Source organism: Engraulis encrasicolus, chromosome 12, assembly GCF_034702125.1.
Source record: "Engraulis encrasicolus isolate BLACKSEA-1 chromosome 12, IST_EnEncr_1.0, whole genome shotgun sequence".
Classification (NCBI taxonomy): Eukaryota; Metazoa; Chordata; class Actinopteri; order Clupeiformes; family Engraulidae; genus Engraulis; species Engraulis encrasicolus.
The window spans coordinates 47,156,748-47,300,632 of record NC_085868.1 but is presented as its reverse complement, the minus strand read 5'-3'; the positions used below and the strand labels follow the sequence as shown (position 1 = coordinate 47,300,632).

At 41.4% G+C, this 143,885-nt stretch overlaps 8 protein-coding genes across 16 annotated transcripts in view; 5 read left to right on the top strand and 3 right to left on the bottom strand.

Moving 5' to 3' along the window:
• The first annotated feature begins 614 nt into the window (after positions 1-614).
• Positions 615-3,348, top strand: LOC134459564 (uncharacterized). Its single transcript, XM_063211923.1, has 3 exons — positions 615-1,161; positions 1,798-1,995; positions 2,678-3,348. Exons 1-3 carry the CDS (start codon positions 615-617, stop codon positions 2,959-2,961), a joined length of 1,029 nt encoding a protein of 342 aa, XP_063067993.1. The 3' UTR covers positions 2,962-3,348.
• Positions 3,349-25,764: 22,416 nt separating this feature from the next.
• On the top strand, positions 25,765-30,229 carry LOC134459857 (heavy metal-binding protein HIP-like). Its single transcript, XM_063212326.1, has 3 exons — positions 25,765-26,324; positions 28,146-28,343; positions 29,078-30,229. Exons 1-3 carry the CDS (start codon positions 25,883-25,885, stop codon positions 29,359-29,361), a joined length of 924 nt encoding a protein of 307 aa, XP_063068396.1. The 5' UTR covers positions 25,765-25,882; the 3' UTR covers positions 29,362-30,229.
• A 151-nt stretch (positions 30,230-30,380) lies between these two features.
• On the top strand, positions 30,381-39,561 carry tmem19 (transmembrane protein 19). Of its 2 annotated transcripts, none has more exons than XM_063212324.1 (7): positions 30,381-30,703; positions 32,188-32,321; positions 33,291-33,404; positions 34,215-34,352; positions 34,946-35,200; positions 36,277-36,486; positions 37,214-39,561. In XM_063212324.1, the coding sequence occupies exons 2-7, from the start codon at positions 32,189-32,191 to the stop codon at positions 37,375-37,377; spliced, it is 1,014 nt and encodes a 337-aa protein (XP_063068394.1). In that variant the 5' UTR covers positions 30,381-30,703; position 32,188; the 3' UTR covers positions 37,378-39,561. The 2 variants fall into 2 exon arrangements, with proteins under 2 accessions (XP_063068394.1, XP_063068393.1); XM_063212323.1 differs by lacking the exon at positions 30,381-30,703 and adding an exon at positions 31,228-31,424.
• A 187-nt stretch (positions 39,562-39,748) lies between these two features.
• Positions 39,749-57,843, bottom strand: ddx3xb (DEAD-box helicase 3 X-linked b). 4 transcript variants are annotated; one of them, XM_063212303.1, is made up of 19 exons: positions 57,473-57,843; positions 55,562-55,613; positions 55,311-55,358; positions 51,731-51,922; positions 51,341-51,455; positions 50,980-51,093; positions 50,752-50,851; positions 50,354-50,489; positions 49,520-49,617; positions 49,220-49,318; positions 48,781-48,941; positions 48,141-48,285; positions 47,608-47,752; positions 47,036-47,086; positions 45,393-45,574; positions 44,900-45,017; positions 44,331-44,484; positions 43,037-43,170; positions 39,749-42,696 (listed from the first exon to the last, which is right to left on the bottom strand). In XM_063212303.1, exons 1-19 carry the CDS (start codon positions 57,515-57,517, stop codon positions 42,614-42,616), a joined length of 2,172 nt encoding a protein of 723 aa, XP_063068373.1. In that variant the 5' UTR covers positions 57,518-57,843; the 3' UTR covers positions 39,749-42,613. The 4 variants fall into 4 exon arrangements, with proteins under 4 accessions (XP_063068373.1, XP_063068374.1, XP_063068375.1 ...); XM_063212304.1 differs by having other exon boundaries at positions 43,043-43,170; XM_063212305.1 differs by lacking the exon at positions 47,036-47,086 and having other exon boundaries at positions 57,473-57,841.
• A 1,165-nt stretch (positions 57,844-59,008) lies between these two features.
• On the bottom strand, positions 59,009-70,256 carry LOC134459854 (dTDP-D-glucose 4,6-dehydratase-like). Of its 4 annotated transcripts, none has more exons than XM_063212321.1 (13): positions 69,793-70,256; positions 69,575-69,716; positions 69,402-69,468; positions 69,198-69,266; positions 67,546-67,636; positions 66,683-66,825; positions 64,804-64,902; positions 63,608-63,667; positions 63,335-63,378; positions 62,703-62,868; positions 62,153-62,208; positions 61,721-61,818; positions 59,009-59,535 (listed from the first exon to the last, which is right to left on the bottom strand). In XM_063212321.1, exons 2-13 carry the CDS (start codon positions 69,616-69,618, stop codon positions 59,429-59,431), a joined length of 1,044 nt encoding a protein of 347 aa, XP_063068391.1. In that variant the 5' UTR covers positions 69,619-69,716; positions 69,793-70,256; the 3' UTR covers positions 59,009-59,428. The 4 variants fall into 4 exon arrangements, with proteins under 4 accessions (XP_063068391.1, XP_063068389.1, XP_063068390.1 ...); XM_063212319.1 differs by having other exon boundaries at positions 69,575-69,685; XM_063212320.1 differs by having other exon boundaries at positions 69,575-69,685; positions 69,832-70,256.
• Positions 70,257-70,493: 237 nt separating this feature from the next.
• gpr180 (G protein-coupled receptor 180) lies at positions 70,494-78,245 on the top strand. The gene is made up of 9 exons (XM_063212315.1): positions 70,494-70,670; positions 70,866-71,006; positions 72,488-72,691; positions 74,100-74,280; positions 74,388-74,437; positions 74,775-74,932; positions 76,088-76,279; positions 77,356-77,433; positions 77,729-78,245. Exons 1-9 carry the CDS (start codon positions 70,529-70,531, stop codon positions 77,879-77,881), a joined length of 1,299 nt encoding a protein of 432 aa, XP_063068385.1. The 5' UTR covers positions 70,494-70,528; the 3' UTR covers positions 77,882-78,245.
• Positions 78,246-79,946: 1,701 nt separating this feature from the next.
• abcc4 (ATP binding cassette subfamily C member 4 (PEL blood group)) lies at positions 79,947-131,669 on the bottom strand. 2 transcript variants are annotated; one of them, XM_063212296.1, is made up of 30 exons: positions 131,247-131,669; positions 129,756-129,866; positions 123,986-124,106; positions 120,792-121,016; positions 120,402-120,491; positions 116,712-116,875; positions 116,405-116,530; positions 112,117-112,366; positions 109,257-109,361; positions 108,646-108,735; positions 107,754-107,945; positions 106,782-106,876; positions 106,157-106,243; positions 105,714-105,810; positions 104,377-104,601; positions 102,503-102,640; positions 102,099-102,136; positions 101,081-101,187; positions 98,026-98,172; positions 93,031-93,110; positions 91,946-92,096; positions 91,550-91,669; positions 88,725-88,835; positions 86,260-86,360; positions 84,873-85,064; positions 83,942-84,187; positions 82,976-83,148; positions 82,453-82,558; positions 82,102-82,236; positions 79,947-81,805 (listed from the first exon to the last, which is right to left on the bottom strand). In XM_063212296.1, the coding sequence occupies exons 1-30, from the start codon at positions 131,318-131,320 to the stop codon at positions 81,716-81,718; spliced, it is 3,987 nt and encodes a 1,328-aa protein (XP_063068366.1). In that variant the 5' UTR covers positions 131,321-131,669; the 3' UTR covers positions 79,947-81,715. The 2 variants fall into 2 exon arrangements, with proteins under 2 accessions (XP_063068366.1, XP_063068367.1); XM_063212297.1 differs by lacking the exon at positions 109,257-109,361.
• A 9,155-nt stretch (positions 131,670-140,824) lies between these two features.
• cldn10a (claudin 10a) overlaps positions 140,825-143,885 on the top strand; it is a 3,723-nt gene continuing 662 nt past the window's right edge. The window contains exons 1-3 of the mRNA XM_063212329.1: positions 140,825-141,044; positions 141,690-141,851; positions 141,997-142,078. Coding sequence (XP_063068399.1) covers positions 140,825-141,044; positions 141,690-141,851; positions 141,997-142,078 — 464 coding nt within the window. The remainder of the gene's footprint in view (positions 141,045-141,689; positions 141,852-141,996; positions 142,079-143,885) is intronic.

Genomic DNA, 143,885 nt, shown 5'->3' with positions numbered 1-143,885 from the left:
ATGTTCATGAGAAATAACAACTGATGGCTATTTCAGTCCTGCATTTTGTAATGGAATGTGTTTAGATGAATTCAGTTGCCTCTATGGGCCTAGGGCCAAGCGATGCATTTGCCCCTGGGCCCAGGACCCTCCTGTATTGTCTGTGGGGGGCCCTATTGTGACCATGGCCAGCTGTTTGAGGGGCCCTATCAGTATTTTGCCCTGGGGCCCTGTGTGCAAATGTTCCGCCACTGCAGCATGGTAAACCTACATGTATATGGGAAAGTCCAGCATAAAGGCCTCCAGCCATGAGATCTCCAATGAAGGCATGGCAACTACTGAGTTTAGAAATTGTGTTTTTCCACCCTCTCCACAGAGATGTGCTTGCACACTTCTCATATTTCACAATCTTTTGAGAAGGCAATACCTTTCACCCCATTGGTTGGCGTAGGGTCAATGTTAGTCATAAAAGTCGCCTTTCCTGGTATTGGCAAACACTTTTGTTGTGAATGTTTACTTAAGTGCAGCTCTTAAACTACACTAAGACTTAGAGGCTCTATAAGGTATCTCCAGACAGTTTTTAGACAAACCTGAACAGCGTGTCACCAGTGTGTGTGTGTGTGTGTCTGTTGAGAATGAAGACTATCCAAGCAATTCTGCTGCCGTTGCTGTGCTTCGGTTTGGATTTGATCGCAGCAGAAAGTGGAATGCAAAATGGGGCTGGTGGTGCGACCTCCACAGAGCAGCAGACCTGCCAGCCGGACATCCACACCGTGCTGCGAGAGATGAGCACCCAGCTGGCAGAACAGAGAGTGGAGCTCAGGCACACTCAGGTACAACTGGAGACCATGGAGAAGAAGGCAGAGACCATGGAGAAGAAAGCACAGACCATGGAAGCCAGACTGAGAGACAGTGAGGGTAAAGCAGAGACCATGGAAGCCAGACTGAGAGACAGTGAGGGTAAAGCAGAGACCATGGAGGCCAGACTGAGGAACAGTGAGGGTAAAGCAGAGACCATTGAGGCCAGACTGAGAGACAGTGAGGGTAAAGCAGAGACCATGGAGGCCAGACTGAGGAACAGCGAGAAGACAGTCGAAGAGCAAAGAGTGGCACTGAGACAGGCTGAAGCCAGACTGAGTGACACTGAGAGATATGTGGAGCAGCTGAAAAGTGTATATCAGGGTAAGCTATACCTGCTTTATGTGATTATGCCATCTTTGACAGTAAGTGTTTTACCGGGTAGAAATAGTATTTTAAATGACCGGTACATTACATACACTTAGCTGACGTTTTTATCTAGAAATATTGGTGATTGTAGTATTTATCTAGAAGTATTGGTGAATCCCTAGAGTCTAGCTCAAGGGCACTTCCATTATAGACAATATGGTATTCAAACTTGCAAACTTCCTACTGCTATGCTCAAAATTTTTGGGGAGGATTTGAAATATTGTAGATGGTTTGCTTGTTCAAACTAAAGGATGGCCAGGCTACGCCATGGCTGACATGTTTGTTGCTTTTGTGATCAACTTCTGAGGTTTACCAAGCTGCCAGTTTGCAGTTTTAACCCCTTAGCACAGAGCCTATGTTATAACCTTACTGTCACCAAAATTGTAGTGACTATGTCTTACTCTGTTACTTAAGGCTCTCAGTGCAGTTATAGCAATGCTGTTACGATGTAGTTGAGTATTTTCAGCAAATAGTGAATAGGCCCGCTGGCGACCCCATCTGCAGTAAGAGGCTACGTATAAAGGTAGAGGTACAGTGTATCTACATCATGATTTACAGTGGAATAACTGTTGTTCTTGCTCTCGTCTCTAGCTCAGGTTCAAAGTCTGAACCTGACAGGGAGACAGGTGGAGGAGCTGAGAATGGAGAGGCAGAACAGGAGGGTGTCCTTCTCTGCCGCACTGCAAACAACTGCTGCTGGCCAACATACAGGACCCTTCTCTGTTGCAACTCCACTGGTCTACAGACATGTTTTCACCAATATAGGCGAGGCCTATAACCCAAACACAGGTAGGCCTACCACAAGCAGAGACAATTCATAACGGAGTTTCGTCCAGAATCCATGTGACGTAAGATTCTGCCATCCTATGGCAGCCATGTCCCTTTGGGACACTAGAAAGTGAGTTCAATGGAAAGTCACACCCAATTAGGAGACCAGACATGATCCCACTTTGTTGCACTAGTGACATGTGGTATGGTTTACTTGGTAACCATATTGAATCATATATCTTTGCCTCAATGTCCTCTTTCCTTTGCCAAGCAATATGTTCAAGATCAACATAACTTAAAGCTTAAAATCTGTTGAGACAAGGTCATTGTTGTGAATTAGCTGTTACAAGAATGACAATGATAATGGGTTAATGCATTACTTAAGACTCTGTGCACTGCCATAGCAGTGTAGTACTATGGTAATGAAGTCTTTTCAATGACTAATACAACATTCCAATTCTGGAACATATGTATTGAAAGCAGGGCACGAATCATGGCTAACTTGTAAACATGAATAATGTGAATTCTTTTTTTTTTACATTAAAAAAAAATGAAATGGGGTTTTGGCTGGTTATTGCCTTGCTGGTGTAACTACAATGTCTGGTCAATTATTGTTCATCTCATCTGATGGTGTAATGAGGGGAATGTTTACTGGACATCATCGCCTCATTTTTCCATTTCTCTCTTTTTGTGTGTTCTACAGGAGTTTTCACAGCTCCGGTCCGAGGTGTCTACATGTTCTTTGTGTTTCTTCATGCAGGAGGCCATGCGTCTAACAATGGAGGAGTCACCCTGCATAAAAATGGAGACCATGTTGTCATTGCTAGCGCTCACCAGACGAGCCACAGTGTGAATCCCTCTAATGGAGTCTCTCTGCTGCTGGAGGTGGGAGATGTGGTGTACGTCAAGCTGTGGCCCAACTCATGGGTGTGGGATAGCTACGCCCACCACACCACCTTCTCTGGCCATCTGCTCTTCCCTATGTAAATGTAGAATTGTACAGTATAGAAATAGATAAAGACTGTATTGACCGGGAAAGAAATTCAAGGAACACTCAACCATTTTTTAAATGTGCTGATTTTACACCTCCCCTGTTGAGTTATTGAGTTTTACCTTTACTTTTCTTCCAGCCGTTCTCTGATTTTGGTGAAATCACTTCTTAACATGTAACATTGAATCGAATGGAACCATTTCTGCCCTACAAAGCAAAAAGGCAGTAACTGCATTGCTGTTTAAAATGACTAACTATAACTTTAATGCCATATATATCAAAGTCTACAGATAAATAAAAAGATTGATTTGGAAAAAGGGTGGTAATATAAAGTAACAAAACTGTCACATATCAGTAATATCCCAAAAACCACTTATACTGGATTGCAGCATCATTTTAAAGTCAACTGACTCAGCTTTGAGCTCTGCACAGTTGCTGCCTTTTTGCTTTGTAGGGCAGAGTTGGAGTCATTCAGTTTGGTACCCTCTCGAAATAAAGGATTATTGACAAAAGATAGAGGCTATGTTTTATTACATAATGTGTTCCAGATGGCTTTGTGAATCTTTGTAACAAACTGGAAACATGGTGTTTTAGTCTGAGGTGCACTGAAGAGTAGGTATTGCAATATGGTGCTCATTCAAACTGTGCTCCCTGCTCACAAATTTGATCTTTTGATTAATATTTACAAAGAAATTAACTAATATTTATTAGTAAGACCAAAGTATAGTACGTTTTTCAGCTAAAAATGTCTATTTCTGGATATTCAAAATGGCGGCCAATGGAGAAGATCCCCCTTTTCATGTGTGAAAAGTGCAATTTTCCCAGTCATAATAAATATGTTGAATTTGAAGGTCATGGTAAGTATTAATGAAAAAGTTAACATTTCTGAATGGACAGCATGGATTCTGGAAATAAACATCTAAAAATATTACGAAGTGCACCTTTAAGGTGCCCAAATTCTTGCCGTGATAACTGTAAAATGCTACTACTACTACTACTACTACTACTACTACTACTACTACTACCACTACCACTACTACTACTACTACTACTACCACTACCACTACTACTACTACTACTACTACTACTACTACTACTGCTACTACTACTACTACTACTACTACTACTACTACTACTACTACTACTACTACTACTAATAATAATAATAATAATAGCAATAACACAACCCCTGCCCCCTGTCTCCCACTGCTTTCCTGTCTAAATGCACGGTCCTATCCAAATAAAGGCTCAAAAGCCGCAAAATAAAACAAACTGTGCTATGATCCCATGTGCAGTCCTATGATGTGGGTATCAGAGCATTGGGCAATGCTGTCCATTTTTGCATCTCCACCTCTTGGCTGCTAATGAGAAGAGTGCAGAACAGCAATGTAACTTACACCATCTAAAGCAAATTTGTTTATCTTGGTTTCTTCAGACCACACGACATGGTTCCAATGATCCATATCCTTGGTCTGTTCATCTCTCTTGAGACCAAGATAAACAAATTTGCTTTAGATGCTGTCAAGCATGTGCGGTGGTAAACAGGTGAGTTTTACAAAAAAGTGTATCCTCCCAGTAGTCAAGCATGGTAATTGGACTGACATGGTTTGGGGATGCATGAATCCTGTCAACATTGATAATCTGAAATACACCTAAAAGAAGCATGTCAACATGCACTGTGACTACTGAAGCAGATCATGATACTCTCCATAGGATTGCATTCAAATCTCATACCAATCAATTTAAGCCAGGTGCAGACTCAAAATGTAAAAGTTCAATGTAAAGAAAAGTTGGAACACACACCAATGACCTCCCTTTTAATCCCCCAGGTCAAAAAAATGTGTACTTAAGTGTACTTTAAATATATTTAATTTTCTGAAAGTATATTTTAAGTACACTCTATTTATCAAGTACAGTACTTAAGTATGGTATCTAAAAATATACTTATAGTTTAGTGTATTTTAAATATATTTTAAAATCATTTGTATTATTAAAGTTATGTACTTAAATATAGTTTTATAAAATATACTGTTAGTGTATTGTATTTTAAATGTATTTTAAGTATATTTGTATTTTAAAAGTAATGTGATAAGTGTATTATTGTAAAATATACTATTAGTGTATTATATTTGAAGTGTATTTCAAGTATATTTGTATTTTAAAAGTAATGTGCTAAAGTGTAGCATTATAAAGTATACTATTAGTGTATTATACTTTAAGTGTATTTTAAGTATCTTTGTATTTTAAAAGTTATATACTTAAGTGTAGTATTATAAAATACACTATTAGTGTATTGTATTTAAATGTATTGTAAGTACATTTGTATTTTAAAAGTAATGTGCTTAAGTTTAGTATTGTCAAATATACTATTAGAATATTGTATTTTAAGTCTATTTTAAGTACATTTGTATTTTAAAAGTAATGTGCTAAAGTGTAGCATTATACAGTGTACTATTAGTATATTATACTTTAAGTGTATTTTGAGTGTCTTTGTATTTTAAAAGTTATGTACTTAAGTGTAGTATTATAAAGTACACTATTAGTGTATTGTATTTAAATGTATTGTAAGTACATTTGTATTTTAAAAGTAATGTGCTAAAGTGTAGTATTGTCAAATATACTATTAGTATATTGTATTTTAAGTCTATTTTAAGTACATTTGTATTTTAAAAGTAATGTGCTAAAGTGTAGCATTATACAGTATACTGTTAGTGTATTATATTTTAAGTGTATTTTAAGTATCTTTGTATTTTAAAAGTCATGTACTTAAGTGTAGTATTATGAAATACACTATTAGTGTATTGTATTTAAATGTATTTTAAGTACATTTGTATTTTAAAAGTAATGGGCTAAAGTGTAGCATTATAAAGTATACTATCAGTGTATTATACTTTAAGTGTATTTTAAGTATCTTTGTATTTTAAAAGTTATATACTTAAGTGTAGTATTATAAAATACACTATTAGTGTATTGTATTTAAATGTATTGTAAGTACATTTGTATTTTAAAAGTAATGTGCTAAAGTGTAGTATTGTCAAATATACTATTAGCATATTGTATTTTAAGTCTATTTAAGTACATTTGTATTTTAAAAGTAATGTGCTAAAGTGTAGCATTATACAGTGTACTATTAGTGTATTATACTTTAAGTGTATTTTGAGTGTCTTTGTATTTTAAAAGTTATGTACTTAAGTGTAGTATTATAAAGTACACTATTAGTGTATTGTATTTAAATGTATTTTAAGTACATTTGTATTTTAAAAGTAATGGGCTAAAGTGTAGCATTATAAAGTATACTATTAGTGTATTATACTTTAAGTGTATTTTAAGTATCTTTGTATTTTAAAAGTTATATACTTAAGTGTAGTATTATAAAATACACTATTAGTGTATTGTATTTAAATGTATTGTAAGTACATTTGTATTTTAAAAGTAATGTGCTTAAGTTTAGTATTGTCAAATATACTATTAGTATATTGTATTTTAAGTCTATTTTAAGTACATTTGTATTTTAAAAGTAATGTGCTAAAGTGTAGCATTATACAGTGTACTATTAGTGTATTATACTTTAAGTGTATTTTGAGTGTCTTTGTATTTTAAAAGTTATGTACTTAAGTGTAGTATTATAAAGTACACTATTAGTGTATTGTATTTAAATGTATTTTAAGTACATTTGTATTTTAAAAGTAATGGGCTAAAGTGTAGCATTATAAAGTATACTATTAGTGTATTATACTTTAAGTGTATTTTAAGTATCTTTGTATTTTAAAAGTTATATACTTAAGTGTAGTATTATAAAATACACTATTAGTGTATTGTATTTAAATGTATTGTAAGTACATTTGTATTTTAAAAGTAATGTGCTTAAGTTTAGTATTGTCAAATATACTATTAGCATATTGTATTTTAAGTCTATTTTAAGTACATTTGTATTTTAAAAGTAATGTGCTAAAGTGTAGCATTATACAGTGTACTATTAGTGTATTATACTTTAAGTGTATTTTGAGTGTCTTTGTATTTTAAAAGTTATGTACTTAAGTGTAGTATTATAAAGTACACTATTAGTGTATTGTATTTAAATGTATTGTAAGTACATTTGTATTTTAAAAGTAATGTGCTAAAGTGTAGTATTGTCAAATATACTATTAGTATATTGTATTTTAAGTCTATTTTAAGTACATTTGTATTTTAAAAGTAATGTGCTAAAGTGTAGCATTATACAGTATACTGTTAGTGTATTATATTTTAAGTGTATTTTAAGTATCTTTGTATTTTAAAAGTCATGTACTTAAGTGTAGTATTATGAAATACACTATTAGTGTATTGTATTTAAATGTATTTTAAGTACATTTGTATTTTAAAAGTAATGGGCTAAAGTGTAGCATTATAAAGTATACTATTAGTGTATTATACTTTAAGTGTATTTTAAGTATCTTTGTATTTTAAAAGTTATATACTTAAGTGTAGTATTATAAAATACACTATTAGTGTATTGTATTTAAATGTATTGTAAGTACATTTGTATTTTAAAAGTAATGTGCTTAAGTTTAGTACTGTCAAATATACTATTAGCATATTGTATTTTAAGTCTATTTTAAGTACATTTGTATTTTAAAAGTAATGTGCTAAAGTGTAGCATTATACAGTGTACTATTAGTGTATTATACTTTAAGTGTATTTTGAGTGTCTTTGTATTTTAAAAGTTATGTACTTAAGTGTAGTATTATAAAGTACACTATTAGTGTATTGTATTTAAATGTATTGTAAGTACATTTGTATTTTAAAAGTAATGTGCTAAAGTGTAGTATTGTCAAATATACTATTAGTATATTGTATTTTAAGTCTATTTTAAGTACATTTGTATTTTAAAAGTAATGTGCTAAAGTGTAGCATTATACAGTATACTGTTAGTGTATTATATTTTAAGTGTATTTTCAGTATCTTTGTATTTTAAAAGTTATGTACTTAAGTGTAGTATTATAAAATACACTATTAGTGTATTGTATTTAAATGTATTGTAAGTACATTTGTATTTTTAAAGTAATGTGCTTAAGTGTGGTATTGTTAATTATACTAGTAGTATATTCAATGTTAAGTCTATTTTAAGTACATTTGTATTTTAAAAGTAATGTGTTAACGTGTAGTATTATAAAATACACTATTAGTGTATTGTATTTAAATGAATTGTAAATATATTTGTATTTTTAAAGTAATGTGCTAAAGTGTGGTATTGTTAAATATACTATTAGTATATTCTATTTAAATGTATTTTAAGTACATTTGTATTTTAAAAGTAATGTGCTTAAGTGTAGCATTATAAATTATACTATTAGTGTATTATATTTTAAGTGTATTTTAAGTATCTTTGTATTTTAAAAGTTATGTACTTAAGTGTAGTATTATAAAATACACTATTAGTGTATTGTATTTAAATGTATGGTAAGTACATTTGTATTTTTAAAGTAATGTGCTTAAGTGTGGTACTGTTAAATATACTATTAGTATATTCAATTTTAAGTCTATTTTAAGTACATTTGTATTTCAAAAGTAATGTGTTAAAGTGTAGTATTATAAAATACACTATTAGTCTAGGCAGAATTTCAGAAAATGTGCTTATTTAAGGTCCTGAAGGCAAATCATGTTAATTTTTGGTATACAACTGATTTAGGGGTATTCAAGGGTGCTGAATCCAAATCTGCTGTATACCGGGCGCAAAAATGTACGGAAATGCCTCAAACTGTCAAAATCCAATATGGCCGCCGACACCGGGTTAAAATCTCGCAATCCCTTTTCTTTTTGACTAAACAAGGTATGAATATGAAAATAAGACTTATTTTTAAGTTTTCATATATGGGGAACCCCATTCTGTCATCAGATTTAAGGTCAGATTTGAAGAAAATGCTTATATAATTGGCTGGCAGCTTTTTTAAAACAGGCAGCCTCATATTGTCAACGATTTTTAACATTATGATCAAACTTTCAAGATCAACAGAAAATGATGTCTGATGTCTTTGTGAACACCAATACTACCAAAAACTGCACTGAACTGTCTACTTTCACCTGAAAAAAGAAGTGTGAGTTTACCTATTTCCATTCTTTAGTTATTGGCAGTAGAACATGGGATGACACCACAAAAAAGCACTGTTTTTTGACCCAAAAATGCTACACTTCTGTGTCCATATTTTTACTTCCAGGATAAAGTATCTTTTTAGTGTTCATGTTTGGTTTACAGCATTTCCATGGGTTTTGAAAGATGCTTAACTCAAATCTGCTGTATACCAGGCTCAAAAAATCCCATAGTACCTCAAAATGAAGGAATCCAATATGGCCGCCGTCACCAGAGATATACAGTACATGTCTTTGATTAAACAAGGTCAACTCTTAAATATATTATGCCAGCTATAAGTTTTCATACATGGGGAATTCATTGCTGTGCTCAGGTTTTTTTCGGGAGAAAAGACATGATTTAGACCTGCACACATGTTTAAGACTGTTAATAAATTGATAATTTATATTGGAATATTTCCCCTATTTCAATTTAATTCGGCATTAATTAAATGTATTGGTCTTAGATAACATACCTTGTTTTCGAATAGGACCCCTGTAGAGTCCATTACAATAAGAACACTGTCACTGAAAAGACAACACTCACTACCCACATACACTACACAGTAAAAAATATTCCCGTGATGTCACAGTAAACTACTGTGAAATGAATGCAATTAGTAGCCAGTAATTCCCTGTGGCCATCCTCACAGTTTACTGTGATCTTCTCACAGTAGTTTACTGTGGCCACACCACAGTAAGTTACTGTCACCCTACCCACACTACCATGATCCCGCCCCTCCATTCATCACCACAAAAGAGGTAGCTACCATGTTATTGTGGCACCTCCCATTCCCCACCATGACTGAGACAACTGTGGCATGGAACCAGTCCATCACACTGTTCTCTTGTATTGATAGACAAAAACTATCCATACTATCCAACTATCCATACTATCCAACATCCAAACTTTCCATAACCACAGAGAAATTCAAGTTTCTGCAGTATGTGCAATATTATTACCACTTAATAATTGCTATCTCCTGGATGAGAGTACATTAACCAGTGTGCATAGAATACTCTAGTTGAGCATAATTAGACAATCCTGAAATTTCTTAATCAAGTAAGCAACACACCAAAAAGGGTACCTGCTACCACAATACTCACTACCAACTAAATAGCAAGCCAGCCAACAAACCAGTCCACCAGCCAACCAAAAGAGTCAGTTGTCAGCTAGCCAGCCAAAGAGCCGGCTAACCAATTAACACTCAGTTAGTCAGCCAACTAACCAACAAACAAGTCAGTTGTATGGCTAGCCAGCTAACAAACCAGCCATACAGTCAACCAAAAGAGTCAGTTAGCCAGCCAACCAGCTGGCCAACAAACAGTCAGTTGGTCGGTCAGTTAGCTCACTAACCAACAAGCCGGACAGAGAGCCAGCGAACCAGTCATTTAGGCAAGCAACTCAAGCATTGTGACAGTCTGAGTTTATATAGAGGTGAAAGTTAACCATGTGACCAGAGTAATCAGGCATGTGGCAGCTGCAGGAAGTAATTCAATGAACTTGTAACAGTCATATATACTCAAGTGAGGGCAGCTACTAATTCACAGATTGATTGGGCGCTACCATTGTTCCTGGTTGATGGTAGGCAATGTCAATCATGTCAAGCATTTGACTTTCAATTGTGCAATGGCACTTCACAAGATAGCCTATTTTTTTTACTAGGTGGCAATATTCTGATTTAAAATTGGATGCTGGAGTTTTGGCGTGCACATCCAAGACAAAGGCATTAGCAGGTGCCAACTTAAAAAAGTGTTTGTGTAGCACATTGGTTGCAACTTCATTTATTGGAAGCAGAACCAGCAACATTTCCAATCATAGACCTTCTTCTAATTAGGCCTGACAATAAGTAATTACACTCCATCATGGCCAGGAGCAACCTAAAGTGACATACAGATATGCAACATTGGTTACTGTCCCTAGGGTAATGCCGGGTTAGGAGGGATTAGAACCTGCAACTCTCTGATCTTAAGTCCACCTCCCTAACCATTAGGCCAAGGCAGCCACATAATGCACCCAATCATGGCCTACACAAAGAAAACACCTGTTATAACCGCACAGTAGTTAACTGTGATATGACGAAAAGTCTCTCTGGATTTCACAGTAACAAATTATGGCAGAATGTCACAGTATGTTACTGTGAAATGAATGCAATTAGTAGCCAGTAACTCCCTGTGAGTTCACAGTAAGATATTGTTACACACTTGAAGTGGGCGAAAGTTCAATGGGAAGGCATGTCAGTTGGGTTGAAGGCTGACGCCTTTACAGTAGTTAACTGTGATATGACGAATTCACAGTATGTTACTGTGAAATGAATGCAATTAGTAGCCAGTAACTCCCTGTGAGTTCACAGTAAGATATTGTTACACACTTGAAGTGGGCGAAAGTTCAATGGGAAGGCATGTCAGTTGGGTTGAGGGCTGACGCCTTTACTCAAAGTGATATACAAATATACAACAATGGTTGCTGTCCCTAGGGCAATGTAGGGATCGGAGGGATTTGAACCTGCAACCCTCTGAACTTAAGGCCACCTCCCTAACCATTAGGCCAAGACTGCCATATAGCGCAATCTGGGCCTTCAGACAGTTCATTGACATTTAGTCATCAACTTCTTGTTTGCTACATGTCTTCCCATGCTTGGTCATCTTTTTTCTCACTTCCTCATGTCAATATGTGCAACCTGAGGGGGAGGGGCTTAGGACATATGTGCTTCAGATCGTGTCCCATCATGCAATGCACTTATGGAGAGCCATTTATCTAGAAGGAATATATTAAGTGTGCTTCAAAATATTACTCCTTGTTATATTCTGTGTTTATTGTAGGGGTTGTACTATTTAAAGTGGTACACAAGAAAAATGACCATATTCCCACCATCATGAAGATGGTCATGTATATCTCCCAATATATATAAGCTCATTCTTCTGATACTTGACAGAGAGTGGGGATAAAGTAGTCAACTGATGATGGGTGTATACATGTATACCACAAGACATTAAGAATGAAATAATTTGCTGAAAATGTCAATGAAAGGTGTGATTGTAATGAAGAGCCCAACCTGTCTTTGACTGAAGTTGTGCCCCAATGCACTAATAATAGATGCTCCGCCCACACAGTAGTTTACTGTGATGTTTCCTAGTTTATCACTTTGTCATGCTGGTTATCCTTGAAGAGCACAGTAAAATACTGTGATGTGCAAGTTAGGTGAGAAATGGCAAGTGATACAATGATTTCAGACTAATTTGCTGTGTGCCCTGTGACCATCACAGTAGCATAGTGTACCAGAACATCAGAGTAATTAACTGTGAGATTTCACAGTAAATTACTCTGAAATCCTTGTAAATTTTTTACTGTGTACATTCACTCCCTCATCCCCACCCTGTCGCCACTCTTAATGTAAATAACAATCAAGCATAACATGGCAATGGTCAGATGGACCACACATTGAGAGAGTACATACACACACAAGTGTGGCAGAGAAGACATTCTTATTGGAACACCAACGTACACATACATACGTATACAGGCGCTTTAATATACACTCAGGCAATAATTGAGGCATTATACCATGATGAAATGTTTCCATCTCAAACCACCTCCCATGCTCCCATCTTTTCAACCATAAAAGTAAGTGCACACACTAGTCTGCCTAAATAATTATTTTTATACAACTTTACAATGGAAATCACTGTTTGCCAATTTTATTGATGTGCTCATTCAATCTATGAATAAAGGAGGATTGAGTGGCCAGCTGATGTGTAGAATAGAATAGAATAGAATAGCATAGAATGGTGTTTGTCACTATGCACATGTTCAATGAGATTGAAAGCAACACACTTCAGATCACACATTTAATTCACAAAACAGTTTAGGTGAGCAAAATATACAATTACTAGTGCAAAAAAAACAGAGCAGGGAGTGCATATGGTGTGTGTGTGTGTGTGTGTGTGTGTGTGTGTGTGTGTGTGTGTGTGTGTGTGTGTGTGTGTGTGTGTGTGTGTGTGTGTGTGTGTGTGTGTGTGTGTGTGTGTGTGAATATATACACAGAGGACATACTCATTTATTGGTACTCATGTCATACTCATTGGTATCCAAAAGTTATTGCATCAATTGTCTTGCTCAATGTAGATATTACAGTAGCGGTGGCCCACTCTGCAAACACAACCATTTTACATGGCTCGTGTTCATTCTGTATTACGGTAATTCAAACCTCAGCTCAATATGTTGTGCTGTATCAATTAGTCTATTGCAGAACACCAGATGGATGGAAAGAGATCATTGGATTGAGAGATACCAATGAATGGTCGTTCTGTGCATGTATGTGTGAAATGTGGTTATGGCCCTTTGAGTTGTTTGGTCCTTGCTTTGACACACCTGTACCAAGAGGACAGCAAGGCAAAGAGCTGAGGACCGGGTTGGAGGCTGTCCTAGATAATGTTTTAGCTCTGTTGATGCAGCAGGAGGATTAGAGAGGGCCTAAGTTTGTTCCTCCTGTAGGTGTGCCTCCTGAAGGCCGCAATTATCTCTTTGGTTTTCTTTGCATTCAAAGATACAGAAATTATTCTCTGTATACCAGACTGCCACCTTTTGCTGGCCACAGCAACTTGCATCTGGAGCTACGCCATAGGCATAGAGGTCCAAAAGAGTGGACTTATTTAAAGAAATCCTTGCACTTATGACACATTTTGTGTCACATTTGTCTGAGCTGCGCTTTAACTATTCACAGATTCGAAAAGTGACTCATTGGAGCAGCCATTGTTGCTGAAAGAACTGCTTTTTCACTTATTTAACTTCTCACCACCATACATTTTTGACTATGTCACATCTCTGAAAAATCAGTGATCCTGATTGGCTCTACAGCATTGTGGTTTGGGATCAGGGCGAATCCGAAGGATTAGAGGTTATCTACTGTACGTGATGGAGTGGCCAAAGTGCCTGAAGTGTGATGGCTGCCTTGTGCCCATGGCAGGCACACCCATGAGTGAGTTGTAATCCCATGTGAAGCCCCCAAGCGATAGGTGAAGCTTAGATAATGGAGCACACTGGATGGGAGAAGCACAGTTGTGTGAGGGACACCATGGGGGTGAAGTGCAAGTAAGGGGAAGGCAGCGTGATATTGACCATCACTAGGGTTATGGGTGTGCTCTGACTGTCCCACTTATGATCCAAGCCCTTTGGAGTAGAAGTCAGAGCCCTAGGTTAACTTATTCTCAATCACCTCTCCTCCTCTCCAGTGATTTTGAAGGAGATGTTTGCTTAAATGCGACAGCTATATATGCCCAAGACAAATGTATGAATAAAAAGAATCTTGAATCGTGAATTTGCAGCAACTGAATGACTCCATGTACTCCATGCCTCTTCTTGCAGATCCAGAGGGGGATGAGGCACTCCTTGGGGCAAGCACACGTTGTGATGTCTTTTCATGCTTTGTGAATGGCAGATACAGGAGTAGTGGGACTAATGCCCCATTCAATTTCATCCATCCCGTTTCAGTGACTGACAGGAGGACAGGGTGGAGTAGTATGTGATCCTGCCTCAGTACATTGGCTTGATAATGTGGGGGCACAATATGTCATTGTGTGGCTTCTGATGTAGATAGCAAAGACTCTATGACTAGGACTCATCACTGCAAAACAACTCAATTGCTTTTGCTACACCTGCAGCAAAATTACAATGTAGTGCATGGTGTTATGTAGTGTCTAAACATATAGACGGCAAATCACTGAGGAGGAGGAGCTTGATAATGATTGGGAATAGCCTATCTATCAAGAAAGTAAATATTTCACAATGACATAAACCTGTCTTTTGTTCCACCTTTCACCTTTCTACCGTTCAAAGATTTAATCTAAGCAAGGCAATACAATCAGCAGACAATAACTTCCCAAAGCTACACAGTAAAAATTTACAAGGATTTCAGAGTAATTTACTGTGAAATCTCACAGTTAATTACTCTGATGTTCTGGTACACTATGCTACTGTGATGGTCACACGGCACACAGCAAATTAGTCTGAAATCATTGTATCACTTGCCATTTCTCACCTAACTTGCACATCACAGTATTTTACTGTGCTCTTCAAGGATAACCAGCATGACAAAGTGATAAACTAGGAAACATCACAGTAAACTACTGTGTGGGCGGAGCATCTATTAAATTATTAGTGCATTGGGGCACAACTTCAGTCAAAGACAGGTTGGGCTCTTCATTACAATCACACCTTTCATTGACATTTTCAGCAAATTATTTCATGCTTAATGTCTTGTGGTATACATGTATACACCCATCATCAGTTGACTACTTTATCCCCACTCTCTGCCAAGTAACAGAAGAATGAGCTTATATATATTGGGAGATATACATGACCATCTTCATGATGGTGGGAATATGGTCATTTTTCTTGTGTACCACTTTAAATAGTACAACCCCTACAATAAACACAGAATATAACAAGGAGTAATATTTTGAAGCACACTTAATATATTCCTTCTAGATAAATGGCTCTCCATAAGTGCATTGCATGATGGGACACGATCTGAAGCACGTATATCCTAAGCCCCTCCCCCTCAGGTTGCACATATTGACATGAGGAAGTGAGAAAAAAGATGACCAAGCATGGGAAGACATGTAGCAAACAAGAAGTTGATGACTAAATGTCGATGAAGTGTCTGAAGGCCCAGATTGCACTATATGGCAGTCTTGGCCTAATGGTTAGGGAGGTGGACTTAAATTCAGAAGGTTGCAGGTTCAGATCCCTCCGAAGCCTACATTGCCCTAGGGACAGCAACCATTGTTGTATATTTGTATATCACTTTGAGTAAAGGCGTCAGCCCTCAACCCAACTGACATGCCTTCCCATTGAACTTTCGCCCACTTCAAGTGTGTAACAATATCTTACTGTGAACTCACAGGGAGTTACTGGCTACTAATTGCATTCATTTCACAGTAACATACTGTGAATTCGTCATATCACAGTTAACTACTGTAAAGGCGTCAGCCTTCAACCCAACTGACATGCCTTCCCATTGAACTTTCGCCCACTTCAAGTGTGTAACAATATCTTACTGTGAACTCACAGGGAGTTACTGGCTACTAATTGCATTCATTTCACAGTAACATACTGTGACATTCTGCCATAATATCGTCGGCTTGCTACCAAAACCGCCTAAGTCCGATTTTGGGGTTTTCGGAAAACAGGGGAAAACTAAGTGCCAAAGGGGGCGCCAAACATCAGTGGCGGTTCTAGGAAATCTGACACCCTGGGCAAAGAAAAATTGTGAGTCCCCCCTAATAATTTTGGTCGAAGGAGATTTTTGCAGAACTTTACTCCCCTACCACATCTGCATCATCCTGTCATCATGTCTGTGTCATTGGTCCACTACAAACAGTACCTGTCTAAGATGTTACTTTATTTTCTTTATTTATTTTGAGTGAAGCTGCAAGTCAAACATGAAATGGCTTCTAAGGAAAACAAAACACTTTAAAATAAATTATTTGATGCAGCACAACAAGAACAATGCACTGCACATTATTTTGACAGTTATTCTATTCTTTTTCATTTTTATTCCAAACTTTAATCCTGAATGACAAAAGACCAACGAAGGTCGCCTCTGTGCCTGCACTTAACACCCGTGTACTGCTTGGTGCGTGCACTCCCAAAAAGTAGTAATCACTTAAAATAATGGGAGAAAAAATCCTGGAGATGGTGAATAATTGCAATATTTTTGTAGACCTTATAACAATATAGCATGCTGGTAAATTTCATGTGTACCAACAGATTTTCACAGATTTCTTTTACTTTCTGGCTCTTTCAGTCACATTAGCTTTCAAAGAAACTATTATTTACATTCTCATCCAAAGTAAAACTATTTTTGTCATCGTGCCAGAGCAATTGCCACAGTGGTAATACATTCATTTCTCATATCGGCACAGATCTAGATTGCAGTGCCACACAGAGTAAGCCATGCAGTGGCCTCCAATCTCTATGTTGAGGTCCCATCAGTCATGGAGGAGGTAAGGGGGGTGGGGACATTCTTTTGGTCCTTTTACCTCCTCACAAACTGTCTCCTCCTTGTTTATCATCTTTGGTTTACTTCTGCTATTTTCCATGCTCATAGAACTGCACCACCCTCCCAGCCTTACCCATGACCGAGGTAACCTGGTCATAGAACTGTGCCCCGCCCACTTCAACACCATGACCGTGTCATTCAGAATATGGTATAGAACCACTATTGGATCCTTTACACATTGGAATTGGGTCACTTTTCAGTGTGTGCAATATTGTATTGCACTAATGTCATCAACCCAATACTGTTAAAAATCTACTTTATAAAACATTAGATAAATGTGTGAAATGACAGCTTGCCATAAGAGGATGTAGTCTATAGCAGTCTTCTATAAACTTGTGATAACATCAAATAAAGCACATGATTAATAATTGCTGGTTTCGTTTTAAGGCTACAATCATCAATTAACGTAATGCTACAACCATTGTGTGGCTACAAGATTATCTCAGACAGATGTCTAAGGATGAAGTTTTGAAACATGGCCATTTACTTTGAAGAGAGAGAGAGAGAGAGAGAGAGAGAGAGAGAGAGAGAGAGAGAGAGAGAGAGAGGGAAAACTCTTAACAGATGTAAATAAATTGTTTCTTGCATCAAAAGTGGCTAAGTCAAGTTACCCAAGTCATTCACATTGGCAGAACAATTGTGCACAGGGCCCCAGGATGAAAAGATAGGGCCCCCATGCCACCTGCCAAGGTCATAATAGGGCCCCTACCACTGCCACCTGCAGGAGGGCCCTAGGCCTACAGGCAAATGCCCTCCTTGTCCTCCCTATAGCTACGTCCCTGGTCATTCATTTTCTCATAGGCAGTGTGTGACTTTATACCTAACTATTTTTGACTCTGGTGATTGTTGTGATTGATAAATGACCCTGGCGGAAAGGCATGGTGATGCAGCTGTGGTAGGGGAGTAAGTTTATGTGAAAATCTCATTTTGACCAAATTCGGACTTAGGCGGTTTTGGTAGCAAGCTGACGATTTGTTACTGTGAAATCCAGAGAGACTTTTCGTCATATCACAGTTAACTACTGTGCGGTTATAACAGGTGTTTTCTTCGTGTAGGCCATGATTGGGTGCATTATGTGGCTGCCTTGGCCTAATGGTTAGGGAGGTGGACTTAAGATCAGAGAGTTGCAGGTTCTAATCCCTCCTAACCCGGCATTACCCTAGGGACAGTAACCAATGTTGCATATCTGTATGTCACTTTAGGTTGCTCCTGGCCATGATGGAGTGTAATTACTTATTGTCAGGCCTAATTAGAAGAAGGTCTATGATTGGAAATGTTGCTGGTTCTGCTTCCAATAAATGAAGTTGCAACCAATGTGCTACACAAACACTTTTTTAAGTTGGCACCTGCTAATGCCTTTGTCTTGGATGTGCACGCCAAAACTCCAGCATCCAATTTTAAATCAGAATATTGCCACCTAGTAAAAAAAAATAGGCTATCTTGTGAAGTGCCATTGCACAATTGAAAGTCAAATGCTTGACATGATTGACATTGCCTACCATCAACCAGGAACAATGGTAGTGCCCAATCAATATGTCAATTAGTACCTGCCCTCACTTGAGTATATATGACTGTTACAAGTTCATTGAATTACTTCCTGCAGCTGCCACATGCCTGATTACTCTGGTCACATGGTTAACTTTCACCTCTATATAAACTCAGACTGTCACAATGCTTGAGTTGCTTGCCTAAATGACTGGTTCGCTGGCTCTCTGTCCGGCTTGTTGGTTAGTGAGCTAACTTACCGACCAACTGACTGTTTGTTGGCCAGCTGGTTGGCTGGCTAACTGACTCTTTTGGTTGACTGTATGGCTGGTTTGTTAGCTGGCTAGCCATACAACTGACTTGTTTGTTGGTTAGTTGGCTGACTAACTGAGTGTTAGTTGGTTAGCCGGCTCTTTGGCTGGCTAGCTGACAACTGACTCTTTTGGTTGGCTGGTGGACTGGTTTGTTGGCTGGCTTGCTATTTAGTGTTGCTTACTTGATTAAGAAATTTCAGGATTGTCTAATTATGCTCAACTAGAGTATTCTATGCACACTGGTTAATGTACTCTCATCCAGGAGATAGCAATTATTAAGTGGAATAATATTGCACATATTGCAGAAACTTGAATTTCTCTGTGGTTATGGCTAGTTTGGATGTTGGATAGTATGGATAGTTGGATGTTGGATAGTATGGATAGTTGGAAAGTATGGATAGTTTTTGTCTATCAATACAAGAGAACAGTGTGATGGACTGGTTCCCTGCCACAGTTGTCTCAGTCATGGTGGGGAATGGGAGGTGCCACAATAACATGGTAGCTACCTCTTTTGTGGTGATGAATGGAGGGGCGGGATCATGGTAGTGTGGGTAGGGTGACAGTAACTTACTGTGGTGTGGCCACAGTAAACTACTGTGAGAAGATCACAGTAAACTGTGAGGATGGCCACAGGGAATTACTGGCTACTAATTGCATTCATTTCACAGTAGTTTACTGTGACATCACGGGAATATTTTTTACTGTGTAGATATTCATATTAGATGAAGGTACATTCAGGCATACAGGCTTATCTGTGTATAGGTTTGTCATAATGGAAGAGGTGGGCTGAGGTAGACACATTTCATTGTGCATAAGCAATTGAAATAGACAAAACATTTCAATAGAAATTAGCCTGTCGGTTAATTGGCATGAAAAACAATAGTTGTAAACATGAATTCAGACTACACTGAACTGTCTGACTACACTGACTACCTTTGATTACAATTTTAAATTTGATTACATACATAATTTCCCCATGTATGAAAAGAAAACATATAGCTACATAATGTTTTTAAGAGTTCACCTTGTTTAATCTAAGATATGTATATCTCTGGTGACAGTGGCCATATTGGATTCCTTCATTTTGAGGCATTATAGGAATTTTTTGAGCCTGGTATACTACATATTTGAATTGAGCATATTTCAAAACCCATGAAAATGCTGTATACCAAACATGAACAATATAAAAGGCACTTTGTCCTGAAAGAAAAAAAATATGGACACAGAACAGAAGTGTACTATTTTTGGGTCAGAAATCAGTGCTTTTTTGGAGGCGTCATCCCATGTTGTACTGCCAGTAACTAAAGAATGGAAATAGGTAGACACAAACTTCTTTTTAGATGCGTCCCAGCATCTCTATAAGAGGGTCTGTCTGTCCGTCCGTCCGTCTGAAACGCATTCCTTCAATTGTCCGTCTGAAACGCATTCCTTCAATTGTCCGTCTGAAACGCATTCCTTCAATTGTTCCTTCCTGTGGCCACAAGGCGGCAGAGTTGGCATTTTGGACCGGAGCGAATGCGTGCAAGCCAAAGCGAATGCGTGCAAGCCAAAACGGCCACAAGGCGGCAGAGTTGGCATTTTGGACCGGAGCGAATGCGTGCAAGCCAAAACGTAGGCCATATGATATGTTACCAAACCGACAAGACTGATTGCATTGTGAGATAACTGAGGGGGCAATTCAATTTTCGGCATTGTTTTGCGTTTGGACAATGGGAGGCAACTTTATTTTGGTTCGTCAGAGACTCGCGGAAATGACGATTTAGAAGTCGGCAGGCAATTTTTGACACAGATGTCTGTGCTCGGATAGAGGGGCGTTTGCATTGCATAACGCTCCACGACATGGAACCGTCATTAAATGACAGGCGACCCGCAGCGCATACAGCTCTTCCTCTAAACGGGGACCTGTAACATTTGGTTAGCTTTTCTCCTTTCATAACATTCACATTTTCCTTTCTGCTTGGATCGAGGGTGTTTGCATTGCATAACGCCCCACGCCATGGAACTGTAATTAGTTTTTTTTTCTTTCATAACATTTCACATTTCCTCCGCTTTTGTCCAGTCCACTAAATCGGGTTCAGGCGTCTGAGTGTAGCCTACGAAAAAGGGAGGCTGCCTTTTAATATCCCCAGCGAGTTTATTTCTGCCTTTTCAGTGAGTAGCCTAGTCAGTGTGCGCTGCGCTCTGAAACATGGTGCTAGACAGCTGGGCCATTTGACATACGGTGTGTTACTCGTAGGCTACAAAGGGAGGTTCTTTCGTTGGCGGGCTACCCCACAGGTGCTTTCCGTTGCGCTCAGAGAGAGCACGGGAGAGAATGCGTCTTTCGTAATTGCTTTGCAGTCGTGTGAATTTGGTTAACTCTGGCATGGAAGCTCACTGCTTTGTGCCTTCACGGTGAAGCTGGTATTGAAAAATAAGCGCATAATTCACCTAAAGGGTGAACCCATAAGCGCATGATTGACCCAAACGGTTTTATTTATTTATTATTTGTCAATGTTTACATTCTTTCCCACATGCGCTGAAATGGCGTGATACTAAAGGTTGATACTAATAAATGTCTAGTAATTTGTAATGTAGCCTACTTGATCTATGTGACATTTGAAATCATATGGTTCTTTTCCAAATCCAAGAAGCTTATTATAGCCTAAACTGCAAAAAATAAAGCCATGTCTCGCCATTTTGCTGCCTGCCATATTATTTGCAGTTTCCATGGGCAATATGACCAATAAACAAAAAGTACATCCTCAGGGGGGCGTTGACAGGTTAGGAGGAAGCCAGGGGGGCGTTTGGGGGGAAAAAAATGGCATAGTTGGAACTGGCATAGAGGGACGCATCTGTTGTCCGCCTGTCGGCCTTGTTTTCAGGTGAAAGTACACAGTTCAGTGCAGTTTTTGGTAGTATTGGTTTTCACAAAGACATCAGACATTATTTTCTGTGGATCTTGAAAGTTTGATCATAATGCTAAAAATCGTTGACAATATGAGGCTACCTGTTTTAAAAAAGCTGCCAGCCAATTATATAAGCATTTTCTTCAAATCTGACCTTAAATCTGATGACAGAATGGGGTTCCCCATATATGAAAACATAAAAATAAGTCCTATTTTCACATTCATACCTTGTTTAGTCAAAAAGAAAAGGGATTGCAAGATTTTAACCTGGTGTTGGCGGCCATATTGGATTTTGCCCGTTTGAGGCATTTCCGTACATTTTTGCGCCCGGTATACAACAGATTTGGATTCAGCACCCTTGAATACCCCTAAATCAGTTGTATACCAAAAATTAACACGATTTGCCTTCAGGGTTCATCTTTTGAGAAAATTGACCCTGACTATATTAGTATATTGTATTTAAATGTATTGTATTTGAAAACATACTATTAGTGTAGCATATTTTAAGTGTATTTGTATTTTAAAAGTAATGTGCTAAAGTTTGGTATTAGAAAGAATATTTGAAACGTACTTAAAGTTAAGTATGATTTTAGTATATTAAGTACACTTATAAAAAGTTTGATTTTAGTACCAAAAAGTCAACTTAAAATGTGTTAAAGCTCTACTTAATTATATTTCAAGTGTATTTAAGTATACTATAAGTTGTCCCAAAATAACACAACTTAAGTATGTACTTCTGCAGCATGCTATAAAGTGCTTTCTTATGACCTTGAAATAGATTTGTAGCATACTTCAAATAGTTACACTTAACCACATGTTAAAGTACACATTAAACATCTTATAAAGTGAATTAGTTAGTATGTTTAAAATGTACTTACAGTTAAGTATGATTTTAGTATATTAAGTACACTAAGTACACACTGCAAAGATTGATTTTAGTACCAAAAAGTCAGCTTAAAATGTGTTAAAGCTCTACTTAATCATACTTCAAGTGTATTTAAGTATACTATAAGTTGTCCCAAAATAACATTCTTTAAATACACACTTTTGAAATATATTTTAAATACAAAAATACATACTTATTAAGTATATTAAGTACACTTTTTCACCTGGGTACTTTTTTTAAACCATCATTTTAGTGTATTTTAACCTAGGCTTATTTATTCATTATGCTTTGTAACATTAAATAACCTTCCACCTTCCATTTTGTTAATGTATTTTCATGGTAAAAACACCATATTGAAGAGCACAAACAGATCTTAAAAAGGCATGTAAGGCCTTACCTATTAAACTTTTAAGCACAATACTGAAGTCTGTACTTAAGTTGTGTTATTAGTGTATTAAGTGCACTTTAAGTGTACTTTTTGGTGCACAAATTAAACATGTAAAAGTGTCTTTAATTCGATAAAAGCATACCACCACCAATGATTTCTAAGTATTATTATTAAGTATATAAAAGTATACTTAAAGTGTACTACTCAAGACTATTACTTCAAGAACGTAATTGTGCCAATTGTAGGACTGTGTGGTTCAGTGAATTGTGGGTTCAAATCCTGGTTGAGGCAGTGGTTGTTGTCTGAAGTGAAGGTGAAAGGAAGGTTCATGTGAATGGCTGATGATTGTGAACAAGACAATGTACAATGGAAATGAGTAATTAGAGATTACATTGATGTTTTTTCATATACTTTTGAAATATATTTAAAGTGTACTTAAAATAAATATATTTGAAATGTGCTTAAAATAAAATCTACTTGTAGTATACTTAAAATACATTTAGAGTCAATACACTTAAAATGTACTTAAAGCGATTTTTGTGAATATATTTGAAATGTACTTAAAGTAAAGTATGCTTTAGTACATTAAGTGCACTTGTACAAAGTTTGATTTTAGTATAAAAAAGTAAACTTAAAATGTGTTTAAGCTCTACTTAATCATACTTGAAGTGTATTTAAGTGCACTATAAGTTGTCCCAAAATAACACAACTTAAGTATATACTTCTGCAGCATGCTATAAAGTACTTTCTTGTGACATTGAAATAGATTTCTAATGTACTTAAAATGCACTTATCTGCATGCTAAAGTACACATTAAACACATTTTAAAGTTATTTCGTTAGTATACTTACAATGTACTTAAAGTAAAGTATATTTTTAGTATATTAAGTACACTTGTACAAAGTTTGATTTTAGTACAAAAAAGTCAACTTAAAATGTGATTAAGCTCTACTTAATTATATTTCAAGTGCATTTAAGTATACTATAAGTTGTCCCAAAATAACACAACTTAAGTATGTACTTCTGCAGTATACTATAAAGTACTTTCTCATGACATTGAAATAGATTTCTAATGTACTTACAATGCACTTATCCGCATGCTAAAGTTCACATTAAACACATTTTAAAGTGACTTGGTTAGTATACTTATAATGTACTTAAAGTTAAATATATTTTTAGTATATTAAGTACACTTGTACAAAGTTTGATTTTAGTACAAAAAAGTCAACTTAAAATGTGATTAAACTCTACTTAAGTATATTTCAAGAGTATTTAAGTATACTATAAGTTGTCCCAAAATAACACAACTTAAGTATGTACTTCTGCAGTATACTATAAAGTACTTTCTCATGCCGTTAAAATAGATTTCTAATGTACTTAAAATGCACTTATCCGCATGCTAAAGTACACATTAAACACGTTTTAAAGTGACTTGGATAGTATACTTATAATGTACTTAAAGTTAAATATATTTTTAGTATATTAAGTACACTTATACAAAGTTTAATTTTAGTACAAAAGAGTCAACTTAAAATGTGTTTAAGCTCTACTTAATTATATTTCAAGTACATTTAAGTATACTATAAGTTGTCCCAAAATAACATTCTTTAAATACACACTTTTGAAGTACACTTTAAATACAATAAAACGTACTTATTAAGAATATATTAAGTACACTTTTTTTTTACTTGGGCCCTTTTCATTTCAAGACGATTCGAGTCAAAACTGCCCCTTCTCTACAAGATTTTAATCTGTGGTGCACTTTTGTGGGCAAAGTTCAAACATAAATGGCTGTATTTTGATTTTTTTACTGAGTGAACAAGAAATGTAAGCGGTTATATATTATATATGTTGTTTAAAGGTCACTAATCATTGTGTCAAATTAAATTTCTTTAATGCTCTCCAATGAAAAGGCTTTTCACAAATCTGCAAAAATGTGAGGCGATGTACTCACTTACGTGACATACTGTACATACCCCCGTTTTTTACTTATAAAACCCCTCAAATCTCAAGAGCCTGAATGCAGCGTATACGTTGCTCCAGGCGCCAAAGGTCAAACAAGATAATATGCAGCATCAGGCTAAAATGGCCTCTGATGACCTTAATTCAGGAACAGAATGTTTTTACGACCTTCAGATGTTGCAAGGAATTTACCCATGTTAATGTAAAAACGGAAAATATAAATGTGTATATTTCATTGACTGAAAATCCCTCAGTCACCAGGTTCACTGAGACCTAGAGGATGAGGTAGAAATCTATGCAGGGGGGTCAAGCAGGGCATTTGCCCCTGGGCCCAGGGCCCTCATGTGTTGTTGGTGGGGGGCCCTATTGTGACCATGGCTAGCTGTTTGAGGGGCCCTATCAGTATTTTGCCCTGGGGCCCTGTGTGCAAATGTTCCGTCACTGCAGCATGGTAAACCTATATGGGAAAGTCCAGCATGAAGGCCTCCAGCCATGAGATCTCCACCCAAGGCATGGCAACTACTGTGTTTAGAAATAGTGTTTTTTTTTCACCCTCTCCACAGAGATGTGCTTGCACACTTCTCATATTTCACAATCTTTAGTTCACAAACACAATACCTTTCACCCCATTGGTTGGCGTAGGGTCAATGTTAGCTATAAAAGTTGCCTTTCCTGGTATTGGCAAACACTTTTGTTGAGAATGTTTACTTAAGTGCAGCTCTTAAACTACACTAAGACGTAGAGGCTCTACAAGGTATCTCCAGACAGTTTTTAGCCGAACCTGAACAGCGTGACACCAGTGTGTGTGTGTGTGTGTCTGTTGAGAATGAAGACTATCCAAGCAGTGCTGCTGCCGTTGCTGTGTATCGGTTTGGGTTTGATCGCAGCAGAAAGTGGAATGCAAAATGGGGCTGGTGGTGCGACCTCCGCAGAGCAGCAGACCTGCCAGCCGGACATCCACACCGTGCTGCGAGAGATGAGCACCCAGCTGGCAGAGCAGAGAGTGGAGCTCAGGCACACCCAAGCACAACTGGAGACCATGGAGAAGAAGGCAGAGACCATGGAGAAGAAAGCAGAGACCATGGAGAAGAAGGCAGAGACCATGGAGGCAAGACTGAGAGACAGTGAGGGTAAAGCAGAGACCATGGAGGCCAGACTAAGGAACAGCGAGAAGACAGTCGAAGAGCAAAGAGTGGCACTGAGACAGGCAGAAGCCAGACTGAGTGACACTGAGAGATATGTGGAGCAGCTGAAAAGTGTAAATCAGGGTAAGCTATACCTGCTTTATGTGATTATGCCATCTTTGACAGTAAGTCTTTTACTGGATAGAAATAGTATTTTAAATGACCGGTACATTACATACACTTAGCTGACGCTTTTATCTAAAAGCACTTGCAGCTATTAAGACACAGGGTATTGGTGAATCCCTAGAGTCTAGCTCAAGGGCACTTCCATAATAGACAATATGGTACACTGTAAAAAAAAATCCCTGCAAAATAACGGCAGTTACTGGCAATTATATTTACCTGTAATTCTACTGTTATTTCACACCAAACATCAAATACAGCTCAGTGCTGTTTAATGTATCACAGTATATAAATTTTTTTCAGCAGCAATTGAACTGTTAAATAACAGCACTCTACAGAACGTTTACAGTTATTAGTATTGTTAAACTAAAAGTGCTCTACAATATTTATACAGTAGTATAAGTAAAATAACAGTACATTTCAGTTAAAAAGTTGAATTGTACTGTGAGATGACAGGCAAATACTGGGTCATAGTTCATGAATATGGCCATGGCAACTTCCCACCCCACCCATCATTCTCCATAACTGTGGTACCCTGGCCATGTTACCACCCCACCCATGTTCACCATGACTGAAGTGCCTTGAACATGAAACTATGCCGCTATGCTTTATTGAGATAATGGTTTACATTGGTCCTTTGAAAGTGTGGGCATGAACACAATTTCAGAGTACGCAGTGCTATGTTACAATGACAATGGTGGGTGTGTGCGAGGTGGGCTTTTTAATGTATCTCTTGATGAGCCAATGATGAATATAGCATTGCTCAGTCTTTAAAAACGTACTTTGCACCAAGTCGCACAGCAAACAAGCAGCACCACGAGCTAGCTCTCAAAGCAATGCCTAATTTGCAGCAGGCACATTATATGCAACAATGCCACAAATGATGCCACATACAGCAAGCTTTCACAAAGAGGAAAGTAGGCAAGCTTGTAGGCAAGCTTGTAGGCAAGCTTGTAGGCAAGCTTGTAGGCAAGCTTGTAGGCAAGCTTGTAGGCAAGCTTGTAGGCAAGCTTGTAGGCAAGCTTGCAGGCAAGCTTGCAGGCAAGCTTGCAGGCAAGCTTGCAGGCAAGCTTGCAGGCAAGCTTGCAGGCAAGCTTGTAAGCAAGCTTGTAGGCAAGCTTGTAGGCAAGCAAGTGCTATGCTGTGCCATGCAGGCCAGCCAGCAGGCAGGCAAGCAACTGAAGTGTTGATAGTTCAGATTTATAGAGTCATCAGGCCCTTGGCAGGTGAAGGCCGTAATTGAATAATGGCATAACAGCCCTACTCAGGTGAGGCCAGGCACTGATTAGCAGATTGGTTTAGATGGGGCTGCTTGTTGCAAGAGTGTTCAAGTTCTTAAAATGTTTCAGCCATTCACACTTTCATCACTATCAAAATCATAGTGATGAAAATCATCATACTGTGCTGCATCAAACACTTTTTAAGTATTGTAGTTTCCTTAGAAATTGTTTAATGCTTGTTAGTATCAGAGAATCTTTAACCAGTGAAAATGACTTAAGTTCTTCAGGTGGTATGCTATTGCAGCTTGATGGCGATCATGGACAAGTGGAGGATGAATGGGTTTCAATGGTGTTGCCTAAAATATCTTGGTTGCTTCCACAATGGCCAATGCTGCTATTGTGCAGTACTTACTGTTTATGCTCAATACTTGACTCAAAGTAATATTTTCACAGTAGTTGTCTGTTTTTTCAAAAAACAGTAGAATGCTGTTGCAGAATTGCCCTAAATTAACAGCTATTTTTTTTACAGTGGAATAACTGTTGTTCTTGCTCTCGTCTCTAGCTCAGGTTCAAAGTCTGAACCTCACAGGGAGACAAGTGGAGGAGCTGAGAATGGAGAGGCAGAACAGGAGGGTGTCCTTCTCTGCCGCTCTGCAAACAACTGCTGCTGGCCAACATACAGGACCCTTCTCTGTTGCAACTCCTCTGGTCTACAGACATGTTTTCACCAATATAGGCGAGGCCTATAACCCAAACACAGGTAGGCCTACCACAAGCAGAGACAATTCATAACGGAGTTTCGTCCAGAATCCATGTGACGTAAGGTTCTGCCATCCTATGGCAGCCATGTCCCTTTGGGACACTAGAAAGTGAGTTCAATGGAAAGTCATACCCAAATAGGTCAGACTCACTGACTTGTATAGTTATACTATACAAGTCAGTGGTCAGACATGATCCCACTTTGTTGCACTAGTGACACGCGGTGGTATGATTAACTTGGTAACCCTATTGAATCATATATCTTTGCCACAATGTCCGCTTCCCCTTTTCAAGCAATATGTTCAAGATCAACATAACTTAAAGTTTAAAATTTTTTGAGACATGGCCCCTGTTATGAATTAGCTGTTACAAGAATGGCAAAGATCATGGGTTAATGCATTACCTAAGACTCTGTGCACTGTCATAGCAGTGTAGTACTATGGTAATAAAGTCTTTTCAATGACTAATACAACATTAAATTCTGGAACATATGTATTGAAAGCAGGGCACGAATCATGCCTAACTTGTAAACATGAATAATGTGAATTCGTTTTTTTTTTGTGTTTTTTTAAAAAACATTTTTGGCTGATTTTTAACGTTTTGGCTGATTATTGCAACAATTATTACAACGTCTGGTCATTTATTGTTCATCTCATCTGATGATGTAATGAGGGGAATGTTTACTGGACATCATCGCCTCATTTTTCCATTTCTCTCTTTTTGTGTGTTCTACAGGAGTTTTCACAGCTCCGGTCCGAGGTGTCTACATGTTCTTTGTGTTTCTTCATGCAGGAGGCCATGCGTCTAACAATGGAGGAGTCACCCTGCATAAAAATGGAGACCATGTTGTCATTGCTAGCGCTCACCAGACGAGCCACAGTGTGAATCCCTCTAATGGAGTCTCTCTGCTGCTGGAGGTGGGAGATGTGGTGTACGTCAAGCTGTGGCCCAACTCATGGGTGTGGGATAGCTACGCCCACCACACCACCTTCTCTGGCCATCTGCTCTTCCCTATGTAAATGTAGAATTGTACAGTATAGAAATAGATATGGATTGTTTCCTGCCGTGTTGTAACGGTAGGGCACTGGGTTACTACGCCGGCGATCCGGGTTCGATTCCAGCCCGGGTCATTTGCCAATCCTTCCCCATCTCTCTCTCCCATATATATATATATATATATATAAAGGAAATAGATACAGATTGTATTGACCTCAAAATAAATTAAAGCAACATTCCATCATTTTTGTAAATGGGCTGATTTTATACTTTTATACTTATAAACCCTCAAGTTGAGTGATGAGTTTTACCTTTCTACTTTTCTTACAGCCGTTCTCTGATTTTGGTGAAATCACTTCTTAACATGTAACATTGAATCGAATGGAACCAGTTGGAGACATTTAGTTACTGGTACCCTCTCGAAATAAAGGATTATTGACAAAAGATAGAGGCTATGTTTTATTACATAATGCTTGCGTGCCAAATGGTACTCTGAGGCGGTGCCCAAACTCTTGCTGTGACAACTGTAAAATACCACTACAACTACTTCTACTACTACCACTATTAATAATAATAACCTAACCCTCCACCCTCCCCCTCAATCCTCACGGTGCTATGCAAATGAAGGATGAAAAACCCCAAAACTAATCACCATGACAGTCCCATGATGAGGCTATGAGAGCAGGGCACAGGCTGTCCATTCTTGCATCTTCACCTCCTGCCTGGCACATGCTTACTAAGGCTAATGAGAAAAGTGCAGAACCTCAATGTGACTTCACGCCTCCTCCATGCATGAATGCCACAGCCTGAATATTAACCTCATCCTTTTATCCATTATTTCATTCATTGAAATGAATTGTAGATAATGCATGGAAGGTGATTTCACCGATTTTTCACACGCGCATGCGCGCATGCATGCACGCATGCACGCATGCACGCACGGACACACGCACACACGCACACACACTCACTCACTCAATCTCTCTCCCTCCCAACCCCCCCCCCCCCCATTTGGGTTCCCTGAAATCAGCAAGCATTTTATGACTTCTTCACATTATATGAGGTTAATTTGGATGGAGAGAATCAGATATGTTTGTGATATCTCTTAGAAAGAGAAAGAGACATTTTTCTTTGAAAATGATGTGCTTCTAAGAAACAACCTATTCAATACACACAGAGCCAATAGAAAACAGTTGAGATAGGCCGATGGTTTATTCTGGGTGGAGATCAACGGTTTCAGCCTGATGTTAAAAGAATCTCTGCTGTGTTTTGTGTAGGCTACTGGATATGATTTCAAGGGAGATGATTGTTTACACATCAGCATAACAGCTAAAAGGGATTAGCATTTCTGTACTCTGAATACAAGTAAGTTCAAGCTTCATATCATTGTCATTTTAACATTGTTTAAAATTGTGCAACCAACTACCCCTGCTTATGTGTGTGTGCGTGTGTGTGTGTGGGGGGGTCTGTTTAAAATAATAACAGTCTTTAATAATAGATTTTATATTATTATATTATGTATATTATTATATTTATGTTATTTATATTATCATTATTATCACCAGGTCCTACCATGTTTATATCTATGGTCTAGTCAAAAACGTTATGATCTCACCCGTTTATAAGAGCCTGTAGATAGGGTATGTAGGCCTATGAAGCACATGAATTCGTAGACCTCCTTGATTCAACCAGACTCAACTGAGGTCAGTGTGGTAGGCCGACACCAGATGGCTCTGGCTCTGGCCGACTCTTACGAAAATCTAGTCATCAAAATAAAGGTTGATTGTACCAAATGTGGCAAGATGACTAATGCACGATCACGTCCAGGTATGTAAGTTAGAACATTTAGAACATTGCTGAAGACTTTACAAGAATATGCAGGCTAAGCATTGAATTGGCAAAAGACAGATTTTAAAATCTATTTCGAAGGACTTTTCTTATGACACGATGTATCTAGCAGTGAGGTACCCACAGGAAGTATTCTTTATAAACCTCGCTGACAACTTGCATGGGGTCTAGTATGTTCAAATCATTGTACATGAAATGGACAAACACACAGCCAAATACCCTTGTTTTGGCCCTAGAGGTAAGGTTATAAGTAGTATATTATTCTGTTCTGTGGTACCTCTCATGGTGCTGTGTTGATACGCGAATGTGATTCAGCGTTTGTTGACGAGCCAGTGGGCTACCGAACAGCTGATTATCAGGGAGCTGTCAGATTTGGCTAAACTTTGATTTTATTATTATAATATTAATTTCCCTTTCAAAAGGTCATTCATTGAAATGTGTTGAGTATTGAGTATTTTTTTTATCATCGTGCAAACCTGCCCGTCATCTCAAATAAAGCAGTCCATTCAGTAAAATTCCAATGCAAAAAGAAACGTGTGCTTTTCTGATAGCCTACGCCTAGAACAAGATCTGAATCATCCCATAAGATGTTCGCGTGACTCTGTAACCCCAACAACATCCTAACCTTGCACAACTCCGAAGCCCAGGCTACTTTGCGTTTGCGCTAATCAATCACTAATTTGAAGGGCTCATGGTGCAGGGTGTGCTGGCATAAGAAAACACACACACACACACACACACACACACACACACACACACACACACACACACACACACACACACACAGATATGTGTGCGCTCCAATCTGGTCCCCAGGTTTGTCTGCATGCAAGGGAGGCCTACCCTCTACTCATTAATATAAAGTGATGACTGTTGAACAGTTTGCATTTAATCATTAAGTTAAGTTCATTGAAAGCATATCTGCCTACGAGCGGTTTGTATTTTTTTTCTTTGCTCATTTGACTTGCCTGAGTATGGAAAGTGCTTCTTTTTTTCTACAGAATGATGCAGAATGAAGTTGACCTGTCAATTAAGGAATACTCCAAAATGATGACCGATCTGCTAATATTGTGTTTCACCCTGGCCCTCTCCCTCGTCTTTTGGATCATCTCTCTGTTTGCCAGCACATACTCAGGTAATCACTTTGGGTAGTAGCTTTTCTTTCTTGCTTTCTTTCTTTCCATTTATTCTTTTATGAGGTTTTCTTGGCTTTATTGGATAAAAGTCTGAGAGGAGACAGAAAAGTGATGGGAGAGAGAGAGAGCGTGGGGAGGTCCGGGAAACCACCTCGGCTGGAATCAAACCCGGGTCAATGGCACAGGTCAGTGCCCTAGCCGTTTGAAATGCGGCCAGGGCCGGTAGTAGCTTTTCTATGCTGGCCTGTCAGGCTATGTCATATAAGCCCCATTCCAACATCAAGTGCCACAGTGCATTCTTGGTTATAAATGTGTTTCTACCTTATAAGTCAAGTTTTAATATATATGAGCATTTCATTGAACACTTTTTTTAGAAACATTTCTAAGCTCTATGAAGGCACTTGCAACCCTTAATGTGAGATTTTTTTTCGAATAGGCCTACATGCTTCTTAGACATTCATTCATGGGTGAGTGACATTTCAGCAGGACATGTCAGGGCGGCAGCCAGAGCCACTATTGTATGGATTTTTTGTTTGTTTGTTTGTTTTTAGTGGACTATCTGAGAAGTATATTCATCATATCAACCACCAATTACCAATGAATTTATAGGCAGCATTAGATGCCGCTGCACCACCTGATGTCTATGACTTTCATACAGTTTATTTGATGGTGTGATTGGGAAAGACCTGTCAGTTGGCTAATGAAAGGAACATTTCAAAGAATGGCATGGGATTCAATGGGAATTCAAAGAATGGGATGGGATTCAATGGGAATTCAAAGAATGGGATGGGATTTAATGGGAATTCAAAGAATGGGATGGGATTTAATGGGAATTCAAAGAATGGGATGGGATATGGGATATGGGATTCAAACCTGCTGCCTTCTCTGATTCCAAGACCGACTCCCTAAGCTAACCATTAGGCCACAGCTACCCTACTAATCACATCATCATATTATTGTCTCTTCAGGGTCAGTGCAGCCTGTATCTCCGTGGCGATGGCTGTTCTCGATATTGGTTCCCCTGACGCTGACTTTGCGAGCGGTGAAGAGGCGGAGCCTGGACTACACGGGGGCCCTTGGAGGTCAGTGGATCACAGGACTCTAGTATAGTGTGTAAAAAGTCTCATGACAATATCGCAATACTGCATTTCACAATACACGACATCGATTCATGTCACCAAAACCCTTACTCTTAAAAAAATTAGTGACTGACGCTTGTGTGTGACTGGGGTGTTACTCTTCAGTTTCGTTTGCCGACAGATCCTTTTGACTTTGCACGGGTGTGAATCTTGAAACGTATTGTGGGTCCGTTTGTTCTGTTGCCTCAGCCTAGATATTCAGGAATTTTCCAATGGACTGCGATGGATCAGTCAGCCAATCAGACTGTGTGTTAACATGTATTAACGAATGTGCAAAAAAATGGAAGGATAACTCTCTCATGTGTCAGACACACCTACCATCATCCGTCGGACATAGCCACTGTGAACGAGCAGCTAATCTGATGGCCTAAAAGCGACATTTAAGTACTATTTCCATCTTCACTCAGCAACATACAGGCTTTTAACAACAAGATGTGCACTTGAAAGCAAATGCAGCTGAAAAGTATTATTTTATTTCTGTGCAAGCTTATTTCAAGTGTGTTTTTTTAATGCATCTACGTAGTAACAACATATTGTCTTGAGTTTTACTTTTTAATTAATAGACGTTGTCCATGCTCTTCATGTCCGCAACTAAAGATGATCCATTATAGCCATACTTTTGACTGTTGCATCACATTCCCCTTTGTATGATGTTGTGTGGGTTGTCATTTTTTGCATAAGGAATTTGTGTGTGTGTGTGTGTGTGTGTGTGTGTGCGTGCGTGCGTGCGTGCGTGCGTGTGTGTTTACTCAGCCATGGTGGTGGGCTTCATTCTTACGGTGGCCAACTACAGTTTCCTGTTCTCCCTGTTTGCGTTCTTCATCACTTCCTCCAAGCTCACCAAATGGAAGGGGGACATTAAGAAGCGTCTGGACTCAGAATACAAAGAAGGCAAGTTTGTAGTAATGTACAGTAGTTCAGTGCTACAGAGACAAAAATGTGGATCACATTACAGTTGTCCAGGGCATAAAAAGAAAATACAGGTTGTTGCTGTATCCTCAAGAGGAACTGGATGCACACACACACACACACACACACACACACACACACACACACACACACACACACACACACACACACACACACACACACACACACACACACACACACACATCAGACTGGTACGAAATTTTGAATTGAAATTCACAGTAATGCCATAATAAGAACACTAGGTGGTGGTGTTCTATGTACTCTCAATGGGTGGTTCAAAGTAAATTCAAGGTAATGACACCACCTAGTGTTTGTATTATGGCATTACTTTGAATTTCAATTCATTCAATTCGGAATTTCGTACAAGCCTGACACACACACACACACAGACACACACACACGTAAGCTTTATTAACCCTTTAGCACAGCACTATAGCTCTCTGTGATGTCATAGCAATGTTGTTATGATGTGGTTAAGCATTTTCAGCAAGTGAATAGGGTCGCCGGCGACCCCCACTGCAGTAAGAGGCTAATGTACGTTTCTGTGTCCTCAGGTGGGCAGAGGAACTGGGTGCAGGTGCTGTGCAACGGCGGTGTACCCACTGAGCTGGCCCTGCTCTATATGATCGAGGTGGGACCCGGTGAGATGCCTATCGACTTCGGCAAGCAGTACTCCGCGTCCTGGCTCTGCCTGGCCCTCCTTGGGGCGCTGTCGTGTAGCGCGGGGGACACCTGGGCCTCCGAGGTGGGGCCCGTCCTGAGCAAAAGCAGACCCAAGCTCATCACCACCTGGAAGGAGGTGCCGGCAGGTAGGGAGGGGAATGACATTGGATGGCATTACATTACATTACATTTAGCACATACTTTTATTCATGTCGCCACCTGGTGGTAGGGGGATGACATTTATGAATTATAATATAACTATAGAGATAGAACAAAAGACTATAGTGGCCAATCCGAACAGCCATTTTTTTTTAAAGAGTAAGACCCAGCGAAGGTGTAAGTACATGAAGGGTCACACCCATTTCCCGTCAAAAACGTGCAGTCGCACCTAGATGACGATCTCGGGCAACTGATCTCTGGGAAACCTGAATGGGAGTCAAAAAGGCTAAATGTTATAATGTTTTTTACTCCAATTTCCAGTTATTAACTTTTCATTTGCCCGTGATCACTAACTAGCTGCAGTGCCACTTGGACAACTTCAGTCTCTGACCATTTTCATTGCTTACAGATGTTCTGTTAGGTCTGAGCAATTATGTAAACAAATGGATGTGATGTGGATACAAAGCCTTTTTTGACAATTGGTAGGGGGGATGGCATTACATTACTCGGGTTGCACCTCACATTAAATTGCATTACATTACATTTAGCTGACAATTTTATTCTAAAGCTCTTTTAGCAATTATAGAGATGACCATGTCAAATTAGAGGGGAATTTGAATGTACTTAAGTGTGTGGACATCTATGTATTTATTATGGACAGTATACAATGCATGGGTTTGCAGTAAAGAGAGATATCCTCCGCGCTCCTGCACTTCACAATCTGGTGTCTCTCGGGAAAGGACTTGGTAAATGCAGGGGAAGAAAGGAATCACCAGAGCATCTTTAGATGTGGAAATTAACTGGTTTTATTGGGCAAGCGCCAAGACTAACGTTTCGACGTTCACACGTCTTCTTCAGAGTCAATGAGTTCGCAGTGTTTGTAAATGGGTTTGCAGTGTTTGTAAACACAATGTTATGAGGTGGGGCAAGACACTGGCAGCCAACCACGTGAGCTATTTTTTTGACCGACAGCGGTTTCCAAAAATCAGAGATTGAGTTGACAACAAAAATTTAGAACCCATGTATACTTATCTGTTGACAATGTAACGTCCTTCTTGTGCAGGGACCAATGGAGGCGTCACCCCTGTGGGCCTGCTGGCCAGCCTCCTGGGCGGGGCCACTGTGGGCGCCGCCTACTTCCTGTCTCAGCTGCTGTTTGTGAGCGACCTGCACCTGGCGGTGCCGCAGTGGCCAATCGTAGTCTACGCAGGACTGGCCGGCCTGCTGGGCTCTCTGCTGGACTCCCTCATCGGAGCCAGCATGCAGTACTCAGGTGAGGGTGAGTGTGTGTGTGTGTGTGTGTGTGTGTGTGTGTGTGTGTGTGTGTGTGTGTGTGTCAGGCTTGTACGAAATTCCGAATGGAAAGGATTTCAATTCAAAATAATGCCATAATACGAACACTAGGTGGCGCCATTACCTTGAATTTCTTTGAATTTAAGCTACACCACCCATTGAACGTACATAGAACACCACCACCTAGTGTTCGTATTATGGCATTGCTTTGAATTGAAATTCTTTCCATTCGGAATTTCGTACAAGCCTGGTGTGTGTGTGTGTGTGTGTGTGTGTGTGTGTGTGTGTGTGTGTGTTGGGGGGGGGGGGATTAAGTCAAATGCATACCAATACTCTGGCGAGTCCAGTTTCTAGTCTAGTCTCTGTTTTATTCAATATCTCACAAAAGCACAATTCCAAGGTTATTTTTCTGATGTGACAATTCTAGCCAATTTCAACAGGCTATTGCTATTCCACATTCGTGTCACCAAGGCCTACAATGTTAGCTGGATTTTTGTTTGTTTCCCCTGTAGTCAGAACCAAAGACGCTGCATTTCTCTGTTCAACCCTTTCCGAGATCTTGACCGTTCTAAAGGGGGCATGCCTTGTTATTCTGTAAACGTCTTGCAGTTCATATCTTCCAAGCCAGAGATGATGGTTTTGTTGTCTGCATGTGTAATCACAGGCTGCTCTCTTGACCACCAATAAATTCTCTTGCATTTTCACAGGCCTGGACAAGAGCACTGGTAAAATTGTGAACTACGAATCCGCAACTACTGAAAGAATATGTGGGAAACCCATACTGGATAACAACGCTGTGAACCTCTTCTCCAGCCTCCTCGTCGCTCTCGTACTGCCAGGGTTTGCCTGGGGGCTTTGGCCCAGACTGTAAAACGTCACTTACATGTATATGGATACTTTTGTAAACACACCCGTTTTGGCTTCTTTACATGTTAACAGATTAAGAAATCTCAGTTACACTTTATAATACCAACTCCTTGTTAAGCATTAGTTATGCATTTGTTATTTGTTGATTCTGATACATGTGTGTGAGAGAGTCAGGGAAGGATTGGCAAATGATACAAAAATCATTCATCATTTGCCGATCCTTCCCAGACTCTCTCACACACGTGTCGGTATCAATAACAATTAATAGTGTATGTTAATGATTAATAGGAAATACCTGGAGAGGGAAATAAAGAGATAATGGTTAACAAACGTTTTACAAAGAGTTATCTAAGGTTTGAATAATGTGTAACAAATGCATAACTAATGCTTAAGAAGGAGTCAGTATTATGAAGTATTACAGAAATCTCCTCTTAAAACTCTGGTTTTAAAAATATCCTTTGTAAGGAGCTAAAACATACCTGTCACTATGGTGTTTTTATTTTTATCCACATGTCCGTTTTACACATAAACTTATTTTTTTTAAAAACCTATTTTGTGGAATGATGGAATGGAATGTTGGTGTAACGGTTACTTTGTATCTTTGGTCGCGGAGTGATTATTAGATGTGAAGAGTCATTCATAGAGTGTTGGAGGATACCCTCACTCCTAGTGACGTGTAGAACGCCTCTTGTCCAATCAGAATTTGTGAAATAATTCGACCGGATCTAACTATTGTATAATCTACAATATATTCTGGATACATTTTACAATACATTCACTTGAAAATGGCACCTGCTAAGATCCAACCACATTGAATTTCAGTGTTGTGAAGATCAGCCAGCATGTTAAGCGGGTTATTTGCTTTCTGAATTTGTTTAAATAAAATACGGAAATCCAAAGTCTTCTACAAACCCTAACTCCAGTGAAGTTGGGATACTAGGTAAATTGTGAATAACAGCAAAATACTCATTTTAAACCATCTAATTCTTACACTAGATGGAGGATGGTACTAAGAAAACACATCAGCCATCAAAACAGACCAAAATTATTGTTTTGGGGGATATTCATCAATATGCAAAAATAACACATCTCAACTGTTGGGACAAGGGGTAATAAAAGGCAACAATTGCCGAAGAAGACAAAAAAACAAAAAAGACAACACTTAACAGTTAATTGGGCTACATCAGGGGTGGGGAACCTTTTTTAATTCGAGGGGCCACTTCAAATTACTCAGAGGGCCGTAAAAGTCCTCCAAGGGACGTACTATGAAAACAAACCAGGATTTACCCTTGCACTTTAGACCTATATTGAAGGCAGCCACCTTTGAAACACACCCCACCTTCTGTAGGCACCCTGAATATAACTTATATTGCAAATGTAATTTCTAAGAGTCCTTTACAAAATATGTCATATTTCATGTGAAGCTGCATAACATTAAAATGGTCTCGGGAGCCGGATCAAATGGCCTCGGGGGCTGCAAATGGCCCTCCAGACATAGGTTCCCCATCGCTGGGCTACATGAACCAGATGAGATGATGTTATATAAAAAACAGGGTTAAAACAGGGTGATTTTATACCTGAACATTCATCTTGGCAGTCAATATAATTCATTTCAATTCATACAATTCATGAAACATTCTCCCTTGTATTGATATACGGTAGCTTATTTGGATGTTAACTACCTCTCCGATCCCAACTTAACCTATTTGAGACGTGTTGCAGATATCAAATTAGAAATGAGCACATGTCCCCAAAAACAATATTCTTTCTTGGTTTTAACACGTTGTCTTTTCACTCTTCTCCACCTAACGAATGGATTGAATGTTTTGAAAATGATAGCATTTTGATTCGATTCAGTTTACCAAGTGTCCCAACTTCATCGGATTGGGGTTTGTATAAGGTGGTTCACAACCTGCTCAGTTTGGTCACTGAACCAGTCCATCTTTTGGCAGATGGACTGAGGGTAGCATGTTCAACACGTACATGCGCTTGATGTTTGAATGTTGGTCGTCGTCTTTTTTGTAATGTGTATCAGTGTTTTAAATTTCCCTTTTGAATGCATCATGTTGAGTGACAGTTATTACAGTAGATGGAACGATGCAAATTCCATTCGTTTTAAGGGGAATTTCTCAACTTCCAGTGATGTCTATCATTTGTCTGCAAAAAGATTAAACGCCTTGTGACGTTTGTAATGACTAAGAGTCAAATTTGTTTCTCTAAAAAAACATAGCCCACTTGGGCAGCTGCGTGTTTCAGTAAGATGTATTTTGTGTTGTGTCATCCTATGCCATTTTCCCCATCCGACAAAGGTCCATTAACGTATACTGGAACATTTTAACACCTAAATATTTACAAAGAAACAAACACCTTTGGTATATATTTGCAATGTCTTTTTTTAATGAAGTAAAATTTTACAATTGACAAGTTGTCTTTATGTAGTGCACAGTATCTACACTGCTACATAAAGCAATCGCTAACCACTACTGGCGGTGAGAAGGCCAATAAAAATTCTCACTTGGCTTCTAGAGTACCAAAAAAAACACAATAAGGACTCGTCCTTCACAGGACGCATCCTTCTGAAACGCACCCTTCCTAGATGCATCCCTTATGAGACACATCCTTCCAAGATGCCCAAAAAAATCTATTCCAACATTATATATATATAGTACACACCACATGTTTCCACATACTCACGAGCCAGTCATAACAAGGAGGTAGGGTAGGGGGAAAGGGCTTTATATATTTTTTAAAAAATGAAAAGAAAAGAAAGTCACTGACAAAATGTACTGTTTTAACTTTTTTTCTGTCCAAACCTTGGCATGGTATTATGGTATTTTCTTTCAAATTTTGACAGCCAATTTAAATTCGATCAAAATGCACACTTAGCCAAAATGCACTCAAAGCCAAATAGTTGACACTCACTCCTCACACTATTTCCGTAAAACAACTATCACTCAGGTGACTAACATTCAAGTGCCAGTGTTTTTACCGTCTTTTGGTCAAGTTTATCGAAAGTATCACTTTTTTAGGCATATAAAAATAAATACTTTTCAAAAATGCTTAATAAATTACACAGCCTAGCAGCAAAAGTAGAATCTAGTTATCTGTGCAAATGGCTAAATTCTCCACTGCCAATTCCCTGGTCCCAAAAACAAACCCAGGTATAAAAAAAAAAAAAAAAAATACTGAGAACCATAACCTCTTGTAAACAAGCTGCGTCTGCGCAATCTTTTACACACAAGTACATGTATGAGACATCTATAAAACTGCACAGGTGCAATAAAATACCTTTTCTTTTTCAACTAAAACTCAAAAGGATTTAATGTAAGAGAACACAGCCCAAACTCGAAGAGTCACGTTAAGTCGTTACCACAATGCTGTCAGTGCACTGATTGTTGGGCTAAGAATGTTTTTTTTTTTTAACTTCATCTGAAATGTCAAGGCACAACACAGTTTGAAAGTGAATCTATTGCACTTCAGTCAAAGAAAAGACTGTTCATGCCCACTCCCAAATAGCTTTCTCCTTGAGAAAGATGCCACTTGTCGAGGGGGGTGCGGTGAAGGACCCTACCCCCCCCAATAATCATTCCCCTTAGCCACCGATGTCTCCGCAGTACACTGCAGCCACACAACTCATTTCCTTACATTAGCTGCCAGAAAGCACAGTCAGTACGGGGATTGGAACAGTCAGGAATTAAGAATGATAACAGCACCCACCCACTCGGCGGTGGAAACACAGCAGTCATATCCTGGCTTAAAAGAAATTACTTTACAACCAAGAACAACTTCGCCTCTAAGTCCGGTTGTGCACGTTCGTTCGTTCATACCGCCGACATCTCAGCCCTTTCGGACGACTTCAAGAGATGGAGAAGAAAAACTGGGGCCGTCCAGCCTTGCTCCGGTGCTGAGCAGGCACAGTCTTCCTATAACTAAGCCTAGGCCTCCTTTCATTTCAGTTTAAACGCAGCTTGCCAAAAAAAAAAAAAAGTGATTGTGTAGTGAGAATATTTGAGAAAAAAACAAAAAAAACCTCACCCTCTTGACCAAAAAACACTAGCATGGGACCAGCAGTAAGGAGCTGCAGTGACGCACTCTACTACTTCTTCGCCACCAGTAGCCATTCCACTTTTGCAAATATGGCGCGTTCATTTACAATACCAACCTCTGTGTGATTAAGAAATATAATATATATATATTTTTAACTTCCAAGTCTATTGCATTTTTTTATACAGTTCAAGTAAGAATGCACTACTTAAATAACAAACCATCCGTGCTAGTTTTTTTCCTTGTTTTTTTTTTTTAAACAAACCAGCAGCCTCTGGTTGAATGGCTGTTAAGTTCAAGCATCAAGTGCTTTTGCAGCTCTGTAAACAAATGGAGATCTTTTTTAAATGACTGAGAAACAAAAACAAAACAAACTGGAATGGCTAGTTCAAAGAAATCTGTTGGGTATTCTTTTTAAAGAAATGAGTCAACTGATTAAATCTTATTTTGAAATGCATTTTGCAAGCTATCTCCCATTTCCCAGAAGGAAACGCCTATGATGGCACCACAGGATGGCTAACAAAATTTGAAGTTCAAAATGGAACAACGACTGGCTGGAGTCATTATCTCACAAAACATTTGCCAAGGTTTGATTTGATACGAGCTCAATTATTTGACGTTGTTACGCAAAGATATATTTAAAAGGAAAAATGAGTGTATAGTCTGTTGCCAGTGAATACAGCATTTTGGAAAAAAAAAAAAAAAAAAAGAGAACGGATGTTACTCAAATTAAGGAAAACGTAAAAAAGAACAGTACATTATCAAGTGATTCTTTGTCTTACAAACAACGAACAACCTCAGACTTTAAATCATTCACCTTTTGTGCCACGGAACACCCCAAGCAAAAAAAGAAAGAAAAAGAGGTCATCCTCTTGACAAGCAATGTGCAGATATGTTTTTTTTTTCCTTATGTTTTCTTCATGCTAGCCAGCCACTTCCTCGTCTCCCGAAGAAGTCAACACAAAGAATCTCACTTGATAATATACAAAGAGGGTTCTGATGTGAAAACACATGGTTATTCTCTTCTGGGGCATCATGTGGTTCCCATTCAATTATGTGTGGGGGGGGTGGTGGTGGCTGGATCAGCCCGTGAACTGGTGTGGAGTGGTGGTTCAAAGGGGTGGTGGAGGAAGAAGGGGCCAGGGGATCAGGTCAGCTAGGTGTTCTGAATAAGGAGGGGGTAAAAGTTGGTCGAATCAGTTGCCCCACCAGTCAACTGATTGCTGCTGGTTGTAGCTTCCACCATAGCCGTCGTTGCTGTAGAAGTTTCCAAAGCCACCTAGAAAGAGAAAAGACACGAGGGCGTCTCAGAAACTTACATTACATAACAAAATCACCGTGTACAAGTGCTTATTCAACACGACTTGGAAAAGATGAATGGATGAACATGTCATGAGATGTCGTTTGTTCTTCATTGAAGTGAAGTACTACCGTTCAAATACCCAGTTTCTAAAAATGTAAATTTAAGTGAATCTTGTGACGCTTTGAGGATTCATAATTGGTTTCTAATAGCTGTGAGATGAATTGATGAAATGGGAGGAAGGTAGAGAGTATGAACGTGATGGAGCGTGAGCGATAGAGAAAGGGGGTGATTCAATTGATTTGAAAAGGCGACTGACCCTTACCGCCGCCAAATCCTCGGTTGCCGCTGTGGCTGCCAGCGCCGCGGGTGCCACGGCTACCGAAGCTGCTTCCTCCGGCTCCTCCGCTGGTCTGCCTGTAGTCCCTCGCTCCGAAGCCGCCAGAGAACCTTCTGTAAAGGTGAACACCACACACAGTCGCAAAGTCAGTCCAAGGTCACAATAACAGCTGAGAGGGATCCAGTTAAAAAACAGTGTGCCCTTTCCAAAATGCAAGGAAAAATCATGGGATCTGCAGTGAATAAATGGTGCCGATAGTGGTGTCCCTTAGAGCATTCTTCTGTATGTGTTTCTCAAAGCCATTCTTTTAATGCCAACCATGTTAGTTAGTTCCTAATGGGAAATTGCATTGCAACCATGTAAGTTTCCAAGTGGTTAGCAACAATGCATTTGAGAAATGGGGTCCACACCATAGAGATGAACACTAGATTCACTAGACTCACTTTGGTGAGGCCCAATTCCAGGCGCCCCAGTCTTGGGGTCGATACATTGATATTTCTTTTAGAGGTTACCGCCACCTGCAGGATAATGTGTGTATCGCCTGGTCACCAACTGATTGCAGGAATACACCGGCTAACCATGGCAGCGATGCGACTTCAGTCATTTGTTCTTTGTCCAGTTGTTTTATTTTTGTTGGTCTTTTTCAACTTTATTTGATAGGATGATGGTGTGAGAGGTGGACTGGAAACAAATTGGGAGAGAGATGAGGAGGGGTCGGCAAAGGACCCGGGCCGGGAATGGAACCCGGGTCAGCCGCATGGCAGGCGAGTGCCCTGCCGGTTGGCCACGGCAGGGCCCAGTCATTTGCTCCAATACAAAGGAGTGGTCAACGCAGCATCTAGTGTTCATCACTACGGGCCCAGACTAGCACGGACCGCAGTGATGTTAGGATGGCGGCGTGTAGACACACAGCGGCCTGGAGTACAGTTGTACTCCAAACAGTTTAGTTGCCTTCTCTTTTGACGACGACAATACTGCCCTACAAAGCAAAAAGGCAGTAACTGCGTTGTTGTGGAAAATGAGTTACTATGACTTTAATGACATATATATCAAAGTTTAAATTTAAATAAAATGATTCATCTGCACAAAAGGTGGTAATATAAAGTAACAAAAGTGCTGAATGTCAATTATCTCCCCAAAACTACTTAGACTGGATTGCAGCATCATTTAATAGTCATTTTACTCAGTTTGGAGCTTTGTGCAGTTACTGCCTTTTTGCTTTGTAGGGCAGAATAATACAACTCTTAAATAAATCTTTAGTGGCGTTCGTTACCCCTTGGAGCGTCCCCTGCTGCTGCTCTTGTGCTGGTGCTCGAAGGCCAGGCTCTCCAGCCAGGACGGCACCTCCTGCTTGGCTTCCACCACCAGGTCCAGCAGGTCTTTGGTGATGTTGCTGTTCTTATCGTTGAAGAACGAGGTGGCCAGGCCTGCACCAACGCACAACAAAGAATTCATTGGGTCACCAAAACGTACATTGAGGTAGAAAACAAGGAGGTAGTTGTCCAGCTTTAGTTCCTTGGTGCCCATCGGTGTAGGGACTCTCAAACATGTGCAAGACAGAGGAACTCTGAGGCACTCAAGGCTCCAATTTTTTAAAATATTTATTTTAGGTCGCGTGACCTGACACTGACTTAAATATAATGACTATTTTGGGGAACTTTTTTTAAACTACAAACAAATCACACCTACATTTGCACAACATTCAATACAATGTTGGAGTTTAAGACGGCGATAAGTTGGCCAGGATACTTGAATTTCCACCTCAGACTGCTCTAACCATACGCACAAGGGGATTTACATTTCTTTAACTTATTGTAGAAGAGTGAATTGAAATGAGCTTACCAAGGTTTCCTACTCTGCCTGTGCGGCCAATACGATGGACGTACTCCTCAATGTCACTGGGAAGGTCGAAGTTGATGACGTGCTTGACGTGAGGAATGTCCAGTCCTCTCGCAGCCACCTGGAGGGAAACAAAAGACAGATCTCCCCTTAGCTGTGTTCAATGGCAAAACATGCAATGGCATTCTCTTTCATTTGACAAAAGTAACCACAAGCACAGTGTAGTTGTACGAGCCCAAAGGACAACCATGAAATAGCCACTTGAGTTCACTTTTACACTACACGACGAGAAGTGTGTTGACTTCTTTCCTCGAATTATAAGTTCAACAAATTCCCACACATGCAGCGACATTTCACGTTTAACTAACGGCAAAAATAAAGTCAACAAAACATGACATTTTTTAACAATGAGCAGCTGAATGAAGGGGTCATTTATAAACCCTGTACATGCAGTGTCATTATTAGTTTTCTTATGGTGTAGTAAATGCATACGTACTGCTGTGGCCACCAGGATGGGGCAGCGGCCGGAGCGGAACTGGTGCAGCGCCTCCTCGCGGTCCCTCTGGGAGCGGTCGCCATGGATACTGGTGCAGGCGTAGCCCTCGCGGTACAGGAAGTCCTCCAGGGCGTCCGCTCCCTTCTTGGTCTCCACGAACACCAGCGTCAAAGACTCCTTACCTGAGAGGCGAGAGAAGAGATCGCTGATTTGTAAAAAGATAGAACTTATGAAAACACACATATTGCTTTGTAAAAAAAAAAAACCAACAACAAAAAACAATAAACAGCACAAAAATTAAACATGTAAAATTCCTCAAATTTCTGGGAGCTGAAAATGGGAATATACAAAGAAAACAAAACTATAGTCTGCTACACCAGGCTCCCTTTAGTGGGTGTATGAATAAAAACAAAATCATTAACCAGAGCCGGGAGTTGCAGACTTCATTTTGTTTTCCTGGTTTGTAAAAAGGTGCTGTGTGAAATGCTAGAGATGTTGGAATTAATGGGAAGGAAGGGGGAAAAACTGAAGTAGAGATTTGGTGAGTGGGGTTCAGGGGAGTTGTGCAACACAGCCAGGCTAATAGCGTACAGGAACACAAACACAACAAAGAGGATTCATTCAGCCATCATGCACAAGTCAGGGTTCCCACGCCATGTCGGACATAAAATTCCATGATTTTTCCTGACTATTAAACAGAATTTCCACGACCTCTCGTAAAACTAAATGCCCAAAATATTGGACATTTATCTCTGTGGTCATCAATTTGCAGCAGTCCATCTTTCAAATTGCCATTTTCAGTCAAAACTCTTCTGCAATTTCCAGGCATGTTTGCCTGAATTGAGAAGTTTCTTGACGTTTTTGGAATTGGAATGTTGTGGGAAGTATTTCAGACAAAACAAAAGCACATTACTGTAAAAGTTCAATGATATTCCCTGACTGCCCAGACAAAACGCTCAAATTACATGACTTTCCATGACTGGAAAAACCTCCTGAATTTCCATGATAATCCAGGAATTCCATGACCAGTGGGAACCCTGACAAGTGGCCAACGACGTGTATCCATGGCAACTGTAAGCAGGTACGTGTAATATTGTCAAATAATAAAAATAATGTGTAATACGTGTAGTATAGTGTAATATTGGTTAAAAAAATGAAAAAATAAATATATATATGGTCATAACCGCAGCCAATTGTGAACGAGGCCAAGTAATAAAAGCATTTGAAGGCCCACTAATATGCAGACCTCATTTTAGCCTCATCACCAGTTTCTAAGATTAAAAAATATATATTGTGGAGGATAAAATACAGGTAGCCAGGAAAGGTGAGGTGAAGACCAAATTCAAAAGACAAATCGTGAGAATATTGGAAATGTAGGGAACATGGAATTTCACGATGGATGCAAAACATTAAATAACCAAACACATAATCCACTACAAAGTGACAAAATTCCTAAATGAACATTTTTTTTAGGGAAAAAAACCCCATACACATTCAAAATAAATAATAATAATTTGAAAAAAGTCACTAAAGTAAACTTTTTGCTTTACAAAAAGAAAGAAAAGACAAGCACAGATGTCAATGGGATGGGATGGGCATTCTGTGCCTCCACTAGGATGAGGATAATAAAGGGTTAAACTCACCAGGCTTTGCAAGGTTCTCCCCAGTTTGGTCCTGGACCTCGCTGGGTATGACTTTAAATAAAACCAAACCTCGCAATAAACTTTCGCGTTTTTTTGTAACGTTATCCACATCAAAAACATTGCATAGTATTAACCAAGGACCTAATAATAACTAAAGCAACTTTCCCTTTCATCGTTATAAAATGGAGAGTATTCCATACAACAGTCGTAAAAAACAGCCAAACTAGATTTAGGGTGCTTTGTGTAGGGTAGTTAGTTATTCATTCTAGTATTCATACTATGGTTGTGTCGTCTGCGAAAATTAACATCTTAATCAAAACTGACAATTTACATCCCATATCAATTGAGATCGGTCTCCAACCTCCATATCAATACAATGTTTTATATAATACAGCACCAAGAATATTATTTTTTGGCTACATAGTTTTATGCCTCTCCGCCCCCTTAAGTGACCTTTACAACATTTTAATTCTGACGTCAAGAACATTTTTTTTGGCCACAGCCCCACAAAGTTAAAAAAAAGAATAATAAAAGAAACAAAAACAGGGTGACTCTCGTCCCCGTGTATTTACCTGTGGCGTTAAGCAGATCGAGCAGGAAGGACCTCTTGTCGCCCTCCTCCACCCACACCACCTTCTGGGTGATGTTCTCTGAGGTGGAGCCCACGCGCCCCACCGCCAGGAAGATGTAGTCTTCCAGGAAGTCCCGCGCCAGGATCTGTCATACGGTGCACAGGGTGTAGCATAGCACATTTAATGGCCACATGCAGATATGGACCAGACATAAAATACACATCTATACATATTATGAAGAAAACAGTCACATATTGAAGAAAACGGGTCATGTAGTGTGTGCACAGGTTGTTCATGGGAAACGTAGTCAGCAATATCCACATCCATGTCAGGTACGTCCTTGTAAAACTGTCATACATAGGGAATATTTGCAAAGCACAGACTCTTTGCCATGATATTAATTATTTTTATCTGGTTTGCAGAAACCCAAAGGACTTAAGAATACCGTAATTTAAAAAATATTATATGCAACCCCATCCCGAAAAGAAAACCAAAACAAAGAAAAACCAAAGCATACTCGTCCATGGTCTCACCTGGATCTCTTTGGGGAAGGTAGCGCTGAACATCATGGTCTGGCGCACCCCCTTGGGGGGCATGGTGTCCTGCTCCACGATGCGCCGGATCTGCGGCTCGAAACCCATGTCCAACATGCGGTCAGCCTCGTCCAGCACCAGGTAACTGCAGGGAGAAAAAGCCAGGTCATGTTTAGCCATGTGAATTTTGTTGATTTATTTCATTGCACTACTTTTAGTCAGTTCATTTACATGTTATGACGTAATGAACAGGTCCCCAAAAGAAGCCAGATGAAGCTTATGAAGTTATGAAATTGGAAGAATTGTTAGAGTCAGGCTTTTAAAAAAGGAAAAAAGTAATGCCCTCTCCCAGTCTAAGATGGTTTAAGATCTTTTTTTTCTTCAAGCTGAACTGGCAAACCCAGTAAAGGTCCGTACCAGCAGTGGAAAAAATTGAAAGAAAAGTCAGCGACACCAAGCTCCCGTTGCTTATTTTTAATGTGACGTTTCGGGCAGCACGCCCGAAACGTCACATTAAAAATAAGCAACGGGAGCTTGGTGTCGCGGACTTTTCTTTCAATTTTTTCCATGGTATTTTTTCTGGTCCTGCACCCAAATTTTTTTGAGACGGATGTGCGTGTTTTTTTCTCTCTAACCGTACCAGCAGTGGTCCATGCCAATTTTTCCTCTCTCCATCATGTCCACCAGACGGCCAGGCGTGGCCACCAGCAGGTGACAGCCACGCTCCAGCTCGCGGATCTGCTGGCCGATGTCCGCTCCTCCGTACACCACGCACGGACGCACACGGGAACGGTACGCAAACTGAGAGAAAGCCAGAGAAAACATTCAACACAAACTCTGATACATCCAGAAGAATAACAACAAAATACAGCAAAAAAAACTATGAAAAGAGGGTTGAACCGCATTAGAACCAAATACAGCACATCAGTGCATGCGTACTTTACAACACATGTGTACAGCAACAATGGCAATGTTGCCCGCAAAGCCTTCAAACAGAAAACCAGTTTCCAACTGACCGACATGGTGTTGTGCAATAATAGTGGCGTTTCATTGTATTTTGCAGTAGAGTGATCTGTTACCTTCCGGGCCTCGTCGTAGATCTGAAGAGCCAGCTCTCTGGTGGGGGCCAGGATCAGGGCCAGAGGGTACTGCTTACGCCGGCCGTATCTTCCGTTGTCCTGCAGGGGTGCCATTCAACGATTACACAACAGCAGTGAAGCAAAAACTATATCTGAAACATCCGTCTGTTAGTTGAAAAATCTACTGAGATGTTGATTTAACACAAATAAAAAAAAACATGTTAAAACCACACACACACACACAACACAACACAACAACCACAAACACACACGACATCCAGGCCCCTGCTGGGGTATTACCTGGGCGCTGTTCTTGGCGGCCTGCAGAGCCTCTCCTGGGCCCTCAGTATAGATCTGGCTCAGCACTGGCAGCAGGAACGCAGCAGTCTTCCCAGAACCTGGAGTACACACACACACACACACACACACACACACACACACACACACACACACACACACACACACACACACACACCTCTTAATACAGGGCTCCCAAAAGGATATTTAGCTTCCTACAAGGACATTTTAAGTAAGTGCTACGGCGGCTCTTTGCTTGAAGATGGAAGTTAAGGGTGAGGGCCTGTGGCTTTTGTTTTAGGGTTTATCTTGACATTTCACCTGAAAGCCAAATATCTTTTATCTATAACTTTTTGCAAACCGTGTAATATTACATTGCATTGCTTTTCCCCCCCCAACGTTGATAGAACACAATGAGCACACTTTTTATTGCTTATATTAACATTACTTTACTTCAGGAGTGAGGAACCGTTTTCATTCAAGGGGCCACTTCAAATTTGATCAAGTCCCTCAAGGGCCATGCTGTGAACACAAACCAGGATTTCCCCCTGCACTTAAGTCCTATATTGAAGCCGGCCACCTTTAAAAATAACAGACCTCAACTATGTAACTTGATTGCATTGCAACTGTAATTTCTAACATTTCTTTACAGTACACGTCATCTTTCATGTGAAACTGCTTAACCATTAAAAATTGTCGGGGGGGCCAGGTAAGACGCCTCAAGGGCCGTAAACGTCCGTGGAGACATGGGTTCCCCACCGCCGCTTTACTTGGTAGACTCGTCGACCTGGGAGTAGTGTCAAGGCAGTCTTGTGCGGCTATGCAGAACACACGTACCTGTCTGTGCGCAGGCCATCAGGTCTCTCTTGTTCTTGATGATGGGGATGGCGTGCTTCTGCACGGGGGTGGGGCGCGTGTAGCGGCTCAGAGCTATGTTGCCCATGATGATCTCTCCCATCTCCACATCTTGGAACTGGCAGAAACAAAATCAGAATATCATACAAAAAGTCATTTTATTGGCAGGGTTATACATGCAATGGGGCCGAAAACCACCCTTGTGCAAATATTTATGCAGACATTTCTACGACGAAAGTACAGTGTACTAAGCATTAACGGCAGCGATGAAGAACACTAAGCGCATCACATTTAACAACAAACTGTAGAACAAATATAACCGCTTCTTCAGACTTTATGACGCAACCAGATGTAAAGATCACAAGCTGTAGTAAACTTACATCGCTGATGGGGCTGGGACTGTCGTGTCCTGTTGCCTCCACTGGAATGTCATCATATTTCTCAAAATTGATTCCGGTGTTGCCACCAGCGAAGAGCTCACTGGAAAGAAAGGGGTAAAGAGAAATGATACACCATTGAGTTAAGACACCGTGGTAAGGCAGTGCTTCTGACTGCCGACACTGTAGTGTAGAACATCGAAAGGTTTAGAAACTCTGTATAAAACTCACTTCTCCGTGCGCTCGTTGCGAGAGAGGGGTTTGGACCAGTCCTCTTCCTCTCTGCTGTCCTCCACCCAGCGACTGTTTCCACCACCACCACCACCAAAGCCTCCGCGCTCATACCTACCCCAATGAAATAGAACACAGATTAACTGATGTAGTATGTGGAAACAAACGGTCTCCAGACCAATGGTCACAAGATTGTCGACAAAAAGGTAACAGCTTAACTCGAGTTAAATAACGAATTAGTGTCGTAGAAGTGAATGACCAATTGCCAACAATAGTACAAATAAGGAATTACAAACAGATGTCAGGGATATTGTAATCACAGTAATTATCAGCGTTGAAGTTATCATGTGGGCACCCTCACCTTCCCCTTGTGGAGCTGCGGTCGAAAGCAGACTTGCCGCGGTCGCTGCGGTTAGCGAAGCTGCTGTAAGCGTCCTTCTGGACGTTCCAGCCACCACCATTGTCGTTGCCGAATCCTGACACAAACACCAATGAAGGGGGAAGAAACCAACCAATGACTTAGCATTTCTTATACGCACGTCGGTCAGAAACATCATCACCACCTCACAAAACAATGAGTTAGCGTTTCCTCTGAGCATGTCAGAAACATCACCACCACTTCGTAATACTTCATTCTATTGTTAACACCGTTACGATGTGTAAACAGTGGTAGAATAGAAACACTATTGATCCAAGGGGATGTGAAGGAAGCATTCTACTACGCTAAGAGACAAAGGGGGGAAAGGCTCACCAGCGTTTGGCATGGGCTGAACAGGGTTGTAGGTGCTTCCACCTCTGCCACGGAATCCGCCACGGCCGCCACCGCGGTCCTGACGCATGGCACCGCCACGACCATCGAAGCCGCCGCGACCCCCATTCATGCGGTTGTCATGGTAGCCATTCACAAAGCCGTTGGAGCGACCTCCATCCCATCCAGGGGAATCTGACAAAAGACAAAACATTTATATAGTTTGCAGGAGAGAGGAAAAGAAAGGAAAAAAGGGTGGGGGATGTTTTCTAGGTCCATGGAGGGCTTTTCTTTCTCCTTTACTTTTAAGGAAGTCGCATATAGCAATCTCTTGTAAGTGGGCCCTGGCCAAGAAAAAAAAACGCATTCCTCCTGGGTAAACCTTGGGAGGTTTATACATCGTTTCATAATGACCCTGAAACCTGGGCACAATGTTCATTCAAATCTTCAAACCACCCAATTGCATGCGGGTGGCATGGGCAGATAATGGCATGCTTGGCACGCTGTCTGACTGCGATACTCATGGTCATTGTTCTTCAGGGACAGTAGTATCAATTGTTGCCGATTTACACACAATTCACACCAGCGTAGGAGCCAAGTTCACACCTTTTGTCATTACACAATTAGTCGGTCAACACCCCATTCCCCCGTGGACTGCATCATGCACTTGTCCAACAAGGAGTGTCCTCACAACTGTCTGTCCTACAAAAATGCGATATTTACGTGCTATGGCTGTTGACGCTAGTTTGATGTTTTGCCAACTCTGATTCAAAGTGGCTACCGTGATCATGTTGTTTTCCCGCCATTACTTGCTGTTACAGTTCTCATTGTCAATAAGATATGGCACTAGACACTTCTTACAAATCTGGATTGAGTTTACGTGCATGCACATACACCTGGCTGCCTACTTCGGACTTGTACAATCAGTGATGGGCAACCTGGATTCAGAGGCTAAAATCCAGTGGCACATTTCCCAAAAGACCTAGTTTTACCGGTCCAATTGCCCTATTAGGAGAGGTAAAACCAGGTCATTTGAAATATGTGGAACTAGAATAGAGCTTCTGGATCCAGGTTGACATCGCTGTGTACAATAGACCCAGCAAACCAGGGTTGAGTTTCTCAAAAGGGAAGTTGTTAGCCTGTTAGCAACTTCGGTAGTTGCCAATGGGAAAATGCATTGAAAGCAATGAAGTAGCTAATGTAGTAAGCTACTTTGGTTTTGAGAAATTCACCCCAGTTTAGAATCTAGGCTGTTATTTCCTAATCTCCACCCTCGCTCTCCCAATAACTTCCCGTCACGCCTGTAGTGACCTGTCTGCTTAAAAGGCAATAAAAGCCTAAAAAGAGAACAGACTGTCAGAAGAGACACTTACAACTACTTCCAGGGCCAACTGAGAACCCACTCTGGTTGACAGAGGCATATGCATTTCCTGCTAAAAAGAAAAGAATATATCGTCAGGAAAGATTATTCTACAATGGGTGATGAAAATAGAAAAGAAAGAAAAAACGCACAGCGAAAAAGACGAAATTTGACAAAAGGGGCCAAGATTGTGACATGTGCCGTCCTGGGGAAATGCATGGCGGTTTCTGTTTTGATGATACACTGCATCTTTTTGCGAGAAACCATCCTGCTTCTGGTCTGAACAGACAACTACACTCTGCTCATCCAAATTTAGAGTAGCTACGGTCCATGGAGGGTAGCACAAGAAATCCAGAGTTCATTTTCAGGCATTTCAAATTTGATTAACCACTTATCTGATTTTGGACAGATTATTTCAAGCTTGGGTATCTGTTTGGGATGAGTTGGATGGATGGAAGGATGGTTGGAAATGCATAGTACTGCCCTCTACCTCTTGTCCTTGCTCCCTTGCCAATGGTGTCAACTGATAAATATTAAGACTTTCAGATAAACTTAACACTCTGAGCTACCCTAATCCCTTTTGACAAAACCACTTGCATCAGAGTAATTCTCTACTGCATAACATGGGTATCAGCCGTGTGGAATCTGTGGCCTAGTGGTTAAGGAGATGGGTCAGGGGGTTGTAGGTTTGAGTCCCACCCTTCCACTCCATGGCACTTCAAGTGCCCTTGAGCAAGGCACCCAATCCCACATCGCTGTAACCAATAACCGGTGCCTAAAATAACTAAGATTATTTGGATAAAAGAGTTGAAGTTGAAAAGACTACACTACCAAGCCATTTCTTGTCTTTTGGTGCACGCCAAATATGGTCATCAGATCAAATAGGTATCCACCAAGACGTAGGTGCTCGTTACACTGATATTTTTCAACACAGATATTGATCAGTTTACGTAGAAACACAGCATGTGGATAAAAATAAAAACACCATTGTGACAGGTGCGTTTTAGCCCCTCCAAAGGGATCTTTTTAAAGCCGAAGTTTTGAAAGGGGATTTCTAAAACCCAAGGAGAAACAAGAGGCCAAAACCGGGGTTTGTGTGTGTGTGTGTGTGTTTTTTTAAAGAAATAAAACGCATGTAAACTGCGTCTTTAACACAGCGTGCCAATCCTAAGCAGTGGAATACAGCTTCAGCTTCCGTGAGAGCAGCTGCCTTAAACGCACCACCTTTAAGACCTTTAACGGCCTCACACGTGACCTTGGGTCATGTGACAAGTGCAGAGGTCAAAAGCTCTAGCGTCCATGTCCACTGTATCTACATGGAACCCATCATCACAGTCATGGGCAGTCATGGTTGAGCGGTTAGAGCGTCACACTTGTAGCCCAAAGGTTGCCGGTTTGAGGTTGGTGGGGGGAGTAAATAACCAGTGCTCTCCCACGTCCTCCTCCACGACTGAGACACCCTTAACATGAATTCAATTTTCTTGTGTGCAGTGAGCACTTTGTGCTGTGGAGTGCTGTTTGGAGTTTGAGTTTCCCAGGTGGACTTTCGTCACATCACAGACCTGAACAACCCCTTTGAATGTCAGATCTCCCTTCTCTGAGAAAACATAGTTGCCACATAGTTGCGCCCCCCCCCCCCAATAGTACTGCGGCCGCCTGCAGTCTCAGCACAGTGCAATATCTCACCCGGGAAAAAATGAATGCTTCCACATTACGCATCTCTACAGTGATACCATAGGAAATCATAGGTACCCTCATTTAATCAGTTTATGCATAATCCTCTACATTAACGATGGACCATGTATGCACACAAATGTGGAATGATATGGACTCAGAGGGTGGAAATGGGATGAAAATGGCTCAGAGTTTAACAAAGAAAAAAACAGCATTTTTGGCTGTATACCATTGTTCGATATGAACACTAACATATCTTGGTGAATCTGACCCAAAGACAACAAAAAAAGTAACGGGCTAATCAACCAACAAAAGAGATGGCTATGGCTAACCTAACCTTCATTGTGTACATAATTGCATACAGTATGCTAGCAGCAGACAAAGTCATTAGTATGACTTTGCTTTAATATGGGATTTGTGAACTAAATTAAGCAGCCGTTATTAATAAAAATGAATAAATAAAACCGCATTACATCCTACTGGGCCTACCGTCCCCAAGCCCCTGCACCGCTGCTGCCCTTTACACCGAGGGGTTTGAATATGGCTTACCATTCTTGCCGATCTCCTTGTTCCGTAGGTGGGGTGGAATGTAACGTCCTGATGACACAGCCACAGTTAACACGTTAGAACATTAATGCCACAGATAACAATGCTCCTCCACAATACACCCACTACCGACTAATAAAGTGATACCATTTCATAAAACCAGCTTAGATTGACATGGACGTGTTAAGCAAAAGGATGGACTATACAACCAAGTACGATGGGTTAGGGAAAACAAATGATTGTACGATACTTACGGCCAGTGCCTCCGCCCTGCAGGTCGGCCGAGTTCAAGTCTAGACCAGCAAGCTACCAAAAGAAAGAAGAGGAAGAAAGAAATGATATAGAAGGTCAATGAAGGGGCAAAACAGCTCTTTGTTTTATTTCAGGTGAATATGGCAAAATGTACACACATGTACAGCATGTCAAATATCAACTAATTCATATTTCACAAAAGGAAAACAAAGTGTCTGTGTGTGTAAGCTTAAATGATCTAAGTGCCCAGTAGTGGTGTGCATCGGCACTGCCCTTACGATCCGATTCGATCACGATTCGGGAGGTAGCGATCCGATCCAATTCTACAATGCATTGCAATGCATTACATTTCTACTGAAAGCAAAGCAAATGTTTGATGAGGCAATACAAGTAGTCAGATACTGAGCAACAATGTATTGCCTGTTTTCTGTATCAGTCTGCAATGTTTTGAAGTGCTTTTATTTAATTCAACATTCACTTGCTCCCGAAATATCCATGGAAGTAATTGAAACTTTTTAAAAAAATTGCCGGATCGATTCTGGAACTTGCCGGATCGATTCTGGGTCGTCCATGCCCCGCATCGATTCGGATCGCCGAATCGATCATTGTTGACACCACTAGTGCCCAGTATCTCATTGGTAACAATTGTGATGAAAATGACTCAAAAAATGAAAATGATTCAAACATCACCTTGCTACAGAAATCAAGACAACACCAAACAACATTCTCCACATTCTAGGCTACTGACAAATTCTGCACCCTTGCCAAGCATAACCATAAGGGCAGTCATCCGTTTACACCATTAAACAAGTTCCCCCAGCAGAGCCCAAAAGGCACATTATGCCCTGTAAACTTATGGGGAGAAAAAAAACCCTGCGCCCCAACCTATGTCATCACAAACTAATAAGGGGGGGTTTGACTAGTATGAAAACAGGCTGATTGATTGCAATGGAAGAGGCAAAACTGCCTAGACGTTTGGTGTTACCAAACGCAATACCATGGACTACTCTGGTTTCGTAATATCACGATGTCGTAACTGCCGTTCAATAACTTAAAAAAAAACGCTTATTGGTTCATCATTATTTTTACTTCATGCTGCATACCGACTGGGGCACGGCGTGACGTCAACTTGCGCCGGAAGAAAGGTGAAAAAATGGGCACATTTTCAACACTTCAAGTGAAATAACTTGTCTTTTTGAAACTGCACCCGTGATATGTAGTTTGTGATTTTGTGACCCTCGCATACAGTTTACACATCCCAACCACATATAAAATACAGTTTTCAGTGGGGAAACCGAAAAAGCAGGCCGATAATTGAGAAATGTGAGCGATTCAAACCAAAACCTAGAATTTCGAATCTCTAGTGTCACCCCAAGCAACGTTTCAACATCGCTAAATGCACTTTCACAAAAATCATACTCAATAACCATGTTTCTTTTAACATTAATAGTTTGTTTCTTACTGTATATGCGTTTAAAATGCGCTTAGCACACGTGAAAGTAGCACAAGACAACGCCGGCCGGCTAGCTACACAACTACTAATCTTTCTACGTGGCTAGCATTTTGCTGAGATAACCTTTTTGATCCCGTAATGTGAAGCAAAACAACCTTGCATCTGATTCGTTCTAGTGCTCAATTCAAAAACAAACTCATACTCAAGAAACATGGTTAAAACTTCTGGCTGTTTTAGGGTCACAGACATTATTATAAGCAACTTTAGTAACTAACCCAGCGGCGACTAGCCTTCACACATCACTAACCTCCATTTTGCCTAGCAGATTAAGAGGCCACGCAGTATGCTAGCATTGCTAGTTGGGAGATTGAACAGAGCAGAAACAATCCAGCACTTTTGACATCGACACTTCAATTGAACACAGTGTAACAGAAAATAGATGAATAGTAGTTACGCTTACCTGCTGGTCTAGACCGTGTACATTATCGACGGCCACATGACTCATAGCTAACTAAAGAGAGGATAAATTGTTCTCAAAGAAGGTTTCTTTGTTTGCCGGTATGCAGTCGTTCTCTTGATATCCGTCGTCGACGTCGATTTTCAATTTTTTCAACCACTTTACAAAACTAATAAAGTCTTATGCTTTTCCTTATAACTTAATGATCACACGGATCACTTGCTAGGTATTCTAAGTTATAACTTGACCCAGGCAAACCCCGTTACGAATCTGTAGGCTTCGATGGCTCGTGGCGGAAAAAAACTAGGCCGACAGGAAGGAAAAGGAACGCATTGGTCGAAACGAAAACGCATCGGCGAGGCCTACCAAAGATTTTACTTGACTCCGCCTACTATGTTAAAGCCTTTGGACCAACCTCTGCTGCGTGGCCACAGAGTAGGTGGGACATGTGGAATGTTCCATTCAGTTGCACTAGAACCTGTGTACAGTACATTGACAGTATATACTGTCAATGATACAGTAGGATAGGCAGGTACCGAGGTAGATAGTTTAGAATAGATAAAATATATTTAATTATTTCAAACATTTATTCACCAATGTTTAACATGTCATCGTAACAAAGACAGTAGCCTAGCTGCAAAGTGTAAAGGTACATGCATCAAGCACTTTTCATCATAGCATATTGTCTGCAGATGGAGAAGGCCTAATGGGTTCCTGACACCTTTCCATTATTCCATAGTTCATAATGCATCTGGCTTGCTTGGAGCCCACACTGTAATACTGTGTAGACACGGAATGGTCATCCCCATCTCCACAGAAATCTGTGCATTGTTGAGGAATGAATGAATGTAGAATATAATTTATTTGGCAATATTTCAGGTAATAGCTTTATTTTATTTTATTTTTTAATTAGAATGAGCACTCATGACCATCAAGGTCAAACGGTCACAGAAATTATTCTAGACTTCATCGACAAACTATATATTTCACATTTAACCAGGGGGCAAAGCCAGACTTTGTCAAGTCAAGTCAAGTTAAGTCAAGTCAAGTCAAGAGAGTGCAAAGTGCAAGAGAGTAAAATGCTATATTTAAGTACAGTCAGAAACACTACACTGAGAGTATGTAATGCACAGTAGTCCCTCTGAACTCCTTCCCATTCCATATTTCATTCTCATCATGGGTCTGGCTTGCTTGGGGCCAACTGTACCACTGCTTGGGCTCTGAGTGGTCAACCCAATTTCCACAAAATCCTGTGCATTGCGGGATGAATACATGTTGAATGTTATTAGACAACATTTCAGGGCAATCTTTCCATCTTGCTATTTTTTAGCACATGCACCTATGAATGTTACCATGAAACTATCAATGACTATCGATTCATCTACAGACATCCATGTACAAACAACTGTAAGATTTATTTTCTCTTCTAACCAAGGAGATAGGCCAGAGATTGCAAAGTGAAGGAAGAAGGTAATGTTATTTAATTAGCCTGGTCAAACAGACTACACAGAGTATTAACACATGAATAAAGACACTTCACACATATGAACACTATTAAGACAGCAGTTTAATTAAAACTAATGAGGTCATACGATTCTCTTTAAACGTGTACTATAAAATAAGACAAAACTTGGTTTACAAAATTTATAAAAAGCTCACCAACTCCCATTAGTATAAAGGCACATCAATAAAATGTATCAGTTGATGGTTAATAACCATTCATTTATTATTTATGTACTTAATTGAGGAAAAATAAGGCATATAATATGGACATTTTGCATACAGCATATCTGAACAGTTGTCAACCCCCTGTAGCAACACCTTCATTAAGTATAATCATGCTACAATACTTAAGAAAATAAAGTGACATTTCTGTATATTACATTCTTCACAGACACAAAGGGACATTCATCGTCAAATTCATTTCAGAATATCAATAAGCCTGAACTGTATATGGTCCTAGAGTGTCTTGACTTCCAATGCGCAGGTAGAGGATGAATCCAGTTGTGTTGTCTGAAAGCTCTGGGTTATTGGCCACACATCTGGGTTGTCCTCATACCACTGGACTAAAAGAAAAACAAAGTCATTTTAAAATTAAGTTTAGTTTTCGTTCATTCATCTAAATATGACAAACATTTCAAGGAGTCCACTCACATTGTTCCTCCTGGTGCACGACTGAAACCTGGTAACCATCTAATACCTTGACCTACTCCCAGACCATTAGGTCACAGTGGCCCATACATTCCAAAGAGGGCCGTTTTAAACCTTGCAACAATATCTAAGCACTAAACCACAGGTCTCAGGCACTCTGGAGTGTATCCACAGGACAAAGGGAATACATTTAGAAAGTCTTTATTAAATCTGGCTACCCATAATCAATATGGCAACATGTTTCGATCACAAATGTGGTCTTCATCAGGGCAAAGCAAAGACCAAGAGAATGTTTGTGAGTTAAAAAAAAAGAAAAAAAAGTTAAACCCCACCCCTGGGCCAGGTGTACAGGGGTCTTATCCAGCCCGACATACTGTAAAAGTGTTGCACCGATACGGCACAAAAACGGTGGTATCGGTATCAGCAAGTACCAACAAATAGGGCACCGATACCATTTACTGATGCTTGTATGACACTTGAATGCAGCCTTGAACATAATATTTAATATCAGAGGTATTTAAAAATTATAAAAAGTTCTACTGCATTTACTTTGTACAGTATTAGTCTTTTTCCTGTTTGACAAAGGTAGGCAGCAGCCTGACAAAACCATGATAGCAACAATGATTTTACATCCAAGGAGTATGTAGCTCTTCATATACATCTATACATTTCAAACAGAGTGGTATCGGTATCGGCCGATACTGCACAGCCAGGTATCAGGTATCGGGGCCAAAAAATTGTATCGGTGCAACACTACGACAAACCATTTTAATGTTACGCCGTTTCACATGAAATTAGACATGTTTTGAAAAAAAATCTTAGAAATTACATTTGCAATACATTTAAGTTATATTTTTAAGGGGACCTAGTGAAGGTGGGGTCTGTTGAAAAGATGCCCATCTTCAATATAGGCCTAAAGTGCAGGGGGAAATCCTGGTTTGTGTTCATAGTACAGCCCTCGGAGGACTATAAGAAGTTTAAGTGGCTCCTCAGATGAAAAGGGTTGCCCACCCCTGCTCTACTCTCTCAATTGCATTGCCTTGGCAGGAGCAGTTTTGGCAATGAACTTAACACTGCACTTAGACAGCAACGAATCACCAAATTACAGACTGGAAACAATTTGAGTGCACACACATCAGTTCTGTGCCTGCAACCAAAGCTTTCCCAGTCTACCTGTAACGCAAAAATGCCTGAAATGTGAACACCCATTTATCATCCCCTGCCCACTTTCCTTTTGTAAAGCGACCTTGGCTTACTTGAAATGCGCTATATAAAACCAAGTTATTATTATTATTATTAATATTATTATCATCAGGGCATGCGCAAGCCACCATAAACAATGAAATAGAAGAGCGTATCCTTGGATTTCAGCGATTACACAGTGCCGGATGAGGTCCGTGCTGGAGTGAATATGCGGGCTCTGGCGGATTCAAATCGTTCCATCTGTGGAGTCATTTTTTCACAAGACACAGTGCACCCACGGAAACAATACAGTTACAGTCTAATGTAAACTAGGCATACTTGTACACCTGATCCAGGCCCTGCCGTGGCCATCCGGTAGGGTACTCTCCTGCCATGCGGCTGACCCGGGTTCGATTCCTGGCTCGGGTCCTTTGCCGACCCCTCCCCGTCTCCCTGTCTACCTCTCATACTGTCCTGTCCATAATAAAGTTTTAAAAGACCAATTAAAAAAAGAAAAATGCTACACCTGATCCAGGGCTGGGGTTTAACTTTAATTCAATTATCTTTGTCTTTGCTTTGCCCTGATGAAGACCAAGACACATGTGGTCAAAATATGTTGGCCTTTTAATTAGGAGTAGCTAGATTCCCTTCTTCCTGTGGATATACTGCTGAGTGCCTGGGACCTGTGGCACTCAGGACACACGCACACCGCACGCACACATGCAGAGAACTGGAAATCGGGCATACGAGGACTGCTGGGCCTCAAGGGCTGATTTTCTAAGAGACTGGCCCACAATTTAGACAAGAGGGGGTCTCACAAAAATGTTGCTGTTTTTGTCCTGGTCCAGCTCTGATGCACACACACACGAGCGCGCGAGCGCACATGTACACACACACACACACAAACACAAAACTCACCCGTTCTTCGAATCCCCTCACTCCATGACACCTTGGGCTTCCAGCCAAGTTTACACAGCTTGTTGGAATTAATCGGATACCTCAGGTCATTGATGGGCCTAGTGAAATAGTGAAATACAGCACAGTATAGGAACAAAAAAACCCCACATTTTATCCAAAATGCAGGTGCAAATCAAAGACTCATACAGATCTTAAGTAAAATGGAGTATACGTAGAGGGTCCATACACTCACCCTCGTTTTGCTTTTTTATTTCCCAAAATTTCTCTTTCCAAATGGACATTGAAAATCAACACTATTTTTTCATGATTAATTGGACCATTTACACATCAACAAATCGACCACTTGTGTCTTTTGTGGTCATGTGTATAGGAGGGATTATGTTGATTAGGTTATATGAGATTCAATTAGACAAGAGAGAGAATTCCACTCACCTGTCTTTAACATACAACAGCCAATCATCAAGCTCATCCTCTGGAACATGTTTCATCTGTTAGAGGTGGAAAAGAAAAGAAAAAGGAACAACAAATCACAGTTAATGTAGAATTTCTGTCCATTTCAATATGCGGTTGCTCTGATGCTACCCTTGACTTGTCAGTACCCCAAAACCAAAAGCAGTACGTTTCTTGTATGTTATGGTGTTTCTTATTTAACTTCAGTGTATGCAGGAAATTAGCCTATTTCCAATAATGGGGGAGCGTGGCTTTAGGCAGAGGAATGTCGGAGAGCTACAGCCCAATTTACCCTCTAATGGTGATGCCAAGTTAAAGCCAGAAATGGCAAAGGTAACAGTGCAATTTGAAGGGAACAACAGGACTTGTTTAGTCCAAATGTCAGTGCCTCTACATTATAATTGCAAAATTATGGAGGCAGCCATGGGTCAATGGTTAGAGTGCTGGACTTACTACTACTAAATAACTCTAAGTCACGATGGATAAACATGTCAGCTAAGTATAATGTAATAAATCAGAAACCTGCACGCACCATCCTCACTAGCTCTCTGGCCAGTTGGATGACTGTGATCTCGAAATTGGTCCCGATGTTGTAGATCTCTCCCACAATGCCCTGCTCCATGACAACCAGGAAGGCATCCATGGCATCATCCACAAACAGGAAGTGACGTGACTGGAGGCCCGAACCCTGAATTGTGCTGTACAACAGATAGTTGACATTATTATTGACTACTATTGACAACGTTATGATACAATACCACTCATCTGGGCAAGATATTCAGTAAGGGGCCCCGGTCTCTCATTGGAGCATACATCAAGACTTTCGGACGAAATAGCAGCATGAGGAACCAGCTCCCGGAGCGTACAACAAGTCTTTTTTTGCACACAGCCTTTTCCATCTACCACAGATTCTCTTCTGTGAACCTTTGCCTCTCCCCCAGCACCTAAATTAAAAATTAAGCGCACAACGCAACAAGGTCGTGGCTTATGCAAAATGAAGGCCGAGCCTGTGACAAATTACTTGATTCTGGCTGCCAGGAAAATAACAGAATTAAGTTGACAGTTGGATGCATACATCACTAAATATGATTGTAAATAGTATAGTTAGTATAGTCAGGCAGCTGAATTACAAGAATAACAGAATAACAGACATTTTTGACTCACCATTTTTCATCCTTAGAAAGCAGAGATATGAACCTTGGAATGATCTAGAAAATCATAAATCATAGACCTCAAATTGTGAAAAAAGCTACGTCATTCAACTTCAACAATTCATGCATCACTAAATCATCAAAGTGTTGTTAGATGTTATGCTAAAATTTTAATTTACATGTGCAGTATGCCATACAAAATACAAATAACATTGCGTTACCATAGTGTTAACCGTTGATATTAACATGATGCACAAAGCATAGTGGTCAAAAAGAGCAAATGTACCTTTTCATAATGTTGTCGTGGTCCGTATACATTGTTGCTCCTTGTTATGACGATTGGTAACTGCAGACAGAGAACACATTTTCTTTAACACAGTCTGTTGGCCTTGTTGCAGCATTCTGAAGCTAATTTTTTTTTTTAATCAAAATCAACCTACAGTTATTATTACAGGGTATTAGTTAGAGTGCATCTTAATATGGGACCTTGCCTCCTCCACTTGCCTCCTCCACTCGCTTCTCGTCATGATGACATCACTGACAACAGCATTATATTTCAATATCTTGCAAAAGCTCAATTGTAGAGTCTTTTTCTCGTTTGCAATTGTTATGGTGAATGAAAAACAGTCCCTCAAAGGTTGTTGTGGCTAGGCTGACAGCTGGGAAACTTTATCATTTTCTCCACGGAGGAGGGGCCAGGAGGAGGGGCGAGGAGACAACCGCAAGTGGAGGAGGCAAGGTCACATATTAAGAAGCACTCTTAGAGTCCCCATAGCATAGTAATGTAGGGGTTAGGTGTTTGCTTAAGGGCACTCCAGCCATTTCCTACTGGTTAGGGTGGGATTTGAACCTGCAACCCTCTGACTCATAGACCATTGCAGCAACTGCCACAAATCTAGAACCGAGTTCCCAAAGGCAAGCTCAATGGCCATCTATCAAATGCTTCTGTACAGTTCTGGACAGAGATATAGTCAATAAAACGACCAATATTGTGATGATGTGCACATGGCAGGGTTTTTTAGGCCCAGGCAGAGATATAATAGACAACGTTGTCAGATCGACTTTCATCTAAGAGTCAATGTTCAACCGCCAGTGTCTCTTCTGTGAGTGACCTTATTTATTTTCTGAAATGCCCCTGCCGTGGCGCTAACTGTAGGGCACTCGTCTACTGTGCTGCCGACCCAGGTTCGATTCATGGCCCGGGTCCTTTGCCGGCCCTTCCCCATCTCTCTCTCCCAACTCACTTCCTGACTCTCCTCCACTCACCCGTCTAATAATAATCAATAAAGGCTTGAAAAGCCCCCCAAAAGTATTTAAAAAAATAACAACAAATCTAACTAAAATGACAGCCTTGTCACCCCATCAACAGCTGAAGTTCAGAGTCCACACATACAGCATAATGTAGTCACAAATCAGAGAAACTTAATCATGCTTTCCATTTCGTGCAATTTCTATTTTTCATGATGCAGAGCATGAACTCACCTTGTGCTTTTCCCAAAAGGACATCACAATGTTTTCAGCTGTGGCTTTGGACACAGCATAAGGATTTGTTGGTCTATGGAGACATGATTCGTCAAAGTCCTGAAACAGACAGACAAATAAACATTTCTCTGCGTTTGCAGTTGAAAGAGACAGTTTAAAATAAGAAAAGATAAAAAAAGACTTATACTTGTCAAAATAATTGATCACAATTAAGTTGATGTCACAGTTACAGTATATTCAGAACAATGTTCAACTTTCCTTTCTGGATATTTCTGTGTTTTCAGTTGTCATCATTATCATCAACAGCAATCTCATATGATAAATGGAATGTACTCTGATGAAGATGGTCTAACCATCGAAATGTTAGTCATGTTGTGCACTTGAATAAAAAACACAAAGAAATACATCTGTGCTGCTCCGGTGTTGTCCTTCAAGTGAAGATAAATGGAATGTGTTTGTGACATTAAAGGTTTAGTTTATTATAATGAAGAGATAGTCTTTGGTAGAGCAGTAGTTAATAGTCACACCAGTCATTCCCAAAATTGAGGTAAGGGTGGGGTGGATTGTGTCACAGAGAGAAGCGACTGTGTGCATAAAACCTTTAATAAGATATAAGTCACGATGCTCACTTGAATAGTCAATTCATGTACTTACTTTTCAAATGAAAATATTGCAATACTAAGGGACAACAAATGTTTGCCATTTCGAAATTGTGGGGAAGAGTGTCATGAAAATATTCTTCAAGCGATACGGTGCCATTTCTGCGTTTTCTGAGTCTGGCAATGCAAAGTCTGGCAATGCAAAGTCCAAGCTAACAGTTATCATTCAAGCTTAAGGGACCAGCTAGCGGCTAGCTGTAATGGTAGTTGCTAGCTTGGAACTGGGAGTAACATCAACCAGACAAATAGAATGACTGAAAGAACAGAAAATGGTTCCAAAAATGGTAGTGTTGCTCAGGGGTGGAACTTAAACATTTTCCCCACCAGTCATTGTGGCAGGTAGGCTAGATTCTAAAATCTACCAGTCACTCACAATTTTTACCAGTCACCATTTTTACCAGTTCATATTCAACCGTTCCAAACATTGTAATGCCAAGTAAGATCATTTTCTGATCAATACTGTGTCAGAGGTGATAAATTCAGTTAGTGTGATGCCAATAAATATTCATTACCAATTTGCTTAAACCTTTGATGCTGGATGCTGCGTATAATTCAGCATTAACCTGGTGCCTGTAGAAAATTTTCCCCTGTTAAGGTGACGGGTGTGTTGACATATTTCACCTGCCAAAGGCCAAATTCACCCGTCATTGGCAGATGGACGGGTGCTTATTGCCATCCCTGGTGTTGCTTCAAGTCCAAAAGGGTGTGGCAGCAGAAAAAGTTTGGGAACCACTGGGTTACATTATCAGGGCTCTCAATTTTTGAAGATTGTTTGGAGTGAGATTTAGAAAAAATAATAATAAAATAAATCGACATCGACCTGTCACCCATCGACACTAGGTTTCCCTTCAATGCAGCTAGTTAAAAGGTTTCATTAGACCAAATACACTATTTATTCAATATGCTTACAGCTCTAGCCCTAACCAGTGCTCGAGTTATAAAATAAAAGCAGCTGGGGATGGTCACTCAGAGATTGATTCTAATTATTGGTGGTTCGGGGGTTTCTCCCCCGAGAAAAAAAATGAAAATGTAGCTGTTAAAATTGCAATTAGGATGGATGAATTAATGTGCGCCGATTGGATAAGTTATCAAAACTTCAGAGTGTGAAATACCATGTGTGGCGTGTGAGAGTGTGAACAAGCTCAGATGTGTGTGTCACACTCTCAAAGAGTGAGACTTGAGAGCCCTGCATTATGAAGTGTTTTAACTGATATACTCACCTCCTCACTGCTGGCTCCGTACACCTCGTCTGTGCTCACATAGATGAACCTCTCGATTCCAGTTTCAAGAGCAGCGGACAGCAACACGCGAGTGCCCTCTGCGTTGACGGCCATGAACTTAGATGGAAAGAGGAACGAGTTGTCTGAGGGGGAGGAGGAAAAGGTAACATTTTAATTGACGAGTTGGGTCACTGTAAATATTGGCTAAACTGGCCTCTGTAAATATTGGCTAAACTGGCCTCGGCCGTAGCTCAGGTGGCTAGAGCACTGTGCTGTGGTGCTGGGGACCTGGGCTCGATTCCAGCCCAACGTCATCTCTCGGTCCTCACCCATCTCTCTCTCTCCCACTCATTTCCTGTCACAGTCTGAAACTGTCCTTTCTGAAAGAAGGCTTAAAAGCCCCCAAGAATATATTTTTTCATAAAAACTTGGCTAAACTGAAAATGGCTGCTTCATTAAGTAAAATTATAGAAATAGGAGGATGCTGTGTTGCAGAATGTTACGCACCTGTCCTGTCCAGTGTCCACACATGTGCTTGCATGCCCATGGCCGGGGGACCCAAGTTCAAGTCTTGCCTGGGTCAATTCCAAACTCATCCCCACCTCTCTCCCCCTTCACTCCCTATCATCTGTCAAAATACCCCCCTCCCCCCTCAAAAAAACATAAAAAATGTATTCTAGCCTAATGAAAAGAGAGTTGGTCTTGGAATCGCAAGGGTCTACTTCGCGGAATTCATTCCTACTGACTTCCTCGTGACGTACATACAAAGTTCTCTGCTGTCTTCTTTGTGAGGGAGAGGCAGCAATCCCTTTTTTGTTCATGCAGTGGTTTAGCAACAGAAATCCATCTTAACAGTGACTCACCTACATGAGTTTCAGCAGCAAAATGGAAGACTATGTCAATATTCTCAGTAGCAAAGAGACAGTTGATGAAGTGCTGGTCACATATATCCCCCTGAGTAATACAAGGACAAACAACATTATTACATAACATCCATTGAACAGCATACGCACTATTAAACTATTACGCACTATTACTACTAACATACAGTCGAGTCATGAAGTGTGTCGAAGAACAAACAAAGCTGTTCTATTGCGAAATGCGTCACGGTTTGAGATGCCGCATGCTGCAGCAGTCTGTGCATGGGCACTTCGCCATTACAATGCATTCTGGTTACATATTCCTAACCAGAATGCATTGTAATTTTGCAGAGTGCATGCACGCTGTGCAATGCACAGACTGCCATAAAATGCACCATAACCATAACCATAACTAGCCCACTTCCACCTTCAAAATAGCCCCCCGCCCACACACACTCATTTATTCAGAATCATCTTGGTAAAAAAAAGAGTACAGGTGCGTGTTATGTTGTGTGCTCCTGGCCAACCTGAAGTCCTGTCTGTTTCCCTGTATCCTGTTAGTATGTGTATCTGTGTCTGTATCTGGACTTAATCTGTCTGACTGTCTGTTTGACTCCTCTGCTTCAGCAACCCAACCCAGGCCAGGGGTGGACATTCTGCTTTCAGAAAGTAAAAACCCTGCCACATATTTGCTCCTGCTAATTCAATCAACTTACTAGCTCAGCGGTTCCCAAACTTTTCCCCTGCGCACCCCCTTGTACATTTCAGAGTGGTTTGCGCACCCCCTAAGTGAATATTTTGGTGTGCTGATGGCCACGCAAGTATAATTCACTGCGCATTCACTGCACATTATGCACAGTTGTTTTGGGGAAACCTCTTTTTTGTCTAGGAGTTAAACTACACTTCAGATGGACCCTTCCAGCATACAACTCACCATACAACTACTTAATGTACATCAATGCTGGATGAAAACTCACATATCCACCATTGCTCTATTCAGCTCGCGCACCCACTTACGGCAGGCTGCGCACCCCCAGGGGTGCACGCACCACAGTTTGGGAAACCCTGTACTAGCTGATGCTAATCACTACATCCCTTCATGGGGTCACTGTGTCGATGAGCTAATTATTGAAATCACCACAGGCAGCAAAGACAGATGCAATGTCTGGCAAGACTTTTACTTTCTCAATCCAGTTTGTCTGCCCCTGACTCAACTTGCCTTCCATTCCTCAACCTCTGCCTCTGTCTGACCGATAACGCGAAGATCACACACATGCATCTGTCAGCTGCATTTGCTGCTTTCCCATTCACTTCACATTGAGTGATGTCACGTGCTGCGGCACTAAATAGTGGCCCAATCTCCACCGCAGACATCAATCGTTTCTTCCACCATTTTCTCCAAATGCTGTGTTGTGTTGTTTGTCATTGGCCAATGCCATTTGACAGCACCTCCGTTGACATGATAAGTTGTCTAATTAATTGATGACTTCCCAAATCGCATACCCCCACTTTAAAAATCCCAACTACACAACTGGATACTGATCAGGATAGTCTGTAAGTTTGCTGAAGCTTACATTGTCCCACTTACATCTCAACTGTCAGGGCATCGAAGTACCAATATATGCATGTGAGAAGGTAGCAATATGTTAATGTACCTCAATAAACCTGTAGTTCCTGACCAGGTTAGTCAGCTTCAGATTGCATAGACTCGAAGGGTATTCCAGCTGCGATCAGAGTGGGAATACAAACAAAGCAACAAGTAAAGTTAACACTCGGAATTCTGGAGTTTGGAAAAAAGTAACATGAAAAAACAACTCCCCAGATCAAAACTGGTTACACAGTCAACACCAATGACTCACTTTATCCAGGTTGATGATCTTCCAGTTGGGGTACTTCGTTCTTAAAGACAGGATTAGGTGAGACCCACTACAGGGAAGGAACATTATTTATAATGCAATTAAGACATAGGCTACTGTATACTACAGTATCTTTTATCTTCTTAATACATAGTATACTGCAGTGGTTTACTCACATGAAGCCCGCACCTCCAGTCACCAGGACAGTCTTAGACTCCATTTCCCCCTGGTCCAAGCAATCTCACTTGGCTTGCTCAGTAAACTTCTGTGCTGTGGCCACTCTGCAACTAGGAAGTTGACAGACAGAAAGCACATTCACTGAAGTAGGGTCATCTGGCGTCAGAAAAAGCACAGCCCAAATAGCAAAAAACACAAATTTTTACAATTTACCTACCTCTTAGGTAGGTAAACCTCTTAGGAAGGTAGGCCTAACCTTCTCAAAAGTTGTCCTGTTAAACAACATCGCTGTTGTCCCATCCCAGGTCAGGTAATAGCTGGCGTGGGACAACAAAAATGCTGGTAGTAGCTTTGTCCTGACAGCTGTAGTTGTAGGCAATTTAAAGCTCAGGTTCCCCTCCTCAGAGACTAGACTGAGATACCGACAGCTGTGTAGTCTACTCAGTAATTACTCTTTCTCCTTACAAAAGCCAACCCAACCTAGGCAAGTGCTGTTTCATAACACATCTTAACACCCAAAACCGAGAAGACCAACAGACAGCTGTCCTCGTTACACGTTTCGTATACGGTAATCTTGACCTGTTAGATTAGCCTGTCCCGAAAGCCATAAAGGATAGAAAAGCCATGTTCCTCCGAGCGCTTCAACACAAGTCAGTGGAGTATCCACAAGCGAATGGCAAGCGGCTTGGTCCTTTTCACGACGGCTTAAGCGCTTTACGGCAATGTTGACACGTTTCATGTCAGATGCCTGCGTTGCTTGGTTTTCTGTCCCCCGTTACTTTGAGCGCTCATTGGCTACATCGCAGTGAAATACATGACCTCTTCATTGGTGATTGGTTGGAACGTGGCTCCATCAAATCGTCTGCGAAAGGGAGCTGTCTGTGGAGCATTTTCCATTCATTGTCGCAATTTAAGAGATTGAAAACATTTAAGAAACAGGCGGCCGCGCTACAATGTATACGTTCGCGACTGCAACAGTTACATTCTTGCTACAATGTGTTTTCTTTGTGAACGGCAAGACTGTATCCGGTGTTTTTAGAAGCGACTTGGCGAGAGAGACGAATGGGCAATACATCACCAAATTCTTCTATCAAGGTAGCTGCATATTGATACTCAGAATACGGCAAATTATCTCACAGCCGTGAGTTGTTATTCCTGTATAAGAAAACAAGTATATTAAAAATCGGCCTACAATTTATTGTAGCTTAGTCAAGAAAATTGTCATATGAAGGAGTGATTCGCTAACTAAATAAGCTGTACGTGTAACAACCCGTTGTATTTTATTTATAGCTGGAGATGGACTGATGGTCTACAGATTGGAAAATGTGCCAGTGGCCATTCAGAAGGAGGCAAAACTGCTGATGTTCAATGACGTGCAGGGTTTCGACAATCTGAGCTGTCTGGACAGACTTTCCCATGCCCAACTGTCAAGTAAGCGTGCTGTTATAGGCTAATTATTACATAATTGTTGTCAGCACCTGTTATAAGCCTGACTGACAAATGAATGGGAGCATAGAACCAACAATGAAAAAAACCACAATGGTGTTGATAGTCATAAACATAATATAACCATAAGGAAGTAAGATATAAACATGCTGTTTTCTAAGACACAACCAAGATCCATGCAGCCTGTTGACTTTCTTTGATTGTATGCTTTCCGTTGGGTGTATTCCAAATGTTTTTTTTTTTTTTTTTTACAGTAGCCTATACCAATGTTGAAGTGTCAAGTGGTTAATTATTTGCCTCGAAACCACACACACACACACACACACGTGCGTGCATGTTACTGACACAGCAAGTGATGCTGACAATGTTTGTTCTTCAAACACATCCAACCATGGCAATAGAGCAGCACACACAAATGATACTGACACAGCAAGTCATGATGCGAAGGAAAGTCCTGCTGGACACCTTCATTTCCATCAGATTATTAGAGCATCTCTACTCTGCTCTACTCTACTCTCTACTTCACTTGACTCTACTTTGCTCTACCCTTCCTCAAACCCTGAAAGCAGAAGAGCACACACAAGTGTTTCTGACTCAGCCAATTCTCTCGCGGAATTTGTGAAATATACTGAACTATACTCTACTCTACCCTACCCAACTCTTCCCTCCTCTCCTCTATGTGCTCCACTCTGTTGTCCTAGTCTGCTCGTCTCCTCTTCTCTCCTCTCCTCTCCTCTCCTCTCCTCTGTGTGCTCTGCTCATCTCCTCTTCTCTCCTCTCCTCTCCTCTTTGTGCTCTGCTCTGTTCTCCTCCCCTCTTTTCCACGCCACAGCGTTCTCCTCTTCCACTCTCCTAGTATGAGTGCAGAGCAGCAAAATCAGTGACTTTGGGATTTATAGAGTATTTCTACTCTCCTCTGCTCTCTCCCCTCCTTTTTTCTCCTCTCCTCTTCTCTTTTGTCTTCCCCTCTACTCCACCAATTAGTGTCGAGTGTGGAGCATCAAAATCTGTGCGTTCAGGATTTATACAGTATGTACTCTTCTATGACCTCTCCTCTCCTCTCCTCTCCTCTGACCTCTCCTCTCCTCTCCTCTTCTCTGACCTCTCCTCTCCTCTTCTCTCCTCTCCTCTTTTCTGACCTCTCCTCTCCTCTCCTCTCCTCTTCTATGACCTCTCCTCTCCTCTCCTCTCCTCTCCTCTCCTCTCCTCTCCTCTCCTCTCCTCTCCTCTCCTCTCCTCTTCTCTGACCTCTCCTCTCCTCTTCTCTGACCTCTCCTCTCCTCTCCTCTTCTCTGACCTCTCCTCTCCTCTCCTCTCCTCTCTGACCTCTCCTCTCCTCTTCTCTGACTTCTCCTCTCCTCTCCTCTCCTCTCCTCTCCTCTGACCTCACCTCTCCTCTCCTCTTCCCTGACCTCTCCTCTCCTCTCCTCTCCTCTCCTCTCCTCTCCTCTCCTCTCCTCCACCAGTAAGCCTGAGTGCGGAGCAGCACAATCAGACAGTGCCACAGCAGGTGTACCCCCAGGCATGGCACATCCTGTATGTGGACCGCTACACGTGCCAGGAGTCGGACACCCAGGCGGCCCCCTCCGAAGACCTCAACTTCCAGATCATTCTGATGAACCCCGACTCTGCCGGGAACCCCCTGGACCACTTTAGCGCAGAGGAAGCTGGTTAGTCATGTATGCCGGATCTGAAATGGTGCACTTGTGCCACTTCAGTGTTCATGTTTTAGTGCGTATCGCACTTTAACCCATTGACGCCTAAGGCACCTGCAAAAAAGGGTGCTGAATGCCTGAGCCCTTTTTAGGTAAAGCTTCCCTCAGCCTATAAAAACCTAAATATCTCAGCTTCTGAAGCACATACAAATATGCACTAAGTTGCATTTAAACGCTAAGACCCTCATATTTCATTAGAATGTGTTCATTCATCTCAAACAAACTGAGATTTTTCATGAAGTTGTCTCAAATCTCATGAGCCTGAATGTTACGTAATGCAGCTCCAGGCGCCAGGGCCAATGTTGCGCAAGGCAACATCAGGCATCAATGGGTTAATTATGCACTAAAACATAGTGCCCGCAGTGCACAAGTGCACCATCTGAGACACAGCAGTAGTCTAGTAGTGCAACGATACAGGCACTGGGACTGCACGGCATCTCTAATGTTGCACTCAATGTTAAAGGGACAGTTTGGTCAATTTCAACATGCAGTTGTAATGCTCACACTACCCTGGACTTGTCAGTGCCTGAGATTTTTTTTTCTTCTTCAGCCGTTTCCGAGATCCTGGTCATTGTAATGGGGGCAGCTCTTTGTTTACATTTCAAAAAAACATTTTTATTTATTCCCAAAAACATCCAAAAGGTTATAAAACATCAGCAGACAACTAGCAAACAGCAGTACCTTTTGGGAAAATATTTGGACTTGGCCTATGTTTCATTTTTTAAAAATGTAAACAAACGCTGCCCCCATTAGAATTGCTCATATCTAATAAAAAACCTCATCTGGAAAAAAAAAGAATTGCTCATATCTCGGAAAGGGCTGAGTCAAAAAATGTGGCATCACCAGGTACTGACAAGTCAAGGGTAGCGTGAGCAATACAACTGCATGTTGAAATTGACCAAGCTGTCCCTTTAACCAACTTTTCAACTATACTGTTGCCTCATAATTTGCTATCTCGTTGGGAATTCCCAGTCTGCCTTGTGCGCTCATTCTGATCTGAAGGACAGCATGGAAAGCCACGCTGAATTTTTATTGGCTGTCCTTGTACAGAATGGGCAAGGAGGCTGAAACCAGCTTTCAGTCCAGCTTAACTGTAGATCGTATTTTAAACATGTTTTATGTAATTTGGCCTGTTCTGCCAGTGGAACTTTGTACAAGCCACTTAAAAGACTTGATTGCTATAATACTATACTACTATGACATTACACAGTCTTTAGTACTACATTATGACTAGGTCATTGCCATTCTGGTACAGCAACAGCACATTTATGACGGGGGGCCTTGTTGAGATATGAGGACTGGATCTATCTTGGATCCGTTGCGGTGCTTAAAATGAATACATGTATTGGTCTCGTCCCATCAGGTCTTCACAGTTTCTACTTCCTGCTTATTTTGGCGTACTTCATCGCATCCTGCATCTACATGCAGCCGCTGTGGCAGGCCCTGTACAAGGGCGGCCCCATGCACACTGTGCTGAAGGTGCTCACTATCGCCCTCCTGCTGCAGGGAGTGTCGGTGCTCTTCAACTACATCCACATGGCCAGGTGACTGAGTGATCCCAGTGTGATTTTACTTTTTTTTTGTTGCTTTTTTTAAATGTGCGCAGATCATGTAATGATGTATTTACTTTTTACTTATTATTTTCTATCAGTTATGCAAGAGATGGAGTGGGAACCCCTCTGATGGGCAGTCTAGCAGAGTGTAAGTCACTACCCCTGTAGGTATTTTTTAAGAGATCAGCTCACTTTTTATACAGGTGTAATCCTAATAACTGGGATTCAGTCAGCCATAAGACTGTTGCAGTCCTCTAACTGTGTGTGTGTGTGTGTGTGTGTGTGTGTGTGTGTGTGTGTGTGTGTGTGTGTGTGTGTGTGTGTGTGTGTGTGTGTGTGTGTGTGTGTGTGTGTGTGTGAGTGTGTTTGTCTGTGTCTGTTTGTGCACGTCTGTGTGTCCGCACCTGCCTGTGAATGCGGTATGTGTGTACTGTATATGCTGTGTGCATGTGTCTGTGTGTGTGTGTGTGTGTGTGTGTCTGTAGTCTGTGATATGGTGGCCCAGGTGCAGATGCTGTATATGCTGCTGAGTCTCTGCATGGGCTGGACTCTGAGTCGCAGCAAGAAGACTCAGACCAAACCCCTCCAGTGGGACTCCTCCCCCAAGTCTACCTCTCTGGCTATCGGAGCCGTCGTGACACAGGTTCATTTCATCTCTAAATATACGCTATATATATTCTGGACTGCTAATCTGACATGGAGGGCATTTTCCCAGTGCACCGACAGTCCCCTTTAGAGACCAGCCCATAATTTGCTTAACACAATTCAGTATGAGACCATGTTGTACAGTTATATTAAAATAGTTTTATCCCCCCTACCTTGACAGGACCCGGTTACCCAATACAATAAAATACAATACAACCTGTATTTATATAGCGCAATATCACAGCTAAAGTTGTCTCAAAGCGCTTTCAAAATACACATACACACATATGCCCTTACCCACATTCACACACCAGCTCTGGAGGCTGTCGCATAGCGCCAATTGTCCGGGGGTTCATGTGAGAGGGTACACACACACACACACACACACACACACACACACACACACACACACACACACACACACACACACACACACACACACACACTCCCACATTCACACACACCGATTAGTAGTAACAACACAATCTACCTCATTAGGTGTGGTGGAGTAACTGGTGTAAAAGCTTTGTATGAATACCATGTGCTAGCATTGTACTTGCGCCATCAATTTACTTCTACTTTTACATTTGAGAGACCTCTGCTGGTTGTCTTGTCGTCTCCTTTAGGGTATCTTGCTGATCTGGGAGTGTAGTGGAGTAACTGGTGTAAAAGCTTTGTATGAATACCATGTGCTAGCATTGTACTTGCGCCATCAATTTACTTCTAATTTTACTTTTGAGACCTCTGCTGGTTTTCTTGTCGTCTTGTGAATAAATTCACTATATCACCTTAACAATTTCACTGTATTACCTTATCAAATTGATCTGAAAGAATAACCCACACAAGAAACAGACGTAGCATTTAAAACTGAAGAAGCTCGGGGATCTTGCCCATCACAAAGGTCTTACAGAGTGAACAAGCCCGAGTATGCCAACAGCGGGGCCAAGCCTTTATTGTCTCCTAAAAAGTAAATACTAACGTCATCTTTCCTATCATGCATATGTAGAACCATATATGGTCTGTCTGTCCCTTGTTGTCACATACCTCAAAGACAGAGAGAGAGAGAGAGAGAATAACTCAGTATAACCAGAAACACAGAAAGCTTATATTTTCAATAATACATGCAGAGCATTTCTTAACACGTCTCCTTTAGGGTATCTTGCTGATCTGGGAGCAGTTTGAGGATACGGAGCACCACAGTTTCCACTGGCAGCGCAGTGTGCCGGGGCTGCTCCTGATGCTGTTTCGGGTGGCGCTGGCCGTGCTCCTGGCCTCCGTGCTCTACTACATCACCTCCGCAGAGAGGAGCGCGCTCAAGAGGGACTTCTACCTGCACTTTGCAAAGGTATAGGGCAGCCATGGCCAAGTGGTTAGAGAGTTGGTCTTTCAATCTAGAGGTTGCCGGTTCCAATCCCCCCTGACCTCTCCCTACATCTCCATCCATGGCTGAACTACCCTTGAGCAAGGTACCTAACCCCACATTGCTCCAGGGACTGTTCAGTTCTTGGATACACCACTAGGTGCTACTTGGACACATCGTCAGTATACCCTGAAAAATAATAGTTGCAAGTCGCTTTGAACAAATGAAAGCGTCAACTAAGTGAAATGTAATGTAATGTTTATATTAGATTAGATTAGATTAAACTTTATTTATCCCCAAGGGGAAATTCTTTTTCCAGTTTGCTCTGTAGATTAAAAAGAGAAGTAAAAATAATATAAAAATAAAAAAGTAGATAAAAATAAAAAAAGGTGATCATGCAGAAAAGTCCAGGAGTTTCTCTTTGTCCTTTGTATACCTGGGTCCACTCGTTTCCCCAACTTCTTCCTTCCGTCTCTTCAACTCTGTCTCTTCTTGCCTCATAGTACTTCCTTCCTCTAGTCCTACAAAAGCCCAAAGAAATGTTTGCACTATTGTATTATCACTACCACTACATCTAGTACCAAAACACAACAAATTGTAGTTAAAAATGCATATATCACTCACTCACTACTAAATTGTTTTCAACAATTCAAAACATTCAAAAGACTTCTGTTCACTCTTTTTCACACAAGTCTTGTGTGCGCCTCCTTTTTTCCATTATCTTGAGTGATTACTACTTTTTGGGAGTGCACGCACCAAGCAATACACGAGTATTAAGTTCAAGGCGCAGACGCCGACCTTTGTTTGTCTTTTGTCATTCTTTGAAAAATAAATGATCTGAAATATGTGTTTGCACTATTGTATTATCACTACCACTACATCTAGTACCAAAACACAACAAATTGTAGTTAAAAATGCATATATCACTCACTCACTACTAAATTGTTTTCAACAATTCAAAAAAAAAATGGACTTTGAAAATACTCGAAATTCTGAAAAAAATAAATGATCTGAAATATGTGTTCACTAATCAGGGCTATTCTTTATTTATGATTTGGCAGGGATGCTGTTTATGGTTTCTGTGCCATCCAGCGCTCGTTCTTTTCTCAGGGATTTTTAATGAGCACCAGCAGGAAAAGGTGAGGAGACAGCTCGGGGCTGGACATCCATACATAACTATCTGCTGATTATTGGATGCCGTAGGTCCTCAGCATTCTCACTGAGTTTTTCTATCAGTCAATATCTACTATTCTATTACATACAGATCAACCATGTACTTTTTCATTTTCATTTCCTGCCTAGCTTATAAGTCAATAGTTGGCCTAAACATCAGTAACTAATCAAACATAGCACACACGCACACGCACACGCACACACAGCTCTTCATAAGTCACATAAATTCAATCTTCATCTCTTTTTCTTCCCCCACCCTAGGTGGTCGCCATCGGAGTCATCCTATGTCAGTCGATAGCTGTGATAGTCCTCTACCAGCTGTTTCTGTCGAGGAGTCTTTACTGGGAAGTGTCCTCGCTGTCCTCTGTCACACTCCCCTTCAGTATGTCCCGAACCCAACGGGGACGTTTTTAAACTCCAACTGCTGTGGTAGTAAAGTACTTCATACAGTACAAACTAGAAATTTCCGCCAGACAAGATGGCGGATGGAGAAGAACTAGAGAGTGTAACTCTGGTGAAGACGGAAAGACTATCACAACCTGGTTGTATGCACACGCAAAGCAGGAAACCAAAAAGGATGAACAGCATACTGGATTGTCCAATGTGAAACTGTGAATATGTCTGATGCTGGTGAAATCAATGCAAGCCTTTGGATTTAATGACGATGAATGCTGGTAGCCTGGTACAAGAGAGACTACTTTATTCTTATTGTGAAGCAGAGACTTCCTATCACACTGCACAAATCGTGTCATTGATGAACTTTAGTGAATTGGGGGGGGGGGGGGGGGGTATGGCTTTCCACTCCAGGTGTGTTGCAGCTGTCTGACTCAAGTATACTGTATGTCAAAACGAGATTTAAGGAGATTTGCCGACAAGCAGTGGTCAAAGTGGACAGACGTGCAAGATATCGTCAAAATCTCAGTACTGAAATAAGATCGTAGAGAGGTCACATAAGACAGCTGTTTTCTGCTTGTCTGCCAGTGGGAAAAGGTATCTGGTTACCCACAAACAACTGGTTACATGGATGTGACAACCACAGTGATTGATCAGAGCTTGAATGTTATTTTGTAATTTATTTCTGACCAACCACTGTGGGTTCGGACATCTGTGTAACCAGTTGTTGGAGAAACCAGTAGTTTTATGACATTGTGATGATCGTGATGAAGCAGTGCTGCTTTTGCTAGGCAGTGGGCATGCGTGCTTTGCCAGTTTTATATATTCTGGTTAGAATTTTCTAACCACAATGCATCAAACTGGCAAAGTGTGCATGCCCACTGCCTAGCAAAAGCAGCACTGCTTCATCATCGTGCTTACTGTCAAGTCTTGTCTGATCTCGTCTGACGTTGAACTAGGCCAGGTAACTTTCCAGGCTGTCCAGCTGAACGAGGGCAATGGGAAAGATATGCACAATAATGTATGATCACTGTTTTGTTTTGTCTGTCATATTTATCTGATGGGTTTTTTTTATACACACAGCGTACTTTCAACATGCATGTCTCTCATTGTGGTAACTGTAACGATCCACAACAATTCAAGCTTTTGAAATAAATGTGATCTCATGCAGGAGGAATGGGTCGGCCTGGTTTGACCATTACCTTGTAGGCTAACTGCACTAGTATCTTTCTACAGTGATATTTACGAACGCTGAGAAGTGGGAGGGCTGAACCCTGTTGAAATTTGAACCATATGATACAGCCTATTTTATCCAATCGCTGACCTTTGTTCATGACATTGAAAAATAACTGGTGGAGAGGGTGAGATCAGTTGACGTTTGAAATGTGCGCAGACCCTTACATTCCAATATGCAGACTTGCGTCCTCCACTTGTGCTTGTGGCCTCAAACCAGGAAGTAATACGTTGTGTTAACATCACTAACAACAGCATTGTATTTCAATATCTCGCAAAAGCTCAAAAGTAAAGACATTTTCTCATTTGCAAACTGGATGGTGAATGAAGAATAGTCCCCCAAAAATTGTTGTGGCTAGGCTGACAGCTGGGAAACTTTTAACTGTTTTCTCCATGGAGGTGGGGCGTCAGCAAAACGTGAGGCCACAAGCACAAATGGAGGAAGGGAGTCCACATATTGGAACGCACACATTATGTACTAGGGCTGTAACGATACACTCAACTCATGATTCGGTTCGTATCACGATTTTTGACCTACGGTTCGATACATACCCACAATTTATATAAATTATTGACTTGAATCACCATCACATCATGTCATATGGTTGTTTTCTGGACCGAAGGGTAACAGAACTTTGAAAGGACATGTCACGATACTGCCTTCTTGTATCACGATACTGTATCGTGACTCTGTGTATCACGATTTCTCGATTCGATACAATATCTTTACAGCCCTATTATGTACGAATGGAATTAGTTTTCTTGGTCGGTGTGTGTGTGTGTGTGTGTAAAGTCAGGTTAGCATTGTGACACAGTGGATGGATAAAGGTCAAAATGAAACCACTTCACATAGAAAAATCTTTTTCTTTAATAAAGTGGCATTTGGGAAAAAAAGGTGTGAAATCTGGTTATGAACACTTTATCCAGTTATGACATTCAGTGCTATACATTTTTGTATATAATGATTCGATGTAAGGTAAACATTAATCATCAATCTACCATCCATTATAAACAATGAAGTTTACAGTACTGGCACAAACATTTGCTACAGTGTATGGTTATTTTACATCGAATACAATAGATAATCATGTTTACCAAAAACCAACTGCTGGTAAAAAAAAAAAACTTGTCTTCGAGTGGTCAGAACAATTTAAGACAAAGAAGAAATAATAATAATAATAATAATAATAGATACAAGTATGATATAATACAATGTGTGTACATCTACATTATTTGTGAGCAGCTGAAACAGTTTGTGCGTCATTTTATTTCTCTCTTCCTAAATGCAGAACATGGATAAAAAAAAACTCCTAAATGCAGAACATGAATAAAAACGAACTGAACAAACAAAACAAAAACTTTTCAGGGAGTGATTCTCCATCCCCATTTTGGTTTCATTCGGAGTAAAAATATTCAATATTCAATATTCAAGTAAGGCACCATTGACACCAAGGCACATGCTCATATTCAACCACCACCTTAGCTTGTAGTGTAGGCACTGGAGGCGTCAATTCCGATCGCACATCCTTTTAGCTTAACATGAGAAATAACACAGAAATAACATTCTGTGAAACACGTGTTCAGGATTTCTGTAAGAGCACTAAACAATAACAGCTGACCAATGTTGCCCCAAATAAAACATTGATCTCCAGATAAGAGAGGGGTAGGCGATGCACATGAATTCTAATCATGACTGCAAAACTAAGAGAATCGCACACTAGCTGTGTTGTATTCACTTCCTTATTCACTTCCTTGAAAATAACTTAATTTGATATCTTTCACAACAAAAAAGATGGCTCCTCTTTGCTTCAGTAAACACAGCTTCTTGAAATAACTATAATCCTCAGCAGGAGTGAAATGAAGATGGTGACTTCCAAGTTATTTCAAATGATTTTAAATCCTTGGTCTTGGTAAAAAAAAATTAAAAAAAGTAATTAAAATAAATAAAACAAAGAACCATCAGTGATGATACAAAACATACTGTATATACGACTACAAAACAGCAGCTGATTACATAAAAATATACAGAATCAAATAAAAATACACATAATCAAATACACATGAATAGTATAAAAAGGGATATTAAGGCCGTGGACATGATTGCTGCAGGATATGCGTGTGCGAGCACTTTCTGTGCACGAAAGCATTGCGATGAGAATTGTATGTCAATTTTGCATGCAGTAAAGCACCAGACACAATATACGCAGAAGATGCATATGGTGAAATATTGCCAGAACCGTGAGGGTCAATCTCCCAAACTTCCATGTTGAAGTCCCTGTAGAGTCAAGCAATGATGAAAAATATTGATGAGAGCCCCGTTGGCCATCTGCCCCCTACATGATACCTCTAGTATCGTGCGTTGTGCTCTGATCGTTCTTAATCGTTCTTGGTCGCACGTGGTTCCGTGCGTAATCGAAGGCTCACAGCAAGCATGTCCTCGGCCTAACCCTCCTTGACTGTCCATGACTCCAGGAGCCAGACACATAAGACTCTAGAATTTCTGTGCGTTCTAGAATCTTTGAGAGGGAGGAGGATACGGAGCACCCATTCCAGGATGGTAAGGCAGCTGCAGTTCCTGCTGAGAGCGAATGTCTGCCGTCATTCATTACTCGTGCTGGTCGGTTACAATGCCGTCTCAAAGATGATTAAAGTGCCGTCCCCATTCTGTGCTTGTGAGCTGTTCAGGCTGGTCTGACTCTTGTTTAGGTATGCCTGTTGGAAAGAGGACAGCATTCACAATAAGTACCGGTATCCTTATGCCCAGTACAAGTTAGCCATTCCAAGTCCAAATTGGTTATTGTAATCACACTGCATGTTCCAGGTTTTCGATGCGAGCTAATATGATGGAATGGATTTATGTTCTGTTTGATGTGCATACTTTTCCTCTTCTGAAGTACTGTACATGGGTATGTACCTGCTTGGCTGTCTGCATGAGGTAGGCTGCCTGTCAGGGTACGTACCTGTCTGGATGTGTGCATGAGGTAGGCTGCCTGTCAGTGTGTACATACCTGTTTGGCGGTGTTGATGAGGAAGGCTGCCTCTGCCTTTCCAGTCTGCTGCACCATCTTGAGCAGTAAGCTGTCTGGGTTCTGCAGGAGGATATGGGGCTCAGCATACTCCTGGATGTGGCCCGCGTCCAGAACCTGACAGGACACACAGGAAAGGGTTAAATATTTAGGAGTACCGTTTCATTTTTTAAGTTTTTGTTTTGTGCAAACATCAGAATAACGTTTTGGTGTTGCTGCACCTTCTTCAGAGTCTGAAACGAAATGTAGAAACAACAAAACGTCTCCTACTGTCATCAATAAAGTCAAAAAGGCAGGGGGAAAAAAACGTAATTAAAAAAGGCTTATTCTCACCAGAATGCGGTCGCTGTCTATGATGGTGTTGAGTCTGTGGGCGATGGTGAGCACTGTGCACTCCCTAAACTTCTCTCGGATGGTCCGCTGGATTAGCTCATCTGTCCTGTGGATCAACATGTTCAGTGTTAATGGTTTTCAGTGTTAATGTTAATGAACAGAGAAAAACTGTACAGAGAAAATACCATCCATAGTACATACGAATAGAGGATATCAAAATATCCTTTTTATTCCAAATCTGTGGTGATGTGCATGATCAAACCAAAGCAACCATGGTGATCATCCTTTTTTAACAACACAAAACCCTCAATGTTGCATTAGTCATCACTCAACTACCATAGAGATGTGATTGTAAATTTCATCGTCATTGAAGAGCAACGAATAGCCCAAAAGTCCCAGAAATACATCACAATACTCAGCTCTACTTCAAATCTGTGGTGGCGTGATTACAAATCACAGGCAATTTTGATCTCAGCACTTGCGTACTTGGGGTAACAAATGGGCCGTGAATGTCAGCACTTACTTGGGGTCTACGTTGGCGGTGGCCTCGTCGATGATGAGTATGCGGTTCCTGCGGAGGACGGCGCGTGCCAGGCACACCAGTTGCCTCTGGCCAAGGCTGAAGTTGGAGCCCGACTCCGCCAGCACGCTCTCCAGACGCTCAGGAAGCTCCTCTACCACAGACTTCAGCTGGACCTGGCAAGTCAAAGAGACACGTAGAAAGTTACTATAACAGATCAAGTTAGTAGGTTCAGTTCCTCGCTCTGCAGACTTCAGCTGGACCTGGCAAGTCAAAGAGACACGTAGAAGGTTACTATAACAGATCAAGTTAGTAGGTTCAGTTCCCCGCTCTGCCAACATTCTCCAAACGCTCAGGGAACACTTCTAATACAGACCTCAGCTGGAGCTGGCAGGCAAACATGACATTGACATCGGATTACAATAGTATGTGTGATAAAGCACAAAGTAGTATTAAGGAGGACTAATGGCCTCTCCAGCAACTCTTCCACTACAGAGTACAGACTTCAACTGCACCAGGCAAGTCAAACACGACATTGATCACAACGTGAGTTTCTAAGTAAGTAATAGCAGGGGGGAGCGCAGATCGGCACTCATTGTTTCACAGGTTGACACACGAGTCAAATAACATACTGATTATAGATTAATAGTCAGAAAGTAAGGACAACAACCAGTGAGGTGGGATAACACACTTCGCTACATGCTACCAAGTACATTTGGTAGGCTATTATACTGTATATACAGTACAATATGTGCAGGGCTCGAAATTATCTTATTCATCACCAGCCAAAATGGCAAACACACACTCACTAAAGGGTCAAAGTGGCTGGTAAGTTGGTCTTTTCCACCAGTCAAACAGAAATTTTCAACAGGATTTAGCTGGTTGGCTGGTGTTTAGTTTAGAGACCTGAATATGCGTATGATAATCATCAACAATCACTAGTAACTAATATATTAAAACAGTAGGTACCTCCTCCAGTGCGTTCCACAGGTCCTGGTCCGAGTGCTCGCTGAAGGGGTCGAGGTTCTTCCTCATGGTGCCGGCGAAGAGCACGGGGTCCTGGGGGATGATGGACATCTTGGTCCTCAGGTCGTGCAGGCCCAGCTCTGAGATCGCCACACCGTCCACCACGATCTTACCCTCCGGCTCCGCCAGACGGAACAAGGCGGATATTAGAGAGCTCTTCCCCGCGCCTGTCCTGCCCACGATGCCCACCTGCGATGAAAAGGCCGGGATATTAAAGGAGAATTCTGTCATGTATCGCTGCATTGCATTTGGTGGTGGTACTGCTCACGCTACCCTTGCATTGTCACTACCCAACAACGCAGCATTTTTGTTGAACCCTTTCTGAGCTGAGAGGTACCGTATAGTCACACAATGTTCACAAGTTGCACAAGTGTACGAGTTCAGTTGTATGACTCATACAGTACTTGAACCCAGGGAAGCCACCAGAGGGAGACAGCTGTCTCGGGCCTAGTATTGGGTACACATTACCGGGCAAATACACTGGCCACCACGAGATTCAAGCCACAAAGAATCGCTTCTGTGCACCAAGAGCGATACGACTGCTTGAAGCGACTAGAGTACTGTATGTCCGTTAAAAGCAGAATGCAAGCATTCCCACAATCCCATTGGATGTGGCGGCTGTCACCAAACCGCGTCATAGCTAATTTGCATAATATTCCCAGGAGTTCAACTACAAACTGTCGCTCAATCGCCTCTAATCTCCCGAATCGCTTTTGTCACGCGACTCATTACAACGTCAATTCCTTCCGTCGCTCGCCTCGCTCAGGTCGCGGCCGGTGTATTCGTGCGGTTACATTGTATTCATGGAGTGGGGGAACCTCTCAAATGGCTTCGGCCTGGACCCGGCCAAAACTGTCAGCGGCTCTGCATGTACCTTTTCTTTTGGTTTGAATGTGGCAGACATGTTCTTCAGAACGATGGGTCCGTCGGGGTAGTACGAGAAGTTGACACGGTCGAAGGTGATCTGGCCTTTGTTGGGCCAGGAGGGGGGAGGGCGCTTCTCGGTTTCCCATGGTGCCTCATTCTCCAGCTCTGTATATTCCACAACTCTCTCCACTGACGTCATCTGATTTCATGGAAAACAAAGTCGACGCACAAAATGTCAAGGTTAATATCACAGCAACATGACACAGGATCTCGAGATACTGCAAATGAGTGTCAATTAACACACTCATTGAGGAAACCCCCACAGTTCAGGAAAACAAAAGTGCATTCATGAAAAGTGTAATTATTTGTCATATTTCTAAGAAGCAAAGTAGTTTATAGAAAATTGATCAGATGAGATTTCCTTAGAATTTATTTTTTGTTAAATGAATGTAGCCAGATTCAATTTTGTCCTCCGCATTGGACTTATTACCAGAATGCAGTATTGCTCAGCAGCATAGACACGGCAGTCGCACTTCCCAACCTTCACCACAAGAGGGAGTGCCGCCTTCATCACATCATCATGTGTTCTTCATTAGCCCATGACGTTGTGAAAGAATGCTTCAGGTGGATATAATTACCAAGAACAAACATCAAGCATGGCAGATATGCCAAAATATCAGTCCCTCGTGCCACGGACGGACCACGAGGAACAGACTACGTCGTCAATCTACTCTTGCGCAGATAACAGCCCTGAAATGACCTTCAGCAAGCAAGCATTCTTCAAAGAGAGTAGATGGATACGTTTAGACACTTTGGGGTCGATTATGTCTGTGATAGCAAAGTGGTGATCATTTCTGTGTGTGTGACTGACATCTCTATACTTGTTGCCTGGATTATTAACTCCTAAAAAAGCAAATGAAAATGTTCCATTTGGCTTAATTGTTTTGTGCATTCTGACGACATGGATGAGCTTGCCTACACAAACCTGTTCAATTTCTTATTCTGGATAACAAATAGGCCGTACTGTAATTTGTTAAGTTTTTACCACTGTTATAAATTTGCTGTTACCAGCATGACAATGACCAAGTCGTAATGCATTACTAAAAAACGGTGTAATACCATAGTAATAGTAGCTTTTGTTTGTCCTAGTATGGGCAATTGGTTTGCATCACGCGCGCACACACACATGCGCGCACACACACACGCACGCACACACACAAGATTTTAAAAAAAGACATGAGATGGACATAAAATAAGATGGAAAATAAAATGCATAGTGTACAAAATGCCTTAAAAAACTAGTATAATATACTAAGTCAAGTCTTTGCAACTACTACTTCACAAATGGAGCAGCGCACATCATAAGGTGAGGTAAATAATGGGGTCAGGCTTACCAGGTTCTCCACTTCTGCACTCTGCCTGACCCCCCACTGGAACATGCCCATGAGGGTCACCGCGTAGGACAAGGCCAGGCCAACAGATCCAGCCTCCAAACCTGTTCACAAACAAACAAACAGCATCCAAATGAGTGACAAGTTGGGCTGAGTCATCCCTCTGCTTTCAGGTGCATCACAGGATACGACACATTTCAGATAAGGGGAAAAGCTGGAGCATACTGCAGCACCTCATAAAGGGGTAAACTTTAACTGAACACAAACACACAAAAGCCATTCCCCAGGCCTGCTGTGGCTCTAAGGGTAGAGCACTGCACTGCTACCCTGGTGACCTGGGTGCGAGTCCGCCCTGGGGCATTTCCCAAACCTCCCCCATCTCTCTCCCTCACTCATTCATATCTTCACAGTACAATCCTAATAATAAAGGCAACCCCCCCCCCAAAAAAATACATACATACATACATACACATATACATACATACATACACATATACATACACACACACACACACACACACACACACACACACACACACACACACACACACACACACACACACACACACACACACACACACACACACACACACACACACACACACACACACACACACACATATACAAAAGATACAGCATATACTATACCAAAGCATTCCCATTTACATGAGACTGAATAAGATGTGGTAAATATCTTAAAAACGTCCTGTAAACGTAGCCAATGTGATCCAGTTCTGGGACTTATTTCCTTGAGCCAAAGGGCACCTGCTTTAGAGAAAAAAGTGAGGCAGCACTCCCTGGGTGACCACCAAACTGTTGCCATTTTATTTTCTGCGAGTCTGTGATTCTCATTAAGCCAGGTTATGTTGGTCAAAAGAGTTGAGTGGGGAGGGCAGCATGATGTGGCAGGCAGGCACCCGTCCAAAAATGGGATTACACTACCCATGGGCATGGCCTAGGCCACGTCTCCCTCTCTCCCTCTCTCCCTCCCTCCCTTCTAAATGATTTCTTAAAAAACAGCCTTATTTTGGGAGCTTCAAAGCAGGGCAGTCCAGTTGCTTACAACTAAACTATTTTGAGATTGAGTGAGACTGAGAATGAATACTAAATTGAAACGGCACCTCTTGCATTGGTGGACAAACGTAGGAAATACGAGAACAGGGAAAAGAATTTCAGCTATGTCAGTAGTTGCGTGACAATCCAGCATTCAAACCAGTCAACAACAGGAACTACAATCAAGTTCTAAAGAAATACTGTATGTTTGTGTTGAGTAGGCTACCTTTGGGAGAATAGATTCAAGCCTTTCTGATAAAAAAATCAACAAAAAAACATTTGAACCATTGACTCAATATTCCATTTTAATACAGTATTTATACACCCTATTTTTAAAGTATGAACCTCATAATTTTAAAATAACCTTATGCAGGTAATATTGTATGTCTAATTTAATATAATTGTTTTTATTTTATTTTACTGTCCCCGTTATATAATTTACATACTGTGTAACACAAATATGTAACTCCATGTAACATTGTGTACTGAAAATGTGTTAGCTAGGGTCACTGTTAACTACAGTATACTAACCTACAGTATGTAAGCACACAATATTACAAGCATTGTTGGCTTATTAAGAAGCTTGTCCCGAGCGAGAAAGCAGATTTTTGGACACAAAGCATCGTCATTTTTTTTGGTTGGCTGATAAGATCCAGTAAAAAATGCACGGAATGAAAATTACACATCAGCTCCCAGAGTACACAACCACGCCCACCCACCCCCAACTCATCCCCCATTCTCTCCAACAAGAATGGAGAGTCAGCCTCTGTACACCAGGCTCTGAAACTAAAGAATGTGATTATATAAGACAAAAGTGGGAAAAGGGAGAAGGACTTTCCAGGAACACTTGTTTCAAGACCAAGCACAAGGCTGAAAACTCGCAAGCTGCACATTCACTTGCCCTTTGTTTTAGGACATCAAAGAACTCACTATATACTGTACATTTACTACTCTCATTACATTTATGAATGGTGTTGAAATCAGTTGAAAGCAAGTTCTTCACTGTACATGGTCATAGAACACAGCCTGATATTACGGCAAATTACTGTACGATTCAGTCTAGATCTAGTGTATATGATAAATTTCACCTAAATGTACCTAGTGACGTTTAACCCATTGTGTCCTGGAGACACATATACGCTGCATTCGGGACTTTGACATTTGAGCTGTTTTATTAAATATGTGGATATGTTAGAGCTAAATGAACACATTATAATGCAAGAGGATGGTCTTGGCTTTTAAATGTGAGTCATTTCATGTTTGTATGTGCTTCGGAGGCTGAGATATTTAGGATTTAATAGGAAGAGGACACTCTTTCCCAAAAAGGGCTTAGGACAAAATGGGTTAAACATACCAGGATGCATAAAAACAAACAGTGGCGAGTAAATTGGCAAACCAAACTGAGGTGTCCTTACTGTTGTGGAGCAGGAGGCTGGCGAAGGCTGTGATGGCCACGAATATGGAGCACATGCCGTCCAGCCGCACAGCAAACCAGCGAGACGTCGTCAGGAACAGGAACCAGGCCTCTGCAAGGGGGGGAACAGAGCACATAGCACTGGTAAGAAGAGCAGGGCTTTTTCTAGGATTTTTTGGCATGAGGGAGCATCATGGCAGGTTGCGGGGGGGTGAAGGGGGGTGTTCCCCCCGTGAATGAGAAATTTACTGGGGGTACTCAAATATATATAAAAATAAAAGTATGAGGGTGCACCCGCGGAGGTATGAGGGTGGAGCGCCCCTATTTCCCCGTTCAGAAAAAGCCCTGAAGAGGATAGACTTTAAAAGGTGCACGGTGTAGGATTGTGGCCAGAGTAGGTATTACAACCATGCTGTTCGTTGAAACTGTGCTGCCTATCGACAAATTTGTTCTTTTCATGAATATTTACTAGGTAATTAACGTACAAGTATAACCAAACTTTTCTGTCATAATGAATACTTAGAATTTGATGGTGGCGGTAAGAGTTTGTGAAAAATGTGTGAATGGACAGTCTAAATTCAGTGCACCTTTAACAACATATTCCATGACGGACAGGAAGCTTGTCATTTTGAAAAGGTTGGTCTCCAACACTTACAGGTAGCTTAGTAAAGCATTTGTAAACCTCCCACCTAACGCCTCATACAGTGCCAACACACTGCAGAAGGAACTAGCACCTAGCCAGGCCGTGCCCTCCTACTGACGCAACAGCTTCAGCGTTGATACCAGTCAGGTAAAGAGCAATGCAAGTACTTTCTGAGGTCCCGCAAATAAGGGAACTCTTCCCACTTTGTTGGGAAGCAAACAATCATTAGCAAACCAAGGGAGGCCATTTGGGAAATGGCGTTTGTGAAATGTTAATTGTTATGGTCTTGGTCAGACCAAGTCTCGAAGAGATTTGAAAGTCGATGATAATCATGGTAACTAGCACCACCTTGGGTGGGTGGAGACCTAAAAATACAACTACATTTTGGCAGGATTTGTCCATGTCATTGAATAAACATTCAGTCAATTGAACTCATGGAAAGCAGAATTAGGAGGAGGTTATACTCCAGATTCAGAGAGGTGCCGTGTCACAGTGGGGCACCTACCGCAGTACCTGAGGGCTTGGAAACTTGACAAACATGCAGACTGGGCACGCTTAAACTTGATAAACTTGTTGTCAAATTACTGTTGCACTAATCTTTTTAAACAGCGAATTAGCTGGAAGTGTATTACAGAGACCGCAGACCGCAGGATTTAAGTGTATACATAAGTGTATAAATATACGCTTCCTGTTTACAAACATTCGCGCTGTGAGGAGGGGCAAGATACGAAGCAGCCAACGACATGAGCACATTTTTTTTGAGTGACAGCAGATTCCAACAATCAGAGGCTGAAGGGTGCACAGCCAGGGGTGTTTACAAACGGAAAACCCATGTATACGTGCTGTACAAGTGTTTTGACCAGCTAATGAGGACAGCACCAGCGTTTTTGACATGGTAATAATGACACAGCACCTGCCTGTTTTGACTAGGTCACAAAAGTCAATACAAGTGTTTTTTGACATGGCAATAAATCAGGGGTGCGTTTCTCAAAAGCGTAGTTGTTAGCAGTTAGCAACTTGGGTAGTTGTCAATGGGAAATTGCATTGCAAACAACAAAGTAGCTAACAAACTTAGCAACTATGGTTTCCAGAAATGTATCCCAGCACTGGAATGTTTTTCACCAGGCAATAAATAATGCAGCACCTGAAGTGTTGACCACGTCATAAATCAGGATCTGAGTGTGTTGACTATGTAACATAATGTAATAGAGGCAGCAACTGAGTGTTTTTCACAGGTAATGAAAGTAATGATCAGGTAATGATGAGTGTTTTGACCAGGTGATAACGCAGCACGTGAGTTTTTTGACCGTGTAATAAAGGCAACAACTGAGGGTTTTGACCACTAAATAAATCTGTATCTGAGTGATTTTTCACTAAGTAATTAAGAGTTCCATAAAGGTTTTGGCCAGGTAATGAAGCAGTACCTGAGTTAAGTGAAAAGTGAAAAAAATAAAGTGAAAGCCCATTGGGAAACTCCAACTCTCATTGTCATTGTGACACAGCACTCCACAGCACACAAGTGAACACTGCACACTGCACACAACGCAATTGCATTTATGCCTCACCCGTGCAAGGGGGCAGCCCTCAGTGGCGCCCCATGGGGAGCAGTGCGGTGGGACGGTACCATGCTCAGGGTACCTCAGTCATGGAGGAGGATGGGGGAGAGCACTGGTTGATAAATCCCCCCACCAACCTGGCGGATCGGGAGTTGAACCGGCAACCTCTGGGATGCAAGTCTGACGCCCTAACCGCTCACCCATGACTGCCCTAACAGCAGGAAGTGCTACTTATCTCCCAAAATTAACAGGGGACCCGCTAGTTTGACGCCCTCTCGGTACTTCACATGGTGATCAAACATTTCAAACAAGCAATTTAAGGTTAGGTTTAGGGTTAAGGTTAGGGTTAGGTTTAAGGTAAGGGTTAGGGTTAGGTTTAGGGTTAAGGTTAGGGTTAGGGTTTAGGTTTAGGGTTAGGGTTAGGGTTTAGAAAAAGGGGGTCACAGAGGTCCTGCAGAGGGCTCGCGGGGGGGTCACACATAAACATGTCTATGAAGGCAACATGTAGCAACACAAAAAATGTTTTGTGTTTGGAATAGGTGAGAGGGGGGTCGTGAAAATATTCATAGATCCAAAGGCGGGTCCTACCAGAAAAAGTGAACCACTTGACTAAAGGTAACACAGTACCTGAGTGCAGGTCCTGGTGGGCGTCGAAGGCCTGCTGGAAACGCTCCTCGGCCCTGAAGGCTCGGATGGTGCACAGGCCCTGCAGCGATGACGACAGGTGAGAGAAGACCGGGCTCCGAGCTGGAAAGGATGGACACACACACAGACACAGACAGACACACACACAGTTGGTTCCCCAATAAAGACTACAACCATGACATGCACAAGAGCAGTCATTCCTATGGAAGTCTATGGCTTAAAACACTTTTAATAATGATAGCGTGTTGTGAATATTCCATTTCTACGCGCTCATGTACATAGCCATTTAAAATGAATTTCAATTAAAATGGTTTCAATTCAAATCTACAAACATATTTCAACAGACTAAAAGCAATTCAATTCTACTGAATAACTCACTCGTGCCCTCGAGTCGCTTGACGTCCCTGGAGGTCTGAAGGAAGTAGCGTCGCAGGAAGAGGAAGGCGATGAGCAGAGGAAACACGGGGATCAGGATCCAGGGAATCACCGACGCCGCCACCACGATCACGCCCACGATCTGCAGAAACACCTGCACCACACCCCCACACATGACATTACATTACACACTACAAGACATTACACTACACTACACTCCACTGACACTACGATCACGCCGACGATCTGCAGAAACACCTGCACCACACATGCCATTACATTACACACTACAAGACATTACATTACACTACACTCCACTACACTACACCGACACCGCGATCACGCCGACGATCTGCAGAAACACCTGCACCACACCCCCACACATGACATTACATTACACAGTAATAGACATTACACTACACTACACAGACTCCAAAATCACGCCAAAGATCTGATCACCTGTGCACACCCCCAGGCATTACACACTACCAGACGTTGCATTTCACTACACTACGCTACAATCACGCCAACAATCTGCCGAAACACCTAAAGAACCCACCACACTACCAGATATTACATTATGCTGCATTACATTACACTGAGTTAATTGCATCACCATCTCACCATCTCAAAAAACAACAATCTGCGGAAACACCTGAAGAAAACCCAACATGACCAGACATTACACTTTATAACATACAATACTGTGCATTACACTACACTCCATAACATTGCATCACCACCGCGATCACGCCAACCATCAGCAGAAACACCTGAAGAACACACCATACCACCGGGCATTGCATTACACTAAATAACATTACATTACATTACACTAAATTATATTACATTACACTAAATAGCATTACATTACATTACATAACATATGCCACTGTGATCACACCAATGATTTGCCGAGACACTTAAACAAAGCACAATATGACATTACTTCGGGCCAATAAAATAAAAACAGCCTGTTGCACTTTTAAACCATCAATTTGCTTTAAACTTATGTTGTCAGAGCAGAAGTGCATTTTGAAAATAAAACACAAACAAACGAGGCTAAGCATATCAATATTGCAGGTTACCTGGAGGAAATCTACAAAGGTTAAGGCCAGCATTGAGTCCACCTGGCCAATGTCTTTGGAAAACCGATTCAGGATTCTTCCTGCAAAATGAGACAGAGGTGTACACATTTATAAACACATTTAGAAAAATGCATACAACAGTTTTTCAGTGCAACAACCTATACAGCCTACTACTACCTTTCTATTCCATGCACTTTAATTCACATCATCACTCATGACTCTTTAATTAATGAGTGTTAACGACACAACTAATCAGAGAAAATAGCGAGAAATACATCTACAACAGTGGTTCTCAACTGGAACAGTCTTGGGACCCACCATTTTCCACCCTCATTCGGTTGCGACCCAATTTTTTTTGCGTTTAAGTCAAATTCAATGCAATTCTCAAAATGTAACCAAGACTCGAATGACTGGTTGCACGCTATCTATCTCGCATAAACATTCAGATTGTATCTATGACGACAGATGACAGATGAGTTCTCTAGCCTATCAAAATAAAAGTTGTAAATTGTTGCAGGAAAAGTTTTTTTTTTTTTTTTTAGAATTTTTTTTACACCAAGGCTCCGCGACCCACCCATGACCCCTCCGCGACCCACTTTTGGGTCGCGGCCCACCAGTTGAGAAACACTGATCTACAAACCCTTTAGTTCTAGATACAAAGTAAAACAAATAGTAGCAGTAATCTTTATTACTCCCAAAGTAAAGGTGCCCAGCTGCACAAACAAATATCTCACACAACACATATCCTGACACACCAGGTGGTGTATTGTAAGACAATGGTTTAATAGAAAATCCAAGATAAGTCAACCTGAAGGTTGCTGTAAATCAGCAAGTTACTAAAAACAGGGTGTCTGCAGGTTTTAACAAGTGAAATTTTAGACTTTTTTAGACCTTTTTTAGACCATCATGGGCAAACTTTTAGACCTTTGCGGAGTATTAAAAAATGAAATAAAGCCAGATTGTGGTCAATTGACACACGCGTGCGCACACACAAAACACACACACACACACACACACACACACACACACACACACACACACACACACACACACACACACACAGAAGCCGACAGGGGGGGACAAAGGGGACAGTTGACCCGGGCCCTGAGAAAGAGGGCCCCCAGAATTGGGACCCAATTGTATTGTATATTGAGAGGGGGGCCCTTTCAGATGATTTAGTCCCGGGCCCGGTAAAAGCCGTCAGTGGCCCTGCACACACCACACACACACACACGCACACACGCACACACACCTGTGCATCTGAATGAATGCAATAGTGCATATTATAAGCATAAAGAGATCTGATCACAAATGACAAGTGAGAAGGTGCAATGTTCGCTTTCACAATTTCAAGTGATCAAAGCCAGCAATTGTGAACAGCCTGTCTTTACATTGCACTGACTTGGGTTTTTAAATGTGAATAAGAATGCCATATGTGCAAGCCTATATCAAGAGGACCTAACCAAGATAGAAGAACAGAACATGAGCTAACACCACTACTGCCATAAAATGCTGTCATAAAATTACGTTTATTTGTTTAATCTATTGGAGGTGTCCAAAAGAACGTATTATGGCAGTTAATACTAATAACAAAATAGTTTGAAATTTTGACCAACTCAGCCCTTGCCACTCAATCCAAAGATTCATGCCTTATTCGTTTCAGTGGGGTTGTACCAGAGGTCTCACCCAAGCGAGAGTGTAACCTGAATGACAGCTCAAGAGAGCGCGACGCGAGAAAGATTCTGCCACGGCGCGAGAGTCGGTGTAATGCGCAGCTGGCTACAGTATTCAAAATCTAGCGCTCGTTTGATCTATATTTATTTTCAAGCAGAATAACGTGAAGCTAAATGGTGATCAATTCAGAAGCAGCAGGCAAAGAAAACGCAAAACGGTGTTATAACAACTAAATCATCCATCGACATAGCATATATCTTATCCATTGCACAATATGTTTCATGTGCTTTGACTCCTGAGGTCTTTCAAACATTTACGGACCTAGAGCTAATGAGAAGTGCATGTGACAGCACACACGAAACGTTTGTGCGTGGACATGACTCAAATGCCCACCAGTTTGCAAATTGCTACCACAGAACCAGTACAAAATACCAAGGCATCAAACAGAATAGGCCTACAACAAAGGCACTGCCATGGGAATTCGACTGTTAACTCGCTCATAATTTCAGATTAGCCACACACACACCGTCGCTACTCTCTTTCGCTCGCACAGACACAATCAAGCTTCGCCAACTTTGAGGCTAACAACTAATAGCTACACTCGACTGTTAAGCCACGGCCAACACCTGACTATTCCATCACCACCGCAAGGACTAAAAATCACTTCTTACCTGCAACGATGCACACTGGTGCTGACATATTCCCTTGGCTTGCACTGTCACATTTGTCTTCTGTTTTAAATCGACACCTTTCCTTCCAAATAGAAATCCGTTCTTTTTGAATGAGGTGGTGACTGACTTCCCTCATTAGTTAACTTCTTCCAGGTGTTTAACACAGTCAAGTAGCCTAGTTATCAAATGTATGGCCACCACAACGCCAATATCGTTTTTACAACGTCTAGATATAAACAATGTCTAGATATAACACTACTAACGTGGGCTATAGTCAGAATAGAGAATCTTTGGTCAGACTGCGCGATGGAAGGGGAGGAGGAGCTACAGTACATTTCCGTATCACATCTGTAGTTTTATTATTGTACGTTGCAAACAGCAACATGTCATGTAGAACTACACAGACCATAACTGCCACAATACCAGAAAAAAGCGGCGTGTAAAAGGACGTAAAATCAAAGCAAGACAGAACAAATAAACAATAATCCTTTGACGATATTTTGCATTGAAACGTAAGTCTTAAATTACTCAATCTCAATTTTAGACTAAAGTGCAAAAAATCCCTATATTTTAGACTTTTTTAGGCCTAAAATGGATAATGTGTCATTTTAGACTTTTTTAGACTTTTTTTAGACACCGCGGACACCCTGTAAAAAGCCTGAGGCCATTACGATCTTATCTAAACGACGCCTGCAGGCTATAAACTTAACAGGTTTACCACTTCGTGCAGGTTAACTTAGCCAGGGTCATCAACACAATTAGCCTTTTACAACACTATCAGACGAGTGGCGTTTTTGAAGCGAAGCAGGAGAAATGACTGCCAGTTGGAAGACAGTGGGGGGCACGGCTGGATTGGCCATAGGGCACACAGGGCATTTTTTCTCTCTCTCACACACACACACACACACACACACACACACACACACACACACACACACACACACACACACACACACACACACACACACACACACACACACACACACACACACACACACACACACACACACACACACACACACACACACACACACACACACACACACACACACACACACATTTCAGAATTTAAGAGCTACAAAGCTACTTGTCTGATTCAAGGTGATTAGAATTTACCATAATATGTTACGCAGTATATGTAACATACTGACATTCTGGAGTATCATGTCAAGGAAATGTTATGCTGTGAAACATTTGACTTGGCACAGGCGTACGGGGGACCATTATCTTTTGCACCTATAGAGGACTAAGTCATGGGCAGTCATGGGTGAGCGGTTAGGGCGTCAGACTTGCATCCCAGAGGTTGCCGGTTCGACTCCCGACCCGCCAGGTTGGTGGGGGGAGTAATCAACCAGTGCTCTCCCCCATCCTCCTCCATGACTGAGGTACCCTGAGCATGGTACCGTCCCACTGCACTGCTCCCCATGGGGCGCCACTGAGGGCTGCCCCCTTGCACGGGTGAGGCATAAGTGCAATTCCGTTGTGTGCAGTGTGCAGTGTTCACTTGTGTGCTGTGTCACAATGACAATGGGAGTTTGAGTTTCCCAATGGGCTTTCATACAGGGCATTTGCCAGGTGGGCTACTGATGATTTTGGCCTGTTCCTCCTCTCGACACTGTGGGTGCATCCCAATATGTGACCTTGCCTCCTCCACTTGTGCTCGTCTCCTCTTCCCGCCTCCTGACCCCTCCTCCGTGGAGAAAACAATAAAGTTTCCCAGCTGTCAGCCTCGCCACAACAACTTTTGAGGGATTGTTTTTCATTCACCATCCCAATTGCAAATGAGAAAAAGACTTTACAATTGAGCTTTTGCAAGATATTGAAATATAATGCTGTTGTCAGTGATGTCATCATGACGAGAAGCAAGTGGAGGAGGCAAGGTTGCATATTAAAACGCACTCTGTGGTATCAGTCCTCATGTCGCCACAACTGTTGAGACAGGCTTTATTGTCTCTCTCAATGCCTGGTGGACTGGTCTTGACATAAAATGCCCAGCCTGCTTTTTCAATCCAGTACAGCCCTGGTGGGGTGTAAGCTAATGTCTATGCCAGCGCATGTTTCTTTTGCTGCTTGAAAAGCATTGAATCGAAGACGTCACGTCACATGAAAAAGTCTGATACCCATCTGGATGAATCGGATACTTTAAAAAACACACATATTTTGCGTGTGTGTCATAGCTCAGTTGGGCAAGGCGCCGTACCAAAGAAGGTGGATCTAACAAGAAGCGTCATTTTGTTTCCTTTCTGGTATCCACTTTATGTCGGGTGAACGCCCCTATAGGAGACCTTGGTTAGGAGACCTTCGGAGTCCTGAGGTTGAGAATCAATGAAGTCCCCATAGCGCTGTAGATGGCGGTAGTGCAAGTCTTGCACAAACATCTCAAAAAGAGAAGAAGAAGTAGGGGACAACGGCCCCTTAGGAGACCCAACTTGAGCACACGCTTTTGCATTGAGTGGGCGTGTTTTGCGTTATCTTGGTTTGATTCAGTATTTTTGGCCGTACCATCTGCCCAGGGGCCCGAGGTAATTTCCTAATCCTTCCCCATCTTTCTCCCACTTACCTCCTGTCACACATTGTCCTACCCAAATACATGCACATCCATGCGTCCAAAAATATATTTTTAAAACCTAACCATATTTCACACACTTACCGATGGGGTTGACATCAAAGAAGCGTACGGGCGTTCGGAGGATGCAGTTGAACATGCGGTTGTGGAGCATCTGGGCAGAGTGCACCAGCACGTTAAACATCAGCAGGCTGCGCATGAAGCCAAAGAGCAGAGTAGCACCAGTCAAACCTGACCTCAATAGGGGAAGAGAGAGAGAGAGAGAGAGAGAGAGAAACACAGACATGGGTTACCAAGAAACAACCACATCAGGTTTTTTTGTATTCATTGTTTGCTGTTGACAGGTGTTGTCAGTTGACAGTTGAGACGCCTACATTCCATTCACTATTTTGCTGTGTTACCAAGCAAAATGCAAATGCATTAACTCTCAAAAAAACTGTGGTCTAACAAGTCCACAACATCAATCCTTTTCACAATGCTGATGCGATTTCCTTCCTCCGTAACCTAATTCTTACACAATTCCTTACACCGTTTAAAATGTACTGATTATGCTGAGTATTGTGAATGACCACGTTTCCCAAAGAGTTAGTGCTAGGCAAAATCTTCATCTTTTCAGGAGACCTGGTGAAGGTGGTGGATGTTCAAGGTGGGTAACTTAAAAATGTCTCCTAGTGTTGAGAGAAACCATGACAAATGAACAGTGAAAATATAAGAGAAAGAGATACAGAGAGACGTCTGAAGTAAAAAAGTAGCCTGGCGAGCCAGACCCGTACAGCAAAAAGCTGTACAAGGGTCTGGGTGAGCTCGGAGAGAGTGTGGGCGGGATAAACGGTTGTCCATCAAAATGCCTTGGCACTTAACGCCATGGTGGAACAACCAATCCCCACACACTTCTGTGTAACGTCACAGCTGTCTTTCAGAACGTACACGCGACACGCCCCTTTGTAGGTGAAGCGGCAACTTCGAGCCGTCGTAGCAGTGAATGCGTGTGATCACCACAGCCACAAACAAGTTTCCTAATAAATCGTGTTTTCACTTACATAAAATGCCTCGTTTTCAACCACATGGCCCTCCTTGATCAACCAGCGAAATGTTGAGCAATTTGGGGCTTGTTAAATGGTTATATTTATGATTGTTGTCAACATGGCATGTTCGGTGTTAGCTAGGTAGCTGTATACTAAGGCTGTAACGATATTGCATCGAACCGAGGGATCGCGGTACACAGACCCACGAACCCCTATCACGAAGCTTCCTCACAGAATCGCGATGTGCCCTTTTGAAGTTGTTACCCCTCAGTGTAGAACACAACAGGCAACATACAGGCAAGAGTTTGCATATGCGCTTAAAAAGACCAGTAGAAAAAGGGCGCACACGTTCGAGTAACAGTTCCATTCACCCCTTTCTCATATAAAATGCTCCTTCCAACCAGCACGTTGTTGTTATCCATTGCCTGAGCAACCTCCATGAGACGAAAAACATCGGAAGGTTAAGGACAAATGAACAACAGACCAAGAAGGCTTTTATAAACATGTGATTTTTTGTATTCATGCATGCGCGATGTATTGCGAGTGGAGTTTGATGTTGGAGCGGAGAGAGAGAGAGAGAGAGCGCGCGCGCGCGCACGAGATGCTCCGCCTGCCTATAAACCAGCCTGGAATAGGGAGTTGCCTGAAATCGAACGAACGTTGAGGTCGATAGGCAGGATATTAGGCAGCATTATTTCTTCCCACATTAATGTTAGGCTATATTGTAAAATTACCGCCTGCATAAGCAGAAAGCATGCTCGATTTCAGCCTCTGCATTCATTCTCACTCTTGACAAAATGTCAAACGACAAAACAAAACGAAAAACGTGCGCGTTACGTAGCAGTGAGAAATAACTGATGTTCATTTAGAGTTTGCAAGGTGGTTGTGAAGACGTTTTTTTATTGCCTATGCTGTAAAATGTTAAGGTCTAGGCCTACATTTAACAGTAGGCCTATTGCTTGATAGCAAATGAAGGCAGCCACAAAGCGACATCAAAGGAGAGAATAGGCAAAAATAGCCAATGTTTTGAAGTTTCCATAACCTGTCGCCATACAAGACTTGAACCCGGGGCGACCACATATTAAGCAGCGCACCTGTCCACTGGGCCACTCACGTCTTCGGCTATGTAGAAGTAATTGTTCAGCATCATAGTAGTAAATCAACACTATAAAAGTTTTTAAAAATGTGCTAATTATCAGAAATCCCCCGCCATGAAAGACAATGCTAACTATTGTAGTTTTTACTGGCATTATCACATCATAGACTATTAAAATCGAGTGACTGGTTCGCTTTGATCTCGTAAAATGATGGCGGGAATTAAGCGGAACGTGCCCACTGTGACATTGTTTCCTACAGGTTCATTTTTTTTGCAACACCGATTCATTTAGCCTGGTGTTTAACCTGGGAGCTACCAGGTTAGAGTTGGAGCATAAATTACCGTGGCAACTCAGCTGAGTTTCAGGTTAGCAAGGCTGATGGAACGGATCTCTGTCTAAAAATATAGCGTAGTTTACAGACTTGAGCTCGGATTTGGGGTTACCGGCATTGATGGAATGGTCCCTAGGTGTCATTCCCATCTATTTAGTAAGCTACTCAAAGACTTTCAAAGCTCCCAAATGTCTCGTTTTTAATGGCATGTGTCTTATTAGAAATTGGGGCAGCAATTTCATTCTACACCTACAGAAGTGGTCTGATAATAGCGTGTGACTATCTGGTTCTGCAAAATGCTCAAATTAGCTTACCGAGCTAGCTTAAAACATTGAATGATCAAATGGTAATGTGTTGTGATCTATTTGTGTCCGATAAGTTCATGGTGTATTTTTACATCAATCCATGTCAGCCACGAAATGTATTATCATCCAGGCTTTTTAAATTAAGTAAACACTTTCATGCTGTACGTAGCACGGACGGCCACCATGTTTCTTCTTAGAAATTTTCCTGTGTTTACTAGGTAGCCCGGCCCCCCTCGCGATTTCATTGGCCCTATCATTGGATAACTTTCAGCCTCGCAAAACGACCGAGGTCCGCTAGACTGCCCAGGGAGCAAATTAAATTTGCGGTCGCTAGGGGCGTCTAGATTTCTAGGCTAGTAAAAAAAGACCACGGGGAGTCACCTGCGTAGATGCCTAGGTAGAAGTCCAAGTCCAGTTCCTGTGTGTGGTTGAGGAATGGGTTTAGATCCTTAACGTCAGTCACGTTCAGCTCCGCCTGCTTGCCAGCCCTAATAATGATGGAACAACAATGAATGGTATTTACGTATATACGGCATCTATACTTTACAAATCTATTGGTGAATTTAAATGTATTATATTAATAACATTTTATTTTAAGGTTCACATGTTCACAATACATGCCTAATTATTGTATGTATGAGTGAGTTATATGTAGCGTTATGTAAAGTAGAAGTAGAAGTACTCTTACCGATGAAATTACAATGGTATTACATGCTTAAAGGGACAGTTTGGTCAATTTCAACATGCAGTTGTATTGCTCACGCTACCCTTGACTTGTCAGTACCTGGTGATGCCACTTTTTTCGGCTCAGCCCTTTCCGAGATATGAGCAATTCTAATGGGGGCAGCGTTTGTTTACATTTTTAAAAAATGAAACATAGGCCAACTCCAAATATTTTCCCAAAAGGTATTGCTGTTTGCTAGTTGTCTGCTGATGTTTTATAACCTTTTGAATGTTTTTGGGAATAAATAAAAATGTCTTTTTGAGCTGCCCCCATTACAATGACCAGGATCTCAGAAACGGCTGAAGAAGAAGAAAAAAAAATCTCAGGCACTGACAAGTCCAGGGTAGTGTGAGCATTACAACTGCATGTTGAAATTGACCAAACTGTCCCTTTAAAAGCATTAATGCGGTATTTACATCTGTAACTTGTACTTCTACTTGCGCTTTATACAACTCTGACTATAGGACATGTGAAGAAGCCCTATTAGGTCCTTATTATGATTATCTCAATGTCAATACATGACCAACAAATGACTGATTTCGCTTAATCTGTGTCTTATAAATCACGTATAAACACATTAAGGCATGTAATAGTGGCTAACATGAATCTTAAAATAAAGTGTGACCATTATATGTAGTATATTTACATAATTATTGTTAACTTTTGTTTGCTTACCAGTATGCCAACCACCAATCCTGGAGGATGTAAGCAGCCTTCAGAAGACAAAAACATGTTTCAATTTCTCTTCCTTCCTGCCCTTAAGCACCTGAATGCTACCCGCTACAGACACGTTATATTGCATTATAATCTACATGCGGATGTAATTTAAGTAAAGTACAGTATAGTTTGGTCTATTTTCGTTAAGCATATTCATAGTAGAGTGCACATTGCTTGCCTGCATGCAAACAGTTTTTTACCCATACCCAGCAAATTAACAACAATGTCTGTGTATTACACGTAAACTGCCTCACAGGTAAACCTTTTATTGATTCCATCAGGGAATCATCAACGCATTCTAGAATACTACCAGAGTTCGTTGGTGATCTAAGCTCCAGGTGGCTTGGTGCTGCGCACTGTACCTGGGCGAGGAGGTTGAGCATCATCAGGCCAAACACCACCACCACGTTAGCACCTGCGGTCAGGTACTTGTAGTAGAGAGAGAAGCCTATGGTGCCCTCAGAGCGGGTCTCCTCTGCTATCGTCTGGACCTGCTCCGCCTGCCACCATGGAGGGAGGGAGGGATGGATGGATGAACAGATGAATAGATGAATGGATGAATAAATGCATAAACGAATGAATGCATGCATGAATGAGTAGATATGCATATGAATGAGCAGATAGATAGATAGATAGATAGATAGATAGATAGATAGATAGATAGATAGATAGATAGATAGATAGATAGATAGATAGATAGATAGATAGATAGATAGATAGATAGATAGATAGATAGATAGATAGAGTCTGCATAATGTCATGCAGTGAGAAAATGTACGGCAGACAGCACACATGACAGATAGATGACTGCCCACAATGGCAGTATTAGAGAGTAAAAGGTAGCCATTACTTCACACGTGGGTATAGTAACTTTACAATACACAAACAACAGTGCAATCAAGTCTAATTCTAATGGTTTAATGTGCAAAAAACTAAATTATAGAACGTGAACATTGAGACAAGAAAGTACAATAAAAATGTTCGAGTGATGCTAAGATTCCGTTTCCGGAATGAGGGTGTGTGGACGCTGGCGCATTTTGGTTGCCGCTGCTCGCTCTCTTCCACTTTAATTCATTCAATACTCTCTCTCACTCAACTTCACTAAAAACTTTGGATTATTTACCAACTTTCTTGGACGGATTACAACTCGTCGCCGCTGCCTGGCTGGGCGAACCATGACGGCTTTCCAGCTGTACTGGCACTGCCCCTCTGCCATGGCTGCTTTCCAGAACACCTGCCGGTCGAGGAATATTCTCCGACGCCAATTACATCGACGCTTCGGGAGGTCTACGAGCGCAGGGCTGTTGAGCCTGCATGCCTGTTGGTTTCACCGGCCTCCACAACATTTGCCGTCTCCTCCCTTCAGCCCCGGCGTCTCTCGGCTATGGCGTTTTACAGTAGCCTACGTGTTCTACGCGACTCCGTCCACCACTCAAAGAACTTCACCTGCTCGTTCGGCTTCTTTCCCCAAACCGAACTTGCTGCCACGTTAGGAGGCTCGGGATTTTCCTATCCCCATTTCCACTGCTGCCCCCGACGTGGGTTTTCATAACTTTTACACCTACAGCTCCATATCGACATGGACATTGCTCTTCCACTGAAGTTTACTTGTGTTGTCTTGTTGAGTCTTTGTATGTCTTTATTTTGTGTTAAATGGTTTGTAAAGCGTCTTTGGGTATTTTGAAAAGCGCTATATAAAAATAAAGTATTATTATTATTATTATTAAGATTATGGAAGCATGGTCAAACGCAATTTCAATCTTCTGTGCTAACACCTGTTGCAAAGATTTTTGACAATAAAGTATACATTGACTTGACTTTGATATGAGTGCAAGGATATCACTTGAATGGTCATTTACGTATATAATGATATATGCATTGGAATTATTGTACTCGATAACTCCAAATAAAAGAAACATTGTTAACACTTTCTTTTAGGGATACATCAATAAGCACTAATACATACAGTGTCAATGCCTGCATAAGTAACTTGTAAGGCATGTACTAAGCAAACGCTAAGGCCTACTAGGTCCTTACTAAGGTTAAATTGGTAATAAATCCCTTATTGCGCACGAACAAGACATTTGCGAATACACGCCTAAAAATGTTTGACTTTGCTTTGTACATGCCTTACAAGTTACTTATACAGGCACATTGTATGTATTAGTGCTAATAGATGTATCCCTACAATAAAGTGTTACCGAAAAAGGTAATCAGAAAATGAGTAAGGCCTTACCGGCAGGTCTGATATGTCCTGAACAGAAGACTGCACCGAGGAGGCCTGCGATCGCACAGAGTTCTGGGAGAGCGTGCGGCTGCGGGCGGACTTGAGGGTGGAGGAGCCCTGGGTGAGATCCAGAGAGGATGAGGTCACTTCCTCCTCCTCGGTCTTCAGCAGGGTGGTGAAGTCCACACCAGACGTCTGCAGCTCCATGAAGGTCCCCTTCGCCACCATCTGCCCCTAAGGTACACCAACATCAGGCCACCAAAATGGGAAATTAATAGTATGCTCCAGGGTGCTTACATGTGTGCCAGCTATGTATGTTTTGTGTACTAGTGAGAACGAAAAGATATTGAGGTACCAAATTAGCAAAACTAAATAAATACTTAACATACTGTATTTTTGTTCGTATCGCATAAATGATAAGGTCTGATCTGTGGTACAACATCGGGACACCAAAATGGAAAATTAATAGCAAAGAACGTAGCGCGAATAAGTACTACCACTCGCTGGAAAATGCATTGGCCATGGTAGTACGGGGTAGTAGCTTAAAGGATAACTTCTGCCAATTTCAATATGCTGTCGCATTGCTCACGCTACCCTTGACTTGTCAGTACCCTGTGATTTTTCGAGTCAGCCCTTTTCAAGATCTGAGCTATTCTAATGGGGGGCAGATTTTGTTTACATTCATTTTTTTCTTAACATAGGCCTACCACAAATATTATCCCAAAAGGTATTGCTGTTTAGTTGTCTGCTGATGTTGCATAACCTTTTGGATGTTACTGGGAATAAATCAAGATGTTTTTTTGAAATGTTAACAATCACCAGGATCTCGGCAAAGGCTGAAGAAAAACAAATATTCTCAGGTACTGACAAGTCCAGGGTAGTGTGAGCATTACAACTGCATGTTGAAATTGGCAGAAGTTACCCTTTAAGTACATGGTGCACATGGTCAGTAGGTGTGACGCCATGATGGATAAAAATTGTGACTCCGTAAACTCTCTCCGCAAAAGGATGTCCCCGGTTGTCAATGTTCAGTCAGTGGCCAAATTAAGTGCAGCTGTTGGTCAGCATTAATTGTGAGGGATAATTAAGGACAGCTGAAAAAAAATCTGTCCGAAGAAGAAAGTGACTCCTGTCGCGTCCATGCTGTACTACGCTCTGATGACGTAAGTAAGCCATCCTTTCGCTACTATCCTTAATTAATAGTACGCTCCTGGCTATTGTCAGATTTATGACCGCTAAAGATCTCGTATGTCAAAACTAAATAAATACTCAATATACTGGTTTTTTTGTTCTAATCTAGACCATACACCGATATGAGGATATTAACAAGGCAAAAACAGTTGTACCTCTTTCAGAACCAGGATCTGATCTGCGGCTTTGAGATACTGCAGCTGATGTGTGACCAGGATACGAGGCTTCTTTCTCAGATAACCACAGATGCACCTGGTCAGAACAGACAAAAGCACACAGTTAACCCCATTCAATAATGGTGGCATCAATGGTTTTAAATATGCAAATCACTTCAGAAGATTTGTGTTTGGTATATTCAGACAGACATATTGATTTACAACACAAATGAGGATATTGTCCCTATACTGTTGTTAAAAAGGACATGATGGAATAGAAGAGAGTTAATGTGAAGTGAAAGTGAATTCTTTGTATGACCAGTGCATGTAAAGAAATTGACAATAAAACCTACTTGACTTGAAGTCTAGTAGAACAGAACGGCTTTTATTGACCCTATTGTTCAGTGAGGTGATGTGACTTCCTGTAGATGAGGTTCACTTACTGTTCAAACAGGTGTCTGCTAACCTCTGTATCCACGGCACTCAGAGGGTCATCTAGCAGGTAGATATCTGCATCCTGGTACACAGCCCTACACACACACACACACGCACACACGCACGCACACACACACACGCACGCACGCACGCACGCACGCACACGCACGCACACGCACACACACACACACACACGCACACACGCACGCACACACACACACGCACACACACAATTTCAGTCAGGTCAACAACCTATTCATGACTTAAGGCTAAGTACTTTCTTTCAAGGATAAAATCATCCCAATGCATGACACTTACTGTACCTATTGTACACTTTGTTTGCAACTTCTCTTGTGTCCTTCATTTCACTTAAGGTTACCACAAGCCATTTATTTACCATTTATTCAACAATTGACATCAGATAATCTTGGGTTGAAGAAGAGTTCAGACCAAAAACACCCCCTGTATATCGAGCTAGCCAGATTGCTACAAGTCTGTCAATCACCTGATTGAACTGGACAGGTAAAAACAGGCCATTTGGAATATGTTGCCCTGGATTAGAATCTAATGAAGGCTGCCCGTCATTGTTGTTACAACATAATCCTAATGTTTCCCCACAAGCTAGTACTGTACCTGGCCAGGTTGACCCGGGCCTTCTGTCCTCCACTGAGCGTAGCTCCCCTGTCCCCAATGACAGTCAGGTCACCTTGCGGTAGCAGCTCCATGTCCTGGGAAATCACACACACCACCAGACTTTAGATAAGAACAGACAATGGAACACACTGGGGTAATGGAACACACACTGGGGTAATGGAACACACACTGGGGTAATTCCATTTAAATGGTTCTGTTGTTTGGTTAACAGGTTATAAGTGGTAACCGCTGTTATAGAGTTGTCTATGTAGAAGGGAAATACTCACTGTGTGTATTTATAACAACCTTCCCAATTTATTCCATGTACACACTAAGTGCAATGAATGTATATGTTAAGGAGAGCTGCGAAATTGATTTTTGTTACGATGATCTTATAATTTACTGGTGCGTGTTTAAACTTATTTACCAACACACTGTATCTAAATGGTACCACACATTAAGGATAGTCTAACACTCAATTAACTTAAGAATACAGCAAAACAACATGCTACAGTACATATCTTATTCAAGGTATTTGTATGCATCAAGTTGCACACAGGTAGCTTGGCGATGCCATCCTATGTACTTCAACCCAAAGATTTTGACTCCGCACATAGTCTTGCGAAAGCCTCCAAGCTCGGTTCGCTTACTGTTGAGAGTGGTGACGCAGAACTCACCCGCAGAGTCCGTTACTGTTTGGTTAAGGTAACACTATTCACACGTTTGTCTTGTTATTTGTACACTTTTGCGACAATATGATGTATCGTAACAGTCATGCTAATAAAGCACAATTTGAATTCGGAACTCTAATGAATTTAAATGGCAGAGTAAGCTCAGACCATCCCCCACCCTGCATGGAGATGGATTCCTCTTAGCTTTCGCCAGACTGCTTGACGGAGTCAACAGTCGGCTTTCGCCCAGGCTAGCACACAGGTCTACCGTACTGTAAAAAAAATGGAGCCAAACCCGTACCCTGGTCAAAGCGCAGGCCTTCAGGACTCGCTCGTACTTCTGCGTCTGCATCTCTTTGCCGAACAGGATGTTGCTGCGGATGGTTCCGGGGAAGACCCAGGGCTGCTGTGACGCGTAGGTCAGGTCACCGCTCACCTTGATGGTGCCCTTGCTGGGGGACAGCTCTCGCAGCACGGCACTCAGGAGCGAGGACTGTGGAATACACAGGGAGAATGGAGGTTTTCATTTAAGTTCCAGTTCAAGAGGTTTATTGTCATTGTCATGGCATTGTCATACAAGTCAACAAAGTTATGTGTGGAGCAACAACACTTCGTAGTTTTCATTAGCACCATATGTCACGTTTTCGATATGGAAGATATGCATGTGTACATATATGCCCTATGTATGCAGTATATACTTTATACCTTGTCAGACACGCATTCGAAACAATTTATTATGAGCAAAAGTTTTTGTTCATTTCATTTTTTTCCACATTTCAATCACAACGTGGATTACTATAATAAAAACTTTTCTTTAACTCATTTACTTACAATACCCCAATCATAACATAAATAAGGCACTATGTTTCCCTGTCTTCTCTCATTCCATTCTATCAGTGAAGTGAAAATCATTGCCGTGCCGTTAAATCAGTCAGGCCAGCGGGGGACAAAAATAAACTTAACAAGGGATGAGTGGAGTCGCTGCAATGTGAACCATGTGAAGGACTGACCGCAAATTCCTTTTTGGAACATCCCCATTTCTCACTTAACATTCAAATTCCTTTTTTTTTCCCTGAATGTTCTGTATACTCCCTAGTTGTGCCAGGAAACTGTGAATGAGTAAGATAATTACAAGGAACAAATAATACAAATAATTCAATGAATGAATGAATGAATGAATGAATGAATGTCACCTTTCCAGCTCCAACTGGTCCAATTACAGCCAGGAGTTCACCCGGTTTGACAGTGAAAGAGACGCGCTGCAGGGTTGGTGCATCCAGTGTCTGATTGCAAATACACAAAGAAAGAAACAGTCAGACTCAGTTAAAAAACAAGATTACTCTGCCACATTAGGCATTTGTTGTGGCCACCCGGCGCTGCAGTACTGTGTATAACTGAAACAACTGAACTTTCCACAGTCATACCCTACATTACTGAGGCAAGAAGTGTTTATGGTTTTGGTGTTCATACAGGTTTGTACCAGTATGTGTGGTGTACATGTTTGTGAGTGTATGTGTGTTTGTGCGTGTGTGATATGTGCATTTGTATTTGTTGGTGTATGTGTGCTTGCCTATGTGTGTATATGAGATTGTGTGTGCACTGCATGCAGATGACAGAGAGCGAGAGCGCGCGGAAGAGAGAGAGAGAGAGAGAGAGAGAGAGAGAGAGAGAGAGAGAGAGAGACCGAGAGAGAGAGAGAGAGAGAGAGAGAGAGAGCGCGAGAGAGAGAGCGCGAGAGAGAGAGAGCGCGAGAGAGAGAGAGACCGAGAGAGAGGGGGAGAGAGAGAGAGAGAGAGCAGCACACCTTGTCCCAGTAGCACATGAGATCCTGTGCCTCCACAAAGCTTTCCTGTTTCTCCTTCTGAGGCAGCACTGGGTGCTTCTCAATCTCATCCAGCAGCAGGAAGGTCTGTAATTGGTCAAAGCAAACAGAACAGTTAAGCTGTGGGGTGCCTTTTTAAAGCTCCTTTAAAGTCATACACTGCCCCCCAAAAATAAAGGGAACACCAAAAGAATGAAATGCAACTCCAAGTCAATCTTCCGTGAGATCACTCTGTCCAGTTAGAAAATCCATTTTGCCTACTGTTGTGGAAATGTAACAAGCAATGTGTCGATTTTAGAGGTTATAACCAAAATACAAGCTATTGTGCAAGTGCTGTGCACAGACCATCTCTTTTTTCTTCCTTTCTGGTAGATTTTTTGGTCACCTGCACATTTTGACAAATTCAGGTTTGTGTGTTGGGTGTTATTTTTTGGAGCGGAGTATATTGTCTGAGCAAAGTGCAGGACCCTTAAGAACAAACATGTGAGATGTGGAAAACATCCTTTTCCCATTAAGAAAGTCTGTGAATGGACAAAGCATTCAGCAGAGTTAAGTTTTGAGTTGCTAAATGATATTTAAACTGTACTGTATATAAACGTGGTTCAGGAGGAGCCCGCAGAGTGATTGGCAACGGTCATTACTTCATTGAGTTTTAAAACCTCCGACCATCCACCTTGGTCTTGTGAGAAAGGCCCTCGAATTGAGGGGATCTCATCCCGCAGGATCTGCTCTCAAAGCATCCTGGGACCGAGGCCAGCTATCACATGCTTCACATGCGTACTGTACAACACCAAGCACTCGAGGGCAAACTAGTGAAATCCCCCTTGGATCCCTAAAAGCACATTCCACACTTTTGGAAATGTGATTGTGTGTCGTGTTTTTGCTTTAACCAAAATGTTTAAAATTGGTCAACTTCAAAACACAACGACATAGCTTAAGATTCATCATTACTGTACACATACAAACTCGACATGAGCTTTTTCCCGTGCCAAATTTGCATGTAAATCCTTCACTCCTCGTCTGTTTTGAAATGCACTGTTGTCCTCAAGAATTCCTGTTCTTTCAAGTGTGGGCAGCAAGATGTAGCATAACAGCATGGCAGCAGGTAAAGAACTACAACATTAACAGAAGTATATCATTAACAATGCTCCCATCAATGTACTCCCTGAAATAAATGAACAACTACCAGTGACAGGTATCCTTGATTAAGAAACTAAAGGTCCACTCCTGGCACATAGGCTACTCAATCCGGCCAAGACACAGCGGTGCGTACCGCTATACACTTCAGAATGGAATGCACTGCTTTGTGCCAACCAGGTTTCATACAAGCCTACGCTTGCTCATACAGCGAGTCACACAATACATTACCTCAACAATTGCAAGGACCCACAGTCAGTGACTACGGTCATTCATCCAATTCATCTTAGTCAAGAGACTTTAGTTGTAGGCAACTGGACGTTTTGTAAACCATTTAGTCTGCCCAACTGTCAGACTTGGTTCTAATTCTGATTAGTCCGTTCTACTTCTCTGGCCTCGTCATGTGGAAAGCGGCGTTGGGAGGCTTATGATGGAAAAGGGGCTGGTCCCTCAGCAAGTCGTCAATACATTTGAATAGATCTGATTCCTACTTAGAAATAGAACTGATGTAAATCTAATAGTTAAACAGAAAGTTAAACTTTCAAGCCACAAAATAAGTCTCGTTTCCTATTCCTACAACTTAACACCCCTAAACTCCTAAACTCCCTGCCTACAACTACATTTCCCCATAAATAAGTATGCTGTCTGTAAAGTGATTTATAAATCAACACGTAATCCAAGCGGGCATGAGGTTTCTGTGCTTTTGCAATCTCAGGAACATGTGATATAGTCCAGAACTCTGATAACATATGCATCTACGCAATTTGTTGCCTTGCACCCGCCTACTCTCTTTCCCTGCTCTTCCAATGTTTACATTTTATTGGTCTGATTCCTACACAGAAGAGATCCTGTCTCATACAGCACAGAACCCACATTTTTCAGTCTATGCACTAAACTGTGTGCATGTTTGTATGCGTGTGCGTTTATGCACAGGACCTAAACAATTGCATAAATCGTGCGTTTAGATCAAAAGTGATCAAAGGGAATAGGTCACAGAGGTCAGCTAAGAGGCTTTGGCATGTATTTGCTTCATTCCTGATATTGGGCTGATTTAGCTTATCACTGAGTGGACCTGACTTGTCGACCTGCTGCATTCCAAAATGAAAATTCCATGTCTTTTTTTTTCGCCACACAGCATCATAGCTTGTTAAAATAGAGTTAACTGACTATGAAACTTTACTGGTCACCCAATTTCCTTTCCTGCTGGTGAATTGACTCTGGTCGCTCAATGTCAACCCTCTACAGCAGTGTTTCCCAACCACGGGTACGTGTACCACTAGGGGTACTTGAGCACTCTGCAGGGGGTACTTGGAAAAAAGTAATAGCAACAAATGCATGGAGCATAGTCACACTGAGATAGAGGAAGAGATGTAGAACATGGGTTAGGGGGTACTCGTGGTACAACAAAAAGGCTCAGGGGGTACGCGAGACGAAAAAGGTTGGGAAACACTGCTCTACAGGGCAGGCTTATGATGAGGCCAAGGGGGGCGTTGGCAGGCTTATGATGCGGTTCAGGGGGCGTTTTTTTCAAAAAAGGTTGAGAACCACTGCTCTATAGGCTAGAGAAACGATGAAATCACTATGCCCTGGAAGTAGGTTTGTATAGCAGATGGCAGCATCCATCAAAAGCAATATAATTTAATAATAAAGACGTAAAAAGGTTATACTGTATGGACCGGTATATATATATAATTGCTAGATGTACCTTAATCCTGCGAACGCTGACGAGGGACTCTGAGAGCGTCTCGATGGCAGCAGGGAAGAAGAGGGTGACAGTGAGGCGCACAGCTCCGTACAGAGACACCGCCACAAACACGCGGCTGGCCGTAATGATGTTGCCTAGCAACACGTGCGTGGTGAAGGTCACGAAGACAATGACCTTGCTGGCGGCGAAGAAGGAGGCCATGTTCAGGCCTCGCAGGTAGGAGCTCGACATCACCTTGGAGATCTCCTTCCTGAAAAGAAACGGGCGAGAAGAAAAGAAAAGAAATAAACAAACAAGGTAACACAAATTAAATAGAAATGCACTCAGAGAGTGCAGACCTCCGCCAAGGAAGTTGTTTGATAGTCAAATGTTCTATGTTAAACCCATTTTTTTCAAGCCTTTTTGCCTTGTTTTGTGGAGTTAGAAGCTGGAATGAATGCTGGATATACAGAAAGACAGACAAACGCAACCGAAAACATAACCTCCTTGGCCGAGGTAAAAATCTGCATCCATGGAAAATGCCATACTTTTTTTGCTGTGCAAGCCACTATTTCACAATTTAAGTGAACTGACAAAGAACTCCTGTGCTAGGCACTTTTTAAAAATGTTCCTCTTACTTATTACTTAACTATTCTGTTTGAACGCTTCAGATATGTCTGATGGTTGATTCTACATTTTTAACCAAGACTGAGGCTACCATTCAACCTTCATTACGTTAATGGATCATTTGTAACGACTCTTCTATAAAATATAACATAAAAAGATAAACAACTATGCAAACTATGCTAATGATGAATGAACTGTGCTTGTGGCATTATGTGAAAAGACGTTATAGGCATGACAAATTGAATAGTTAATCCAAAGTTCTTTGAGTTCAATGACCTTTAAGAACCTCCGTACTTAGATTATATCTCTTCAATCTACTTGTATAACTGGTTAAATTTTTACTTCACTACCTCCAGCATGTTGTACATGTAGATGATGGCAATCATAACATAAAAGTGTGTATTCAAAGTTCTTTGAGTTCAATGACCTTTAAGAACCTCTGTACTTAAAGGGACACTGTGCAGGAAATGGTCAAAAAAGGTACTGCAACTATGCTGCTTATTGAAATTGGGCTGCCTATTGCCAAATTTGATCTTTACATGAAAGTTTACTAAGTAATAAACAAATATTTTCTAGTATGGTACAGTCATTATGTATATCATGTAGATGATGGCAATCATAACATAAAAGTGTGCATGCAAACGTCCAGATGCCGAGCAAACTTCTCCTCTTCTCAACTGCCAACTACCGGTACTTACTGTACATTATTTAGGGACCACCATTTTCTTTCATTTTTGGGGGGTTTTCTTGCCTTCATTGAAAAGGATAGTGTTTCTCTCAACAGGGGCTTTATAGCCCCCCAGGGGGAGTTGGGGAGCCCTAGGGGGCGTTGAAAAGGAAACGGCTGAAAGGAGCGGTGCTTAGTTGCCATTGGGGGGCACATTAGTCCATTTAAGTCAATTCTGTCCAGGCTTATGATGAGGTCAAGGGGGCGTTGGGAGGCTTATGATGGGTTCAAGGGGGTGTTTGTTAAAAAAAGGTTTTGAGAGGAGACAGGAAAGCAATGGGAGAGAGAGACAGGGGAGGCTCCGGAAATTAGTTGAATTCAATAGTAGGCCTACAAAAGTACAAGACATTAGTGTCAGTGTGTGAAATAAACTTGCTTATGTGCTTGTGATTGAGACAACTGGCTATCTGCAGTAGAGCATTACCGCAGAGATACACCAGCGGCGACGCGACTCAAGCGACAGAGTGTAGCAGCAAGCGATACGAGAGACTGAGGAGACTAGAGTATGTCCGTACAGGCAGAAGGCAAAGCATTCAAGCATTCCCATTGGCTGTGGTCACTGACCTCTATACAGTCATTGGCTGTCGCGGCTTGTCGCCGAACCGCGTCATAAAAAGTTGAAAAGATTTCAACTTCAAATTGTCGCGCTGGTCGCGCAAATCGCTCTAGTCTCCAGAATCGCTTTTGTCTCTCGACTCAATACAAAGTCAATTACTTCCGTCGCTCGACTCGCTCAGATCGCCGCTGGTGTATCTCTGCGGTTATGCAACACAGTGTAACTTAACAAGGGACCCGACAGCCACAGCACAGGAGTTGATCACAGGGTGACCAATCGAGTTCACAACAGGAGAAGGTGACACAAGCCCAGTTGTGTAACAGAGACAGGAAAAGACAGATACAGATACAGATACAGATACAGATACAGAAAGAGAGAGAAAGAAAGAAAGAAAGAAAGAGAGAGAGAGAGAGCGCGAGAGAGAGAGAGAGAGAGAGAGAGAGAGAGAGAGAGAGAGAGAGAGAGAGAGAGAGAGAGAGAGAGAGAGAGAGAGAGAGAGTGTGTGTGAGAGAGTGAGTGAGTGAGTGAGTGAGTCATGTGACACTAGTTGAGAGGTTAAGGCGTCATGAAAAGGCTTTGAGTTATTGTCCTGGCCAAATCACAGAGGATGACGCTGGTGTTGTGTGCCTCGTGAGCCTAGACCAGGGGTGGGCAATTATTTTGGGCAAAGGGCCACATTGGGTTTTGATTATTGACAGAAGAGCCAGACAGATATCGCAGGCAACTTGCCTATGTTATTAATAAGAAATAATGTGCGCTGACATAATTTGTTGGCTATTCAAGTCCTACAAATTGTAATGAAATACACGTAGATGAATAGTCTATACAGTAAAGGATGATAATCTGAAACCATTAGCGATTTTATAAAATGTTGTGTGACAGTAGCTCTTTGAATTTAAAGGTTAAAGACCTTTCTTGTAAGGCTCTGTGGGCCAGATGAAATGACTCAGCACAGGCCGCATGTGGACCCCGGGCCTGAGGTTGGCCACCTCTGGCCTTCAGCAGAGCAGAGTTCAATAAAAAGTTAATAACAAACACGGGATGTCGAAGAACAGCCGAAGATAAACACAAACACACACACACGCACATTCTAACAGACTCTCACACACACATGCAGGCTCTCATACACACATGCTCTCTCACACACATACACGCACAGACTGTCACGCTTGGCAAATCTCACTTGCAAACGTCTCTCCAAATTGTCTCACTCAATGTGACCATAACACACACATGTTGGCACAAGGCAGAATGACATGCATAATGGTGTCCTAAATACACAAGCTGGACAGTTTTGTTATAGTGCAAGTTTGTTTTTGATAAAAGAAAGATTATTTGGCTGGAAAGTACCCCATGCATATACCTAACCCACCCCAGGTACCACAGACCTTAAGTACAAATTTATCTTGTGACGAACAGATACAGTATAAAAAAACGCTAAAGGTATGTAGACACTTGAAACCATTTCTATTTGTTGAGGAGTGATGTATAGAGATAATTTATTGCCATGCCTGTCACTTTGGTATTAATGTATTGTACTAACAAAGATGGTCAATGGTAACCAAGATAAAATCACACCATACGTCACCATTTCAACAAAGCGTGATCAAGACAAGTGCGGGCTCATAAATGGGTGCGACTTTCCATTGGAGCCCATTCATTCTCTTAGTGTCCAAAGGGGCTATAAGCTGCCATAGGACTGCAGCTTAAAACCTTCTGGAAGGTCCTCATGGCAGAACCTCCTTGTGATCCATCTCCACCTTATCAGTGGTCTCTAGTACTTATGCCGTGTCCAGACCAAGAGCGAACTACGCAGCCTGGTAGCGTGGGTAGCAGAAGAAGTTTCGCCTTGAAGTCGCTGTATTCGCTCGAGACGCAGCATTGACATGTTTGATTCAGCTAATCACATAACGGCTCTTGCTTGACAGCCTGGGACATTCGGAGATATGAACGTTCCGATTGGCTTTCGCCGAACAGCGTCAGAGAGAATTCGCCTACGATTAGATTTAGTTAAATCGTCATAATTCGCTCTGGTAGCGCAAGAAGCTTCGCTCCTGGCGAATTCGCTTTGGTAGCGCAGGTCGCGTGCCCTCCATAGAGAAATAATGACTTCCGTCGCTTCATTCGCTCCGTTCGCTCCTGGTCTGTACACGGCATAATGGTGCCATTTATTACCGTGACACAACTGCTCTGTTCCCCACCGGCAGCAGGCACACATGCATACAGGAAATGAGCCTTTGGCTTTATCCTGAATTTAACTCTTAAGAACAATTCACAGGATGACATCAGCATGCTATCTTTCAAAATATCAAATTAAGTCACTATCCATCTTCATTACAGAAGTAATAAGACATTTAACACTAGACCTCCCTCTCCTTCACACACACATACACACTTACCCCCTCACATCGTTGACAAGGGCTGAAAAAGGCTTTTCCCAGGCGTACATTTTGATGATGCGAATACCAGACACAACCTCGTTCATAATACGGATCCTGCTATCAGTCAGGGTGGCAGTTTTACTCCTAAGAAAGGGGCCAGAGAGAGAGAGAGAGAGAGAGAGAGAGAAAGAGAGAGAGAGATCAATGGTTGGTTCATTATGAAAGTACCGTAATGATGATAAGTATTCATTATGAAATAATGTTTTCCCATTCACACATAATTATTGCATTTATCACTACACACATATAAACCCATTCATTGTACCTAAACTTCGAAAACAGACGACCAAAAACAGTCTGCAGAGGCATGAGAAAGACGAGCACGGCCATTCCTGCAAGGCATGATGGTCCGATCTCCTGCCACAGTAGACCAATCACAGCGGCCGCCTGAAGAGGCCCCACCCACAAGAAGTGCAGGAAGATGGTAACCTGTGGCATGGCAACAAAGAGAACATATTAAAACATTACAATTCAAATCCAAATTTCAATGAATTTATGCATTTTACCCCACCGTTTTAGTGATTAGTTATTTTACATGTTATGGTTCATGGTCCAGCAATAAGACCTGACAAGATGAAAATTCAGAAAACGTTAAAACAAAACACATAGTCAAAAGATTTCAGCAACTGAAGTTTTTTTTTTTTACATCTGAATAAGTTTTGAGTTTTACTTCAAAACTGAAAAGTAACAACAGGGGGGGTCAAGGACAATCTTCACAGGTACAGGAACAGAAATGGGCTCTTACTTGAACAGAGAGACATCACACACTTCTAAGCTTACTTCATCCCAATGAATGAATCACTGAAACTTATATATTTTTTACACTAGGAGTAAAGCCTTAGTGTTCCTGTAACAAAAAACTGGGATCCATGTCATTTTTTGTCCCCAACACTTTTGTGCGGCCTGTTACAATTTGATGAATCATTAAAATTGAAATGTTTTTATGTTACAACAGAGGTCTGTGTGTTCTTGTAACACTTCACTGCGGTCCACATGGTTCTGTTTCCCAATTAGGGATGCAAATTATCGATTAATTCATTAATCATTAGCTGATAGTCTTATCGATCGACTTACGATTAATTGATAAGCGGCGTTTCCCCCCGAAAAAATCTCAAAGTTTCTCGGAAATAAGCTACTAAATCTAAAAAATGTAATAAAAAATGTACATAAAATACTACATTTAAATTAATTCTATTTCAATTCTTTAATCTAAAGGTGATTTAAATATTCCCACTATTCACACCCCTCTTCACACACACTCTTCATATGCCCATTTCTCTTGGGTCTCTTGTCAGTTGAATTTTCGATGAATTGCGATTAATGTTTTTTAATCGATTAATGCATTGCTCGATTAAAGTCGATTAATCGATTAATCATTTGAATCCCTATTCCCAATGCATTCTGCTCACCTTGTGGTGTAGTGTATATTTGCCTGGCCATGTGCTCAACACAACACACACCACCACCTGCTCTCTCCCATCATCACTACAGTATGACCAGTCAACCTGCTGCTCACTCACCTGCCCGCCCTGCCGTTTACACTTGCTATTTATAACCCGCCGCCGTTCACTCATACATCCGCCATTTTGTCTGCGTGTCACACACGTTCAAACAAATCACACACAGCTATTGTGCGTAACATTAGCTCAGGCTTGCTTACCACATCTACACATTGGTGAGTCATCATATGGCCTACTGGGTTTTCCCCCTAGCACTTTACAGTTAAGGCGGCCGTCACCTTGACAACAGCCACCTACCACCTTGACAAAATCCTATGAGGATAGAGATAAAGATTTTGTATTGTGAGTGTCATTTCTCTAAGTCGCTTTACCAAAAAAAAACATTGTATAAGCAAGCACCACCTTGACTAACAAATGTTCTGTGGAAAACACTGACATGTAAAACATTAAAAATATTTGAACATTCACAAGACCAGAGCAATTTGCAAAGGCAACTAAGCACCACCCCCTCTCAGCTGTATCATTCTCAACCTCTCCGTAGAGCTCCCCAACGCCCCCTGGGGGGCTGTACCACCCCGGTTGAGAAACACTATTCTACACAGTGCAACTTTAACACATATTGTGGGAACATATAGAAAGCACTTCTGTGAGTCCATCACAGAAAACAATTCTGTGACCTCCTACATAGAATGCCAAAATCCGTGAAACTGACACAATCTCCATGTCCCAAGTGTGCGTGTTCATTTCAAGGAATTCTGATATCAGACGGGGTCCGCGACTCTACATGCTGCTGTTTTTCTGACTGTGCCGTAAGTTGTTCACTCGTGCAATCATTTCAATCACATTTTTTCTGTGAATCAAATCAGTCTGTACTCATTTGTGAAGAGATAAAAGAAAATGTTGACATGATAGTACAAATCACAAAATACAAAATACTGCCTTCTGTGTATTTTGTATACCCAGCTGCAAAAATCTCACTCCAAGATTTCTGGAAAAGCCTGATGTTTCAAATTCAGACTATATTACGATCGCTTCCAGAGTAATATTTTTTAACGATTATTATTATTACTGTGCACTTTCTCAAATGAACCCCAGACAACTGGCACTGCACAGCAGCCTCCAGAGCTGGTGTGTGAATGTGGGAAAGTATATGTGTATTTGAAAGTGCTTTGAGTCAACTCCATAGTTGTGTTGTATTGTATTGTATTGTATTGTATTGTATTGTATTGTATTGTATTGTATTGTATTGTTTTGTATTGTATTGCTATGTCTGTCAGTTGTCCAGAGGGTTAGGCCAACTTTCTGGAGGGTTTACACAGCACACTGTAGGTGTTGACCTTGCTCGCATTTCAGACAATTCTTGTTTTTGAGTCATGACTGGCGAGTGTGGAATGAACATAGGTACAGTACTGGAGTGTGTTTCTCGACAATGCTGTTGCTAACCAACTTACTTGGTTGCAATGCAATTTCCCATTGGAAACCTAGTAAGTTGCTCACTGGTTAGCTACTATGCTTTCGGGAAACGGGGTTCTGGGTTCTCTAACCTTTATTTCTCAACATGTTTAGCTAATTCACCTTGGATCAAACAGGATAGAGCCCCCCGGCTGGGAGCTTTTGAGGTACCTGCGAGTGCGACCAAACATTTTGAGTGTTTGTCTGCCAAGTGAGTTATTTTTAATGCGGTACAAGCTTTTACGCAAGTTCTGGTCAGATGACAATGCCCAATTGTTCCCAGTGCTTACAAGCTCACAGCATGGTGGCACGTTTCTGTTGCCTCCACCTTCAAGTACTGGGTTTCTGAAGTCCTAAACCGTCAACTGGGCTTCTTACTTTAGTACAAGACACTTCAAGACTTGAGCAGGGCAAGTGTGTGCATACATTGTTGAGCACTTTGCTTTAATCAGCTTTCTCGAAAGATTAAAGAAATAGTGGGGCCGTCTTGGCCCTTGAAAGCCTCTCAAGATATGTGCATGACCATAAAACTAGTCAAATGTGCATTACATTTCCATGTACATTTTTGATGTTGTAATCAGCTTTTTGCATAAAATCAGAGGTAATATTTATGCTCAGTTGATTTCCAAACCAGAACAGATGGCAAACTCTGAATCAATAAGGGGTTATATCAGTCTTGACAGATTGAGGAAAATATATTGGGTTTTTTTTTCTTTTTCTAAAGAATATAATTAGAAAATGATTAGAAAAATCATCTGTGTCCACACCAGGAGAAGATGAAAAAGCATTACCTTTTTCAATTGGACATAAAATAGATTGGCTGAACTTTGAACACTCACATTGCCTTCACTACTGCAATATGTGCAACACATTGCCTTTACTACTGCAACACTTTTTTATACCACTGTCTAATCTTCTGTTTTTTCGCTTAGTCATGCTTCCGAAAGCACAGAGACCGAGAGACAGGCCACGGGCCTTGTGAAATGCCCCCAGTTAATATTTAACAGCATTCAGCATCCTGTTTCCATAGATTCAGACATTACCTGATCAAACTTGTTGACGTCGTTTGACAGCAGGTTGACTATTTGCCCTGTGGTCGTCTGGCCCATGGCACTGCTGCTTAAACACAGAGCCTGTTGGGGGAAAAAAAGAAAAGAAAGCAAAACAAATAGAAATTAATTAAAAGAAATAATTAAAATCAACAAACAAATGAAATATTTAGAATGAAACTTTGTACTGTGATATTAAACCACCTGTGTTTACTGAGTAGTTAGCAGGCAATTTTTGGTTTCTTATTATATTGCATAAATTTAGTGAGGGGGACCTTCAGGTGACATTTGTCCCAGGCCCAGCCAAAGCTGTCAGCAGCCATACACACAAACACACACAAACACACACACACACACAAGAGACACACACACAGACAAACACACCTTTTTGTAGATCATGTGACACATGGCGACCCGTATCTTCATGCCGGCCCTCTGGACGTGGTAGAAGTAGAGGTGATGGAGTATTGCCAGGCCGAGGGTGCACAGGGACAGGCCAGCCGCATAGCCGTACGCCTCCGACAGCGCCATCGCCTCCGCCGTCCCCACCCGCTCGAAGAACTCGATCAGCTGGCCCAGCAACACTGGCTGGATCACCTTGATGGCTTCCTGGTGAGGAGTAAGAAAGTAAAATACACAAACAAACAAATAAATAAATTGGGGTATTCTTTACTTTTTGTTTGGTTCTTTAAATTATTTTGCTCGATCAGTTTGCCACAAACATGTAAACAAGCACAGGGCTTCACTATTGCAGTATACGACAATCTTTGACAGGTCTAGTATAATGCCACATCCCCCAGCATTTTATAGTTAAGGCGGCCACTTTGATAACAGACACCGCCCACCTTGACTGGGTTCCCTGGAAATATTGTGATTTTGCATTGTGAATGTAACTTCAAATTATTAGCTGGTTTTCAAACAAAAGGGTAGTGTACACACTCATGGATGCAAATTTCTAGTCAGCCAATCACATGGCAACAACTTAATGCATTTAGGCATGGAGTTATGTGCTGTGTCTCATATTGTGCACTTGTGTCAGTGCACCGACGGTTAGTGCATAGTGCACAGTGCACTGAGGTCTTTAGTGCATAGTGTGTTGTGGAAAAGTTTGAGCACTATCAACTGTGCCCTCAGTGGAAGTGACGAGTGAGCATAGCATTAGCTCGCCAAAATATTGGTTGGCTACTGTTTACACTGCAGTGTCTCGTGCTTGTGTTTCCATCACCCCAACTGGCAACTCTGGCATACAATACTTGGCTTGGCATAAAAAGGTTGGTGCCTCTGCCACATTACTTACAGAATTATGAGACTGTTGACTTGACCATACTCTTGTACTCGGAACTTAACGCCACATTTCTTCCATTTCATTTACAAGCTGGCCGCCGTTTAGCGGGCACAGTGTCCATCATTAAAGGGACACTGTGTGAGATTTTTAGTTGTTTATTTCCAGAATTCATGCTGCCCATTCACTAATGTTACCTTTTTCATGAAACTGACCACCAGCATCAAATTCTAAGTATTCATTATGACTGGAAAAATTGCACTTTTCATACATGAAAAGGGGGATCTTCTCCATGGTCCGCCATTTTGAATTTCCAAAAATAGCCATTTTTAGCTGCAAAAATTACTCTACTTGGACCATACTAGAAAATATTTGCTAATTACTCAGTAAACTTTCATGTAAAGATCAAACTGGCAATAGGCAGCCCAATTTCAATGAGCAGCATAGTTGCAGTACCTTTTTTGACCATTTCCTGCACAGTGTCCCTTTAAAGCACTGCATTTTTGGCCATTGTTATTGTTAGGGCATCATCCAGGCACTTTCAGTGCACTGAAATTACCAAAATTTTCAGCGTGAGTGACCTACGCACTGAAAAAAGTGCCCAAACTGCACAAGTGCAAGGTATGAGACACCTGGATTGTCAAGATGATCTGATGCAGTTCAAACTGAACATCAAAATGGGGAAGAGAGGGAGAGGTAATTTAATTCACTTTGAACATGGCATGGCTGTTGGTGCCAGATGGGCTTGGTTTGAGAATTTCAGAAACCACTGATCTTTTGGGATATTCACATGCAACTATCGCTAGGATTTACAGAAAATGGTCTGAAAAAGAAAAAAATATACAGTGAGTGGCAGTTCTGTGGTCAACGATGTTTTATTGATGCCAGAAGTCAGAGAAGAACGATCGGGCAGGTTTGAGCTGATACAGAGGCAACATTAGCTTTAATAATTAGCTCTTACAACCGAGGAATGCATAAGAGCATCTCTAAGCGCAGAGCACCATGAACTTTGAGGTAGTTTGCAACTGCAGCAGAGGACTACATCGGGTGCCATTCCTGTCAGCTTGGAAAAGGAAATTGGGGCTAAAAATTGCACAGCCTCACCATAATTGGACACTAGAAGATGAGAAAAAATTGACCTTGTCTGATGAGTCTTGATTTATACTGCCACACTCAGCTCGAATGGTCACAATTTGGCGTCAACAACATGAAAACATGGATCCACCCTGCCTTGCATCAACCGTTCACGCAAGTGGTATAACGGCGCACTTGGCGCAGGGGTTTTTTCCTTGCCAAAATTTGGGCCCCTAGGACCAATTGATCTTTGTTGGAATGCCACAGCCTACCCGAGTATTGTTGCAGGCTGAATTAGGACAGTTCTGAAGGCAAAGGGGGGGTCCAACCCGGCACTAGTCCAGTGTACCAAACATAAAATACTTCATATGAATCAGGAGAACATAGCCCTCCAATGATGATGGTAGTCACATGTCTTTGATACAGGCTGACCAATCACCACCTTGACTGTGGGAAACACGTTCTTGTTGAACTCTGTAGCGTTAACACTAACTCTGTGTAGAGTTATCACCCTGCCCTGGCTCACCACAGAACAATTTGGCAGAGCCCAGTATTCCCTGCTGTGGTTGACACTGCACACAATCGGAGGACAAGAGAATGTTCGCAAGTTTACAAATGACGGCTTTTTTCCGTCTCCGCCAAAATTGTGTGGCTTTGTTGTGAGTGAGTGGGCTGTGGTTTGGTGACAGCAGCATGTGGAGTAAATCAGTGTTTCTCAACAGGGGTGCCGGGGGTGCCCTTCAGGGGTGCCACGGAAATGTGGCTGATAAATAAAATTATGTAATATAATACATATTTGTCTAAATTGATAAGTTAATGCTAGTCAGTGGAATCTTTTATCTGCCATTTACGCACAATAAAGTAAATATAGGTCGCCCCATGGTCAGCTGCAACTTCAAACGTAGGTCGTGTGACGTTTCCAAATGTGTTACTTTTCTAAGCTTGTGTGGTATCGGATGCGATGCCATGTTACGGCTTGTTGGTTTGGGGTGCCTTGAACTTTTTCATGAATTGAAAGGGTGCCTCGTCTAAAAAAAGGTAGAGAAACACTGGAGTAAATGATCTGCTGTTGCAGTATGTTCAAGTCTAAGTAAATATGGGCATTTGGAGCATCTTGTTTTGAGACTGCATTTTTCCATTAGGCTTAATTGAGCTTGAGGAGAACAGCAGAACATCAAAGTAGAACAGCTCTATTTTCAAAGAATGAACTTATTAAGAGTACCTCCACAAAGTTGAATATGCCCAGGACTGCATAGGGCCTCCAGTAACATCTGATGATGGCTTTGGTCAGGCTTGGATCCCTCATCTCCTTGGCTGCTTTCCGCACCTCCTGGTCCCAGTAACTGCAATGAAAGAGATACATTAGTACTATATTTTAGTGATACAGTTTCCATGAACATTGTACGTATAACAACAGAGGTGTCACTTCTGTGATGATAGTAAGTAAAACAAAACTTTGTTTAAAAAAATAATAACCAATTGACTCAAGACAGGTAGCTTCAGTGACTCAATGAAGTCACCAGTGTTTAAAAAAGAAAACATGGAAGGGTGTTTTCTCTCTGAAAAAGGGGTTTGACACCAGTTACAGTGTAAAAGTACGATGTTACACACTGTGACACGCTGTGCCTAACTGTACCTTATTCATGTCCCATGTCACATGAAGTGTAACCAGAGATCCATAGAATTCTACAAGGTCAACAGACCTCGCAAACACTTCAAAAAACCAAAGTAGTTTGCAGACAGAGCAACAGTGTAACAGTGACATGGCAGTTGCAGCGGACACCACAAAAAAACTCTCCACTGACTCCGCTTCATGTTGGAAGTTTTTATCTCCTTTATCTATATGTAGCTTACAGTTGATGTCTGTGAACTTCTTCTCTATGAGGTTGTGTGTGTGTGTGTGTGTGTGTGTGTGTGTGTGTCTTTACTGTACATTTTGTGCTTGGTGAAACAATTGCAGTCGCCACTAAAAACCCTTTAGACTGACCCCCATGACCCCAGTAAGAACAGTGAGCAAAGCTACAAGAGTTTCACTGTCGTTTAGTTTCCCCTTATCACTAAAATGTAAAGCTTAACCAGAGGTCTGTAGTGTGTGTGAGTGTATGAGAGAGTGAGTGTGTAAACGCATGTATCAGTATGTTAGTTTTTACAGCACATGAGCTTGTGTGCTTGCGCGGGTGTGTTTGTGTGTAATTACTGTTAATGTCTACATCAGTGATCTGCAAACGCCGGCCCGGACATGGCAAACGCTTGGCACGTCATAAAGAAGAGCCAAATGAAGAGTTCAGATGCAAAACCCCCTAAGTGCCTTTTCAGAAAATAATCTTAATTAATTTTTATTTAATAAAAAGCTTATCAAAGTTGCATATTTTTTAATTTTATTTATGTAATATAACTATTTATATGTATTATCAAGTACATAAATGTAAACCAAATCAACAACGGGGTTCTCTAAAAATATAGAAGTGCAGGTCTTCAGAAATGGAGTTAGAGGGTTTTGCATCTGAACTCTTCAAATGAAGACATATAATGTATGTCCTATCGTAATCATACAGTCCGGCTATTTGTTTAGCCCTCCAAATGAGACATCTGCGCTTCATAATTTGGCCCTTGGGGAAAAATATTTGGAGACCACTGGTCTATATTAATATTTTAGCACATTGTTCACTGCACATTGGAGTCTCGTCAATCTTCTGTGCAAACATTTGTTAACTAGATTTTTGACAATTAAAGGGGTATGCCACTATTTTGGGGCTTAATACAGTTAAAATCGTTGGCCGGGGTTTATAAAGGTGGTAAAGTGTCTTATTTTCATGTTAAGCGTGGTCTTGCTTTAAGACAAGTTAAAAGAGGGAATATGTCTCTAAACTAGTGAAAGTCAATGGATCTGTGTAGCATTGTAGCATGCTACACGGATGCATTGACTTTCAGTAGCTTAGCGACATACTCCCTCTTTTAACTTGTCTTAAAGCAAGACAACGCTTAATATGAAAAATAAGACACTTAACCACCTTTAGAAACCCCAGCCAACGATTTTAACTGTATTAAGCCCCAAAATAGTGGCATACCCCTTTAAGTGCACTTGAGACTTTTACCTTTTGACTAGAATTATATGCATGCCGTGTGCAAACCCTTGAAAAGGCAAACACGTTTCTGATGGACATATGGGACATAGCAGCATATAGAGTTGCTGTAAGTGACTAAACTCCTTTTGAATAACCTTATTGACCCCAGTAAGAACAGCCAGAGAGAGAGAGTAATACTAATATTGCTTGTTGGGATTCCCCTTTGAAACTATATAGTATAAAATACAGTTTGCTATAATGCCTTTGGAATGATGCCTTTATAACAAAACAATGAAAGAGCTTGTAATAGTGACAGCCTTTTTGGGTAAGTTCCTAGTTCTTGCCCTCTACAACACTGGGGTAGTCATGGACAACAAGCGGTTTAAGGAGTTACACACTGGCAGCCAGGTCATGGGTTCAACCCCAGAGCTTGCGCTGAGTGTGTGTGTGTGTGTGAGTGCGTGTGTGTGTGTGTGTGTGTGTGTGTGTGTGTGTGTGTGTGTGTGTGTGTGTGTGTACTACCTCTCTCTGAGAACAGGAGGAAATGAAAGCACTGACTTTATATTTCCATTCATTCTGTCTCTGTTTTGAAGATGAGTAAGCGTACATGCACGTGTGTGCGTTTGCGTGTGTGTGTGTGTGTGTGTGTGTGTGTGTGTGTGTGTGTCACAAGACCTTCCAATATGCCCCAAGGTGACATCATATCAGAGTATGGCACCATTACAACACAATGCTCCTTTGCTATCTGCTGTCTGTCACGCGTTGAAACAGGAAGTTGGTGGTCGTCATGTACAGTCAGTTAATGTCTTGATCACGATGACAAGACAGAATCACTTCCACTTTCTCTTCCACATTACAGTAGAAGGAGAAACTGTTTGTGCAGTTTCACATCCATACAAATTCTTCTGTACTAACAAACTTGTTGATAAAATCCAGCAGTGAATGATAAAATCAAAACAGTGGCATGGTAGGGCTTGTGGGTGAATAAATAAGTTAAACCTGTAGACCAGTGTTTCCCAACCAGGGGTACGGGTACCACACTGCAGGGGGTACGTGGAAAAAATTAACAAATGCATGGGGAATAGTCACATTGGCATATAGAGCATGAGTGAGGGGTACTCATCTTAGGACAAAAAGGCTTAGGGGGTACACAAGACAAAAAAGGTTGGGAAACACTGCTGTAGACAGACATTTCTGCCTTATCAGAAACCAGAACAAGACCAACAAAAATGCCAGCTCAGAATTCCAAAATTAATTTCAGTGAAAACTGACAATAAAGATCACATCATACCAAATATATTGGATCATATAGCATCGCATCATAACTAGTGTATGCGATCCTTACTACATCAACAAAACAGAGGCTCCCCTCCACAATCTGAGCACATGGCCTGGTAGCACCAGAATTATTATGAACTAGAAGCAATCGGAGTGCAAACCTCCACCAAGGTCATGGGGTCACTGATGGCATAACATCTGGGTGGTTGACGTTTAAGTGCGTAATGAAAAAAAAAAAAAGTTTTTCCAATTCCTGAAAAAAAAGATAAAAACAGAAAAAAATAAAGCTCATAGCGGTCCGTGGAATTTCGCCTAATTTTTGCCATTTTTGGGAAAATGTGGATTGCGGTGTGACATCCTTGGTGTGACATCTACATGCTGTGGAATCCTTATGCCTATGTAACTTACAAAAAAAAATCCTGGACCCGGACCGAGATCTGGATCACCACCAAAATGTAATCACTTGTTCCTTCACAAAATGTAATCAAAATCCGTTCATATTTTTTGAGTTATCCTGCTGACAGACAGACAAACAAACAAACAAACAAACAAACGCGACCGAAAACATAACCTCCTTAGCGGAGGTAATAACCGCAATGATACACACATTATAGATCTATTATATCAACATTATATGATCCCCTTGCCATTCATGATGGAGGTTTGTTAAAAAAAAGGCAAGGTGCTTCCACATCTCTCACCCAGCCTTTTCCTGACTGGAAGGTTGCCAGTTCAACTCCCGACCCGCCAGGTTGGTGGGGGGAATAATCAACCAGTACTCTCCCCCATCCTCCTCCATGACTGAGGTACCCTGAGCATGGTACTGTCCCGCGCACTGCTCCCTAGGGGCGACATTGAGGGCTGCCCCCTTGCACGGGTGAGGCATGAATGCAATTTTGTTGTGTGCAGTGTTCAATTGTGTGCTGTGGAGTGCTGTGTCACAATGACAATGGGAGTTGGAGTTTCCCAATGGGCTTTCACTTTAATCATCATTCTCCCAAACACACCAATTAGCTGGCATGGGGCACCTAAGTCACGCCCTCTACTTCCTGGTTCATGGGGCAGACAGTTGCAAAATATTGAATGGAAGTGAACGAGGCGAGTCGTGGTGGACTTGTGGTGCATAAGTGGAGGTCCAAGGTTTGGATTGTTGTCGAAAAACCCCTAATTTCAAGCCCAGTAAATATTTTTTGACTCTCTCTGCCCCATGAACCAGGAAGTAGAGGGCGTGACTTAGGTGCCCCATTATAGGTACAGCAGCCTGCGGTACGGTACGGTACTGTAGATCAGCTCATTACAGGAAACACCTGCGTTAGCCAGGTGGACCAGCAAAGGCCATTTTTCCAGCTTCCTGAATCTGGCATGGACACTTCTGATTATTATCATAATCAGTCAATGTGTGTGTGTGTGTGTGTGTGTGTGTGTGTGTGTGTGTGTGTGTGTGTGTGTGTGTGTGTGTGTGTGTGTGTGTGTGTGTGTGTGTGTGTGTGTGTGTGACTAAGGGGTGTTAATGACTAGATTCTAGTCAATTTTTTAAATTATTTTTTTGTTAAGATTCTAGTTACTGATGTACATATACCGATGTCACCCCGGCCATGTAGGAGGCTCTCGTCACTAGCTTCATGACAGAGGTGACATTAGAATGGCGCCATTACATCAAACTGCTTTGCAGTCTACTACTGTAGTACATTGAAAGCAGAAGTTGTAACATGGATGGATGGATGGATGGATGGATGGATGGATGGATGGATGGATGGATGGATGGATGGATGGATGGATGGATGGATGGATGGATGGATGGATGGATGGATGGATGGATGGATGGATGGATGGATGGATGGATATTCACAGCCAAATCACAACGAGGAGCTCAGTGACCAACCCAATAGCTCTCATAGGTAAGCTACTCAGTATCTTCAAATTACTGTACCTCCATTTACTGTCATGCCAGACCCCTTGGAAGTGAAACGTACTGAGACCTTTATTGACATGGTCTCAGTGCGGTTCTCTTATTAGTCCTCACAAGTCATGCTTGTGACAAGGTGTAATCACTTAAGGAGGCCTCTAGAGGACCGGGTGTGATAAAAAAAGAAGAGTGACTCACAATAAAAGCCTACCAGGACCAGAAAAATCAGCCAGTTCTTCTTGCAATACACTCACAATATGAACAAAAACAGAACTGAGTCCTTTTGCCGTCGTTTCGTTATTTGGTCCACTTAAAGAGGACAGAGTTTGGTTCACTTAAAGGGGGCCAGGTGTGGAAACCCTGTAGGAGACTATGAGAATCAATGGAGTTCAATGGAATGTCACTCCCATTTAGGAGGCTGGACTTGAAGAGTTCAGATGCAAAACCCCCTAAGTGCCTTTTCAGAAAATAATCTTAATTATTTTTTTATTTAATACAAATCTATCAAAATTGATTTTGTTTTATTATTTATGTAATATAACTATTTATATGTATTATCAAGTACATGAATGTAAACCAAACCAACAATGGGGTTCTCTAAAAATATAGAAGTGCAGGTCTTCAGAAATGGAGTTAGGGGGTTTTGCATCTGAACTCTTCACTTGATTCCACTTTGCTGCATTAGAGACGCGTACCTCAACTCATAATGGTCTACCATAATGAAAATCTTTCAGCCGACTCACCTCTGTAGCTCGTCTCCCAGCCTCTGGGAACCATCCTCCGGGAGAACACGGTACATGTCATTCTCTTCCAGTCTCCGCTTGTAGCCAATAGAAAAGAGAGGATTGAGCCACCTGTCGAGAGAAAAACAATAATATAGGTCAGGACCAGTGAACCCAACACCCCCCTGACGAGACAAAAAAATACAAAATAATACTTAAGACAAATAAAGGTTAAGCCTGGCACAGATACAGAAGTAGACTTGGAAACAATGGTAAGATGATCAGTCTTTGTTGTCTAAGGGCGTATTCACAAGAGAGAACTCTGGTTGGTGTGAAATAGGCTTAGCCAGACTGTGGGTGAGATGTACTTTAATCAGCAAAGTATAATATGATTTCCCCTCCAACACAGTGCAGCTGACAAATAATCAGCCTTTAGAACAGCACTTTCAATGAGAAGGAAGACCCTGGACATAAACCAATTCTTCACTTTAAGCCTGAAGTAGACAGACAGACACACAGACACACACACACCAGGGTTTCCCCCAACACTTTGCCGTTAATGTGGTCACCTTGACGAGAAACACCTGCCACTTTGAGACATTTTTTGTGAATGTAACTTTGAAAGTTCTTAGACAAATGAAAGTACTCCGGGAAACAAACACTGCTTATGTAACATGTCTGACACCTTTCTGTACAGGGGTTGGCGGAGCACAGGATGTCCCCTAAATGCTGTAAACTAGCCATGTTAGATATTTTCTAAAGACCACCCACGGAAACATGCAGGCAGGTTAACATGCACAGCCTACAGCTTCCTACACAGCGGACAGCAGGGGTGGACAGGTTAGTTCAACCTAGCACAGCTGGACACAGGCAATGAACTGAGCTACTCAAATTTGAACCAAAACCATGCGTTCTTTGTTAGCCTTTCCCACGCAATTTTAACACACTTACATAGCACTAAAACCGGCTTGCGTGACTGAATCCTTTACTTACATGGGAAAAGTTTTGACATTTTTGTGCTCAGGGAGGTTAAAATGTATAACCTGGGGCTACTTGTCGGACACTGTCGTTGAGATGTCACCTCTGACAAGACCATGGAGATGTGACCAATCTATTCCTAGCCCTAGAACACATACTTTTGAGTGCGTGTGCGTAATGTTCCTGTCCTTTGAAGTAGCATTCCCAGCGTTTGCGCTAAGCGTTCAAGTGAACATAATTCGTCACCTATAGAGCCACCAGCCAACTTACAACGCTGGTAATGTATTTGATCAACACAATTCTATGGCTAGTGGGCTATTTTCATTGTTTCATTCTCCTGTCATTATGATAAGTCGGTTCGCTTGACGCTACATTTTGAGGAAGTGGTGGCCGTGCCAGTGGCGACAGTTTCATTTTTTACAGATATGAACAATAACTTCAAGTTTACAGCACCCCCGTGTCTTGTGACTTTCTGTTTGTTCTCATTGAACTGTTTAAGAGGCTTCCACAGGTCATAACAAAGCAGTCACTTACCAAAAGAATATTTGAGATAAAAGATTGGCGTTGGCAGACGGGTTGCTCTTAACATCTGTACTTAATGGCTCCATGGTGTCTGAAGGGTATTAGGGGGTGTCCGCCGAAAACTCTTTGGTAAGCTGTCTCCACATAGATAGAGCTACCTTCCACAGCTCAAGCGGATATATTTTGCTCCGTTGTGTAACGTCGTCTCCTGCTGCACATGTTCACCAAGCGAGCGGTTCGCATCGGCTGAGGTAATAAGACATGAGGCCGAAGTTTCTGCTTGTCGTTTGGTACCGCCCATTTAGTCTTTGATTGAGTGTTACTGGAACACAATTGGCTAACAGAACTGACCAGGAAAGTGTGCTGGGTCTGTTTCTGTAGCCCCTTTGTACTTTACATTAAAGCCTACGCAGAACGTTGAACAATTTGAGTGGATGGATAAATTGAGTTTGTGTAGGAGGCGAGTGGCGAATAAGAGAAAGGAAGTGCCACAATCAATCTAGTTCCACTCTACCTGTGTCGGGGGGGGGGTTGCATCAAATCGAGGCTGGACTACAATTTCTTTACAAAATGCATGAGAGGTCATGGGACCAATAGTCTTACAATTAGATTGGTGGCCCCCTGTCCAGGTTTAGTGAGAACACATGTTCCATGAAGGTTAAAAGGCAGTGGCGAAACTATTGCACTCAAGACCTAGGAAAAACAACCAGTCATAGGGCCCCATATGGTCTGCCAAGTTCATAGTAAGGCCCACACCACCAATGTGGGAGGGCCCTGGTCCAGGGCCCGGGCCCGGGCCCCAGGGCAAATATCTCCACCCATGGCTGACATAGCCTGAGTATCATCCTCCGTAGTGACCGCACTGGCTCAATACTTTCGCTTGCTGACCACGGAAGCGAAAGTATTGAGCCAGCGCGGTCACTACGGAGGATGATACTCAGGCTATGGCTGACATGCTTTTGAGCAAGGCACTTGACCCCACATTGCTCCAGGGACTGTAACCAATGCCCTGTAAATAACGGTCAGTTGTTATGGAGCACTTTTTGGGGATTCAGGAGACAACTGAAAGGGGTGGCACTCATGTGCAAATGGACAATGTCTTTTTTTTTTAAATATAATAAGGGGTTTTGAGGACATTGGAAGGCCGGTTAAGAGGACGTCCCACACTGACATTTGTGGACATACTCAAGAAGGACGCAAGAGTACCAGCGAACTGAAAAGATGTATGGAGAATCGGGATGACTGGAAGCAACGATGGAGAGACGACGAGGTAAAGGGGTTGTTGGAAGGCTTTTGAGGTAGAGAGGGTGATTTTTCTAAAAGGGTTGAGCTCTTCTGATCTAGACAGATCCAGGTAGGTGGGCTGGCTTCTCCTGTTGAGTTGACTCAGTGAAAACCAACAATTACTCACAGGATGTTCGAAAGTGCTGGAACAGCTTCTTGTGTCAACTTGCCAGAGGTGCTAAAAGTAAAAGTAATAGTAAAAAAAAGAAACACAATTTCCTTCCAACACAGCTAAGTTGTACTTGTCTTGTGTTCAGCTACCTCTGCGCTGGTTGGATCAAATTTGAGGTAGGTTCTTCTTAGGTTTTTAGTGCTTTTCAGTAACAACACAGTCTATCCAGCTTATTAGGTACAATTGAGTATATGGTGTAACAGCTATGTAATATCACATGCTACTTTTACTACCTCTATAGCTTGCCTAGCCTACTTCATCTACTCCTGTAGATTGTCCTAATCACTAATCAGCAGAACAGGTTTCTCATAATCACCCTGCCTGTCACATTAATTACTAGTACAGTGTAGCAATGATGACATTATTTACTTACAGTATTAGCCTGACCTTGCCATACATAAGATCCAGTTAAAATTATTCCTTCCACATAACTTATTCATAAGGTTGATGTTAGGTATGTAAGTAACTCAAAGTACATTGTGTCCTCATGTGCTGCACATATTGCACTTAGGCCTACTTTGCATATACTGTACAGTACACCCATAGGCTAGTTGAACCATTTTATAAACTGAGGCATATGATTTTTATTCTGAGCATTGTAGATAGGCCTACATCCCGATTCTCATGCTCAACAAACATAATCATTGTACAGTAGATATGTCCCCAACCGAGTTGGCACCATATGGTTGCAGCTTTCCATTAAATATCTGTAGCCTTTTTATTTGCAGTCCTACATATCCAGTCCTGTGTGAGCACTAAGCAGTCTGGCTAACCAGAGATCAGTTAACTTGCTGCTGACAAATCCTGCTGATGGCTCCAGTGGCATTAGGGCAGGCGTCTTCTTCTTTTTTTCAAACTGCAAACAACATCTCCTCATGGACGTTGTCTGTTGTCATGACACAACCATGGCATCCTGTAGGGATGCTGGGTGCTCATTAAATTCGGGAGTCTCCAGGCAACAACTCCTGGAGAGGACCTCAAGGGTCTGTAACCGACAACTGTCTTGACTTGCTAACTGACATTTACAGCCTATAAAATGGAGGTAATGATATGAGACATGAACAATCATTTTGTAGCCTCATAATGTGCCTTGTTTCACCAGTGGAACGCTGTAATTCTCATTTAAAATACAATTCTACCATAGTATTACACTAATACAACATTGCACAGAACCTTTAAGAGTGTACCATCACACCCATAGATCTGTATAGAAGACTTTTCTACAGATCTATGGTCACACCGGTTTGTCTGGAATGTTCGGGCAGTGAAAGTTCTATAGAATCCTGGGCGTCATACAACAATACAATTTGGAATTTTACAATCTTGCATCGTTATGGAACCCATTCTTTTTATAGAATGTTCAAAACACCCACACTGAAAAATCCAGTTTAATTAATAATATTTTAGGACTTGCTCATTACCATTCTGGTAACAGCACATTCGCGACAGTAGCCTTATCTTCACAGATTAACAGTGTTTTTAAGGGCTTTTAACATAACAAGAATCGGATGTAGAGGAATATTGATGTGGTGACGACTCCATTTCTCTTTCTTATAAGAGAACCCATATGTACAAACCCTTGTGTGACCCAAGAGCGGGGGATGCGGGGTGGGTAGGGGGGTGTTAAACCAAAGACAAGCAATCAGACAGTCAATAGACATGCAGAAGTTGCTGCACGTGAAGATTCCGAAATGGGTTGCATGAACGGCCCTGAGGACCAAGGACAAGGACCATTTGTTCCACTGTCCTGTCGATATGGGCTCCCTGTCGAGATGAGCTCCTTTTCACACCTCACATCCCCAATGCCCTCAGCAATGACCAGGTGTTGCCTGGGACCTCTGTTGTCTGCTACTGAATTAACGTCAAGACCCCTACAGGGCACACAAACACCACAGTGGAGATGGACAATGGCTTCATTTAAATGTGAGTGAAGGGAAAGGCCCAGCAAGCACGGAAATAGATATCATCCCCAATCACCCTCACCCCATCTCGCACACATGCAGGCAAACTTCCCCCTTCTGGTAGCCACTGCAAATCCATGTGGCTCAAAGAAACCAGACTCTGTAAAGATGTCTGAAGAGCAGCGGTTCCCAACCAAGGTGGACATTGACAGGATTGTCAGATCATTAGACATTTGAACGTTTTGGTGTCTACATTGTTGGATTTCTAGCCATTTTACTGCAAACTCACAGTTTATACCATTGTAAAAACATATTATGATACTTACTAGCCTGTAAGTATGTGTTGTTAGGTAGAAGCACTATGAAGTGGTTTTAATCCTCTGTTGTCCACAGATTGGAATCACATTTAATCATAATAAAGGAGTTAGAGCACATAGTGTCCAATCCTTGAATTTGAATTTTTTATTTGTCTAATATGGAAAACTAAGTGATTATGAAATGAATATTTTCATAATTAAATCATTAGCAGAGCTCTATAATTCTGACTTACTTGACCCAACTGACCATACGTAACCCAAACCAAGAACTGCCTGTCTTTCCCTAAACAATCTCTTTTGCAGGTTATGATGACCAGATCCACGAAGATCATTTTTCATAGTCCTCATTTACTCTATCGGCCCTTATCTGTTTGTTGAGGTCATTTGATTTGTCACCAGGGGCTAGGAGCAAATTGTGAGCCCTATGTGTACAATCAGCTCCAATACACTCACCCAGCCATATACTGCATCTACATAGTGGGGACTGCTCGTTTTTCCGACGCCCCTTTGGTCCGATGTGTCAATATTCCGAAAATTCCCCATTGATCAGCACTTAGTCTTACAGACCTTTTACCCGATAAAATGAAACCCTTTGTCCCGACAGTCCAATGTTCCGACCAAACGCTGCTTTAGTTTAGATTACCGTCATCTCTGATATGCGCAGTGGTCATGCAGCTGTCTGTGACAGGTTAGGTTTAGGGAAAGTTTTGGTCAAGGCACAAATTTAAAACTCAGAAACATTGCAATACTGACAGGTTATGGTTATGAATGGTTTTGGATTGCCAGGAAAACAGGAGCAGGACATAGCCTAGGCCTATACGACCTGAGGAATTATGATGACCGTCCCCAAACAGCCATTGGTCGGAACATTGAGCGATCAGAGCAAAGGGTTTAATTTAATTATTTCGAGTTAATGGGCTGTAGGATCAATGGGAAATTTTCGGAATATTGACGCATTGGACCAAAGAGGCGTCGGAAAAATTACATGCTACCCTACATAGTTCGGCCTATGTGTTGGCCCTGCTAACTCAGTCAAATTTTACCCCTTGAACGACATCCCTGTCCGTCACCCTTGTGACGGAGCCCAGTCTCACAAAAAAACCCAACTATATGGTTTGTGGTGCCGTCACGATATAGCGTCGTTTTTTGTGGTTGGGCAACGCTCGCTATCTCTGTTGGGTGTTTCGCTGTCGTCCGTAGGCTACGAGAGTGAGAGATGGGTGAGAGAGAGGGCGAGAGAGAGAGAGCGAGTGAGAGAGAGAGAGCACCCGAGCAGCGTGCATTCCGGGAGGGGAGCCCTCTCGTCGTGTCAGCTTTGTGTCATCTCTCCCTTCCTCCACCAACGTTGTCCCTAACGTTAACCCTAAACCTAACCCTAACCTTAACCCTAAACCTAACCCTAACCCTAAATCGCTTGTTTCAAATGTTTGATTACCGTATGATGTACCAAAAGGGTGTGAAACTAGTGAGTCCCGTTTCCAGTTACCCTTCACTCACGCTTGATTGTTGACGTCCGTCCCCATTATACTTCCCCCCAGAATCAAACTACCCCAATTGTCAATTCCCCCTTTCGTCACCCAACCACGAAAAACGAGGCTATATCGTGACGGCACCACGAAGCTAATTGATTTGTTCTGTTGGGTTTTTTTTCGTACACAGTAAATTTGCCAGTGTTAATTTTGCAGTGTTAAGACTTATTAACACTATTGGAGTAATTCCAACACCAAATGGAGTGAGATGCTCTCCAGTGTCAGTGACAAATGAAGTTGTTAAATTGTGTGGAGTTAGAAGTACTCCAGAGAGCCCCCGCCTCCTCGAGGTGATGGAGTTTGTCTGCGCCTTTGTATGCTCCCCGAAACTGCTTTACTCTTTATAGTGTTAGCTTAACACTATAAATCTAACATCAGTGTTTAACACTGATCTGGAGCAGGACCAAATAGACACTAGAACAATGTTAATTTGAACTCTTTAAGTGTTATTTTAACACTACAAAATGTACTGTGTAAGGATTTCATGAATGGCACGAGATATGGTTGTGTGACGCCTAAGAGCCAGATGCATTGACCTCCTGTGGAGTTATCATTGTCAATGCTTCTGTGGGCTCTCAGTTCGTACAATCATAGTATTCTGTTGATCTGACACAGACTTCATAGAAAGTTACTCAGTCTCCAAGGACATAGTTTACTCTGTCTCAGATACGCATTTACACAATGGGGTACATCAACAATATTTGTTGCCATTGTGATTCTGATCTTCGTGACTTTGTAGCAATTGAGCAACAATTGAGCCAACGATTGTTACAGTGCTGACAGAATGATGACACGCCTGCCCAAGCCCTTCCAAGTTACTTCAGATGTGTAACAGCATGCAGTTTAGTTTTTCGTGCAACACCATTCTGGTTGGTGTCACAACAAGAGTAACAAAGTAAAAATGGGCATGCTGTTTCAGGGCATCTCAAAGTCCCCATAAAAATGAATGTCTTTCCACCACCAATGAGTAATGAGTCAAAGATGGGCTAATGGGATTGGTCTTTGTCTGTTTCAGGGTCACAATCTCAGCCAGGTACAAACCAGTGTGGATCAGACAAAAAATGGACCAGATTTTAACCCCTTTGTGCAGAGCCTTTGTTATAACCTTACCACCACCAAAACCAAAAGTCTTAACATGTCACTCAAGCCTCTCAGTAATGTCATAGCAATGTTGTTATGATGTAGTTGACTCTTTTCAGATGACGCTAGCGTGCCCATCTATAGAGTATTGAATTGAAAACTTTATTACAGACTCAAAAAGTTCCATATAAGATACATAAAAAGACATAAAAAACACATACAAAAACAGACAGGTACATCACAAAGCACCAGTTCATTTGAAAACATATAAACATCTATACCAGTGCTGCCACAATTCAGAGAAGTACCTTGTATCACTCTGCCTGGTATCACAAAGAGTAGATATTATACCATTGCTTGATCCAGCAAGTCTACCCATAAATCTATGCATAAAATTTCTCAGCAGTGCATGAAAAGTGGATACACTACAATTGACAAATAAAGTGCTTGCGCTCGTCCATCTTGGGAACTGAAGGAGAATCCTAAACGCATCATTGTATGCCACCTGCAGCTTCTTCAGCTTAGTACATTACATATTGTATGTAATGGCTGGCCTCTGCATTTGTAAAACAATTACATGGTGGAAAACTGGAAGGCACACGTTGTTCATTTTCTCCCACCAAGTTGAGCAGGGGTTGACAAAATAAAGGGAGAAGGGTCATTAAACCTAAAGCAAAAGCATTCTTTGCCTGTGTCTTAGAAGCAAACCTCCAAGATTGACCTTTCAAGTTTACAACAGGGTGCATGTGTCTGAAATGTCAGGCACATTACTGAACTAGTAAGCTCCCCTTTGCTTCATGGCAAACGTGCTGATATTTTCTAAATGAACTTTTCTGCCTATAACATGCATAGTCTAACTGTAACACATTGGCTACGTTTACATGACGTTTTTAATTCCGAATTGATAATTCAGACTGAAATAGTTCCGTCGAGTTTACTTTGATCTTTCATTTAATTCTGAATTGTGAAGTGTTTAAATGATGTTTTCAAAGCGGAATTAAGCTTTATTCAGAATTAAAGTGAGTTAATTAAAGTGAGTTAAATGTCTCATGTAAACTTAGCCAATATCTGAATTTATGACCGTTAATACACGAGTTATTAAAAATGTAAATGAAAAATGTGCCAACTTTTCTTCCGTTAATTTTTATCATAAATGCTGCAGTAGTAATGCTGTTATGCTCATAGTATAATCTTGCAAGTTTTATTTTATTTTATTAGGACCCTCTGTTTTCCTCCCTACCCTGTACACACACGCACACACAGCGCGCGCACACACACACACACACACACACACACACACACACACACACACACACACACACACACACACACACACACACACACACACACACACACACACACACACACACAGCAGAGCATATAACAAGGCCACACTTGTTAACAGGCATTAAATAGGACTGGCGGCTGTAGGAAGCAAGCTAGCATGAATAGCACAGTATCGATGCGATATTCAGTGCAGAGGGCAACAATATGGCTCACTCAAAGGACTCTGTTTACTTAAAGGGACACTGTGCAGGAAATGGTCAAAAAAGGTACTGCAACTATGCTGCTCATTGAAACTGGGCTGCCTATTGCCAAATTTGATCTTTAAATGAAAGTTTACTAAGTAATAAACAAATATTTTCTAATCTGGTCCAAGTAGAGTCGTTTTTGCAGCTTAAAATTGCTATTTTTGGAAATTCAAAATGGCGGACCATGGAGAAGATCCCCCTTTTCATGTATGAAAAGTGCAATTTTTTCAGTCATAATGAATACTTAGAATTTGATGGTGGTGGTAGGTATTCTAGAAAAAGGTAACATTAGTGAACGGGCAGCATGAATTCTTGAAATAAACAACTAAAAATATCACACAGTGTACCTTTAAAGCAGTATGAAGTGAAGTGGTTTTAATCCTATGATGTCCACAGATTGGAACAGCAGTTAATCACATAGGGAACTACAGATAGTTCATTCTCTTACTAATTGTACATGAACCTAATGAGATTGTTTGTGAAACATTATTTTTAAGGTTGAAAAGCTATAAAGTGGGGCTTTAAGGAAAAAAAAAACATGCCAAGCCATTTCACACTGAAATTTACCATGGATTGGAGCAGTGCAGTTTAGATAATTATTAGGCCTTGTCGTATTTTTTATTTATTTACGTGTTTTACCCATCTCACCCAATCACAAATTGACATTAAGAAATAAAAAATAAGAGTAAAAGAATGTAGATAGGTAAATTAGATAGATGTGAGTAGAAAACTAAACCAGTATCTTGGCAAAATACTGTGTGTGTGCCTTGAATAGACCCATGAGGGCTGAAAACCCTCCCCAGAGAAAGGTAATCAGACCAGAAAGGTAGTCTGACCTGTCTACCGGGCTACGAAGCGTATAGCCTACCTTACTGTAAAAAAAGAATGATTATATAATAACAATATTAAACAATGATATGATTAACAATATTTCGTAAATATGCTGCTGGTCTGTATCCTGGTGAACCAGCCAGCCCCCTGGGCGTCAACACATAGCTTCTGGTTCACCAGGAAAGCTGGTCTGGCCCATTTGGGATAAAGTGGGCTGGACACGGTGTGCACAGATAGGGCCATGGTGGTGCTTAAACACTGAACACTGAAACTATTTTTGTTATACGATGGTCCATGTTGACATGATAATATACAAATGCTTCATGATTAAAAGTATGTGACCATTAATGCCACAATATAAAGCTTACTAAGGCACCCGGAAATTTCCCATGCCTCCAGCGCCCCCTATAGCACCTGGCCCTCAAAATGTCTGTGCACGCCACTGGGGCTGTATGTGGCCCCAGACTCAAAATGAGTTAGACTCCCCTGCCCTGATCCTGAAGCTCTTGTCCTTTGTCAACTAGTGCCCCCTAGCTGCAGACTCCCTTCATTGCCACGTCGCTCCCAGCTCTGACAAGCCAGATCCTCCTGATAAACCCCCCTTTGAGGTCCCGTTTTATAATCGCTGTGGAGTGACATGGGGTCAGTCTTTGTGTGTGTGTGGGGCATGTGTGTAACCAAGCAAGCAGAGAAGTGATGCCTTTCCAGCGTGTGCATGAATCCAAGGGCTTGAAAGAAAGACCATTGGTCAGCTAAGGGAGTTTATTTTTCAGGGCCTCTTCCACCCCACCTTCTTTTCCCTCTGCGGATATAAGCCGGGTGATCAAATATTACACACGGCAGTGCCACAGAAACGCTGTCCATAAAGTCTAACAAGTCCAGAGAAGCTACCAGACCCAAGAGTGCTCACACCACAGGACAGTGTGTTCAGTAAAAGAGGAAACATGAGTAACATGATTACGGAGATCTTTGCTTTTATTCTGACCGTCTGTGGATGGGTGCTCACAGCCTCCACCGTCGCTACGGATTACTGGAAGGTGTCCTCAGTGGATGGGACTGTTATCACCACGGCGACCTTCTGGTCAAATCTGTGGAAGACGTGCGTGACCGATTCGACCAGTGTCACCAACTGCAAAGACTTCCCGTCCATGCTGGCATTAGATGGTGTGTTCATTTTCTTTATTATTTATTTATTTGTGCCATGAAATGTCATTGTGGAACCAGATGTTCTTTTGATTCGTTTATTTTTTTTGTATTTCTGTAAGATGAGAATTGTTTTAATCTTTGTGGGGGTCAAAGGTGAGGAAAACCTCGGGCTAATCTCAGAAGCCAATATGGGGGTGGGGTGGGGGTGGGGGACTGTGCAACTTGATAAATATTTAGTATTTGCACCACAATTTCATTTTTTCAGTGTAAAACTTTGGATAAAAAGTACAAACTGAACCAGAATTAAGTTGGCAGATCTGTTTTGTCCGTTCAGTTTCTCTTCAGTTTTAATGGTCACTGACCTAGATGCTCTCTCTCTCTCTCTCTCTCTCTCTCTCTCTCTCTCTCTCTCTCTCTCTCTCTCTATATATATATATATATATATATATATATATCAATCATACACATGAACACTGTTTGGTATGCTTTCAGCATTGCTCTTCCAGCATAGATATTTCCCCATGTGGAGGAGGAAGAGGAGAAAAATTAAGTTGATGATGATGATGACAACGACAGCGACGACCATTTCGGTGAACAAATTGACATTCATGAAATGATCTATGTTTTTTTTATTCATGACTTTTCCCCTCTGATTACTTTCAGGATACATCCAACTGTGTCGTGGTTTAATGATATCAGCAGTGTGTTTGGGCTTCTTTGGATTCGTCCTGTCCTTGGTGGGGATGAAGTGTACAAAGATCGGAGGATCTGAGAAGACAAAAGCTCGCCTCACCTGTCTAGCAGGCTTCCATTTCATCCTTGATGGTATTTTTTAATTATTTCACAAACCAAGTTATTTGCATGCTACAGTGATACTTCCTAAAGTCATCATAATCATGAGAGTGGATGAGCATGATCATGTTCGTAATCTCATGTCATGTTTGTAATAGGCCTACTTCCTGTTTAACAGGTCTTTGTTCCTTGACGGCATGTTCCTTCTACGCACACAGAATAACCTCTGAGTTTTTCGATCCACTGTTTGTAGCACAAAAGTGAGTTATTTTCCTCCCATATTAACATACATCAATCTGTAGTGTGGTGTACTGTACTGCACTGTACTGTTCTGTACAGTTACATCAGTGGTGTAGTCTACGTAGAACGCGGGTATACGGAGTATACCCACTTCTAAATTTAAGGGATTTCAGTATACCCACTTAAAATTGATTGATCCATTGTTTTGAATAGCACAAATATATACAGTATACCCACTTCAAAAATGCTCAAATATACAGTATACCCACCATAAAAAAGTAGACTACACCACTTAGTTACATGCACCATTCCTCAAATATTAACATTCATCAACTTATAGATGAAGATGCTTGTGTTTTCGAACGTGTGTGTGTGTCTCATGATCCGTCCAGATTTGAGCTGGGTGGCTCCTTGTTCATTGGCTGGGGAGGCTCCATCCTGTGTATGTTAGGAGGCTTCATCTTCTGCCTCTCTCTGACAGAAGGATGCACTATGAGGTATGTCCAGCTCAGCATTTTTTTTACAACCTCTAAAGACGTGTATGAAGTCAAAGTAAATTCATAATGTAATTATAATACTAGTAAAGTGAAAGCTGAAAGCCCATTGGGAAACTCCAACTCCCATTGTCATTGTAACACAGCACTCCACAGCACACAAGTGAACACTGCACACTGCACACAACGAAATTGCATTTATGCCTCACCCGTGCAAGGGGGCAGCCCTCAGTGGCGCCCCATGGGGAGCAGTGCGGTGGGACGGTACAATGCTCAGGGTACCTCAGTCATGGAGGAGGATGGGGGAGAGCACTGGTTGATTACTCCCCCCACCAACCTGGCGGGTCAGGCGAACCAGGCCAGTCGAACCGGCAACCTCTGGGATGCAAGTCTGACGCCCTAACCACTCACCCATGACTGCCCTTTAGCCTACATGCTATTGCATAGTTACACCAGTTATTCCACAATGGCTATGTTTACATAACGTTCTAATTCCGAATTAATAATCCAGAATTAAATAGTTCCGTCGAGTTTACTTTGGTCTTTCATTTAATTCCGAATTGTGAAGTGTTTACATGACATTTTCAAACCGGAATTAAGCTTTATTCAGAATTAAAGTGAGTTAATTCTGAATTAAATGTCTCATGTTAACGAGGCCAGTATTCAATGGGGACCTTTACTTTTCTTTTACTTCGACTTTACACAAAGTAAGAATCACCCTTCAACTCAATGCTGACCTGAATTAAAGCCCTATGCACACAATTCTTCACTTTAATGACTACATTATAATGGGTGTTGTTATTGATCTTGTTATTTAAAAAGTCTAATGTCACAATATGATTCTTCTTCCGTAGAACTGAATGACTAAATTTGATTAAAGCTGATCTCCATGGACACACACGTCATATACTACAGGCAGACAGATATGAAGAGATTGCCGTTTGATTACTTAAAATTAAAACATCTCAACATTGTGCAATGAAAATAGTGTCAAAATCAAACTGGCATTTGGAGTGTTGCAGCGTGTTCAACTTTTCTCCTTGGTACTCATTGGTGTCATTCTCAAAATGTAATCACATCTTAACACCTTTATGCAGAGCCTTTGTTATGACCTTACTGTCATGGCCGTAACTACCATTGAGGACATAGAGGTCATGTCCTCTGTATTTTTTTCCAGTATCGTACAATGTATGTAATGAAAACAGATATATGATCAACAATGATAAATTCAGTCTATAGCCCCATTTATTATCCTCCGGGCAGTGATTAATGAAAACAAACTTAAGAGTTTGACTGAAGTGTTTGAACTTGAAGCATGTACAGTATGCAGTAC

What these genes read in the sequence shown, in the direction of transcription:
- LOC134459564 (XM_063211923.1), top strand. Translation starts at nt 615, where the DNA reads ATGAAGACTATCCAAGCAATTCTGCTGCCGTTGCTGTGCTTCGGTTTG. An exon ending in GCTGAAAAGTGTATATCAGG is followed by an intron (nt 1,162 to 1,797) that starts GTAAGCTATACC and finishes TCTCGTCTCTAG; the next exon opens with CTCAGGTTCAAAGTCTGAAC. An exon ending in GGCCTATAACCCAAACACAG is followed by an intron (nt 1,996 to 2,677) that starts GTAGGCCTACCA and finishes TGTGTTCTACAG; the next exon opens with GAGTTTTCACAGCTCCGGTC.
- LOC134459857 (XM_063212326.1), top strand. Translation starts at nt 25,883, where the DNA reads ATGAAGACTATCCAAGCAGTGCTGCTGCCGTTGCTGTGTATCGGTTTG. An exon ending in GCTGAAAAGTGTAAATCAGG is followed by an intron (nt 26,325 to 28,145) that starts GTAAGCTATACC and finishes TCTCGTCTCTAG; the next exon opens with CTCAGGTTCAAAGTCTGAAC. An exon ending in GGCCTATAACCCAAACACAG is followed by an intron (nt 28,344 to 29,077) that starts GTAGGCCTACCA and finishes TGTGTTCTACAG; the next exon opens with GAGTTTTCACAGCTCCGGTC.
- tmem19 (XM_063212324.1), top strand. Translation starts at nt 32,189, where the DNA reads ATGATGCAGAATGAAGTTGACCTGTCAATTAAGGAATACTCCAAAATG. An exon ending in GTTTGCCAGCACATACTCAG is followed by an intron (nt 32,322 to 33,290) that starts GTAATCACTTTG and finishes TTGTCTCTTCAG; the next exon opens with GGTCAGTGCAGCCTGTATCT. An exon ending in AGCCAGCATGCAGTACTCAG is followed by an intron (nt 36,487 to 37,213) that starts GTGAGGGTGAGT and finishes GCATTTTCACAG; the next exon opens with GCCTGGACAAGAGCACTGGT.
- ddx3xb (XM_063212303.1), bottom strand. Translation starts at nt 57,517, where the DNA reads ATGAGTCATGTGGCCGTCGATAATGTACACGGTCTAGACCAGCAG. An exon ending in CCTTCCCCAAAGAGATCCAG is followed by an intron (nt 47,753 to 48,140) that starts GTGAGACCATGG and finishes ACCGTATGACAG; the next exon opens with ATCCTGGCGCGGGACTTCCT. An exon ending in AGGATTTGGCGGCGGTAAGG is followed by an intron (nt 42,697 to 43,036) that starts GTCAGTCGCCTT and finishes TTCTCTTTCTAG; the next exon opens with GTGGCTTTGGAAACTTCTAC.
- LOC134459854 (XM_063212321.1), bottom strand. Translation starts at nt 69,618, where the DNA reads ATGGAGTCTAAGACTGTCCTGGTGACTGGAGGTGCGGGCTTCAT. An exon ending in CCTTTTGGGAAAAGCACAAG is followed by an intron (nt 63,668 to 64,803) that starts GTGAGTTCATGC and finishes CTCTGTCTGCAG; the next exon opens with TTACCAATCGTCATAACAAG. An exon ending in CTGTTGTATGTTAAAGACAG is followed by an intron (nt 61,819 to 62,152) that starts GTGAGTGGAATT and finishes CTATTTCACTAG; the next exon opens with GCCCATCAATGACCTGAGGT.
- gpr180 (XM_063212315.1), top strand. Translation starts at nt 70,529, where the DNA reads ATGTATACGTTCGCGACTGCAACAGTTACATTCTTGCTACAATGTGTT. An exon ending in TTCCCATGCCCAACTGTCAA is followed by an intron (nt 71,007 to 72,487) that starts GTAAGCGTGCTG and finishes CTCCTCCACCAG; the next exon opens with TAAGCCTGAGTGCGGAGCAG. An exon ending in TCGGAGCCGTCGTGACACAG is followed by an intron (nt 74,933 to 76,087) that starts GTTCATTTCATC and finishes CGTCTCCTTTAG; the next exon opens with GGTATCTTGCTGATCTGGGA.
- abcc4 (XM_063212296.1), bottom strand. Translation starts at nt 131,320, where the DNA reads ATGGAGCCATTAAGTACAGATGTTAAGAGCAACCCGTCTGCCAACGCC. An exon ending in TCAGCGTTCGCAGGATTAAG is followed by an intron (nt 109,362 to 112,116) that starts GTACATCTAGCA and finishes GACCAATTACAG; the next exon opens with ACCTTCCTGCTGCTGGATGA. An exon ending in TCATCAACACCGCCAAACAG is followed by an intron (nt 81,806 to 82,101) that starts GTATGTACACAC and finishes TCTTTCCAACAG; the next exon opens with GCATACCTAAACAAGAGTCA.